This window comes from Chenopodium album, chromosome 8 (assembly GCF_948465745.1).
Source record: "Chenopodium album chromosome 8, dcCheAlbu1.1, whole genome shotgun sequence".
NCBI classification, from domain to species: domain Eukaryota; kingdom Viridiplantae; phylum Streptophyta; class Magnoliopsida; order Caryophyllales; family Amaranthaceae; genus Chenopodium; species Chenopodium album.
The window spans coordinates 73,793,502-73,933,789 of NC_137841.1; the positions used below are offsets into that span (position 1 = coordinate 73,793,502).

General features: G+C 35.3%; 17 protein-coding genes and 5 non-coding genes across 26 annotated transcripts; 10 read left to right on the forward strand and 12 right to left on the reverse strand.

Moving 5' to 3' along the window:
* The first annotated feature begins 6,937 nt into the window (after nt 1-6,937).
* LOC145556626 (wall-associated receptor kinase-like 20) lies at nt 6,938-9,975 on the forward strand. Its single transcript, XM_081618277.1, has 3 exons — nt 6,938-7,736; nt 7,842-7,901; nt 8,722-9,975. Exons 1-3 carry the CDS (start codon nt 6,965-6,967, stop codon nt 9,774-9,776), a joined length of 1,887 nt encoding a protein of 628 aa, XP_081474403.1. The 5' UTR covers nt 6,938-6,964; the 3' UTR covers nt 9,777-9,975.
* Nucleotides 9,976-12,738: 2,763 nt separating this feature from the next.
* LOC145642370 (mannose-1-phosphate guanylyltransferase 1) lies at nt 12,739-15,322 on the forward strand. The gene is made up of 5 exons (XM_081693527.1): nt 12,739-12,892; nt 13,441-13,599; nt 13,873-13,935; nt 14,022-14,261; nt 14,359-15,322. Exons 2-5 carry the CDS (start codon nt 13,489-13,491, stop codon nt 15,028-15,030), a joined length of 1,086 nt encoding a protein of 361 aa, XP_081549653.1. The 5' UTR covers nt 12,739-12,892; nt 13,441-13,488; the 3' UTR covers nt 15,031-15,322.
* A 2,381-nt stretch (nt 15,323-17,703) lies between these two features.
* Nucleotides 17,704-19,662, forward strand: LOC145556627 (uncharacterized protein At2g39795, mitochondrial-like). Its single transcript, XM_081618278.1, has 3 exons — nt 17,704-18,043; nt 18,652-18,998; nt 19,145-19,662. The coding sequence occupies exons 1-3, from the start codon at nt 17,765-17,767 to the stop codon at nt 19,302-19,304; spliced, it is 786 nt and encodes a 261-aa protein (XP_081474404.1). The 5' UTR covers nt 17,704-17,764; the 3' UTR covers nt 19,305-19,662.
* Nucleotides 19,663-20,071: 409 nt separating this feature from the next.
* LOC145642371 (delta-1-pyrroline-5-carboxylate synthase) lies at nt 20,072-30,014 on the reverse strand. 2 transcript variants are annotated; one of them, XM_081693528.1, is made up of 21 exons: nt 29,830-30,014; nt 28,197-28,271; nt 27,976-28,079; nt 27,569-27,671; nt 27,327-27,461; nt 27,187-27,240; nt 26,638-26,915; nt 25,788-25,938; nt 25,518-25,682; nt 25,260-25,337; nt 24,603-24,692; nt 22,445-22,531; nt 22,203-22,289; nt 22,023-22,119; nt 21,793-21,896; nt 21,618-21,693; nt 21,389-21,545; nt 21,218-21,286; nt 20,929-20,995; nt 20,770-20,840; nt 20,072-20,401 (listed from the first exon to the last, which is right to left on the reverse strand). In XM_081693528.1, the coding sequence occupies exons 1-21, from the start codon at nt 29,878-29,880 to the stop codon at nt 20,320-20,322; spliced, it is 2,181 nt and encodes a 726-aa protein (XP_081549654.1). In that variant the 5' UTR covers nt 29,881-30,014; the 3' UTR covers nt 20,072-20,319. The 2 variants fall into 2 exon arrangements, with proteins under 2 accessions (XP_081549654.1, XP_081549655.1); XM_081693529.1 differs by lacking the exon at nt 27,187-27,240 and having other exon boundaries at nt 27,300-27,461.
* A 5,827-nt stretch (nt 30,015-35,841) lies between these two features.
* On the reverse strand, nt 35,842-50,081 carry LOC145556628 (uncharacterized). Its single transcript, XM_081618279.1, has 6 exons — nt 49,837-50,081; nt 49,329-49,368; nt 49,149-49,232; nt 47,217-47,382; nt 37,482-37,740; nt 35,842-36,497 (listed from the first exon to the last, which is right to left on the reverse strand). Exons 1-6 carry the CDS (start codon nt 49,888-49,890, stop codon nt 36,306-36,308), a joined length of 795 nt encoding a protein of 264 aa, XP_081474405.1. The 5' UTR covers nt 49,891-50,081; the 3' UTR covers nt 35,842-36,305.
* A 6,900-nt stretch (nt 50,082-56,981) lies between these two features.
* On the reverse strand, nt 56,982-57,055 carry TRNAV-CAC (transfer RNA valine (anticodon CAC)). The gene has a single exon. It is a non-coding gene; the product is annotated as a tRNA-Val (tRNA).
* A 685-nt stretch (nt 57,056-57,740) lies between these two features.
* On the forward strand, nt 57,741-59,088 carry LOC145556629 (putative glycosyltransferase At5g11130). The gene has a single exon (XM_081618280.1). It carries the CDS (start codon nt 57,770-57,772, stop codon nt 58,829-58,831), a length of 1,062 nt encoding a protein of 353 aa, XP_081474406.1. The 5' UTR covers nt 57,741-57,769; the 3' UTR covers nt 58,832-59,088.
* A 1,201-nt stretch (nt 59,089-60,289) lies between these two features.
* LOC145642372 (folylpolyglutamate synthase-like) lies at nt 60,290-70,867 on the forward strand. The gene is made up of 16 exons (XM_081693531.1): nt 60,290-60,445; nt 60,665-60,807; nt 60,993-61,058; nt 61,387-61,496; nt 63,850-63,910; nt 65,035-65,118; nt 65,239-65,295; nt 65,379-65,439; nt 67,313-67,359; nt 67,730-67,807; nt 68,249-68,413; nt 68,505-68,801; nt 69,228-69,306; nt 69,701-69,850; nt 70,062-70,222; nt 70,308-70,867. Exons 1-16 carry the CDS (start codon nt 60,436-60,438, stop codon nt 70,365-70,367), a joined length of 1,629 nt encoding a protein of 542 aa, XP_081549657.1. The 5' UTR covers nt 60,290-60,435; the 3' UTR covers nt 70,368-70,867.
* Nucleotides 70,868-71,787: 920 nt separating this feature from the next.
* LOC145642374 (serine/threonine-protein phosphatase PP1-like) lies at nt 71,788-76,376 on the reverse strand. Its single transcript, XM_081693532.1, has 4 exons — nt 76,013-76,376; nt 74,041-74,600; nt 73,724-73,955; nt 71,788-72,169 (listed from the first exon to the last, which is right to left on the reverse strand). The coding sequence occupies exons 1-3, from the start codon at nt 76,224-76,226 to the stop codon at nt 73,767-73,769; spliced, it is 963 nt and encodes a 320-aa protein (XP_081549658.1). The 5' UTR covers nt 76,227-76,376; the 3' UTR covers nt 71,788-72,169; nt 73,724-73,766.
* Nucleotides 76,377-80,941: 4,565 nt separating this feature from the next.
* On the forward strand, nt 80,942-86,993 carry LOC145556630 (protein DA1-related 2-like). Of its 3 annotated transcripts, none has more exons than XM_081618283.1 (12): nt 80,942-81,498; nt 81,725-81,921; nt 83,728-83,812; nt 83,958-84,102; nt 84,546-84,666; nt 84,829-84,912; nt 85,094-85,213; nt 85,363-85,575; nt 85,654-85,716; nt 85,804-85,919; nt 86,069-86,127; nt 86,289-86,993. In XM_081618283.1, the coding sequence occupies exons 1-12, from the start codon at nt 81,450-81,452 to the stop codon at nt 86,612-86,614; spliced, it is 1,578 nt and encodes a 525-aa protein (XP_081474409.1). In that variant the 5' UTR covers nt 80,942-81,449; the 3' UTR covers nt 86,615-86,993. The 3 variants fall into 3 exon arrangements, with proteins under 3 accessions (XP_081474409.1, XP_081474407.1, XP_081474408.1); XM_081618281.1 differs by having other exon boundaries at nt 83,728-83,815; nt 86,289-86,992; XM_081618282.1 differs by having other exon boundaries at nt 81,728-81,921; nt 83,728-83,815; nt 86,289-86,992.
* Nucleotides 86,994-90,762: 3,769 nt separating this feature from the next.
* LOC145642375 (uncharacterized) lies at nt 90,763-95,894 on the reverse strand. Of its 2 annotated transcripts, XR_014115670.1 has the most exons (8): nt 95,278-95,894; nt 94,030-94,206; nt 93,794-93,943; nt 92,635-92,736; nt 92,473-92,543; nt 92,307-92,374; nt 91,560-91,868; nt 91,099-91,236 (listed from the first exon to the last, which is right to left on the reverse strand). XR_014115670.1 is itself a non-coding variant. In XM_081693533.1 (7 exons), exons 1-7 carry the CDS (start codon nt 95,470-95,472, stop codon nt 90,995-90,997), a joined length of 1,005 nt encoding a protein of 334 aa, XP_081549659.1. In that variant the 5' UTR covers nt 95,473-95,887; the 3' UTR covers nt 90,763-90,994. The 2 variants fall into 2 exon arrangements, 1 of the variants encoding a protein (XP_081549659.1); XM_081693533.1 differs by lacking the exon at nt 91,560-91,868 and having other exon boundaries at nt 90,763-91,236; nt 95,278-95,887.
* Nucleotides 95,895-98,273: 2,379 nt separating this feature from the next.
* On the reverse strand, nt 98,274-103,358 carry LOC145556631 (BEL1-like homeodomain protein 9). Its single transcript, XM_081618284.1, has 4 exons — nt 102,760-103,358; nt 99,382-99,731; nt 99,181-99,241; nt 98,274-99,003 (listed from the first exon to the last, which is right to left on the reverse strand). Exons 1-4 carry the CDS (start codon nt 103,252-103,254, stop codon nt 98,563-98,565), a joined length of 1,347 nt encoding a protein of 448 aa, XP_081474410.1. The 5' UTR covers nt 103,255-103,358; the 3' UTR covers nt 98,274-98,562.
* TRNAK-CUU (transfer RNA lysine (anticodon CUU)) lies at nt 99,960-100,032 on the forward strand. The gene has a single exon. It is a non-coding gene; the product is annotated as a tRNA-Lys (tRNA).
* TRNAK-CUU (transfer RNA lysine (anticodon CUU)) lies at nt 100,150-100,220 on the forward strand. Its single transcript has one exon. It is a non-coding gene; the product is annotated as a tRNA-Lys (tRNA).
* Nucleotides 103,359-107,630: 4,272 nt separating the features above from the next.
* TRNAK-CUU (transfer RNA lysine (anticodon CUU)) lies at nt 107,631-107,703 on the forward strand. The gene has a single exon. It is a non-coding gene; the product is annotated as a tRNA-Lys (tRNA).
* A 113-nt stretch (nt 107,704-107,816) lies between these two features.
* TRNAK-CUU (transfer RNA lysine (anticodon CUU)) lies at nt 107,817-107,889 on the forward strand. The gene has a single exon. It is a non-coding gene; the product is annotated as a tRNA-Lys (tRNA).
* Nucleotides 107,890-108,089: 200 nt separating this feature from the next.
* Nucleotides 108,090-112,002, reverse strand: LOC145555494 (protein NRT1/ PTR FAMILY 5.6-like). The gene is made up of 4 exons (XM_081617231.1): nt 111,787-112,002; nt 111,299-111,516; nt 109,088-109,641; nt 108,090-108,948 (listed from the first exon to the last, which is right to left on the reverse strand). The coding sequence occupies exons 1-4, from the start codon at nt 111,959-111,961 to the stop codon at nt 108,090-108,092; spliced, it is 1,806 nt and encodes a 601-aa protein (XP_081473357.1). The 5' UTR covers nt 111,962-112,002.
* A 1,440-nt stretch (nt 112,003-113,442) lies between these two features.
* LOC145556632 (allene oxide cyclase 4, chloroplastic-like) lies at nt 113,443-114,720 on the reverse strand. The gene is made up of 3 exons (XM_081618285.1): nt 114,504-114,720; nt 114,254-114,378; nt 113,443-113,847 (listed from the first exon to the last, which is right to left on the reverse strand). The coding sequence occupies exons 1-3, from the start codon at nt 114,718-114,720 to the stop codon at nt 113,443-113,445; spliced, it is 747 nt and encodes a 248-aa protein (XP_081474411.1).
* A 3,443-nt stretch (nt 114,721-118,163) lies between these two features.
* LOC145556633 (allene oxide cyclase, chloroplastic-like) lies at nt 118,164-119,815 on the reverse strand. The gene is made up of 3 exons (XM_081618286.1): nt 119,566-119,815; nt 119,350-119,474; nt 118,164-118,746 (listed from the first exon to the last, which is right to left on the reverse strand). The coding sequence occupies exons 1-3, from the start codon at nt 119,777-119,779 to the stop codon at nt 118,342-118,344; spliced, it is 744 nt and encodes a 247-aa protein (XP_081474412.1). The 5' UTR covers nt 119,780-119,815; the 3' UTR covers nt 118,164-118,341.
* A 10,655-nt stretch (nt 119,816-130,470) lies between these two features.
* Nucleotides 130,471-132,908, reverse strand: LOC145556634 (UDP-glycosyltransferase 76F1-like). The gene is made up of 2 exons (XM_081618287.1): nt 132,128-132,908; nt 130,471-131,408 (listed from the first exon to the last, which is right to left on the reverse strand). The coding sequence occupies exons 1-2, from the start codon at nt 132,627-132,629 to the stop codon at nt 130,552-130,554; spliced, it is 1,359 nt and encodes a 452-aa protein (XP_081474413.1). The 5' UTR covers nt 132,630-132,908; the 3' UTR covers nt 130,471-130,551.
* Nucleotides 132,909-133,279: 371 nt separating this feature from the next.
* LOC145555495 (protein NRT1/ PTR FAMILY 5.6-like) lies at nt 133,280-135,825 on the reverse strand. Its single transcript, XM_081617232.1, has 4 exons — nt 135,648-135,825; nt 135,213-135,430; nt 134,294-134,847; nt 133,280-134,159 (listed from the first exon to the last, which is right to left on the reverse strand). Exons 1-4 carry the CDS (start codon nt 135,823-135,825, stop codon nt 133,280-133,282), a joined length of 1,830 nt encoding a protein of 609 aa, XP_081473358.1.
* A 1,369-nt stretch (nt 135,826-137,194) lies between these two features.
* LOC145555496 (protein NRT1/ PTR FAMILY 5.6-like) lies at nt 137,195-140,216 on the reverse strand. Its single transcript, XM_081617233.1, has 4 exons — nt 140,030-140,216; nt 139,652-139,869; nt 138,790-139,340; nt 137,195-138,386 (listed from the first exon to the last, which is right to left on the reverse strand). The coding sequence occupies exons 1-4, from the start codon at nt 140,214-140,216 to the stop codon at nt 137,531-137,533; spliced, it is 1,812 nt and encodes a 603-aa protein (XP_081473359.1). The 3' UTR covers nt 137,195-137,530.
* Between the last annotated feature and the right edge of the window lie 72 nt (nt 140,217-140,288).

The following is a 140,288-nucleotide window of genomic DNA, read 5'->3' on the forward strand; positions in this document are numbered from 1 at the left end:
ATTCAAGCCTACCACGAACATTTTTGACAACATATAATGAGCATATAAGGTTCCAAACGGCATTATATAACCCCGAGATATATCGCCTAAAATCTTAAGGCTTCTTGACACCGGGACCCGAAACCTCTAAAATTACTCAAAAACCGTGGATAATAGCCTTCAATTTTGGAATTTTCGGACCTTTTTTCGCCCAAAAATAAAAATTGTCGTAACTTTTACGATGGTCTCTAACACCCTCTGGGAGTCCACCAGGCTGGGTGCAACCATCCATTTTGCCTTTAAACAGCCGATTTACCGGTTTACAACTTGCACTGATTTTATTAACGAACTCATGCCTACCACGAACATTGTGACAACAATTAATGATCATATATGGTTCCAAACGACATTATATGACCCCAAAATGTATTCCCAAAAAAATTCAATACTTTTAGACACCAGGCCCCAAAGACTCCAAAATTTCTCAAAAATCGTTCATATTAGACTTCAATTTTTGAATTTTTTAACTTTTTTCGTCCGGAAATAAAAATTTTCGAAATGTTTACCATGGTCCCTAATACCCTACGGGAGTCCAACAAGGTAAGTAGAACCATCCAGTTTGCCTTTAAACGGCCTATTTACCGATTTACAGCTTGCATCGATTTCATTAATAAATGTCTAACACGAACATTTATGACAATATATAATGATTATATATGGTTCCAAACGGCATTATATGACCCCGAGTTTTATCCCCTAAAATCTCAAGGATTTTCGACAACGGGCCCCGAAACCTCCAAAATTTATAAAAAAGCGTGGATATTAGCCTTCAATTTTAGAATTTTTTTTACTATTTTTTCACTCGGAAATAAAAATTTACAAAATTTTTACCATGGTCCCTAATATCCTCCAGGAGCCCCGGCCAATTGGGTGGGTGGAACCATCCAATTTGCCTTTAAATGGCAAATTTACCGATTTACAACTTGCACCGATTTCATTATCTAAAGCTTACCACGAATATTTATGACAACATATAATGATCATATATGGTTCCAAACGGCATTATATGCCCCCGAGATGTATCCCTTAAAATTTCAAGACTTTTCGACACCGGACCCCGAAACTTCTAAAATTTCTCAAAAATCGTGGATATTAGCCTTTAATTTTGGAATTTTTTGACTTTTTTTTTCGCTCGGGAATAAAAATTGCCGAAATGTTTATCATGGTCTCTAATACTCTCCGGTATTCAAATTAGCAAGGTGGAACCATCCAATTTGTCTTTAAACGTCCAATATACCTGTTTACAACTTGCACCGATTTCATTAATTCAAGCCTACAACGAACATTTTTGACAACATATAATGAGCATATATGGTTCAAAACGGCATTATATGACCCCGAGAAGTATCCCCTAAAATCTTAAAGCTTCTTGACATCGGGCCCCGAAACCTCTAAAATTACTCAAAAACCGTGGATAATAGCTTTCAATTTTGGAATTTTTGGATTTTTTTCGCCCAAAAATAAAAATTGTCGTAACTTTTACGATGGTCCCTAACACCCTCCGGGAGTCCACCGGGCAGGGTGCAACCATCCATTTTGCCTTTAAACAGCCGATTTACGGGTTTACAACTTGCACTGATTTTATTAACGAACTCATGTCTACCACGAACATTGTGACAACAATTAATGATCATATATGTTCCAAACGACATTATATGGCCCCAAAATGTATTCCCAAAAAATTTCAATACTTTTAGACACCGGGCCCCGAAGACTCCAAAATTTCTCAAAAATCGTGGATATTGACTTCAATTTTTTAATTTTTTGACTTTTTTTGCCCGGAAATAAAAATTTTCAAAATGTTTACCATGGTCCCTAATATCCTACGGGAGTCCAACTGGGTAGAAACAACCATCCAGTTTGCCTTTAAACGGCCAATTTACCAATTTAAAAATTGCATCGATTTCATTAATGAAAGCCTACAACGAACATTTATGACAATATAAAATGATTATATATGGTTCCAAATGGCATTATATGACCCCAAGATGTATCCCCTAAAATCTCAATGATTTTCGACAACGGGCCCCGAAACCTCCAAAATTTCACAAAAAGCGTGGATATTAGCCTTCAATTTTAGAATTTTTTTACTATTTTTTCGCCTGGAAATAAATTTTTACAAAATTTTTACCATGGTCCCTAATACCCTCCAGGAGTCCCATTGTGTGGGTGGATCCATCCAATTTGCCTTCAAATGGCAAATTTACCGATTCACAACTTGCACCGATTTCATTATCTAAAGCCTACCACGAACATTTATGACAGCATAATATCCTCCAGCAGCCCCGGCCCATTGGGTGGGTGGAACCATCCAATTTGCCTTTAAACGGCAAATTTATTGATTTACAACTTGCACCGATTTCATTATTTAAAGCCTACCACGAACATTTATGACAACATATAATGATCATATATGGTTCCAAATGGCATTATATGCTCCCGAGATGTATCACTTAAAGTTTCAAGACTTTTCGACACCAGATCCCGAAACTTCTAAAATTTCTCAAAAATCGTGGATATTAGCCTTTAATTTTGAAATTTTTTGACTTTTTTTTTCGCTCGGGAATAAAAATTGCCGAAATGTTTATCATGGTCTCTAATACCCTCCGACAGTCTAATTAGCTGGGTGGAACCATCTAATTTGCCTTTAAACGACCAATTTACCGGTTTACAACTTGCACCGTTTTCATTAACTCAAGCCTACCACGAACATTTTTGACAACATAATGACCATATATGGTTCCAAACGGCATTATATGACCCCGATATGTATCCCCTAAAATCTTAAGGCTTCTTGACACCGGGCCCCGAAACCTCTAAAATTATTCAAAAACCGTGAATAATAGCCTACAATTTTGGAATTTTTGGATTTTTTTTCGCCCAAAAATAAAAATTGTCGTAACTTCTACGATGGTCCCTAACACCCTCCGAGAGTCCACCAGGCTGGGTGCAACCATCCAATTTGCCTTTAAACAGCCGATTTACCGGTTTACAACTTCCACTGATTTCATTAACGAACTCATGCCTACCACGAACATTGTGACAACAAAAAATGATCATATATGGTTTTTAAACGACATTATATTGGCCCAAAATGTATTCCCTAAAATTTCAATACTTTTAGACACCGGGCCCCGAAGACTCCAAAATTTCTCAAAAATCGTGGATATTAGCCTTTAATTTTTGTTTTTTTTTTAACTTTTTTTCTTCCTGAAATAAAATAGCCGAAATGTTTACCTTGGTGTCTAATACCTTCTAGGAGTCCAATTGGGTGGGTGGAACCATCAAATTTGCCTTTGAACGACCAATTTGCCGCTTTAAAACTTGCATCGATTTCATTAATGAAAGCCTACCACGAACATTTATGACAATATATAATGATCATATGTGGTTCCAAACGACATTATATGACCCCGAGATGTATTCCCTAAAATCTCAAGGATTTTCGACACCGTGCCACGAAACCTCCAAATTTTCTCTAAAAACGTGGAATTAACCTTCAATTTTTGTAATTTTTGACTTTTTTCGCCAAAAAATAAACATTGTCGAAATTTTTACCATGGTCCCTAATTCCCTCTGGTAGTTCAATTGGGTGAGTGAAACCATCCAATTTTCTTTTAAACGACCAATTTACTGGTTTACAACTTGCACCGATTTCATTAACTCAAGCCTAACACGAACATTTATGACAACAAATAATGATCATATATGGTTTCAAACGACATTATATGACCCCGATATGTATTCCCTAGAATCTCAAGGCTTTTCGATACCGAGCCCTGAAACCCTTTAAAATTTCTCAAAAAGCGTGGATATTAGCCTTTAATTTTGGAATATTTAGACTTTTTTTCGTCCGAAAATAATTACTGCCGAAATGTTTATCCTGGTCCCTAACACCCTTCGGGAGTCCAATTGGGTGGTTGGAACCATCCAATTTGTCTTTAAACGAACTATTTACCGGATTATAACTTGCACCGATTTCATTAACTCAAGCCTACCACGAACATTTTTGACACCTAATAATGATCAGATATGTTTCCAAATGGCATTATATGATCCCGAGATAGAATTTTAAGAGTTTTCGACAACAGGTACCGAATCCTCCAAAATTTCTCAAAAAGAGTGGATATTAGCCTTTAATTTTGAAATTTTTGACTTTATTTCGCCCGGATATAAAAATTGCTGACAAATTAACCAGGATCCCTAATACCGTCCAGGAGTCCAATTGGACGAGTGGAACCATCCAATTTTCTTTTAAACGACCAATTTACCGGTTTACAACTTGCACCTGATCATAAATGGTTCCAAACAGCATTATATTGCCCTGAGATGTATCCCCTAATATTTCATGATTGTTCGACACTAGGCCCAAAACCTCTAAAATTTCTCAAAAAGCGTTGATATTAGCCTTCTATTTTGGAATTTTTTGACTTTTTTTCGTCTGGAAATACAAATTTTCCGAAATGTTTACCTTGGTCTCTAATACCCTATGGGAGTCCAATTGGGTTGGTGGAACCATCTAATTTGCATTTAAACGACCAATTTACCGGTTGACAACTTGCACTGATTTCATTAACTCAAGCCTATCACAAAAATTATGACAACAAATAATGATCATATATGGCTCCAAACAGCATTATATGACCCCGAGATGTATCCCCTACAATATCAAGACTTTTCTATGTCGGGCCCCGAAACCTCCACAAATTCTCAAAAAACGTGGATATTAGGCTTCAATTTTGGAATTTTTGACTTTTTTCGCCCGAAAATAAATATTACCGAAATGTTTACCATGTTCCCTAATACACTCCGGTAGTCCAATTGGGTGGGTGGAACATTTCATTTTGCCTTTAAACGGCCAATTTACTGGTTTACAACCTGCACCGATTTCATTAGTGCAAGCCTACCACGTATATTTATGACAATGATCATATATGATCTAGACAACATTATATGACCCTGAGATGTATTCCCTAGAATCTCAAGGCATTAATATATCGAGCACGAAACCTCCAAAATTTCTCAAAAAGTATGGATATTAGGCTTTAATTTTGGAATTTTTAGAATTTTTTTCGCCCGAAAATAATAATTGCCGAAATGTTACCATGGTCCCTAATACCCTATGGGAGTCCAATTGGGTTGGTGGAACCATCCAATTTGCATTTAAACGACCAATTTACTGGCTGATAACTTGCCCTGATTTCATTAACTCAAGCCTACAACGAACGTTTATGACAACAAATAAGATCATATGTCGTTCCAAATGGCATTATATGACCATGAGATGTATCCCTTATAATTTTAAGACTTTTCGACACCAGGCCCTGAATCCTTCAAAATGTATCAGAAAATCATGGATATTAACCTTCAATTTTGAAATTTATTACTTTTTTTCGCCCAGAATTAAAATTTTTTGAAATGTTCACCATGGTCCCTAATTTAATACCGTCCGAGAGTCCCATTGGGTGGGTGGAACCATCCAATGTGCCTTTAAACAACCAATTACCGGTTTACAATTTGCACTGATTTCATTAAATCAAGCCTACAACGAACATTTATGACAACAAATAATGATCATATATTGTTCCAAACGGCATTATATGACCCCGAGATGCATCCCCTAGAATTTCAAGACTTTTCGACACCGGGCCCTGAAACCTCTAAAATTTCTCAAAAAACGTAGATATTAGTCTTCAATTTTGGAATTTTTTGACTTTATTTCGCCCGGAAATATAAAATTGCCGAAATGTTTACCACGGTCCCTAATATCCTATGGGAGTCTAATTGGGTTGGTGGAACCATCCAATTTGTATTTAAACGGCCAATTACCGGTTTACAACTTGCACTAATTTCATTAACTCAAGCTTATCACGAACATTATGACAACAAATAATGATCATATATGGTTCCAAACGACATTATGACCCCGAGATGTATCCCCTATAATATCAGGACTTTTCTACGCCGGGCCCCGAAACCTCTAAAATTTCTAAAAAATCGTGGATAATTAGCCTTCAATGATTTTTTTAACTTTTTTTTTTATTGGAAATAAAAATTGCCGAAATGTTTACCATGGTCCCTAATGCCCTCTAAGAGTCCAATTTGGTGGGTGTAACCATCCAATTTGCCTTTAAACAATCTATTTACTGATCTACAACTTGCACTAATTTCATTAATTCAAGTCTACCAAAAACATTTATGACAACATATAATGATCATATTGGTTCCAAACAATATTATATGACCCCGAGACGTAGCCTCTGGAATTTTAAGACTTTTCAACACCAGGCCCTGAAACCTTCAAAATTTCGCAAAGTACGTGGATATTAGACTTCAATTTTGGATTTTTTTTTTTACTTTTTTCGCCTGGAAATAAAAATTGCCAAAATGTTTACCATGGTCACTAATACCCTCCGGGGGTCCAATTAGGTGGGTGGAACCATCCAATTTGCCTTTAAATGACCAATTTGCCCGACGTGACCCGACTCAAGCATGACCCAACCCAAACCCGACCCGCTTAGGTTATGGAATTAATTTGAATTGACCCGACCTGAGTTGACCAGACCCACTCTTACCCGACCCATTTACTCGAATTGACAGCTCTAGTTGTGCCAATAAAATCATATTTAAAATCCAAATGCGGCCACCAATAATTTGGATTGTCACAAAATAAATTTTAAACTACTACTTGCATTAAATCTCACTACGCATCAAAAGATTTTGAACCAATGACAATAACTCTAGAAGACTAGAACCTTAAATGTGACAAAAATCTGACTGGTCATCAACTTTCAAAAGTCAAATGTCAGAAAAATACGGAGTATAATTCTATAATCTATATAAGCCTACATGCAACCCATTTCATTTCATTTTAGCACCACCAACTCACAACATTTCCATCCCCAAATATTCTCTCTCCTCCAAAATGCTCCACCTCCTACTCACGGTGGCCCTCCTCCTAGCCGCCGCAACAACCACCACATCATCCCGCGAATGCCCCCCGTGCGGCACAACCCGTGTTCCATACCCACTTAGCACGGCCCCCTCGTGCGGTGACCAAGACTACAAAATCCAATGCAACAACAACTCAACACTACTATTCCCAACCTCCAACAACACTTACCCAATCACTTCCATCACACCAACCAATCAACGCCTCATAATTGCGCCCTCACCTTTCCTCCCCAACACCTGCATCACATCAGATATTTCCACCCAAGGTGTCCAACTCAACCAAACGGCACCGTTTAACGTCACGGGTGACAACACCATCATGTTCCTTAACTGCTCCCAGTCTCTCTTGGGGTCCCCACTTAACTGCTCCTCTAACAGTCTTTGTCACGTGTATGTTAACTCCACACGTGAGGCTTCCGCGTGTGAGAGTTCGCCTATTTGTTGTACTTTTCGTGCTGGTGGTGGAACGACGTCGTATTCTATTCGGGTCAGGGAAGCGGGTTGTCGGGCTTACCGTAGCTTCGTGGACTTGAACCCGAATAAGCCCGTGGGTCAGTGGGGTCAGCCCGGGTTGATGATCCAGTGGACGCTACCACAGGAACCAGTTTGTAGGACTGAGGCAGATTGTGCCGTTGATGGTGGGAATTCCACGTGTAGGGCTGATATTAACTCAGTGGGGACCAGTAGGTGTTTTTGTAACTCTGGGCTTCATTGGGATGGTATTAATGGAATTTGCAGTCCAAGTAAGTAATTAATTTTTTGGTTTATTAATAATGTGAAAGTAGTAATCCTAGGATTAGTTGTTGATTATGTTAATGGTGATATTAATGATGGTTTGAAAATTGCAGATTATGTTTGTGAGAAACAAGGAGGGTGTGATGATTCAAATAAGGCTGCCTTAATTGCAGGTATAACTTCTTTGACTACTTGACTAATGTTCAATTGCTATATGCAACAATGCAAATTGGAAACGCAAGTACTCCGAATAAAACTTGCGGAGTATCTTGCATGAACTTAAATTATTTGAACTTATTGACGATATGCATGAACATATGTAAATATTTAAACTCACCAATTCCTTATTTAGTACTCCACCGTAAAAAATTATGTGCACTTATTTGGCAAATCGTGCAATGTCTTACATTAACGTTTATAGAATCTCATGTATTGTACTCCGTACTCAATATGTGATTATTGTCCTTTACGTGACTAAAAATAACATTACTTATCTACAACTGTAACTTGTTGTATGGGGGGATATGTGAAACGGGCTGACATCTTTCATAAATATGGATATGAACCCAGTATAACTGGTAAATAGGCTAATATGTTTTATAAAGCAAACATATCGGCTTGTCGGTATTCGACACGTGGCAACAATAGCTTGACACTTGGCAAGAAAAGCTTTGGAAGATTACAATTACATACCTACACATAAATTGTAACAACCTTACAACTTACTAATCATGAAATTAAGAAAACACATAACAAAATTTAAAGATTTACTGTACTAAATAGGCAGTCTCCAACATGAATGTAAGCAAGAACGTGCACTAAAGTAATTTACTAATTTGCAAATCAACCATTGATCTAAGCTAAATTGAGGATAAATACACCTTAAACCTTAATAACAAATCTAATGGCCAATTGCCTCAAAATAAATAAATTCTAATGCCCATTTCTGCTGGTATATATGTTTGACATAAACGTTTTTACTTTATTTTTTAGGCTTGGTATCAGGGATAGGAGGTGCATTTGTTCTTGCAACCATAGTAGCAATGTATTACAAACGTCAACGCAGGATAAAAGAAGCTCAAGATCGCCTAAAGAAGGAACGAGAAGAGGTTCTGAACTCTGGTGGAGGAAGAACTGCCAAGATCTTTAGTGGTAGGGAGATCAAGAAAGCCACCAACCACTTCTCTAGAGACCGCCTTTTAGGCTCTGGAGGTTATGGTGACGTTTACAAAGGTACTCTTTATGATGGCACACTTACTGCTGTCAAGTGTGCAAAGGTTGGTAACGCGAAAGGAACTGATCAGATTCTGAATGAAGTCCGAATCCTCTGCCAAGTTAATCACAAGAGCCTTGTTCGTTTACTTGGTTGTTGTGTTGAGCTTGAGCAACCTATAATGGTGTACGAGTATATTTCTAATGGTACACTGTATGATCACTTGCACGCGCATAAACCTGGAGGGTATAGCCGTCTTACATGGTCTCATCGATTGAGCGTTGCTTATCACACTGCTGAGGCCCTTGCATACCTACACTTCTCAGCAAATCCTAATATTTATCATAGAGATGTAAAGTCATCCAACATTTTGCTAGACGAGAAATTGAATGCTAAGGTCTCTGATTTTGGGTTGTCAAGGTTGGCTGAGACGGATATGAGTCACATCTCTACCTGCGCACAAGGGACTCTTGGATATCTAGATCCTGAGTACTATAGGAACTATCAGTTGACAGATAAGAGTGATGTTTACAGTTTTGGAGTCGTACTGTTAGAGCTTTTGACATCACAAAAGGCGATTGACTTTAATCGAGAAGCTGATGATGTTAACTTGGCTATGTATGTTAAGAGGTTGGTAGATGAGGAACGGATGCTGGATGCTGTAGATCCTCTGTTGAAAGAGGGAGCTAGCAGCATGGAGATAGACACTATGAAGGCGTTAGGATTTCTTGCCATTGGGTGCTTGGAGGAGCGCAGGCAAAACCGGCCTTCCATGAAGGAAATAACAGAAGAAATTGAGTATATAATCAGTATTGCTACAGCTAAGAAATTGTAGACTAGTTGCACAACTTTCCTAGAGGATTATGTCTGTTTAGTTTCAGATACTGATTTAAATCAAAACTTTCGCGTCTTTTTACTTTGTTTTGTGTAATTGTTAGTTATTATATGATGTATTGGCTTCTTGGAATGGAATGCATTAATGCACAGCTTCCTTAATGATTATGAAATCTAATACTTAGAAGGCTTCAACTTAATTTGTTACAATATACTTTGATCAAGTCATGATATAAAACACTTGATAAATCTAAAACCTCTGCTCATACTAGCTGTCTGTTCAACAATGGCATAGACATGACTAACTCCATAGGAAAGGTTGTTCTGATCATATGATCTAGCTGGTCTCTCTGCCCAAGCTCTCGTGCTCGGGGCCTCGGAGGGGCACAAGCACCATAACTAGCAGAAGAATGTAATTTGACGATTAACTGTAACAAATGTGGTACAATGGTTGAGAAACTTGAGGCTAGTTGAGTAAACAAACTCAATTTATATCAGCTCAAACTAGTCTTAGCATCTAACAGTATGGTATTGTGATTGGTTCACACAGATAACTTGGGCCTTTTCTTGGGCTTTACCATCATCATTGAATTTGTGCCTTATCAATATATTCATCCATAAAGAATCACACCTTGGGCTCAAGGCCTGGTTATGGTCAAGACTAGTTTGCCCGTGACAGTTGTTCACATTGTTCGGTCATAAAATACACAATACTCCTTTGTAAGCAATTGATAGTCAAAGTCACGTATTCTATTTTAAAACATTTAATAAATTACTAGGCACTCCATTTTTTTATTTTGGTGAAGAACTCCTTATCAATCGTATGAGTTCCGTACTTATGTAGTCAAATGTTAGCTAAAAAAATCTATCATATTGAGAATAATAATTATACATCACTACTAAAATCTTAATAATAATTATACATGACTATTATAATCTTTTATCACGCTTATTACAAGTTAAAAAAAAAGAATTAAATGCCTGCATGCATCTCTAATGATTGCATACATCATTGTACATTTACATGCTGACGGTGCACGAATTATGATATGTAAGTGTAATGACTAATGAAACATGAAAGGTCCATCAAATGCACATTGATTTCATGTGAGGCAAGAAAACCGCCCACGGTATGCATTAAGAGTGTTCTAGCTAGCTTAATTGTTGAATTTGCGTATATACGTAGAATATACCAAGTGTAACAATAACTTGGAATCTTGTCAAAGGTCAAAGGAGTTTTGGTGAAGATCAACCCTTCTTGCTAGGTTCCAAATTAAAGGTGATACTTTAGTTTGGAGTAATAGTTTGTTTTATATACATGGTTATTGGTAAACTATCAAAATGACAATGATTTTATACAAGGAGAATATTTTTTTGACAAAACAATCATATTCATACTTGTTAAAAATAACAAATTTTTCTTCATATATATATATATATATATATATATATATATATATATATATATATATATATATATATATAAAATTAAGCTTACCCGTGAGATTTTTGTAAATTTGGAATAAGCATACTATTATCATTAAAGTTATTGCATTTATTAGAAAAATAATTGCACTTGCACCTATATTTTGTTATTTTTAACACAATTTAATCTTTCTACCATATGAAATTTTTCTGTAATATGTAGGACTGAGGGACTAGGAATTTAGGTTAATTTGGTCCAAATCCACAAATTAAATTATAATACATGGTTGGTGGTCAAACACTAAAAGGTTTGTAATTGAGAGGATTGAGATTTGGCACCCTTCCTTCACATCAAGGAAATTCCATTTGAGCTATCTCAAGAAAGAGAGATAAGTATATTAACATTCGTAAAATGAATACTCCGCTAATCTAGTTAAATTACATACTCTATAATACTTGACTTTCAATTTATTTTATGGTGATTGAAATTATGTACAATATGTAGTATTCGAGTACTTGGTTTTTGACTTTTGTGGTCGTATATACTAAATAAATAAATGAGCAATTTTTCTAAATGATAATTTGTTAAATGAAAAAAAAGGTTATATATACATAAATTTTTATTTCTTCAAAAAAAAAAAAAAAAAATTCAACATCTAAATGTTTACACCACCTAACTCAACTCCCTCATTTAGAAAAAGAAAAAGGAAAAGGGGAAAGAAAAAAAGAAGAGAGTGGTGGGAAAACCCCATAAAAAGCCTAGCGTGGTGGGCTATCTCCCTCATACTAATACCAATTTAAAGGGATAAAGTATTTGGGAGTTTTCTTTAATACTCCATACTTATTTGTTTGAAAAATCTTGAAAAAGAAAACATAATATAGTATAATTTAAATTCCCTATATTCTCTTTTGATTATAAAAAGTTACCAAGTATATTTTAAAATTATATACTAAGATGATTTTAACAAGATTATATATGATTACATTACAAAAGATGATTAAGAAACTACGGAGTAAATTACTTTTTGATCATTTATTTTGGATCACTTAGCAAAGAAAATATAATATGTGTTGTACCATATTTTTTTTATAAGGGAAGGTGAAAGACCCTAACCAAACATCAATACTCACGATTTTCTTGATCTAATATTTGTGAACCAAGCTAATACGATAAGAGTATATGAAAACAAAATTACACGTGATTTACATTTATACGTGTATATCATAAAGTACAAATTATATACATGGTAGTACAAGTATTGACTTTTTTAAAAAAAAAAAAATGGTTATATGATTTATTTTATTTATTTTGTTGGCTGTCCAACTAGTCAGATGGGAAGAGTAGATTTTAATCCATACAAATCATAATAGAATTATACATACACCAAATAAAAAACTTGTAAGTGAGTTAAAGGTAAAATTAAGCAGACTCACATACTATCTCCGTTAATTGTTATCTATAACTTTGGAATATTTTATATCTCTCAAATAATACCCCAAAATTGCAGATAACAATTAACGGAGTATTAATTTTCCTGTACTGGTATATATATATAAATAAAGTTCATTCAAATTACATTTATTCATTATCTCCCCATTATTTCATCACCATTCAACAATCCATCGACCGACACCTTCTTCCTCCGGGAGAGAGAAAGAGGGATATCAGATTCACCCAATTGCTTCTCTCAGGTCTTCTAATCTCATCCTTTTTTATATTTTGTTTACCCTTCTAATTAATTAAGCAATTTTATGTTGTTGTTGTTGTTCTTAATCATGTTGCTGGATCTCTGGGTTTCTCTTAATTTTGCTAAATAAAAATTTGTGGGTTTTAGACTCTTGATACGAATGGGCAATGCTGGGATTTGTGATTTAGTTTGTGGGGTTTTGTGACTTTTGTCTGTAATCAATTTTTTATGATTTCTAAGTTTGGTGTGTTTGGTCTTATTGGGAGTGGTCGAGTGGGTCTATAACCTCAATTTGGCATTGATTGTTGTTGGGATTTTGATTTTAGGATATATAAATTGGTTGGGGATTGGTCAAATTAAGTCAAAGTCTTTAAAAGTGGGCAAATCTCTACTTTCAATATGCTCAAATAAATCTTCTGGTTTTGTACATTAGTACATAGATTTAATTTTGATACTTGTTGCTTAATGTATAAATCTTTGCTCATTCAAAATGAAACATTCTGTTTAATTTTATGCCCTGCTTCATTGTTTCATATGTTTATTTATGATTAGGTTTTGATTTCAAATCATACAAGAAGGACAGCAATTTAGTGATTCAAGATGAAGGCTTTGATTCTTGTTGGAGGTTTTGGAACTAGGCTGAGGCCATTGACACTCAGTGTCCCTAAGCCTCTTGTCGATTTCGCTAACAAGCCAATGATCATGCATCAGGTTTGTAATCTTCTCTATAATGAATTCATGTTCTTGGGATTTGATGTGTGTCTATGATTTGTAATGGTTGCCAGCATTTTGCCATTTGTGACACCTTGAAGAATATGTTGATTCTTATGTCATGGCACAATTAAGACTTCAGAATTATAATGCCAAATATCATGAATTTGGAACATGGTGTTATTTGATCTATGTGCAAGTAAGAATTTTAAAAGCATTCTTGCTGTGAAAGACTAGTTTTTTCTCATAAATATTTTCTGCAATTATGTTCAGATTGAAGCTCTGAAGGCTGTTGGAGTTACTGAAGTGGTTTTGGCTATCAATTACCAACCTGAGGTGAATTTCTTGTGCTATGAACTTAGTTGCACACATGGTGCTATAGTTCAAGTATTAACACGAATATTATTCTGTGCCTTTGAAAGGTGATGTTAAACTTCTTGAAGGACTTTGAGGCTAAGCTTGGGATCACAATTACCTGCTCCCAAGAGACTGAGCCTCTGGGTACTGCTGGTCCTTTGGCTTTGGCTAGGGACAAACTGGTTGATGAATCAGGTGAGCCATTTTTTGTTCTTAACAGCGATGTTATAAGTGAATACCCGTTAAAAGCAATGATTGAGTTCCACAAAAGTCACGGTGGAGAGGCTTCGATTATGGTAACAAAGGTACTTAAATTAGACTGCCTCTTGCTTCATTTTCCTATAACCATTGTTGTGTGATCTGTTTGTCAAATTTTTAATGTTCTTGTTTGTAATCTGACAGGTTGATGAACCATCAAAGTATGGGGTTGTAGTAATGGAGGAATCCACTGGGAAGGTAGAGAAGTTTGTTGAAAAACCCAAAATCTTTGTGGGTAACAAGATTAATGCAGGAATTTACCTATTGAACCCATCCGTCCTTGACAAGATTGAATTAAGACCCACTTCAATTGAAAAAGAGGTCTTCCCCAAAATTGCATCTGAGAATAAGCTCTTTGCTATGGTTCTACCTGGTTTTTGGATGGACATTGGACAACCAAGAGATTATATTACTGGCTTGAGGCTCTACCTTGACTCGCTGAGAAAGAATTCATCACCGAAACTTGCCAGTGGCTCTCATATTGTTGGCAATGTCTTGGTTGATGAGAGCGCGAAAATTGGAGAGGGATGCCTCATTGGGCCAGATGTAGCAATTGGACCTGGCTGTGTGATAGAATCGGGTGTGAGACTTTCTCGCTGCACAATTATGCGAGGGGTTCGGGTCAAGAAACATGCTTGCATCTCCAGCAGCATCATCGGATGGCACTCAACAGTTGGGCAGTGGGCTCGAGTAGAGAATATGACAGTTCTTGGAGAAGATGTTCATGTCTGTGATGAGATTTACAGCAATGGCGGGGTTGTTTTGCCCCACAAGGAGATCAAAACTAGCATTTTGAAGCCGGAGATAGTAATGTGATTCAGATAGCTCTCGACAAGGTAGATTATTCTCAGGAAGTTGTAATTTAATTCTATTCATATGTTCTCTGTTGCATAATAGCATTTTGTTAAGAGTGAGTTTTGGCAAATTTTCCAATGAGCATCCCTATGTGAAGTGTGTATGTTAATTGTTAATCATTTATCTCACTAGCCCTGTGCCCTTGCTCCCAAGTTGTGTACATAGGAAAATAATTGTATTTCTTTGGATTTTTCTGTGGTTCATCTCATTGATTTTTTGTTGTAATCTTTCAATAATACATTCTTGATTTCAAGCACTTAGAACATGTTCAATATCAGGATTTCTCCTATTTTTTTGTGTCTATTTCGAGTTTTCGAACTCTCCTTGTATTCAAATTTCCTTGGAATTGCAAATTAAGTTTTTGAGCAACCAGTGTACCTTCCATGCACAACCAACTCTACTTATTCAAAATAATTGATGTGTTAGGTAGTGGTGGAACCACAATTTTTCCCATCAGGGATTCAGGGTGGCCCAATTCTATATACTAGTAACATTTCATTGAGATATGATCACACTAGTGTTTTTATTTTCAACTTTTTATAGGTCTTGTTAATATTACGAGTATACGAGTACAAATTAAGTTTTAATCGGTACTAGTAACATTTCATTGAGAAATGATCACACTAGTGTTTTTATTTTCAACTTTTTATAGGTCTTGTTAATATTACGAGAATACGAGTACAAAGTAAGTTACGAACATCAAAATCTCAAAACAATGCTATGATCATGAAACCTTTATAAGCAGGAGTTTCATTGAGTATGGTATGATTTGGTACTACAAAAAGCATGGGGCAATACATTAGCTAATAAGTAATGCGTAAATCTTTTGAGGACAGGCTACTTAAAGTGGAAAGTATAAATGGTGATTAAAACTCTAATTAAAGTTCATTCTCCATTTTTCATGTGTGGCCAGATTGCTGTGAAAGTGTCCTACCATGTGAAATGGCAACCAATTCCACCTATTATTATACTATTATTACTGTGATTGGTTGATTCCTAAGTTAAGTTTTTTTTTTTTTTTTTTTTTTTTTTTTTTTTTTTTTTTTTTTTCATGCATCTCAACGTGAAGATGTCAGAACAAAAAATAATAAATGAAAACTTGTGATAATATTTAGTCTTCAAAATTTTAATTAGTACTGAATAAACCATTTGATTGATTTTTAGATTTTAATAACACGTAGTTAGTCAAATTTTGATACTAATTACAGAGTATATAATTTACTCCCAAACACAAATCTAAGAAATCTAACACATTTTTGAACACTTTAGATCTATTTGGTCAATATTTATGTAGATCGTGTTGACATTTGGACTTATGGAATTTTTTTTTTTTTTTTTTTTTTTTTTTTTTTGACAAAGACTTTTGGAGTACTTTTATTTGTACATTACTACATTAGTTATGTTTGGAAGATTTGGCCAATTGGTCCCTTCCAAAAGCCAATCAAGATTCTTAGGAATCTTAAACAAGTTGTAGAATATTCCCCCCCCCCCCCCCCCCCTCTTCCCCTTCTTTTTTTTTAGATGCAAACATCTAGATTATCTATTAATGGCTACTGGCTAGCCTTTCCTAAAAACACAAGGGAAAAAATAAATACTACATCCGGTTCTTATTACCCGCAACAAATAAATATTTTATGTCTCAGTAAATAAGATAGCAAACTCTAAAATCTTTCAAATTATCATAACTTAATAACCATCCATTAATCTCTCTTTCAGCTTTTTAACAACCTCTAAGCACTCAGTATTCAATACGGGTGATATCCACTATTCAATTTACACTTACAGTTACAAATCCAAAATTTTAATTAAATATAACACATATTTAATTTTTATATGTATTAGTTTGACCGGACTAAGTTTTAGGAAATGAGTTGGATGGTGTAATATACTCATATTACGTTAGTGAGGTTAGTTTGGAATATAACAATCATACAGAGTAGAATAGAGATACTCGTAATAGAAAGTAAGGGATATGTGAGAAAAATAATACTCCCTCCGTCCCTGAATGATAGTCACTATTTCCATTTTTGGACACCCAAATGTTAGTCACATTTCACAATTTTAGGTCCCATACAATAACACAAAATGACCTATATACCCTCATTTTTTTGGATGTATTATATGTGTTTCCCAAAATACCCTCATATTTGTCTTTGTACTTGTGCCTTAATTGAATGAGTTGTCTCTTGTCTCCCTTTTTAATGACAATCAGTTTCTCTCTCTTCTTTTTGTTTTGCAAATGATTGGATTTTAGTTCCCATTTACTTTATTTATTTCTCCTTAATTTCCGTGATTTTCACCAAAAAGTGACTATTATTCGGAGACGGAGGGAGTAATAATAAAAGGGTGGAGAACTAGAGACCATATGAGGAGTGAAATATAAATTAAGAAAAATATATAAATTACAAACAATTAACAAAAACCACCACTCCACTACTAGCAACTTAGCAAGTCACCCCTCTAATTGAGGTTTTTTTTTCTTCACAAAATTGGGGCATTTAGAAGTTTTTTTTTGTTTGACAAATTTTCCTTTTGTTTTAATAGAGCGGGCAATAAATTATGAAATGACAATTTCACCCTCTATCCACCGATCAAAGCACTCTTAGCTTCTTAAACCCTAAACCTCCTCATTTCACCCCATCATTCCCTAAACCCCTTAAACCCTAAATCCTCTCTCTTTCTCCAAACCTCAACAATGGCGTTCTCTGCAATTCTTCGAAGATCTGCAAACAAGGCGGCTCCTCTAGCTTCTCGTCTCATCGGAGCTCAGAGGAACTTCCAATCTTCCGCCGCCGTCGTCTCCGCCGTCAAGCGCGCTTCTCTCTCTCCTCAGTTCCTTCGCTCTGCTGCTTGCTACCCCACACGCCATTTCTCTTCCAGCGTCGCCACCAAATCTTCGTCGTCTAACAACAAGCTTCTTGATGTCCTTCAGAGCGAAATCAGTGTTGTTGAGGAGTCAGAGGAGCACGATAAGGTCCTCTCATTACTTCTCTCTTATTGATTTGATTTTGTAAAATTTTGCGTTTGTGATTTTTGATTTTTCTGGGTTACTTTCGAATTTCTGTGAATTGGGTTTATTTTTTTTATTGTTCTGGGTACCTAGGTAATTAGGTAAATTGACTTTGGGTTTTCTTTAGTTCATCTTTTCTTTGCCAATTAATTGGCTTGATTTGTCCAGATTTATGTTATTCGAACTTTTTTATGCTATTTAATGTTATTGGATTTCAATTTCTGCCATATATATGCGGTTAATTTATATTGATGCTAACCAAGTAATCAAGTAACAACAACACACTATAATTTCGTATTGAAATGTTGTATTTTATGATTGTGAATTGTAATTGTAAGTTGAAGTACTAGGAAGGTTATTCAGAATGCATTGAACTTTGGGCAATTTATAATATTGCTTTTGCAATGCATAATTGTGTATATAGATTTATAGTGGAAAATGTTCAACATCCTTGACTAAGTGATGTCAAATGTAGCTTAGATATATTGCTGAAGGTAGCATGTGTTGTAATTCTTGTGCAGTATCCTCTGATTTGATCCTGATGCTGTATTTTACAATTCATACATTTGCAGACTGTAGAGGTTCCCAAAGGCTTCCCTTTTGAAATTGAGGACAATGCTGGAGAGCAGACTGTGACCCTAACAAGACAGTATGAGGGCGAGACCATTTCAGTCGAAGTATCTATGCCCAGCCTTGTAACTGGTGAGGAAGATGAGGACGAGGACCAAGATGACGAGGATGAAAAAGATGAAACAAGCACCCAGTCCAGTGTTCCGCTTCTTGTAACTGTTACCAAGAAGGATGGATCGTCTTTGGAATTTGATTGCATTGCGTATCCAGATGAAATTTCAATCAACAGTCTCTCGCTTAAAAATCCTGATACTGAAGATCAGCTTGCATACGAGGGTCCTGATTTTCTGTAAGTAGTTATTCATGCTCTACAATTTTAGTTATAATGTGTTGAGCATTATATATGATGTTCTATATATCTAACTTGGCCTTTATTCTTGTTTAAAAAAATAACCTTTTGTATTTACTCAACTTTTCTTTTTTTTTTTTCCTTAGTGATTTGGATGAAAATCTGCAAAAGGCTTTCCACAAATATTTGGAGATCAGGGGTATCAAGCCAAGCACCACAAACTTTTTGCATGAGTACATGATCGAGAAGGATAACAAAGAGTATCTGAGGTGGCTCAAGGACGTGAAGAATTTTGTTGAGGCATAGGCTTGGTTACAGGGCTTCTATGGCAGGAAATTGACCAGAAACTGTTCCATAATCAAGATTTTGATGGTAGTTACAAAATTGTTCTTGCTGCTCATAGTTGTCATACGCATAATGTAAGAACAAGCTTATTGAACGTATATTTTTGAGACAATTTGCTCCATTTCAGTTGTTTAAGCCAAACTTGTAGGATGTTCTATGGCCTTACTTGTTACTTCCTCAGTCCTTAGTTGCCTTTTTTTGTTCTACTGGTGGAATTAGTTTCCAGTATTCAAGGCTTCAGGAAGTTCGTGGTGTGTATATCCAACAAATCAACAATAAGTGATTCTTAAATATGGTTGCTCTACTGGTTTCGCTACCATATGATGTTCTGAGTCCTGAAACTCACTATTTATATGCGTAATTGCGTACGGTTATGGGGAAATCAACTTTCATATAGGCAGAATCTATTTCTAAGATTGTGAGTTGTGAACCTGTCATACTCTATACTATCAGCTGAACTTCAGGTATATTCTTCACAAACTCATTGTATTGGTAGTCCTCCTTATAGACCGGAATCTGCTGCCATCAAGCAACAGATTATCTTGCTTGGTGTATGAAAAAAAAAAAACATTTTTCCTTTCTTTTGAGACAGCAGTTGCATCAAGGTGTTATTGCAACATCAATATTCCAATACCATATTGCATTTATAGTGCCAATGCATAAAATAATAAACTTTGTAGGTAAATAATAATGGGCTGTATCAAACAAGTTCAAGATAATTTTGCGCCTAAATAAATGAAAACCTTCTTCAACTAGGTAATGTTTATTTTGATAAGGACACAATAAATAGCCTCTACAATAGTCTCAACTACATGGAGATGGGTCAGAAGTAGAAACTACGAAATACATAGACTACCCAAAAGGCAGCGGGAGAGAGGACAAGAAAAATGCAGATCCTTTTCCCCCACACAAACTGCACTACTATGGGGGGTCTCTACGGAACAATAATAAGGTGTTAAATAAAATTTCATAGAGTTTATGACACAATTGGAAGATCCTTGTGGGTATATACCACGCCTTTGTCACCGTCAACGATTTGCCCACTTCCCTTGAGAATCCTGCATAAGGGACAATAAGCTCCAGTCAGCAGTGATAACATTTCAATTTAAATTAACAGCAGGAAGTGCAAAACTGGAGGTCTGTTCGTTTAGTATAGGTCATAAGAATATAGAATCAGCAGTATAATGCCATTTTCATGTGCACACTACTGTTCAACTTCGACAGATACAGCCCTTGGATAATGTACATCAGTAGGACAATAAGTTTTGATACCTACACCAATTCTCATAGCATAACATTAACAACATAAACACCAAAAGCAGAGCAAATTAGATAATATAACCTAATCGATGATGTGCTATAAGACCTGCAATACAATCTTAGATAACATTGTACTAAGCTATAAGGAATTTTGGCATGAACATACCATCTTGTGGTCAATAGCCCCTCCACTCCAACTGGACCTCGAGCATGAATCCTACTTGTACTAATCCCAACCTGTTGGAGATTAAAATATTGTGACATGAGATTTTATTGAAGTGCAATAATTTTTTTTACTAATTCAAAGAGTGTTTTGAGAATATACCTCGGCACCTAGCCCAAAACGAGCCCCATCACAGAATCTCGTACTTGCATTGTGAAATACAGCAGCACTGAAAGTTTACATAAAAGCCACAATGAAAAATATGTAATAACAACCAATCGTTCAAGCGTGTTCTTATGTGTTAGTTCTCAAGGGAAAAAGTATCAAAATGCTCTAATTTTGTTAGATATAAATCTAGGGCTGCTATGATGATTAAGATAAAATGCACGGAATTAAGCACATAAGTATTTGGCACATAATTCTCAGCTTTGAACATATATGATGTCCTTACCTATCTACTTTCTGCAAAAAAGCTTCCGCAACTTTCTGATCTTCTGCTACAATGCAATCGGTATGTGCACTGAAAACCCAAAATGCAAAAGAGATTAGGGTCCAGATTCAGAATCACCTGCCATTCTTAGAAGATCAGACTGAGGTATGAAAAGCATGGTTGAGAAACTACCTTCCATGTTGATTAATATGTTCAATGGCAGCATGGACATTATCCACTATTTCCACTGTGCAAGCTGGAGTGTTGTACTCCTTGTGGAATGTTTGAGTAGCCGGAATATTCAGCTCCTGTAAGGCACTGATTCTTGGTCCACCAAACAAATCAACACCTGCAACACCAGTGTGTAAGTTCTGACTCATGTAAGAAGTACGAAGTAATTAGAATGACTGACGATGCATACCTTCGGATCTAAGATCACGAACAAGCTCGTTCAAGCCTCCATTCTGTAGCAGATCCTTGTGTACAAGGAGCGTTTCCTAAAAGGTGATAACAAAGCATGCCAAAGAGAATTATGATGTTAAAGCTGAGATTCATTGCAACAAGACGCAGAGAAACTAATAGAATGAGAGATTTACCATTGCATTGCATGCAGCTGGGTAGTCCATCTTTGCATCCAAAACAACCCGCTTTGCCATATCCATATTAGCAGATTTGTCAACATAGACATGACAAATTCCATCTAAGAAGATAACCATGAAGATTAATCAGTAATAACATCTGGCGTCCTTCTAAGTAATACTACGTAGGTCCTAGTAGAGTAGTATATACCTAGGTTTACATGATTCTAAGTTAAGAATTAACTTACCAGCATGCCCAAGCACAGGAATTTTCGTTGACTCTTTAATCTGAGAAACAAGTTTATTGCTGCCTCTTGGAATGACAAGATCAATGACGTCATCAAGCTGCAGCAGCAGTAAATGTTTTTTAGTACTGATTATCACAGCTACCCCAACATAATTTTGGAAACATATATATGGTTATTTACCTTGAGCAAATCAGGAATCTCCTCTCTCGTGGTGACTAGACCAATTAGTTTCTCACCAACATTGCCTGGTAGAGCACCAGTAATAACCTGAAATTGAGAAAAAAAAAAAAGAGATGTTATATGATTTATATCTGAGGTATTTGGCAGTTGCCTTTAAACTTTTAACACTAATAAAACAAATTTAGCTTGAAAGCAAAAATAAAGAGACATCAAGAGAGGAGAAAGGAGGGAGGGGTATAAACCTTGTGTAAGATAGCATTTGATCTCTTTGCCTCCTTTCCACCCTTCAAAAGAAGCCCGTTTCCACTCCGCACGGCTAATGAAGCTATCTGCAATATAGGTTTGGATAAGAGAAGGGATGGTTAGTGTATTAAAAAGGAATTATCATGCCACGTAAAACCAGATCACCATCTAAGCTATTACATTACACTATTACAGTCTAATAAATATAAGATCCAACAGATTTCCATGTTTAATGTTGTGTGTTTTAAGAGAAACAATCTACAATATCGTGCATTGAAAAATGTTGCAGAGTTTTTTAATTTGAAAAAAAAAAAAAAAAAAAAAAAGACAGCGAGAGATGATTAAGAGTTGCATGTTTCTGAACATGTCATTACATCAGATTCAATCAGTAACAACCAAAATTAAGTAAGTGAATTTTGCTGTGGTGACAATGTCTTGGGAGTTGAAAGTCCCCATTACCAATCAAATATTGTAGGCATTATATTAGCATTAGAAAGGGAAAATTCATATTTATCTAAATAATATATTACATTCTAAAAATATAATGTGACAATAATTCAAAGCCTAAAAGCACCAAATCAAAATCCACTTGTCACCTTAACAAGATGATCAGAAAATTTTGATACATAATCTACCTTCAAAGAATGTTTTCCACCATTACTTGGCTAAGAACACACAAACTCAAACGCAGCAACACTTATTGCTTATTGGTCACATATTTTGTCAATAAGAGAATATGTACGCTAAGGACAACACCCTTTTTCTACCATCAACTATACTAATTTGGCCTGCTTAATAATATACTGCACTCCAAGCCTTATGGATATTGCCATGAGATTCTAGGTCCACAATTAAGTTCAAGTCTACAATTACAGCTTCATCAAGAATAATTAAAATCAGCTATTGACATTAACAGAAACAGCAAGACATGTACATGATACAACAAGAACATTAAGCATTTAAGCTCTCCTTCCAATTGGAAACGCAATTCTAAAGTAGCTTACTAGCTTCTGGACATTAGATTGTGGCTGGACCAGGGTTGAAACTTGGTCAATTCTCGTGGTAGTGCCACCAATTTTCTACTCATGAATATATTAGTTAATCTTTCCCTCTTCTAACTTGGTCATTTCCCTTCTCATGCCATGAAAATCATACAGCAGGACACTTCTATGTTCCAGAAAATTGTCGCGTTGCCTATATGTTAATCAATTAAATTTACCTCAGCCATCTATCACAATTTGGCGCCTGCAGCAAGTGATGACACTTCAACTTGCATAATATGCAGATTTTTCATAGCTTGGCTGAGTGCAAGACCTATAAACCTCTCCCGTATCCAACACTAGTATTCGTTGTTCTATAAGCTCAATAACATAACTTATAGAACAACTTACTAAGAACATGAGCTTTCTCAAACAAGACTAACATCCAATTGGCTACATCGGTCCTATATCAATAATCTAGAGATGTCACGTCAGGTAGGTCTGTCATTTATACAGGTGAATCGGACAAAATTGATTGATATGCCTTATCTACTCACCAGACCCATCAGATAAAGATAACATCACAATCTAACTGTGTTTTGTGGCACAACTGCACAAGACCTTGCTAGCTTATGTCGAGAGTCGCGGCTATCATTCCCCAAATTGAGAAAACACCTTATTTAGTTAGGGCAAAGTCAAAGCACCTTTTGTTATTTCAAGAGAATCTTTAAAGTACTAAACAAATGATGAGACTAATATATGGGTCAAAAGTTCTCTTACAGGAAACTTGAAGACACCAGGAGATGTGATAATTTTAGCAACGAATTGTTATGTCTGATGAAGATATGCAATCACTATACATGATTTTGCAGTACGACTTTAAAATATGCTACATAATGATCTATCACATAATAAAGTTGGAAATTCTCTATGCAGTGGCTCATAAATGGTCTTTGTTATTTCATTCCATGCTACAAACTGGCATCAATTGCTATTGCCCTCGCTTTCTCATTATATGACAAGCCCCAAGCTAAACAACAATTAGAAACCAAAAGACCTTTTTTTTTTAATGACTGACAGGAAAGAGGGGGGGGGGGGGGGGGGAGACAACATTGTCAGTGCAAAGCTAATTAATATAAGCATTGCAACTTTGCAAGGCATTCAAAATGATACAAACCTGAACTAAAGCATCAGGACGAGACTCGAAAACAATCAGGAGAACACCCAATGGACATGATGTCTTCTCCAAGACAAGCCCGTCTGCAATCTGAAAGGTAGTCATGAGAAAGCAAACACATCAGTACATTTTGCTGCGATAAAATTGATTTTTATCCTAAGAGCACAAACTTCAGGTTACTATAGATGTATCTTTGATACTAACAATCTAACACTACAAAAACAAGTACTTCTTGTGTAATTACAGCCTTGTGCACATAAAACAACATTCAATGCTCAATGTAGATGAATATAGACACACAACACGAGCATATATGCAAAATTGAAAACTAATCCAATCATCATTTTGAGCATTTCGTCATACCTTCATTAATTTGATGTATTAATGATTACAAGTAGATATAACATGAGGATCCACTAGGCTAAGGGGTTAAGCAGGAGAAGCAGTCATATACATGGCTTTGATATGTAAAACAACATTTTAAGATCAAAACAAAAATTCTAAAAGTATTTCATTTTGAAGTGGATGAATATTACTCAAGAAAAATACACAGTAGACAACCAAATACTTGATATCAGATTGTCCACAAATATGTTATCTGTCCTATGAGCATTTTACAAAATATAGATAAAAGGTATGTATCAAAACCTCACATACCTCAGTTTTCTTTAAAATTCGACCAATAGGCTCCTCCATATCAGCAAGGACACGAATTGATTTGGCAAGACTAGAAATCTGCATATGCAAAAAGCACATGATGAAAAAACTACCAGAAGAGAAGTGTGTGCAGAAACTCAAATGAATTGAGGACAGACAGAAATATAGTAGACATGAAAAGCCCAAACAGGCCAATCAGATCAATATATAATGCAGTATCTTTACCAAAAAAAAAAAAAAAATAATGCAGTATCTTGCCTTGCCAGGCTTCAAAGCTAACCGATCCACCAACGATCTATCATACCCAGCTTGTTGAGCAGCAGCAATGTCAGCATCATTTTCAGTCTTGATCAGTTCTTCATTGTCTTCCAGGGCTTCAGCTATGTCAAGAAGAATCATTTTCCGTTCGTGTGTAGACAGTGCCTGTAATTGAAATATTAATTTCACTTGAAAATAAATTGCTTCCCAAAGTTGGGACAAATCCTAACCAATGTCCTGAAATTAACAACAATTGATGAGACAAAATACCTGAAGCCTCCTTGAACACTCTCTAGCAGAAACTGCCATCTCGCGTGCACCAGTTTCCTTAGCTGGAGCCCATAAATGAGCATCCTTGTGAAATAGAGTGCCGACACATTGGCCTTTGATTACTTTGAGAATGTTGTCTGTTGCCTTACCACTTTCAAAGAAATAACAGAAAACAGTCAGGTCAAGGGAACTTAATAAGAAATCAAGAATTTCCTTCATTTTTGGTGAGGAATCCTTAATGACATACAAACTATGTTTTTATGAGATAGTATATAACAGACACTCTGCAATTAATCAATATTTTACACATGTAAATTCATCCCTTCCCATTATCTGACTACATGGGAAAACAATTTCTTACAGAACCATTATAAAACATTATTATTTTTCATCTCCAACGAAAACCATAGTATTATTAAACATAAAACTGTACAGAAGTGGACTGATACAAATGTTTCAGTGACTGCTTTTTACTTCCTTTTTTTTTTTTTAATATCATATAGCAGGATTAGGCTGCGTATTTCTGAGTAGGTCTTCAATGCCCTTAGCCATCATAAACAGAACTACAAAAGCTGGGTGAGGAGCACTTATGTTGCACTATTGCAAGTAAATGCAATTCACCACAGAAAGGTTATATGTATGGAACATGAGCACAATTCTGATTCCAAAGTACTGTACCATGAATCAACAGTCAGAACATCAGATATACTGTGGAATATACAGAAACAAGCTTTTCTATGAAGAAAGCACCTAAACTACTAAATGAATTAACAATGACACATTAATGAAAAAAAAAAAAACAGAGATCAGGGCCATCAGACATCCAAAGGAAAATCACATAGAGCCATACCTAGCTATAATTACGGGAATTCCGGCAACAGCAGCATGAACAGCAGCTTTTACTTTGGCTGTCATACCCCCTCTGCCCAATCTAGACTTATCTCCAAAAGTGATTTCAGTCTGATGCTTCTCTTTAATATAAGTGTGGATAAGCTTTGATTGTGGATCACTTGGTGGACCACTATAAAGACCATCCACATCACTCAACAAAATGAGGAGATCTGCCTTTAGTTCCAAAGCAAGCAAAGCTGCTAAACTATCATTGTCCCAGAATATACCAGATGAATCCTGCTCAAAGTGCTTACAATTAGAATAATGAAAGGCTGCAGAACAAACCATTAGTTTAAATTAAATAAATAAATATTCCTTCTAGTAAGTTCTGGATACTGCTCAAACTACACTACATACTCAGGTTAAAGAAATTAAGTGTTGGAAAAAATTGACTATCAGGTCTGCGGTATGTCTTAGGAGTTTCAGCAATGACCCAGAGATATGGCAAAACAAATTTCTCAAAGTAAATCCCAGTTAGCTTTAAAGTGAGTATTCAAAATGATATTACTTGTTTTGAGCTATCCTGGTCACGCGATACTTTTATCTTGTTTATTATACAACCCTGGTTAAAAGAAGAGAAAAAAACCATCAATGAAAATTAACTAATAAAACAGTACATACCTCATAAGGAGCTTTCCTGGTACTTACTGCATCATTTTCATTCAATACGGGTATAACTTTTGAATCCAATAACTGATTTACAGTTTCTGAAAGTTGTGATCTAAAATTTGGATCCCTAAAGTCATTATCCGTAACAAGTAGTTGGGCAGAAGTCAGATCCAACTGCAAAAGACATTCTCTCTGCAATCAGCATATGATAACAAACGCCAACTAAAGAAAGGCATCTAATTCCACAATCATGGCAGATATTTAATTACACAAATTTTGACCTGGCTAAATAATGCGTCATAGAGAGCCATGAGACCATTCTGCCCAACAGCAGCACATGCTTTACCGTCAAGTTCAGCTTGCGGCTTTTGGAGATCAGCAAAACTGCAATATTAATAAATACCTTCAGATTACTAAGTGATGATTCATCTTCCGTGGATTATTATTAACAAAAGAAAGAAAAACAAAAAGGTTATAAACAGATTTTCAGTTAGTACAATGCAATGCTAACATCAAACATAGGAAATTATACAAGAGTATTCGCGCCCACAAAAACTGCTTGACAAAGTACTCTACTAAATATTTATTATTTCTTCTTCAACAAAACAATACAAACACTTCATGTAAAACATTTGGATACACAACTTCTAGGCAATGACGAGCTTTACAGAGAAAGAAAATCACAAACCTGCTGTTTACCAACTTTCTGAACCGAAGTCTCTGACGACCAGCACTGACAGCACCTGAACTCACCAAAATGACTTCATATCCATCAAGGTTTAACTCCTTGATCTGCATCATAAAAATGTGAATTAAGATTGAGTAAGCTCCACCAGATACAAGAAAGGTGAAAGAACTTATGGATACTCAACCAGGGTAAAATTTGAAAAGAGATAGCAGTTCCTTCACCTGCTCACAAAGTGCACCTAGTCTTCCAAGTGCCATTCTCCCATCATCACTTCTGGTAACAACAGCAGTTCCAACCTGTTGGTATCAAGAGACAAGACCAAAATATTAAAATTAGGCAGGAGAAAAAACTTTTGAAGGAAGGGGGGTAGAAAGCTTGGAACATATCACTTGACAGACAAATTTAAAGTAGAATTTAAGCAAGAATTTCTCTTCCCCTACTTTTGTGGATAAAATTCAAATCTTTATTTAACAAATATAGCAGAAAGAGATTATCATTACTTAATAATCCAATAACCATCATCCACTGATCCTCTGTAGCATGGTGCAATAAATCGAGTTACAAAATCTTTCCTGATTTATTAGTAGTTAAACTAAACTCAACTTCTAGCTCCATGATCATCATATTGCTTTCTTACAATAGTACAGGTTAGCTACCACCTCTCTTCCTTCAATTTCTCCATCAATTATGTTACATAATTTCATCTTCTTTATGATCTATCTGTAGTACCATACTAAAAGGTAATTTTTCCTCAACAAATGTATAATATAAAGAGAATTATTAAGTATTATTTTGGTATTCAATGATTGGTTTAAAAATGATCTCAAACATGGTGTGGCCTATTAAAACGGGACGGGTTGATTAATTCCGGTAAATTTATCTTCCTTACCCTTTGTCTTCTTCTTTTACCCTTGCTTAAGACCATAAAAAAAATCAGGAAAATGTGGGGCCAACAGTGACACACTACACAAGGATTCCGAGACTCGTAAACGAGTGATTACAGAAAGTTGCTACCTTTATTTCCACCACATATCACTTATATAAATGCTCTTTTCAAAGTTATGATTTCTGTTTTTTTTTTTTAATTAATAATAATTTTATTAAAAAAAAGAAAAGAAAAAAAAGGCTAGTTCATCGACCACACATCACATCGTATCACACAATTACTCCTTGACAGGTCAAATCACTGAAATTAAGAATATCCATAACTTAATGTCATTTATATGCATGCAACATTTTTTTTAGTGTCAATAAATCAATTTCGATGATTTTCATACCATCTCATTGCTAAATCTTTGTTTACTCCTTTTTTAGGATGTATGTAACCAGAAAATCGACTCAGGTATGACTCAAAAATGGTGACAACTCCATTTAAAGTTTTTTTTTTTTTTTTATAAATAAATCTATATTAATTTATAACATTTTTGGAAATATACATAATTGTAGAATGAACCAAAAAAAACAGCTTTCCGCCAATAAAAATGCCAATAAATCATGAACAATCAAAATATTATGATTAAAGTGTATATAGAGGATCTTAACACCGTAAAAATGAATTATAAATTAAACGAAAATGAGCCTATTTCGTAATAAAAATTGATATATTAAAAAAAAAAAAAAAAAAAAAAAAAAAAAAAAAAAAAAAGCCAAATTTAGTCAATGACAATGCGAAATTGCCAATAAACCCTTTTTGCAATCAAAATATTGAAAATAGGCTAAAAAACCACAGTGAATCAGCACAGAATGAAAACATCGACAAATTGAATAATCAGAAAAGAATCAAAAGCGTCGTTAAAAACAAGAATTAGCATGAAATAGAATGAATTGAATTGAATAGAATACAAAGAAATAGACCTTAACGACGACACGCTTGACATCCCTGACGAAGACTCTGGAAGCGTCCATTGGAGATAGAAGAGGTTGAAGATGAAATCGGAGTCCCGAATCGGGATGGAGGTGACTCGCGACTGGGTAAAACAAAGCAGCTGATATGGTGGAGAGAGATAGGGGCAGAAAGGAGATGTATGTGATACAAATGCTCAAGTTGTAGCCCACTTTATATAAACCTCTCGTGTAAATCTCCAAAAACCTCAGGTTTTTTTTATTATTATTTTAAGGGCTTTTTTTTTTTGTTTTTTTTTTTTGTATTTGTATTTTGTAATTAAAACAATCAAAATTAATTCAACATGAATACGGGTTTATCCCTTTACAAAAAGTTACTTCTTAATTTAATATCGTACCATATTGACCCAACATAACTTGGAGTAGGTTCTAATTTACTGAAAACCATTAAAGTGAACTAATTGGAGTTGAACTAAAGTGAAATGAATAGAGCTAAAATGAATTGTTTATGAAACAAGGAAATTATGAACTGAACTGAAATAAATAGAAACTAAACTGAATTGATTGGAGGCGAACTGAACTGAACTGAAATTAAGCTAAAGAAAACAAACCCTTGGTCTAGTGGTAAGATTTGTATCTCAAAATCATGAGGTAAATTTTGTATCTCAAAATGATGTGGTTGTGGATCAAATTCCATTAAAGACACTCTATTGCTTAACCCGCTAATCCGAGCCAACAAGACATGTCAAAGGTTCCGGCCCATGACATGTATTTTTTTTTTTACACAAAAGTGGTGTATTTATTCAAAATTACGGGATTTATAATATAAATGTTATTTAACATTTAAGGTTATCTTTTTCAAACTATTCATTTATTCACAAGGTAGATAATTACATTACCATTAACCGCTGTATATCATTAAATATCTTCTTTAATTTATTTTTTTGCAATTATATATCATTAAATATCTTTTTTATACCAGATTTTACACAACTAAGTTTTGTAATTTTCTCTCTAGGTGGTAAACTATTATTGGTGATTGTTGAAATGGTAATAGTGAAAGTATTAAAAAGGGTGACGTGGGCTAATGATAGAAGAGAGTGCAGGGTAAAACTAATGAGGATGATCGTATGTGATTAAAGTTAAGAGAGAAAATGACAAAGTCTAATGGTAGGATCCGTGTGATACGGGTATATCTTTCCCGGCCACATGGATTTTCCAAGTGTGGGTCCCTTTTTTCTTCAACAGTAACACTGCAGTTTTAGGTATTTTTTGGATTGGTTTATTTTTTGGTTAATCGTCATTTTCTCGTAACTAGTAACGCCTTTTCTCAGAGTTATAACCTAATTTGTGTATTCTTCAATGAGGACTATTACGCAAGTTAAGATAATTTTCACATTTTTACTTTATAATCTTTTTCCCAAAATATAAAAATGGAGCATTTTCTTAAAATTATTATTCTATGCAAGTGTTATTTTCTTAAATTTAGCTTGTTTGGTTGATTGAAGTAATTGAATTTAATATAAATCATCTTATCCTATGTAAGCAATATCTATCATTTTGCAAAAGTATAACTTGATTGAATTAATAACTATTCATTTGTTATAAATGTAAACTCAAGCATTCATGGTGTAATTTGATGTCGACCATTTTTCTAAAATAAGTTTGGAAAATAGAAATTGCAATCCATAACTTTTGTCTTATATAAAATTTGGCAATTTAAGGGACCAATTTATGTTGTTTTATTTCTTATTAAAAGTCAACTGTATTCCAAAACATAATCAGCTTTACATGATTGTAAAAGTTATAGCAATGTGAGTCTAGTAAAGCTCACTTGAAACGTCCAACATGTAATTGATAGGTCCAATTAGTCAATTACTCTAATACACAACCACTATACAATGTATGTATAATGGGTTTACTTGACAAATTAAATTTGGTAGAATCATAATTGGTGTACGAGACTGTATTATGTCTAGAATTATGTTGTCTTCCCTCTTAAATATTGGTCCATGTCCTTTGAACCGTGGTTTAAAAAAATTCTCTAGCTATTTTTAACCGTGTTTTAAAAATAAGACTAAGAGGTTACTCCTTCTATTGTCATATAGTTTTGGGATGAAACTAACCTTATTTGAATTTGTGAGATAGACTTTCTCTTTTAATTTGCAAATGTGGTCCAAATTCATGTTTAACAAAACGAGATAATATAATCTTTAATACGTAGTAGTAGACAAGTAAAGTAGAACAAAAAAAATTACTCCGTTAAAGGTACTTTAATCTACTTTCACAGGTGTACTCCTAGTATTAAATTAATAAATTTTACACCCCCGTGACAAGAGAAGGAAAAAAAAAACAGATAATAATCCATAGATAGAATACGCGGTTTGAATTTGATTAAAGTTAGGGTCGGGTCCTAGCATATTATAAGAATCCAAGTGTATATTCTTGAATAAAAATCTAAACCGTGCAAGTGTCCTTGTAAATTTGACAACTAACCATGACCACGCAGGTGTTCTCTATTACTTGGCTCACAGATTATGTACAACATGGTGGGGGGTGGATGCGCCTATAGGACAACATAGAAATTATAACCCATGGTTGGCCTTTTTGGGTCGATCTTCCTTTATTTTCTTTTACTTGCAACATATCGTAAAATTTTAGCACGTATTTTACTTAAGAAAAAGATTAGATAATTTAAAGATGCTAAATGAATAAATTAACTAAAAAACTATTATACAAATAGTACATAACCCTTTGAAATTTCCGATGTTTAAAACTATCTTGCTTAAATAAATATGAGTATTGAAATTGTGTTGCAAATAAAAGAAAACGGATAGGATATATTATACTGCGAGCAGCTATGATGGGCTAACTGCCTACTGTAGTACTGTGTATTGACAACAAGTAGGTTGTCAATTTCCAAAATAATCTTTAGATTTTTTTCTATGTTCTTGGCTTTTAGCTATAACGCCCATACTCGTGGTTCTCTAATGATATGATCCATGCACCATGCATATGATTAAATTGAATCATGGTGTATTGGTGTGGTTCTTAAACTTTAGATATTGTCCCTGTCAAAAAATAAATAAATAAATTAATTAAATATTATATATTGTGATGGAACCATAATTATTTCAAAACGTGACGTGGATCTGATAGATTATTATAGGAATTACGTTACATCAAAAAAGTATATACGTTCTGTAAAAAAAACTTCATAAAATAAAGAAAGACTCTTAAGTTTTTAGCTTATATGTGCACCCAACTCATGACTCACAAAGATGGTCAACAAATGTAATATACATAAACAAAAAGGAAGAAAAACTAATTAGAGCAATTTTTTATATTTGAAGAGAAAGTACACATACTTTCGCAGTTTCGCTATTAGTCTTATTATCTCAAAAAAAAAAAAAAAAAAAAAAAAAAAAAAAAAAAAAAAACCTTTTTATTTACATCTAAAAGTTGATCATTTTAATAAGATTATTTAATCCAATAGACAATCAACAATTAATTTCACCAAACATCTCTATAAATAATTATTAACGTACCAGAGATTGACAACAGACTACAAAAACTAACCAATACACATATATTTTCCTAAAATAGATAATATAATCAACTAGTCAAGTTAGCTAATAAGCTAACGTAATCACAAACTATGGACTATGGTCTATGGCAAAACGAAATCTCATTTTACCTGTGAAGTTATAACTTAGTAAGCAAAGCCTTTCCAATTACAGTCAAAACAATGAATTGAATTAGTTGTATGAAAAGAGACAATTATGTTTGGGTCCAACTACAACATTGGATTAGCTTATCGAAGGACACATGTCACTAACGTTATGTGCACATACGAAGTTTATATGTCGACCATGCAATAACCAAGTACTACCTAATAATTTGAAGGGTCTTTACCGTTTAGATCTCTAAAAGGGCGGCTTAGGTCTTTACAAAAAACAAATTAATCATTAGTGATAATCAACTCAACATATCTAGCCTAGGTAAGGTAGATGTAGCACACATATAAGTAGTAACATCATACCCCCTATTCCCCTTGTTTCATAAAGACCACTCGTCTACCGATTAGCTATTGGTATAGTAGTGGTTGAGATTACACTTTACAGGGAGGATTACATATTCGATTTCCCGCAATAACAATTAGGAGGGGATTAAAACCTAACCATTCAGAATCGATTTCCAAATTCGGATTAGCCCAAATGGTGAATCGAGTAGAACACACTGAAGGAAAAAAAAAAAAAAAAAAGGAACACTCGTCCAAAAATCACATAAAATTGTACTCTATTTTCTAATTTTTATCTAGTGAAATGATTTTCTATTTTGAAATGAATGATTTTGTTTTTTTTTTTACATTTATGAATTTTTTTTTCTCCAAAAATGATGTAAGGCAAACTTAATGGAACGAAGGTCGAAAGGAAGGATTTAGAATAGATGTAGAAGTACTAGACTTCTAGATTGATTAAACCAAAGTATATGAGCCAAGTAATCACAAATGTTGGATTATGGATCTGTGGTGTTAGGGCAAGTGAAACATAACACGACTCTAGTCCATTTTTTAAGTATGTAAACAAGCTTAATCATGATGTTAACTATTAAGCAATTGTTTGTCATTGGTTTGTGTAGTGGTTGATTAGCAATTAGAATCTTGCAACAAAAAGTAGTCGTATCTGAATAAATCTTCTTGGGTTTTGCGTCTCAAGTAGTACTTTCTCTCCTGAAGTCAGACTTAATTATTGATTAATATTGCTTGAAATTGTAATAATTAGGAGTATAATTTATTCTAATCTGACGGCTAATGGACAAGAGCTAGCTAAATCAATTATTTTCTAAAAAGTAGTTTAATAGCAATAGTACTAATGATTGTCCGTTATACCGGCGATTTACTATTTATTTTCTTTCATGATTGGCAGATTATGATTAATGGATATATTTTTGTTGTAGTAGATTTAGCTAGTTTAGGCTAGGTTGCTTGCAAACGGGAATTGACACGGGTACGAATACGATACGAACATGTATATTTTCTAGCTTGTATTGACATTCTATCGAGAAGAAAAGAATCAAAGTAGATGTCATATTGTCATTGTACATACATTGATTTGTACATGTATATTGATTTTATTAGCTGATACGAGTTTACCACTCTAATATTGGATTATTGGTGACTTGGTGAGTAGTTAACCAGCTTTTACAACTAAATGTTCTACTATTAACAATCAATAATTCGTAGAATCTTAGTCATTATTCATAATAGGTAAATACAGATAAATTCTATGAATTCCATTTAAATGTTTACACATACGGAGTAATTTATGTTAATAGTGATTTGTTTGTTGGTGACTTGTCAAATGCAAATATGCTACTAGTTCAATTTATGCTAGGAATGAGATCAATGAAACATAATTGACAGAAAATGAGATAACTTCAATTAGTGATTTTAAGAAAGGTATTTTTTAACTTTTATGCACTTGTGTACATCCATCCTTGTATAATTTACTCCAATTTTTATACTGCATGTTGGTGCAACCTTTTGGACTTCTATCAAATCACAAATATTTAAATAGGAAAAATAACAATGAAAAAGAAGACAAAGCAAATTGCTAATTTCTCTCTTAATTTGCTCACGGTATTATTTTCTACATGTACTTCGTACATTGCTAGAACTTATAAAACTGTTTTAAAAATCATTACAAGTACAATATATATACTCCCTCTGTTTATTAAAATTTACCCTGATCCATTGTCAGTTTGTCACTAGGTAGTGGAAAAATGTAGTCACCACGTTAAATAAAATGTAAACGGGGCAATGTGTTAGATACAATTCAAAAGGAAAATAAGACAATCTATAAAGAACAAAGGGAATTAAATTATACTTGTATTCTAGTACTCCGTATTACGTTGCAAGGACCATAATACTGATAATAGTTAATTAAGATTCCTTTTTAAAAAAAGGCTGCTAGTTTGGCAATAATGCTAGACAACCATCTTAATCCAGTGACAAATATCCCAAAAAGGAGGAAATAAGTCTAAAAGAAAGCAGCAAAACAGATAGTGTACAAAGGATCTAGTCATTTGTAAATGCAATATACTGACATCATTCAGTAATCAGTTGCTCAATGAAGTGAAATATATTTACATAAAATTTGTAGAAACCACGAGAAAATAGTAAAATAAAACACTCCAAATGAAGAAAATTGCAGCAAGAAAAAAACAATTCCTAATCTGCTACCACTTACATACACTACTGTAAGTTCCCGATCATATATTGACGCATTTTTGGAACATAAACAATTATCAACAGCAACGACAACAACATCAACAAAACCAGTAGCAAAATTGTATTTTTTTTTTTTTTTGGGAAACGATGAAAAGTGATCATCTGTCGTGGTCAGAATTGGTTTTTTCACAAGCAAATTCCCTCTCCAAAAAGTCAATCTTGGAAAGATGAGTCGTCGAATTACCAAGAGGAAGTTCTATGTGAAAAACCAGACCTTGATGAAGAGTCCCAAAGCAAATTGCAACATGAATGCAGCCACCAAAACCACCATGAGATCATTACCCTCAACATAAGTCCTGAGGTTCGAGGCAACAAAGCAAGCTGAAACACCACTAGCTAGAAGTATGATCATCCATCTCAGGAACTCCAGAGGAATTACCAACAAGAACTGTAAAATTTGCAACATGTTAAAACATCAGGAAGTAAATTCTCAAATACGTGGAAATAAAGTGAGCCGAACCAACAATTTGACACAGTTTGATCTGAAAATGAGAGTTTCATTGATGAGGCTACATGTCATGCATCAAACTTCCATGTCTTTGTTACAGAAGAAAACAAATGTTTTACATGGCCAGCATTTGGGAGGAAGGAAAACTAAAAGACTATATTTTCCTAGGTTTCGATTTCAATTTGCTTACTAATCAAATCACCACTTAGTATACAACAACCTTAGAGCCAATTGGGAATAAAGTGTCCAAAAGTGGTATCCTAGCTTGTAGCTTCTTGCCAAATGAAGACCCTATCAATAATACAATAAAATTCTGGAAGTTCAAATACAATGAAAATGAAACAGTGAATCCAAAAGGCAAAAGGCACTTGGCATTGTAAATTGACTAGCTTGATTGTGACTTCTAGGATAGGCTGATAGCACTCCCTATGTCCCACAATGAAGGTCTAATAAACTTTTCTCAAATGTTCAGGAGTATTACGGAGTAATAAGTGATAATTAACCAATAATGTCCAGGTGTAGTGGAAATAGAATATGATGATTTGGTGAAGTTGGCATTAAATGACTAAAGAAAGCCACCAAATGGGACAAAATAAACTAAAAAGGACAATTGTTGTTGGGAGTCAAGGGACAGCAGGAATATTGGCGAACAGGCACAGCAATGCAAACAAAAGGACAACAATGACTTCACAAGGTATAAACTGTCTAAGCAGACTAGAATTCTATATAGACAGAAAATTTCGCATTGCAGAAGAAGAGTTGCCATTCTGTACCTGCATGTTTTGCTCGTTGAAAGAAGAACAGAATAAAATTTTAAACAATGAAAATCGGGCAATAAGTACAGAGTACTTGTGCAAACCTAGGACTGTAGGACATGAACACTTATATAGCGATTGTATAAACCTGATGATCATGGAAACTTACGCAGCTTAGAACGAAGATGAAGAGTGAATAACCCCACATGCACCAGAAGCGTACAACGCTGGCAGGCGATCCCAGATACTGAAGCAAGAAATAAAATCCCAAGGGCACTACAATTGCATAGCCATACACAGTACTGGCAGCCAAACTCATAAAGCTGACATCAAAATTCCAGGACGAACTCCCTATTAAGTAGGTGGCTAAATTTCCAAGAGAAGCAATCACAAAAACTAAAGTTGTGGATATCCAAATAAGGCCATAGCTGTAAATAAAGCAAAACAAAAGCATTAGCAACCCAATGTCAGAAAACACAGAATGGAATTTACAGATTTCTCCACACAGATGGTAAAAGTCAAAATAGAGGTCGAAAAAGATTAGGCATGAACATCTCAGCCAACGAGAGCCACAAAAAAGTATGATACATTATTTTTGTGTTGCTCAATAATTAACTATAAGGTTTCAGTTAATTATTAAAAAAAAAAAAAAAAAGAAATAAAAAATCAAGAAATATGCACAACCAAAAGATCAGAATCATTCCTAAGCAGTAAAATACAGATAACTAACAAATTAGGACTTAGAAACACGGACAAGTGAAAGTAGCTGCTCTTTCACCTGCTTCCAAGCATTCTGCCTGCTTTCAACCTTCAGCCAAGGAAGGAAAGGGAGCTAACCCACCTGGGTTTTACCTTGAGGGACCCATGCGGGTACCTTAGTTTACATGTCATAAACTTTGGATTCAGGTATAGAATTTAAGGTTGATGGTCATTTTGGTTTGTGATCCTGACATCGTACAGGTGCTGCCATACATTTACTTGATATCTTTTGTGACTGGAAGAAACCTACTTGAAGATTAAACATTGTTTGTGAATACGTCATCGTCTATTAAAAGTTGGGGATGCAATTTAACTAGATAAAATCAAGGGGGCCATAAGGAGCTAAGGGCCTAAATCTCTGTGACTGCATCACTTTGACTTCTAAGTTCTAACATTATGAATAAAGTCGGGGCTTGGAAGTTAATAGGACCTTTCACAGTTCATAAATAAATCTCGATTAAATCTCTGGTGCAAAGGAGCTTATATCTGGAGCAATACTCATGTTTTATGAAAGGGTGCTCTACCTCATTACTTTGTTAGTTTATCAATTATAGAGTTCCCAATATTGTAGTGGAGGAGACCTGTTAAGCTTTTAGAATCAGATCCCATGGATTGTTAAGAAATTAAGTTTGCCTCATAACTGAGGTTTTATGAATTGGCTTAATTAATGAGAATCGCTGTTAATAATGGGCTAAAAGGAGCTATGTTACAGGTCTATTTAACAACCTTACAATATCCTGAACGTCTGACGCATAATTCAAGTGTGCCATAAAATAATGATATATCACACTACCTAAGGTGACACTAAGAAGTACACAGCAATAAAAGGCCATTATTCTTAACTTGATAGATGACTGGAACCATCATATCCCACCTTGTGCACGTGACCATTCTTAGCTGTAAACTAAAACAGACAACATTGCTATGAAATCTTCCTCTCACATAAGCTCCAAAAGAGAGCCCTTTGGTCTCTAAAACGAATGTTTCCCTTTTGCAGTGAATATTATGTCTTCCACCCTTGTCAACCAAGATAATATTATGTTTCTATCAAATTCAATACTTGACCAGATGAAAATTATCAAAACATATCCTGTCGGATGTCAACAAGAATTAGCATTGAATAAAAAGATTTTTACCCAAAATCCCATTAACTATAGCTAACACTGGAGCTGGCCTGCAAGTAGATAGATCCTTGACCGACCTGACCTTAGCCCTAGATAACCCAATAGTCAACAACCTGATCACCAGTCAGATACCTCTAGTCCAAATCACTCACCTCAAATAATTTATACATAACGCTAGCTGAACTGCACCTAAAGCCCTACAAAAACGCAGCACAAAAGGTCTTTCAAGTTCACCATCCAAGGGTTAAGCAGATTAGAATCCCAGCTTTACTCCATTGCTCAGTATCCTCAATGAACTCCACCCCAAAATAAACAAAACACCCCACTCGGGTTCCTCAATGCACCAAACTGACCTAAGATTGTTACCATCATCTACATTTGTTGCTAGACTGCCACTACCATAGGATAAAAATGCCAGTGGATCTTGTCAATCCAACAAATACACAATTTGAGGATCATCACCCTGCTAGACTCCACATCTCTCAAAGAAAATCAAGTAGTATACAATTCAAATGTGCTTCAATTCTTCACAATCTCAAGCTCTCAGCAATAATGTCCCATCTTCAAGCTATAAAAATCTAATCAGAATTGACACAAGCACAATTCTGAAGGACAAAATTCAATTACAATGTAGGGAATTAGCAACACACTTAGAGCTGTCAATTCGGGTAAATGATCGGGTCATTTCGGATTAATTCCATAATCTATGCGGGTCGGGTTTGGGTTGGGTCACGCTTTAGTCGGGTCAAATCGGGTCAAATCGGGTTTGGATCAGGTTTAGGTCGGGTTACATTCAGGTCGGGTGAACAATAGGTCGGGTTTAATTTGGGTTTTCACGAGTTAAAACGGATTAGGATAATTCTCGGGTTCAAGTCGGGTGGGGTTCAAATCAATAATTTGCGGGTTAGACTCAGGTCGGGTCATTCTCGGGTTTAAGTCAGGTTCAGTTTAAGTCAATAATTTGCAGATTATAATCAGGTCGGGTCGATTTCAAGTCGGGTCATTCTCGGGTTCAAGTCGGGTTCGGTTCAAGTCAATAATTTGCGGGTTATAATCAGGTTGGGTTATTTCCAAGTCGGGTCATTCTCGGATTCAAGTCAGATTATGTTCAAGTCAATAATTTGCAGGTTACAATAAGGTCGGGTCATTTCCAAGTTAGTTCATATTCGGGTCCAACTAACTATAAATAAATAATTATCATTTTTATCAACCTAATTATTGCCTTTGACTATAATATATATGACAATATACTAAGGACCAAAGTCTATAATTTAAGAAGATAATTATCTCCTTTGACCGTACAACAAATATATATTATATTTAACTCTTAAATTTGAGGATGATGCGCTTTTTTTTTTTGCTGCCTGGACCGACTTGGTCTCCCTAGACAAAATGCCTTGATCAACAATAATTAGGTGGTCTATATTGCATTTAAGGTGATTTGAAATCGGGTCAGAAACAATTTGGGTTGAATTTCGGTCGGGTCAATAACAAGTGTTAATTTCGAGTCAAATTAGTAACAGATTAGGTTGAATTTTTGGGTCGGGTAAGTAATTGGTCTGGTAAAATTCGGATCGGGTCAATAACAAGTCAGGTTGAATTTGAGTCAGGTCAATAACAAGTCGGGTTGATTTTGGGTCGGGTTTGTAACAAGTTGGGTTAAATTCGGGTCGGGTTAGGAACGGGTCGGGCTGAATTCAAATAATGTTAGTAACAAGTCGGGTTAAATTCGGGTTTTGACGGGTTAAAATGGGTTTGGGTCAATTTCGGTTCAAGTCAGGTTTGGTGCAAGTTAATTAAATTGGCCGTTGTAAACCAGTAAATCGATGCAAGTTGTAAACCGATACATTGGCCGTTTAACAACAAATTGAATGGATCCACACAACCAATTAGACTCCCGTAGGGTATTAAGTACCATGGTAAACATTTCGACAATTTTTATTTTCGGGCAAAAAAAAGTCAAAAAATTCCAAAATTGAAGGTTAATATCCACGCCTTTTGAGTTATTTTGTAGGTTTCGAGGCCCGGTGTCGAAAAGTCATGAAATTCTATGGGATACATCTCAGGGTCATATAATGCCATTTGGAACCATATATGATCATCATTTGTTGTAACAAATGTTCGTGGTAGGCCTAAATTAATGAAATCGGTGCAAGTTGTAAACCGGTAAATTGGCCGTTTAAAGACAAATTGGATGGTTCCATACACCCAATTGGACTCCCGAAATGTATTAGGGACCATGATAAACATTTCGGCAATTTTTATTTTCGGGCGGAAAAAAAGTCAAAAAATTCCAAAATTAAGGCTAATATCCATGATTTTTGAAATTTTTTGGAGGTTTTGGGACCCAGTGTAGAAAAGTATTGATATTTTAGGAGATAAATCTCGGGGTCATATAATGCCGTTTGGAACCATATATGATCATTATATGTTGTCATAAATGTTCGTAGTATGGTTGAGTTAATGAAATCCGTGCAGGTTCTAAACCGGTAAATTAGCCGGCAAATTAGATGGTTTCACCAACCCAATTGGACTCTTGGAGGATATTAGGGACCATGTTAAACATTTCGACAATTTTTATTTCCTCGCAGAACAAAAGTCAAAAACTACAAAATTAAAGGTTTATATTCACACTTTTTGAGAAATTTTAAAGGATTCGGAGCCCGGTGTCAAAAAGTCTTGAAATTGTAGGGGATACATCTCGGGGTCATATAATGCCGTTTGGAGCCATTTATGATCATTATATTTCGTCATAAATGTTCGTGGTAGGCTTGATTTAATGAAATCGATGCAAATTGTAAACCGATAAATTGGCCGTTTAAAGGCAAATTGAGTAGTTCAACCCACCCAATTGGACTCCCGGAGGGTATTAGGGACCATGATAAAAATTTGGGCAATTTTTATTTCCGAGCGTAAAAAAGTCAAAAAATTCCAAAATTGAAGGCTTATATCCACGATTTTTGAGAAATTTTGGAGGTTTCCGAGCACGGTGTCGAAAAGCCTTGAGATTTTAGGGAATACATCTCGGGGTCATATAATGATGTTTGGAAACATATATGATTATTATATGTTATCATAAATGTTCGTGGTAGGCTTGAGGTAATGAAATAGGTGTTAGTTGTAAATCGATAAATTGGCCGTTTAAAAGCAAATTGGATGGTTCCACCCACCTAATTGAACTCCCGGAAGATATTAGTGGTCATGGTAAACATTTCGGCAATTTTTATTTGCAGGCGAAAAAAAGTCGAAAAATTCCAAAATTGAATGCTAATTTATCCACGCTTTTTGAGAAATTATGGAGATTTCAAGGCCCAGTGTCGAAAAGACTCGAAAATTTAAGGAATATATCTCGGGGTCATATAATGCAGTTTGGAATCATATATAATCATTATATGTTGTCATAAATGATTGTGGTAGGCTTGAGTTAATGAAATCGGTGCAAGTTGTATACTGGTAAATTGGTCGTTTAAAGGAAATTTGGAAGGTTCCATCCACCTAATTGGACTCCCGAAAGGTATTAAGGACCATGGTAAACAATTCGGCAATTTTTATTTTCGGCGAATTAAAGTAAAAAAAATTCCAAAATTGAAGGCTAATATCCACACTTTGTGAGAAATTTTGGAGGTTTCGGGGCCCGATGTCGAAAAGTTTTGAAATTATAGGAGATATATCTCGGGGTCATATAATGCCGTTAGGATCCATATATGATCATTATTTGTTGTCATAAATGTTCATGGTAGACTAGAGTTAATGTAATCAGTGCAAGTTGTAAACGGGTAAATTGGACGCTTAAAGGCAAATTGGATAGTTCCACCCACCCAAATGGACTCTCGGAGGGTATTAGGGACCATGATAAACATTTCGTCAATTTTTATTTCTGGGCAAAAAAAAGTAAAAAAATCCCAAAACAGAAGTCTAATATCCACGCTTTTTGAGAAATTTTGGAGGTTTCGGGGCACGTTGGCGAAAAGACGAGATTTTAAGGGATAAATCTCGGGGTCATATAATGTCGTTTGGAACGATATATAATGATTATATGTTGTCATAAGTGTTCGTGTTAGGCTTGAATTAATGAAATCGGTGCAAGTTGTAAATCGGTAGATTGGCCGTTTAAAGGCAAATTGGTTGGTTCCACCTACCCAATTGGACTCTCGGAGGGTATTAGGAAACATGGTATACATTTCGGCAATTTTTATTTCGGGGCGAAAGAAAGTCATAAAAATAAAAAATTAAAGGCTAATATCCACTCTTTTTGAGAAATTTTGGAGTTTTCGGGGGCCTGGTGTCTAAAAGTCTTGAAATTCTAGGGAATACATATCGTGGTCAGCTAATGTCGTTTGGACCCATATATGATCATTATATGTTGTCATAAATTTTTGTGGTAGACTTGAGTTAATGAAATCGGCGCGGGTTGTAAACCGATAAATAGGCCGTTTAAAGGCAAATTGGATGATTCCACCCACCTAATTGGACTTCCGGAGGGTATTAGAGACCATGGTAAACATTTGACAATTTTTATTTCCGAGCGAATAAAAGTCAAAAAATTCCAAAATTGAAGGCTAATATCCACGCCATTTGACAAATTTTTGAAATTTCGGAACCCGGTGTTGAAAAGGCTTGAGATTTTAAGGGATACGTTTCAGGATCATATAATGCCGTTAGAAACCATATATGATCATTATTTGTTGTCATAAGTTTTTATGGTAGGCCTGAATTTATGAAATCGGTGCAAGTTGTAATTCGGTAATTTAGCCGTTTAAAGGCAAATTGGATGGTTTAACCCACCCAATGGGATTCTCGGAGTGTATTAGGGACCACAGTAAACATTTCGGCAATTATTATTTTCAGGTGAAAAAAGTGTGAAAATTCCAAAATTGAAATCCACGCTTTTTGAGAAATTTCGGATGTTTCGAGACCCGGTGTCTGAAAAGTTTTGAGATTTTATGAGATACATCTCAGTGTCATATAATGCCATTTGAAACCATATTTGATCATTATATGTTGTCATAATTGTTCGTAGTAGGCTTGAGTTAATTAAACCGGTGCAAGTTGTAAATCGATAAATTGGTCGTTTATAGGCAAAGAGGATGGTTCTACCCACCCAATTGGACTCCCGAAGGATATTAGGGACCATGGTAAACATTTCGACAATTTTTATATTCGGGTGAAAAAAAGTAAAAAAATTCCAAAATTGAAGGCTAATATCCACGCTTTTTGAGAAATTTTTGAGGTTTCGGGGCTCAGTGTCGAAAAGCCTTTATATTATAGGGGATATATCTCGGGGTCATATAATGCCATATGGAACCAGATATGATCATTATATGTTGTCATAAATGTTTGTGGTAGACTTGAGTTAATGAAATCGACGCAAGTTGTAAACTGGTAAATGGGCCGTTTAAAGGCAAATTAGATGATTCCACCCATTTAATTGGACTCCCGAAGGGTTTTAGAGACCATGGTAAACATTTCGGCAATTTTTATTTTCATGCCAAAAAAAGTCATAAAAATTCATAAATTGAAGGCTTATATCCACGCTTTTTGAGAATTTTTGGAGTTTTTGGGGCCCGGTGTCGAAAAACATTGAGATTTAAGGGATTCTACTCGGGGTCATATAATGTCGTTTGGAACCATATATGATTATTATATGTTGTTATAAATGTTCGTAGTAGGCTTGAGTTAATGAAATCAGTGCAAGTTGTAAACTGGTAAATTGGTCGTTTAAAGGCAAAGTGGATGCTTCCACCCAGCCAATTGGACTCCCGGAGGAAATTAGGAACCATGGTAAACATTTCGGCAATTTTTTTTCCAGGTAAAAAAAAGTAAAAAAATTCCTAAATTGAAGACTTATATCCACGCTTTTTGAGAAATTTTGGAGGTTTTAGAACTGTCAATTTGAGTAAACAGGTCTGGTTTAGGTCGGTAATAGTGGGTTGGGTCAATTCGGATTAATTCTATAACCTATGCGAGTCGGGTTTGGGTTGGGTCATGCTTTAGTCGGGTGACGTCGGGTCATAATTCTTATCGGGTTAGGGTCGGGTTAATAACAGGTTGGGTTACATTCTGATCGGGTGAACAATAGGTCGGGTTTAATTCGGGTTAAAACGGATTAGGGTTATTCTCGGGTTCGGTTCAAGTTAATAATTTGCGGGTTATAAGCAGGTTGGATCATTCTCGGGTTTGAGTCGGGTTCGGTTCAAATTAATAGTTTGCGAGTCATAATCAGGTCGGGTCATTTTTAGGTCGGGTCATTTTCGGGTTCAAGTCGGGTTCGGTTCAAGTCAATAATTTGCGGGTTATAATCTGGTTTGGTCATTTTCAAGTTAGGTCAATCTCGGATTCAAATCGAGTTATGTTCAAGTTAATAATTTGCAAGTTACAATCAGGTCGAGTCAGTTCCAAGTCAGGTCATATTCGGGTTCAACTAGCTATAAATAGATAATTGTCATTTTTATCAAGGTAGTTATTTCCTTTGACTGTAATATATATGGCAATATACTAGGGAACTATAGTCTATACTTTAGAAAGATAATTATCTCCTTTGACCATACAACAAATATATACTATATTTAACTCTTAAATTTGAGGATGATGCTCCTTCCTTATGCTGTCGTGGACCGACTTGGTCTCCCTAGACAAAATGCTTTGATCAACAATAATAAGGTGGTCTAAATTGCATTTAAGGTGATTTGAAATCGGGTCAGGAACAATTTGGGTTGAATTTAGGTCGGGTCAATAACAAGTCGTGTTGATTTCGAGTCGGATTAGTAACAGATCATGTTGAATTTTTGGGTCGAGTTAGTAATAGGTCTGGTAAAATTCGGGTCGGGTCAATAACAAGTCGAGTTGAATTTGGGTCACGTCAATAACAAGTCGGGTTGATTTCAGGTCGGGTTTGTATCAAGTTGGGTTAAATTCGGGTTGGGCGGATCGGGTTGAATTCAGGTGAGGTTAGTATTAAGTCGGGTTAAATTCGGGTTTTGACGGGTTAAAACGGGTTTGGGTCAATTTCGGTTCTAGTCGGGTTCAATTCAGGTCAATAATTTACGGGTTACATTCGGGTCGAGTCATCTCCAGGTCAGTTCATGTTCGGGTTCGGGTCTCACATACTCGGGTCAACTCGGGTCTAGGGTTGGTTTCAGGTCGGGTCAGGTCGGATTTGGGTTACCATTTTTTCGGGTTCAGATGGGTCGGTTAATAATCGGGTTTGATTCGGTATTTAGGGTCGGGTCAACTTTTGACGGCTCTAAACACACTGAAGCAGGAAGCTGGATAATATAATTTGGTCCCTCAATATGACTCCATTAATATTCCACAGTCCCAAATCCCAATCTAGGAGCAACCATGGGATGGGCAAGATCACCCATAGTCAGGTGGCAAGCTCCCAATGCAAGTACAACAAAACTTTATCCTGATTTAACTCACAAGACCCTCAATAAAACTCGAACAGAACTGATAAGTAGGTTACTTGACAAAGCTCACAGTCTTCATCAGACTAGATGTCAACAGGACAATTACTTATCAATTATGTTTGTTTTAGTGCACCACACCACACCAACCCCACGCATAGGTGGTAACACTTGATACAGATCTTATCAAGTTGCCCCTCTTCTCACCTAGACTCCATCAAAAAGCCATTTGGTTTACTAATACATGGACCTTCCAATGTTCAAGCAACCAGCAGATGTATCTAACTTTATCCATGGTAATTGCCTATTCATTTGCAAGCACCATCTAATTCATCAAGGGTCCACAGTATTAAACTTATGGACCATACAGAAAAGTTACTTAAACCATGCCTATATGATCCAAAGAACAATGGATCTTCCCAATGAGCCTGGTCTTCTAGAAACTAAAAAATATATTTTCATGGCAATAAAATGCCCTTTTTTGTTGTCAAACAAGATAAAAATGGCAAGTAAAAAATAGGCAGATCCAATACGGGAAAAACACACAAGAATCAAAGCAAGCTCAGTCTGTATACAGGGGGCAAAGTTCACAATTAAATTGAAGGTGATACTCACAGATCAGGGTTTGCATCAATCTTGCTGAAGAAATCACCACTTCGAGGATCTAATGAGCTTAGCAATCTATTGATTACGATGTCCGTGTCCACATTGAAGTATTGCGTGTATGAGTAGACGTTAAACACTCCCTGCCAGTTGTTTGTTGATGGTGGCCCACCTCCTTCTGCAGAGACATGCAAGAGAGGTCAATGCATGTCAGGAGAATAAAATTGCAACTTTTTCGATATTTAAATGAATCAAAGCTGGATAAGACTTTGCAGCTAAACAGCTATTTATACAGTTCCCTAAATGTCAAGCTTCTAAACAGCTATTTAATAATTCCACAACTTCAAATCAGTCAAATCGCAATTAGAAGTGTCAGTTTGGATGATCGGATCGGGTCTAATGAGGTTGGTCGGGTCGGGACAACGTTTAAAGTTGAGCCATGTTAAATTAGTATGAGTGTATGAGCGCGCGAGTCCAAATCTGAATCGGATATTTTTCGGTTCGGATCGGATCGGGTCGGGTGTGCTTTTGACACCCCAAATCGCAATCCACAATCCATAGTCATCACTAATGAGATTGTCCAAGGACGAAAATAAATTTTGCAAAGAGGTATACTATACATGAGGGCCACACATTTTATCAACTATTATTCCACCTTACGAGCAAGTAAGTGAAGCGCGATTATTAGTTATTACAACTACCAAAGCTGTAATATTAAAGGGTCATTCCTCAAGCTCAAAGCAGGTATTTTAACACAACAACTTTTCTTTTTCTATTTAGAAGCCATCATCACTTATTATTCCTAGATAAAAGTTCTCAAAGGTTATCTCTTTCCTAATTAGTTACTCCGTATAAGTTTATAACCGCCCATGATAAGGGTGACATACTCTTCAATCCTTGAAATTGACACACATCAGTAGCTCCAAGGGGTAAAAAAAAAAAAAGAAAAAAAAAAAGAGAGGGTATATCTTTTTCATTTCCTCAGAAACAGCTCTAAACAAATGCCTCCAATGCACCCACCAAAAAAAATGATGTTTTGCCGTTTTGGGAATGGCGATTTCCAACACAAGTAAAGAGGTTGTCTATGTAGCAGACCAAATGAAACAGCTAGAGTCTGGTATCACCATCCTTGGTAATATCAGTGATGAGGTCGAACCAATCTGCTAATTGGCTTATTCCTAGTCCCTCTATTCCAAAATAGATTTCCCATGTTGAACTATTTGGTCCCAAAATTGAGTCCTACTAACACAATTCTAAAAGCTCTTAATAGTTTATCTTTCCTACGAGTTCACAAATTCTTAATTTGTACTTCCTCCTTTTCTTTTTACTTGCATGTGAGCACGCAATTAAAGGAGGAAATTCGAGATGATAAATGGACATGTTACTAAAATAAAACTACCATCAATAAGAGAAAAGGTTTAGGTTATTATGGTTAAAATTATTGTAATTAATTTGTCCATTTATCTTATCTAATCCTTCCTCCGATTGCGTGCCCATGAGTTGAGTTGAAAATATAAGGAAACGGAGGAAGTATGTAAGAATGCTTTGATTAGAAAGTAGTTAGCAATGCCCTTAAGCGAACTTATGGTTCTGAGTTTGCAAAGCAGTGCCTTCATCCATTATGAAGCACATATCTGTAAGAAGGGAGCAGGGACATGGTTCTCGTACTGTCTAATAGCTAAACTAAGCAAAGGTATACAATTAATACAGAATTTCATTTAAGGAAAGTCTTTAAAATGGTACTGCCCTTATCTCAAAATTCAGTGTCACAAAAAGATTAATTATTTTAACATATACTTAACATAGATATTCCTGTAAACTATAACTAAAGAATCTGATGACAATTATAAACCTCATTCTATCACTCTCAACAAACATTTCTGAAGCACAAAATGTCAAACACGATATCTAACGAAAGTATAAAGATGATTGAATATGGCATACCACTAGAACTCGGTACATTCTGATAACCTGGACCTTTGTCTCCACCTTGATGAGGGGGAAAGAATTGCAAATTCGCTTGGGGCGCTACACGAGTTAAGTCAAATAAGCAAATTGTTAATACAATCCACAAAAAAACTTAAGTAAAAAAACTCAACAAGATCAGTTTCTAGATTGCCATACCCGAATTCGCATTACCCTTGCCTTCTTCAGCTACAACAGCCTGCCATTAAAATAATTAATCCAATTAATCACATAGTGAAGACCTAATTAATAACACTTAACAATTATAAGACCATATATTATACTAAGTAAAACCACATCTAAAACCCCAAATCAATCTCAGAACATAAACTTCATCAATTACACCCTTGAGCTAGTCAATATCTCAAATAATCATCAAAAACTCCCAAATTTTCAACAAATTATAATATAAGCTTGCAAAAATTTGTAATTGTTCGATAATACTCAATCAAATGAAGAAATATCAACAAAGTTGATCAATCACTCAACGTATGGGGAAAGGGACATGAAAATTCAGTCTTTTGTTGATTTACATGTAAAATTTCGAATAAATGAGCTACATTGTACAAAAAAATTAAAAAATGAAATGAATCGAACAACAAAATTAACATGAAAATTGAAATTAGGGCAAACAAGATGAAATAAATTGAGCGAAGAATTAACGTACTGGAACTGAGCCAAGTAATTGACTTGTTGGAAGATTATTGTACTGTTCATCCATGGTCAAACTTGAGATACAGAGAGAATTTTGTGAAAAAAGACAACAAAAAAAATGGTGAAATTTTTTTGATCGAGATTCGAGCTTTGGGACAATTATGGCTGATAAAGTCCCTTTTCTTGCGTTTCTTGTTGTTAATGTCGAAGAAGGCCAGAAGGGAATGTACAAATTGACAAATTAGATTATTTTTTTTAAAGCAGTTTTTTTTTTTTTTTCTTCTAACAACAACCAAAAAATCTAGAGATCATTAAAGTAGTTTTATTAGTTTTCCATTATCATTAATCGTGCATGTGGCTGTGTAAAACATTTAACTTTTCTTAACTTCAAATTCGAAAATATGTCTGAAAACGGTCAAGTATTTAATTTTGCCAAGCTATCAATTCAAATAAATGGGTCGGATTTTAGTCGTGTAAGAGTGGATCGGGTCAACTCAGGTCGGATCAATTCGGATTAATTCCATAACCTGTGCGGGTCGGGTTTGGGTTGGGTCATACTTGAGTCGGGTCACGTCGGGTCATACTTCTTATCGGGGTTGGGTCGGGTTTTAGTCGGGGTAATAACAGGTCGGGTGAACAATAGGTCGGGTTTAATTCGGGTTTTCACGGGTTAGGGTAATTCTCGGGTTTGGTTCAAGTCAATAATTTGCGAGTTAGAACCAGGTTGGGTCATTCTCGGGTTTGAGTCGGGTTCGATTCAAGTCAATAATTTGCGGGTTATAATCAGGTTAGGTCATTTTCAAGTCGGGTCATTCTCGGGTTCAAGTCGGGTTCAGTTCAAGTCAATAATTTGTGGGTTATAATCAGGTTGGATCATTTCCAAGTCAAGTCATTCTCAAATTCAAGTCGAGTTATGTTCAAGTCAATAATTTGCAGGTTACAATCAGGTCGGGTCATTTCCAAATCAGGTCATATTCGGGTTCAACTAACTATAAATAGATAATTATCATTTTTATCGAGTTAAATATTTCCTTTGACTATAATATATATGACAATATACTAGGGAACGATAGTGTATAATTTAGGAAGATAATTATCTCTTTTGACCATACAACAAATATATACTATATTTAGCTCTTAAATTTGAGGATGATGCTCCTTTCTTTTGATGGTCTGGACCGACTTGGTCTCCCTAAACAAAATGGTTTCATCAACAATAATAAGGTGGTGTAAATTGCATTCAAGGTGATTTGAATTCGGGTCAGGAATAATTTGGGCTGAATTTAAGTCGGGTCAATAACAAAACGTGTTCATTTCGAGTCGAGTTTGTAACAGGTCGGGTTGAATTTTTGGGTCGGGTAAGTAATAGGACTGGTAAAATTCAGATCGGGTCAATAACAAGTCGGGTTTAATTTGGGTCAGGTCAATAACAAGGTAGGTTGATTTCGGGTCGGTTTGTAGCAGGTTGGGTTAAATTCAGGTCGGGTTATAAACGGTTGGGTTGAATTTAGGTCAGGTTAGTAACAAGTCGGGTTAAATTATGTTTTTGTCAGGTTAAAACGGATTTGGGTCAATTTCGGTTCAAGTCGGGTTCGATGCAAGTTAATTAAATTGGTCGTTCTAAACCGGCAAATTGGTCGTTTAAAGGCAAATGGATCGTTCCACCCACCCAATTGGACTCACGGAGGGTATTATCCTATTAGGGACCCTAATAAAAATTTCGGCAATTTTATTCCGGACGAAAAAAAGTCAAAAAATTCCAAAATTGAAGGCTAATGTCCATGCTTTTTGAGAAAATTTTGAGGTTTCGGGGCTCGATGTCGCAAAGTCTTGAGATTTTAAGGAATACATCGGGGGGGTCATAAAATGCCGTTTGAAACCATATATGATCATTATATGTTGTCATAAATGTTCGTGGTAGGCTTGAGTAAATAAAATCAGTGCAAGTTGTAAACCGGTAAATTGGTCGTTTAAAGGCAAATTAGATGGTTCCACCCACCCAATTGGACTCCCGGAGGATATTAGGGACCATGGTTAACATTTCGACAATATTTTTTCCCGGGCGAAAAAAAGTCAAAAAATTCCGAAATTGAATGCTAATATCCACACTTTTTGAGAAATTTTGTAGGTTATAGGGCCCGGTGTCGAAAAGACTTGAGATTTTAGGGAATATATCTCGGGGTCATATAGTTCCGTTTGGAACCATATATGATCATTATATGACTATATGTTGTCATAAATGTTCATGGTAGGCTTGATTTAATGAAATCGATGCAAGTATTGATCAGTAAATTGGTCGTTTAAAGGCAAATTGGATCGTTCCACCCACCCAAATGGACTCTCGGAGGGTATTAAGGACCATGGTAAACATTTCGGCAATTTTTATTTCCAGGCCAAAAAAAGTCAAAAAATCCAAAATTGAAGGCTAATATCCACGCTTTTTGAGAAATTTTGGAGGTGGTGTCTAAAAGCCTTGAAATTTTAGGAGATACATCTCGAGGTCATATAATGCCGTTTGAAACCATATATGATCATTATATGTTGTCATAAATGTTCGTGTTAGGCTTAATTTAATGAAATTCCTGCAAGTTGTAAACCGGTAAATTGGCCGCTTAAAGACGAATTGGATGGTTCCACCCACCTAATTGGACTCCCAGAGGGTATTAGTGACTATGATAAACGTTTCAGCAATTTTTATTCCAGGCAAAAATAAGTCAAAAATTCAAAAATTGAAGGCTAATTATCCACGCTTTTTGAGAAATTTTGGAGGTTTCGGTTCACGGTTTTGCAAAGCCTTGAGATTTTAGGGAATACAACCTGGGGGTCATATAATGACATTTGGAACCATATATGATCATTATATGTTTTCATAAATGTTCGTGGTAAGCTTGATTTAATGAAATCAGTGTAACTTGTAAACCGGTAAATTGGCCATTTAAAGACAAATTGGATGGTTCCACCCACCCAATTGAATTTCCGGATGGTATTGGGGACCATGGTAAACATTTTGGCAATTTTTATTCCGAGCGAAAAAAGTCAAAAAAACCCAAACTTGAAGGCTTTATATTCACTCTTTTTGAGAAATTTTGAAGGTTTTGGAGCATGGTGTCGAAAAGCCTTGATATTTTAGAAAATACATATTGGGGTAATATAATGCCGTTTGGAACCATATATGATCATTATTTGTTGTCATAAATGTTCGTGGTGGGCTTGAGTTAATGAAATCGGTGCAAGTTGTAAATCAGTAAATTGGCAGTTTAAAGAAGAATTGGATGGTTCACCCACCCAATTGGACTCCCGGAAGGTATTAAGGACCATGGTAAAAATTTCGATAATTTTTTATTTCCGGGTGAATAAAAGTCAAAAAATTCCAAAATTGATGGCTAATATCCTTGTTTTTTGACAAATTTTGGAGGTTTCGTGGCCCGGTGTCGAAAAGGCTTGAGATTTTAGGGGATACATCTCGGAGTCATATAATTTCGTTTGGAACCATTTATGATCATTATATGTTGTCATAAATGTTCGTGGTAGGCTTGAATCAATGAAATCGGTGCAAGTTGTAAATCGGTAAATTGGTCGTTTAAATGCAAATTAGATGGTTTCACCTACCCAATTGGACTCCCAAAGGATATTAGGGACCATGGTAAACATTTTGACAATTATTATTTCCAATCTTTTGAGAAATTTTTGAGGTTTCGAGGCCCACTTTTGAAAAGTTTTGAAATTCTAGAGAATAAATTTCGGGGTCATTGAATGTCATTTGTTGTCATAAATATTCGCTGTAGGCTTGAGTTAATGAAATTGGTGCAAATTGAAAACCGGTAACTCGGCTGTTTAAAGGCAAATTGGAGGTTTGCACCTAGCCAGGTGGACTCCCGAAGGATATTAGGGACCATTGTAAACATTACGGTAATTTTTATTTTTGGGCGAAAAAAAGTCAAAAAATTCAAAAACTGAAGTCTAATATCCACGCATTTAGCGAAATTTTGGAGGTTTCGAGGCCCGGGTTAAAAAGTCTTGAAATTTTAAGGGATAAATATCATGGTCAAATAATGCCGTTTAGAACCATATATGATCATTATATGTTGTCATAAATGTTCGTGGTAAGCTTGAGTTAATGAAATCAGTGCAAGTTGCAAATCGGTAAATTGAGCGTTTAAAGGCAAATTGGATGGTTCAACCACCTAATTGGACTCCCAGAGAGTATTAGGGACCATGGTAAACATTTCGTCAATTTTTATTTTCGGGCGAAAAAAAGTAAAAAAATTCCAAAATTGGAGCCTAATATCCACGCTTTTTGAGAAATTTAGGAGGTTTCGGGGGCTGGTGTCGAAAAGTCTTGAGATTTTAGGAGATACATCTCGGGGTCATATAATATCGTTTGGAACCATATATGATCATTAATTGTGGTAATAAGTGTTCGTGGTTGGCTTGAGTTAGTGAAATCGGTGCAAGTTGTGAACTGATAAATCGGTCGTTTAAAGGCAAATTGGATGGTTCAACCCATCCAATTGGACTCCTGGAGGGTATAAGGGACCATGATAAACATTTCAGCAATTTTTATTTTCGGACGAAAATAAGTCTAAAAAATCTAAAATTGAAGGCTAATATCCACGCTTTTTGAGAAATTTTGGAGGTTTCGGGGCCTGGTGTCAAAAAGTCTTGATATTTTAGGAGATACATCTCGGGGTCATATAATGTCGTTTGGAACCATATATGATCATTATATGTTGTCTTAAATGTTCGTGGTAGGCTTGAGTTAATGAAATCGGTGCAAGTTGTAAACCGGTAAATTGGTTGTTTAAAGATGAATTCAATGGTTCCATCCACCCAATTGGACTTCCGGAGGGTATTAAAGACCATGGTAAATATTTCGACATTTTGTATTTGCGAACGGAAAAAAGTCAAAATTTCCAAAATTGAAGGCTAATATCCACGCTTTTTTAGAAATTTTGAAGGTTTTGGGGCCCGTTGTCGAAAAGACTTGAGATATTAGGGAATACATCTCGGATCATATAATGTCGTTTAGAACCATATATGATCATTATTTGTTGTCATAAATGTTCGTGGTAGGCTTGAGTTAATGAAACCGGTGCAAGTTGTAAACTGGTAAATTGGTCGTTTAAAGGCAAATTGGATGGTTCCACCCACCCAATTGGACTCCCGTGGGGAATTAGGGACCATGGTAAACATTTTGGCAATTTTTATTTCCGTGTGTAAAAAAAAAGTCAAAAAATTCCAAAATTGAAGGTTTCGAAGGTTTCGGGGCCTAGTGTGGAAAGGAAATGAGATTTTAGGGGATACATCTCGGGGTCATATAATGCCGTTTGGAACCATAATTGATCATTATATGTTTTCATAAATGTTCGTGGTAGGCTTGAGTTAATGAAATCGGTGCAAGTTGTAAACCGATAAATTGGTCGTTTAAAGGCAAATTGGATGGTTCCACCCAGCCAATTGGACTCCCAGAGGGTATTAGAAACCATGGTAAATATTTCGGCAATTTTTATTTCGAGGTGGAAAAAAGTCAAAAAAAATTCCAAAATTGAAGACTAATATCCACGCTTTTTGAGAAATTTTAGTGGTTTTGGCCTGATAAGTATTGAAACAATTCTAATAAGATCCCACATGATGAACAACATGACTATGTTATTTACTACAAAGTAAGGAGCATAAATTAATGGAAATCTGAATTTGTGGTCAAAATACTTCAAGTTTAGCCCAAGTTTTTATTTATTTATTTATTTATTTATATTTTTTTAAATGTATTTATAACGGGGCAGTTTTTAAGAGATAAAGGATATAGACAAGTTGTGAGATATTCAAGATTATATTGGTGGGTTTTATAAATCAGTTTGAGTCAACTTGATTGATTGGGATGCTAATGTGTTGGGTTAAGCAATATGTAATCCTTCTTATTGACGAGTGGTACGAAATGAAATAAAAAAACAATAAATAAATATTTTATTCGGTCTTTCGATTGATTCGCAAACATGGAACTTGAGCTTGAGTATTCAGGTTCATTAGTTTTCTAATCATCAATGTTCATAATTTTTTGAGTTTGACTGTTTGAGCTTAACTGTTTGAGCTTAACCTAGTTCATCTGATCACAAGAAATCTCTCATGTATCAATCAATTTATTAAGAAGCTAAGGTAAACATGTTAATCTTCTTAGGGCCTGTTCCGATTTACTGAACTGAGCTGAAATAAACTGAACTGAATTGATTGGAGCTGAACTGAATTGTTTATGAGAGAAGGAAATTAGGAAATGAACTGAACTGAACTGAATTGAACATAATTGAACAGATTTGAGCTGAACTGAACTAATCTGAATTGTTTATGAGAGAAAGAAATTAAAAACTGAACTGAACTTAACATAAATTAAGTTGAAGAGAACAACCCCTAAAATAAAAAATTAAAATAGTAAATCATATCATCATTTTCTTGTTTGATTATAGAAAAAAAAGCAATTATACTCAAATAACATTTTAACTAGTGGTAAATGTATCAAGTTTAGAACCTTATTTTTGGAAAAAAAAATAAAGTGCCGACACAAATACTCAATTAAGCAAACAAATAAGTACAAATTCTTAAATGAACCTGGTTCACACTAATTTATTGTGGACCACTAACATTAGAGAAACTATGGTTGTTTTATTAATAAAAAAAAAGTCACTATAATAAAATGAAGGTTACTATGTTGAAAATAAAAGTCATTTTGGTAATATATAGGCTATAAGAGGTTAATTTTTTTTAATGAAATATCTTATAAGGTCAATATTAATAATAAAGATCACTATGTTAAAATTAGGGTCATAACGTCGTACTTCAAGTTCACAATAGTATTAAATGTTATACAACTTTTAATAAAGGTTACTATGTTAAAAATAAGGTTACTATGTTAAAAATAAAGGTCACTATGTTCAATATAATGTCAGTTGCGTGTGTATAAACCTCGGGTCCACAATAATATTATTGTGAACCAGGTCCACGCAAGTATTTCTGACAAATAAGTTACATAGGGATGTGATTATGTCAACCTAACATATCAAATTATCAATGCAACATTCATTGATCATTAATTCATTACAGTCATCACTTTGATATTTAATGATATATGTCATGCATTTAAAAATAAAAAATTAAAAATAAAAAAATTGTCTGAGCCCGGGTTCGAACCGGGGACCTCTAGTGTGTGAGACTAGCGTGATAACCGACTACACCACCCAGACTGACTTACTAAATACTGTGAAATTTGTTATCAGTACAAAAACAAAAGTGAGTTTATACTTTATTAAAATGCCAGAATTTTGTTTGTCAGAATGGCATTGCGTGGAAAATTTGTGTTAGTTATGACCACAATAAAACAATTTGTAAAATAATGAAGATAAGTTGAGGTTGCTTCTGTCGATTTGTCAAATGCATGCAATTTTCCAATATTATTCAAGTTTTTTATTATTCTACCAACTACAGAACAACTAGGCTAGATTCTAACAGCTTGATGACAAGCTAATATAAACTACGAGTATAAATAATGAACAAATAATTAGGAGTAATTTATTCATATTTTTCCATTTAAATCAAATCTCGTCTATATTAATATCTCGTTTCGGGTTCTTTCTCCACGGCTAGTCCACCAAAAACATGGGTCATATGATTCATGTGCATGGTAGCAAATCATCATTGTTCTCGTACGTTGAAGCACAATAGTACGGACATACGAAAGAAAAATGTCATAATTCCACTGTTAAATTAGACCGATTATTTGAAGACCTACTAGAGGCGCGTGACATGATACACTATCATCACATAGCAAAAAGTCAACGATGAATACTAATCAATTACGTGCTAAATCAACATTATATAACATTCCTATTTATATATATATACTTCATGACTTGATATTCCTCCTACCACCTTATTCATTTTTTCTCCACTAAAAAAATATGGACATTCTTAGTCCTACACTATTACTCTCCTTTCTCTTCCTCTTCCTTCAACCACCAATCACGGCGGCCAACTCCACCGTGTACACATCTAAAACCACTTTTTTTTCCAACTATGAAAAAATGATGACTAACCTTAAAATCTTCATTTACCCAACACCTAACCACCAGCAATACGACTCAACTCCTTTCTCTCTTCTTCATAACTCTCTTTTAGCATCTAACTTCCTTACTCACAACCCTAACCAAGCTACTCTCTTCTTCCTACCTTTCCCTCCTTTATCCACGCGCTCCCTCGACCGCCACATCCAGCTCATCCGAACGTCATTCCCTTACTGGAACCGCTCCCTTGGGGCTGACCATTTTTACTTTTCTTGCCAAGGGGTTGGTCCTAGCTCTAGTCGAAACGTGGTTGAGTTAAAGAAAAATGCTATTCAGATCGCGTGTTTTCCTGTACCCGCGCGTGAGTTTATCCCTCACAAAGATGTCACCCTCCCTTCATTCTCCCTTCTACCACGCGCGGTACAAAATGAGGGTGTTCCCACGCGCTTATTAGGGTATTGGAGGTTTGCTGAGGTTCAATCAAGTGTAGAGTTGATCAATGGGTTGAGAAACGATGGTGAGTTTTTGATCGAATCTGAGCCGTCGGATGAAGGGATGTATGTGGAAAGGGTTCAAAATAGTAAGTTTTGTTTGTTTGTTTATGATGTTGAAGGGTTGGAACGATTGAGTGTGGCATTAGCACAAGGATGTGTTCCCGTGGTAATTACAGACCGTCCAATGCAAGATCTACCGTTAATAGATGTTATTAAATGGTCAGAAATTGCATTGTTTGTGAGTTCGAATATGGGGTCAATTGAATTAAAAAAGGCGTTGATTCACACGTGCGAAGATGGCACATATGAGAAGATGAGGCAATTGGGTGTGGCGGTGAGGCCGGTGACCCAACATTTTGCATGGAATGAGTCGTCACCAAAGCCATACGATGCGTTTCATATGGTGATGTATCAACTATGGGTTAGAAGACATAGCATTAGATATTCTAAGTGGAAGATAATGTGAGTAAACGGCGACTGTATGATGTGACCATGAATCATGAATTCATGATCATATATTTTACCAAACCCCTTAATTAATTGTTATTAATTATAATTAATTAGTTTGGTGGAGTATTGTTTGATTTGTTGTTGGTTGTGGAATATTCTAGGGTAGAAGAATAATGGAGTGGAGAAATAGCTTAGGCATGTGGTGATGGTATAGATTGGCTATAAATGTTACGTTTGCATTTGATTTTTCTTTTGAATTGCCTAATCTATACTTCTTTATTTAAAAAGCAATTGGTAAGCTAAGCACGTCTCACCATATGAGTTTAAATTAAAATGTTTAGTTGCACTATCCACCATATAAACATTTTAGTTATAGTTTGACGATCTATTGGTTACTTTCCCACACATTTTGTTATTATTAAAAAAAAGGCATGACCTTTCACCTATGTTTAATAGGCATTTATATATGTTGTGAACTGTGATATTTGAGTACATGTGAATTTATTTATTTTTTGGGTGTTAGAGAGCCACAAGAGTGGGTGATGATAATCAATCCAAAGATCTCTTGAAATTGGGAGGAGAACTCTAAATAAGATTGATTTATGATAAGTTATTGTATGAAGTGCACGAGAAGATCAGGTTATAGACAAAAATTACTATATATTACTTCCACTCACCACATAACCCATTAGTCCATATTGTACTGTCCATCACTAATCTATATAAAAACTTCACGCTCGAATTATTATTTATAATATTAACCTAAATTGATCACATGGGAAATTTCCAACAATACGCCACTTAACTCCAACTCCCCCATTAACCATCGTATTAACATCTAGATATTATCATGGTCGTCTTTGCCATACCGCAAATCACACACCAACAAAGCGATTGTAGATCATAACTAATTTGCTTATAGTGATGAATCGAAGGATTGATCCGGCTACTACCTTATTGTCTTACCGCTTTGTCTTAGCCAATATCAATTCTTTCAACTCCTTCCAACTCTCAAACCTTGTATTCCAAAATAAACTCATCTTCTTCAAAAATCTTTCGCTGGCTTGGGCCTTCTTGGAGGAAGAAAAGTCAAATCACGCTTGAATAGATCTAGAGGCAATTTATACCACTTGCATTTTCTATCAACTTTTCTAAAATAAAATTGTACTTCATATACAAATCTTAGACTTTACTTATGATCATATTCACTCGTACTTGTGTCCAAACATCGAATAGACGAATATGCCAAGAAAATGCCATGACATGCTTCAAATGGCAAACTATCAACAAATTACCCTAAAGACGAACTACAACCTCCCATTGCTCCACTTCTTATAACGAGTACGATCTAAGTGGAGTTAAATTCACAAATCATGATTGTCATAAAAACTAGCACGACATCTCTGAATTGCGCCCACCTCAAATAGAATATAGGACATCAATTCAAAGCCACTTTTAACTTTTGTCGTTTAATCAAAAGCAAATCTACGGTTAAAGAACGAAACTTTGTGTTGGGTTGCGGCAGCAGCCACTCTTGTTGCTCACTCCTTTATCTAATTTCATCTCTTTCTCTCTCCTCACCAACCTTCATTCACTCAAATCCTAAAGCTTTCATTCATCATGTCAGCAGGTAACAATTTATAATTTTGATGTAATTTTCATATCATACAAGTTTATTTCTATAATGGGTAATGATATTTCTGCATAACTACGCATTACAATGAAGAATTACATTAAATTTCATCTGGGTTTCTCTAAAAATGCAGTCTTTGATTTAATATGTTCAACTTCAATGAAACTTCCCCTGTTTTTTTTTTTTAAATTTCTGGGTTTTTTCAATAAATTGTAGGGGGTGGTGATGGATTGGCGGACCCTAAGCCGTCGCCATATGAGGAGGCAATGAGTGCGCTGTCATCTTTGATTACTACTCGAACTCGTGCTGAGAAGAGCAATAGTGGTGATCGCTTTGAGTTGCTGTTTGATTATATTAAGGTTATATTTCTGTTATTATGCTAATTTTCATATCATTTTATCTTAAATTAGTTGATTATATGATTATATTAAGGTTATATTGTTTTGTTATTATGCCTGATTTACAATTCATTTTTGTCTCAAAATTGATTTTTTTGGGACTATTAGGGTAATGATGTATATTGGGTTTGGGTGGGATTTCGCAGATATTGGAGTTGGAAGAACCAATTTCTAAGTTGAAGGTTATACATGTGGCTGGCACCAAAGGAAAGGTATTTGTCTTCAATCCTTTTATGTTAATTAGACAATGAATTTGTTAAACGAACATGTACTTGTCATACACTCATACAGAAACATATCTCCGTGACATATGGAAATGTTGCAATTAATTTGAAACCGAGGGAGTATTTCTGAAGTGATTTCGCATTTGTGGTTTGTTGGGTTACTGAATTGTATAACAAAATGTCATTAAGCAGGCTGCATTGTAGTCTCTCACAAGTCAGCTGTAGGATTATTGATCTTTCTTGTCATTAAGAGAGAAACGATTAACTTGTGTTATAGACAATAAATAATGGTTATTTTATATGTCCATTTGCATAGGGTTCGACTTGTGCTTTTACTGAGTCCATATTACGCAATTGTGGCTTCCATACCGGGCTTTTTACATCCCCACACTTAATGGATGTCCGCGAAAGATTTCTATTAGATGGGTAAGTTATAATGTAATGTTTCTTTTCATACACATTAACTGTTCTAAAATTGTATGAAGTTGAGTCATGCTGCACATGTTTATGTTACCTTGTAAATTGACAAGCATAATACCAGCCATTGCCTTATAATTTATAAAATAAGAATTTATTTTTCATTACAAAACTCATCATGTTTTGAGTTCTTTTATATCTTTCATGGCTAATTATATTTTTGTTCGTATGCCATGTTGAGTGAGTGCTATTCTTATTCAATCACTGATCAGCCAAACATGCCTTATTTTGTAGCTTTGTCAATTATCATCATGAGTGTGGATGAGTATGGATTACAGTGTGAAGTCGCAGGGTGGGGGAGGAATTTATATATGTATCATGGTTTCATGGAAGAAATGAACTTTTATGAAGATAAGCTGGTACAAAAGGTTCCTTACAAATTCAAGGGCCAAAAATGTGAGATTTCAATGACAGTGAGAGCTGTTTTGGGAAAATAAAATACATTAGAGGAGCATATTCTTCATAGAGAAGGCTTTCTATGGAAATAAATATGCTACTGATGTGATTGGTCCAATCAAGAGGCTTACCATAGGGTTTTTGACAGTTGGAACTTGGAAGGAGTAAATAATCATTCTAAGTTGCTTAAAAGGTTTTTTTTTTCCCTTTTAATTGTACATTAGGGACATATAGTTCATGGGTTAAGCACTTACTATTGGTTAACATTGGGAATGGTTAAGGAGAATTTTGTGAGGAAGTGGTTTTAATCTTTGATATGTTGTAGGACAAATCTCCTTTTCTTGTCGGGATTTATTGTGATTTTTTTATGGATTCTTGATAGACCAGTTGAGTTGATCTTATGTTTCATTTACAGTGCTTTAGTTGTTAATGTCACAATATAAATAGGTAAGAAGATGAGATATTTTTCATCGATAGTCTTATTATAGTGTTCATAAGAGCGCAAGTGGGGTTCTCAACGTTTCAGTAGCCTGGGTTGTTTATATCTTAGCTGTACTTTTTAATGGTGGGTTGACTGCTTTTTGGTATGATCTTAGTGACTAAAGTGGTGGAAGAGATTCAAATATTGAAGTTGATTAGGATTTTCATTAATGGTGTTGTTTGGTATGCCATTGATAAGTTAGTTGGGAGAAAAGGTTTTGGAGGTAATAAAGTTGGTGTACTGGGGATTTCTTCATTGGTATTTCATTTATTTCATGTTCATGTGAATTGGGGGGAGGGGAGGGGGGTGGGGGAACACTGGGATTTTGGGTCTGCTCATCAATGTAAGTTTGAGTTAAGAGAAGCCATCCTACGGTGATTTTGAAGATTAATGTAATTTAAGTTTAGTTATGGAGGCCTGATTGTTTTAAGGTAAGTAGATCAGGATTCTTGGATCTAATTTCCTTTCCAAGGCTTTACCTCAAGATAATCATGGATGTTTTCATCTTTATCTGAATTATGATTTTTTTGGCTTATGCTCTTTAAGTAAGTTAAGCTACAAAATTAAGCCAATTCAGATGGTAAGTCGTTTAATGGAAGTTAGTCTCTCCCTTATTTAGGTGTACTTTTTAATATTGGAGAGGTGAGGGGTTTGTCATCCAAGTGTCTTCTACTTTAAGGTCTTTTTGGAATCATGTAGTGACTAATTCGAAAGATAAGTAACGAACTGACAATTGAAAGTGTAATAGGTTTTTACTTGGAAGAGAAACATCTGCTTTGCCTATAGATTTTCCTTAAAATTTGTACCATGTCCTATTCCCCATTTTTTGTGGATGAGTTGGTAAATTTTCCTGCCTTTTTTTTTTTCTTACACCATTCCGATGTCCCTGTCCTCGTCTAACTTCCCTTGGACGCCTATAGCCTCCATCTTTGGAGTCTAAGCCTTATGTACCTGAACTTGAATTAATTAGTCATTTGATGGAGTATGTGTTAATTTGGGTTGGATTAGCAAAAAATAAATTAATTTCGGCGCTATGCTCTTTCAGCCTATATTTGCCAAAAGAGAATAAAATCATTTTGTCTGCTATCACAATCAGAATTATGGAATAGTGTTGCTACTAACTGATTGTTTATATGGCTTCCTGTAGGCATATGTTACTAAGAAAGTAGCCTTTAGAGAAGGGCCTCTATAATAGGATGAACTATGAAATGTATGATTCTTTGTTGATGTGGACAACTCCCTTCTTCTACTCATATTTTCCTCTTTATATTTATGTGAAATAAACAGGTTCTATTAGCTTAGTAAATGGAGGGTTTTTTTTTTTTTTTTTTGTTTTTTTTTGGTGTGTGTGCGTGTGTTATTTCACTTGTTATTTAAGCAGTACTCATTCACATTTCATTCATGAGGCATTGATCTCTTTTGTAGTGCTGAAATATGTCAAGAAAAGTTTTTGGCGTACTTCTGGTGGTGTTATGACAGGCTAAAGGTATCTTTTGAATCTTCTATGGACTGAGTTTGTCATGCCCCTTCTTACATTGTATTCCTCCTTTTCAGTATGTAAAATGGTCTTTAGTTTCATTTATCAGTTTATCAGTTATCTCTTATATAAATTTCTTAGTACTTATTACTATGTCACACTTAGGCGTAAGCTCACTAAGATGATACATGGCTCACTTGATACAATTCCCTTTATATTGATTAGGTGAGTGTATAAAACCTTTTTTAGGTTGTAGCTCAACTTTTCCTTAGCTTGTCATGTTCACCAATTTGCCCTTGTGTTATGTAAAGCTTCTGTTCTGTATTTGTCTTGAATGTTTCTCACCTTGAGCAACCTAGAACATCAGACAAGCTTTAGGACATATACAATTATACATGTTTTGATTTTCAATTTTCGATGTAATATTACATATGATGTTACTGTGAAGGTTAGGGTGATCAAACTCAAACTCATGTTATGTAAAGGAAAAGTATTCTTCTCTGAGCAATCATAACAATCATGATATTAGAAGCTGATATCTATCTTTTGGACAAAATGTAATTAACCAAAAATATGCTTCCATTTGCAAATTGTGCTACAGCAATCAGATGGTTTCAGTGAGATATATGTAGAACCACCATGCCTCTAGGTTAACTAATCTTGTGTCTTTTGTGCAAACTTAAGAAAGCAACTTATCTGAGATCATCCTTTCTAACTCGTTGCCTTTTTATACCTGGACTCTTCTGTTAATAGATAATTGGCCGAATGCAATTTTCTCTATTTCTTTTTCTTTTTATTTTGGGGGATGGGGGAGGAGAGAGGGGAAGTTAACAGATTTCTTAGTCCTCGCAATAATTAACATTGCATATGTTGCACTGCTTCATACACAAAGTGCTTTGTTGTTTGCAAACTTGCAACGGATGACATCTTGAATTCTTGACTATCCTGCAATGCTTTTATAAATCTGATCTCTTCATTCTTCTGTGTCCACTTCCATATAGGATCTTTGGAATTAAGGCTTTCTGCATTTGACTCTCCTTGCCTTTCTGAGGGTGGGAGTGTCTTTGGATACATTGGGGTCATGATGTGTTTTCTCTTCACATTGAAGCAGTTTATGTGGTTGTTTTGTGCAGGAAAAAGCTACCGATGACATACCAATGCCTACATATTTCCGCTTCTTAGCTCTTCTTGCCTTCAAGATATTTTCTGCAGAGCAGGTAGATTATGAAACATTATCTAATGTTTATCTCTCTCTTTCTTTTGCTAGTAATATTATCTTAATTTGATAGATAGAATAATATTGCTTAAAGCCTTAAATAACAAGCTAAAATTCACAGGTTGATGTAGCTATCATGGAGGTTGGGCTGGGTGGAAAGTTTGATGCAACAAATGTGGTGCGATTTATGCTTCATACATCGCATTTAGTGTGTTTATGCTGCTACCACCAATGTTGATCATACATGCTATCATTTTTCAGGTACAGGCACCAATAGTTTGTGGTATATCCTCCCTTGGATTTGATCACATGGAAATACTAGGTCAGTGATTTTGTTCAAGTTTGTAAACATTTGATTCTGTAGATGACACTTATTTAAAATTGCCCCAAACTGCTCATGCTAAAGGGTAAAACTTGAATAACAGCTGTTGATAGAATTTTTACTTTAAGGACTCTGATTTATTCTCATCATGTCTGGTTGGGCTTGAATTTTGCTGGCTAATCACTCAAGGCATCTGCCCAAATGCTTTTGAATGTTCCCCTTGTTGACTGTACATGTCAGATGCTATGTTTGAATCTATTGAAGTGACATTCGCAGATCTGCTCTTTTTCAAATTTAATTCCTCCCACTTTTAGCAAGATATCAGTGTTAGCCTCTTGTGGCCTCCAAACATGTATTCCCCCATCTCTTAAAACAATAAAGTAAAGAGATTTGTTCTAAGAGTTCCTCATCTGCATTATTTCAGTTTCTCACTATCTAATGATTAAAGTATAGTAGTATATATATATATATATATATATGAGGAGGCTCTCGTGAGAATTTTTCTTATGTGAGAACACTCTTTATGTTCTAAATTTTTACTCGTATGTTCTAAATTTTAAATCTAATGTTCTAAACTTTTCCTTAGGTGTTCTAAATTAAATCAAATGTTCTAATTTAGTACTCACATGTTCTAAACCATAAATTAGTTAAGTTTAATATCATAAATTTGAAATAACTTGTTCCAAAATTTTAACTTATATGTTCTAAATTTTAAAATGTGTGTTCTAAGATTTTTAATTATATGTTCCAGATTTTAAAGCGTATGTTCTATTTTTTTACTCATATGTTCTAAATTTTTTACTCACACTTTCTATATTCTATATCAGTTTGTTCTAAATTTTTATTCACATGTTCATAATCTTAAATCAGATGTTCTAAATTTTACTCATATGTTTAAAATTTCATAAAGTATATTTTATAAATTTTTAATCACTTGTTCTAATTCTTAAATCAAATGTTCTAAACATATTACTCACATAGATGTTCTAAATTATTACTTAGATGTTCTAAATTTTAATTTCAGACACATGGTCTAAATTTTTATTCGTATGTTCTAAACTTTTACTCACATGTTCTAAATTTAAAATCAATTCTCATATAAGTATGAATTCTCACATATGAACCTATTCTCACCGGATCCCTCCCTTATATATATATATATATATATATATATATATATATATATATATATATATATATATATATATATATATATATGCGAACTACTGTTGGTCATATATCTCTTTTGAAAAATATAAGAAGTTTTATTGCTGCTGGTCACCCACATTTACGCTACGTAATCTGTTACTATTGGAATTTGAGTCTTTCTGGTTCAGCTTGGATAAATGATAGATCTTTAGGTAAATTATGGCAAAAAAGGAATTATTTTATCATTATTTTAAAACCCGTCCAACGAATTCTACTAAACTGAGTACAGAGATTTTTATGGTAGAATAAGTCAATTGGTCTTTCAAAGTAAAATGATAGAAGATGCAATGATGCATGACATATGTACAAGGTACAACCATAACCTGTTGGGACTTTTGCTGAAGCAGGGCTGAGAATGGTAGGATCCCATCAACTTTTCCCGGAAATAGAGTGAGAAAATTATACTAAGTTCACCTCCTAACTACTCTTAGTTTTGTTTAATTTGAGATGGTACTAGTAAAATCTGTAGCATAGTAAAATTTGTTTTATTTGATATTCCAACACCTTGCTCTTGGTGGGATCAATATGTACCTACAGCTGTTTTAACAAACTTGCATGATACAACTGTGTGATTGATCATCTTCCTTCCTACTGTTGTTCTTTGGTCTATATGTTCTCCCTTTCCCTTTTCTTATAAAGTCTTTTTTGTTTGACATTGGTGTAGGAAACACTCTTGGACTGATTGCTGGAGAAAAAGCTGGCATTTTCAAGGTGTTCATATGTTTCTTCTCTTTAGTAGTCATGATTTTTACTTTTTAGGTGACTTGAGCTGCGAGGAGAATTTCTAAGGCTCTTAACTCCCATTTAATATTTACATATTTCAGGTCTAATAAGTTCTATTATTAAGTTTTATGTTAGATAAAATAAGTTACGGATTATTCCAAAAAAAAAAAAAAAAAAAAAAAAAGTGAAGGACTAATAAGTTCATGATTAATGAGTTCAGGGATCTATTCTCCCCACCTTATTTCCTCTTATTTTAGGTCTAATAAGTTTAGATGAGATATGTTCATAAAACAAAGTTAAGATTAGTGAAACTCAGATGATCTCTCTCTCTCTCAACAACTTTGAGGTTTTGTTGCAGCAAGGTATTCCTGCTTTTACTGTGCCGCAGCCTGAGGAAGCAATGTCTGTACTTGAAGAAAATGCCTCAAAATTGAATGTGAGTTGAATTGTAATTATTGTTTAAGGAAATTATATTCTTATGTTTATTTCTTGTATATTTTCTTACTATCCTAAAAGGCTTGTCATATTGTTAGATAGAGCAGATTGCAATTTAGAACACTTGTGAGAAATTGATACTATGTACCTAGGGGAAAGAAATCTGCAAATTCTATCTTTTTTGTCCTTTTTATTTGAGTCATTATTTAGTGTTATGAAATTAGGCGAAGTCCACTAGTTCTAAGAATTTCTTGCATTTCAACAGAACAGCCAACCTTTGTTCTCTCTGTGGTTGCATGTTCCTAGGATCTACATCTTTTTGTAATTTGGCTACAAGTTCAATATACCTGTAAATTTACTAAACCACTTACAATCTTAAGGTATGAAATCGTTTAAGTAGTTCTGCAAATGTGGGTGATTAATCAGCAAAATCTTATTGCAGGTAAATCTTCAAGTAGCCTCTCCATTAGACCCTAACTTGCTAAATGGCTTGCAACTTGGTCTACATGGTGAGCACCAATTTGTAAATGCTGGTCTTGCTGTGTCCTTGTGCTCTACTTGGCTTCAAAGGACTGGACATGTTGAAGTCCCCTACCTTCTAAACACTGTATGTCTGCTTTAATCATGAAATTTGTTAAGTGGCTCAATTTAATTTTGATTCATTAATCAAATTATCTATCTATTTTGGTGTGGATCAGAGCTCCTTGCCTCAGCAATTCATCAAAGGGTTGACAACTGCTAGTCTACAAGGAAGAGCCCAAATTGTCCCTGATCAATATATCAGCACTGAAGGTCATGGAGATTTGGTATTCTATATGGATGGAGCCCATAGTCCAGAAAGCATGGATGTTTGTGGAAAATGGTTTTCGAATGTCATCAAAGAAGATGAGAAACAAGTTAGCTATGTAGAGCATCCACTTTCTGACAATTCAAGCATGTCTTTTGAAATGGCACATAGTTTTCACAATTCTGCTTCAAGGAAAAGCTCAACTCAGGTAATGGTATAGAGTTTACAAATCTTCAGTTGTGCAGTTCATTTGAAAATGACTTATGGAAGTTGTGTTGCTACCTGCAAGACATACTGTAGTTTAGGTAGCCTATTCTATTTTTACTTTTGTTTTGGCAGTCGGTAGCCAATGCTACGATGCTGATATTTTATTATTTTCTGCCTTTAGTTTTCTGCTGCATGAAATCATTTCGTGCTTTATGATTAATCAAGTTACATTATTGCTTTGCTTGTTCTAATGGTGTAATAAAAGTCAAACTAGAACTGATCTCCTTATTTATCTAAAAAAAGGGAAGAATGTTTAATTAATATGAATTGAGACAAGAAATTTCAGAACATTATTGATACTTTTTGGTGTATATTATACCTGACAATGAAATCATGGAAAACTAATTTGCTATTTTCAAACTTGCAGATATTGCTCTTTAATTGTATGTCTGTACGGGATCCCCAGTTGCTTCTACCACGTTTAGTGAAAGCTTGCGCAAGTCATGGTAATAGGTTGATCAAGTCAGTTATCTATTTAATTGCTTATTTACCCTAGCTTATGTGGTATGCGAAATTGCATAATCTGTCTTAACATGCTGAGAGTTCATTTGCCTGCTAGACTGCCTGCATAATTATTTAGGCTTTCTACATTGCTATGACTTGGATGGAAGAAACCCCTTTGTATATGTTATTATCTTGTCTAGTAATTGTTGGGACTTTTTTTGACATTATGCTGAGATTAAAGATACTGTAATAGTTAGCTTAATGCTTTGAAATAATAAAAGCATCACTATATTCAGTAATTTAGCTTCTTAGATTGTTATAAATTGTCTCGCGTTAATTTTGGAGTAGATTTTTTTTCCTGGTTAAATCACTAAAGCTTATTTTGATGATGATCAGGAGTGCAATTTAAACAGGCGTTCTTCGTTCCAAATATATCAGTATACAACAAGGTCACTACTAATGTGCCACAAACAGCTACACGAGCTGATTTATCATGGCAGTTAACTCTCCAGAGAGTATGGGAAAGTCTTGTTAATGCGGATAAAGGTGGGATCACCTCTCACATCCACCATCAATTGTCTGATTTTGGCCCTTGTGCTTTATTTTTGTAGACTTGAAACATAATTTGCAAGATATTGTGAGCAAGATAATCAGACAAATTATGAAAAATAAATACTCATTTTCGATTTGGTTGTATTGGACCTATTTGAGTTTTATGAGTTCTTGTATGTGAATCAGTGAATCTTTTCAACTGTAGGTGGGTCTGCAAAGGATTCAGAACTCAGTCCTGATGAAGCACAGGATGAAAAGGAGAAGGGTATAATCAGTGGTACAAGCAGCAAAGTCTTTCCGACACTTCCCTTGGCCATCAAATGGCTGAGAGACAATGCCCGACAAAATCAGTCTGTCCGTGTTCAGGTAGAGCAAGTTTTTCTTCTGATAGCATCTTACACTACCTCCTCGAGCATAACTTGTAACTAGTATGAGTTTGTTAATATTTCAGGTTCTAGTAACGGGCTCCCTGCATTTGATTGGGGATGTTTTGAGATTAATAAGGAAATGAAACACAGATAATTAATCTTGGTCCCTTGCATTTGTATTGATTGGAGTCAAAAGGTTTTTTAATGGACTCAATAACCAGCTTGAGAAAGCCATCTGAGATACTGCAAAAGCTCACATTTTTAAGAGCAGCCTACTTAACAATTTCTGGCCAGTCTAAAAAAATTTGCACACTTGACTGTTGACGGGCAAAGATAGACGTAGCAAGAGACGACTTCTGATGCCCACAAATTTGCTTGCCACAGGGTAATTCTGACCAGGCTAACAATTTCTGGAGCTTTTATATCAGTTAGTATCGTTATTTTCTGAATCACCAGAGAAAAAGGAAAGAAAAGGCTGAAGACTTCTCAGTTATCTTTCAATTTTTATGTGTTTGTTTATGTTGTATTTCTGGTGTTGTAATTTTAGTGTTTCATTGATTACGAATCTATATAAACATGAACATACACACCCAATCTCATCATATTTTATTCGAATCAGTTATCTACTATGCAACTTTGACAAGCTTCCTAGTTTTTCAGCAACATTATTCATTGAACCATGATATGGTTTCAAAAATATGTTTAGTCTTTGGTTCAGAAATCGGCTATACCATGGCAATTAGAGGTCTGAGTATTATCTTTGATTCTTTGGTACAGATTGCCAAGAATGGATGTTTGGTAGATTTACTACTCTATTATGATTGGACCTCAAATAGTAAATCTAATTTTTTCGGGCCAAGCCAAGTTTGGTTGGGTCTACTTGTACTTCGTAATTCTTAATACCGGTAACAATTAGACTTTTACATTTGCTAAATGCACTACTTTGACGGTCCTTATAGTGTGTTATGATGAATAATAAAAAGTTGATATTTTTAATATGCACTTGAATGGAACCAAAAGAATATGCACTTGAATGGAACCAAAAGAATATGCACTTGAAACTAATTTAACATTGACATAATTATGATTGTTTTCCTTGTATCTAATGTAAAATTATTTTTAAAGTTAATACATGAATGGTGTAAATCAAAGTATCGCAATTCACAAAATAAGAAATTTAGAAAGTATATCCTTAAGTATAAAGGCTATTCAGCAGTCAGCACCATATATTTTGGGAAAGTAGATGAGGAATAGCCGAGGATCAGAGTTACACCCACGACAGTATGACACTTTGAGAGTCCAAGTCATTCCCTGTATCAGGAATAACGAATCAAGTCTCAGAAAGGTCACAGAAGCATGGAACACCTTTTCATTAGGTTTGTTTGGTGGTTTTACCAACTTAACTCCAGCACTGATGCTATCTTTGGTCTCTAGATGGACAGGACCATCAGCGGCCATGAGTGCCCGGGAAGATTTTCATAGTTCTTCATAGACCTTACATCAGTGTCCCAAATCACAGCTGATATTTATTTACATCAGTCTCAAACAACCAACACTGATATATTTTGAAATTTCACACATTAGAATAATTCAACTAAACTCATTGCACGAGGTGAAATTGCGAATTCACAGGGGCTTTGAATTATCAAGCTAACTCACATTACACAAGTTCTCTAATGGGTCTATCTTTAATGAAATAATGACCCACAAATGAAGCTAAGAGCTGCCACTACACATATACAAGAAACTGAATTATGGTATTAGCACCATCAGGCATTGGCGAGAAGAAGAGCCTACGTGAGGATTTCATTATTTTGATGACTGCATCCTTCTAACCCGAAACCTCAGTCACTGGTCACCAAAGTTGCAGGAGCCATAGCAACTTCCATGTACTCAATAACCAGCAAGTCTATTACTTGTGCCTTCATGTAAGTTCTTCCATCAACTAGAATGCAGAGAAAGGCAATAAGTACTGGCAACATAAAATACTGATAGAATATATGTTAAGATATTCTTGTCATAGGTTTATAGGATATATTTTGAGAATATTGTATATTTATCTATTGAGTTTTCCTAACAAAAATAGGACTCACTCTTATTACCCTATTTATATCAATCAATGGAATCGACTCCAATTTGAGGAGTTTCACATAATCTAACAAACACTAGCTGAGTAGCTATGGGCATGCAGTTAAAAATTATGCGAATAATAACACCTACAGGTTTATCTCCTCTTTTCGAGGGAGAAATTTTTTAGTTTTGAATCCATGGTAGCAGATCTAATGGATTGTCGTGAAATTATTTCGTTGGTGAAAAAGTTGAATCAGAAGGAAATCATCCTCACGGCTACAAAGGATCGTTAGATTGTCTCTCCAACAAGGCTGTAATTTTCAGCAATACAAGCGGGAGATGCTGCGCAGTGCAAGATCTACTCGACGATCGTAGTTTTTATGAAGGAAAATTCTATTTGATTCAATATCTTATGTATTTGTTAACGTCGAATCTCTATTGTAGATGTCGTATGACTTTTAATTAATGAAATATTTTTGCTATTAAAAAAAAAAAAAAAAAAAAAAAAAAAAAGTATAAAATCACATATTCCTCATGATCAATCAACCATTTGCCATGGAAAAAGTTCCCAACGACCATAGTAGATGCTTTCAGCTTTTAGTGAACAGTTACAGGTGCATTACACACTACAGTACAGACTATTTTTAAAGCACAAAGAATGCAATATGATGACATTAAATGCATATTTATAAGAAACTTCAGCTACATGCATGTGTTAGTCAAAAAATAAAAGAAGTTGCAATTTGAATTTGCAAGAGCACAGAGACCAGGAGAATGAATAAATTTCAAATTTTAATAGAAAAAGAAAGTTAAGGAGCACATACGGAATTAAAACAGTAGAGATGACAGTGGCCTTAGACTTCTATATTTCTGATACATCATCTAAGGTCCAAACTTTCTTCCAGCAAATTTTAACAATGACAAGCTGGTGCAGCTTTCCTCCATGAGAAGAGAATAGCAGTTCCCAAATGTCAATAACTTGTTTAACTTCTAATTTGGTCCATGTTTTGCAACTCCCAGATGTCAATAACTTGTTTAACTCACTATTTAGGAACAAAGGGAGTAAAGTTGGAAAACCATACATTTGGTTAAAAGAGTTCAGAGTTCTCAGTTGGTAGTATAGATGACTTTCAAGTTTAAACATAGATTGGCGATAAGCATCTCACAAAACTACAGAAAAACAATTAAGAAAAAGCATGGTCATGACTCAATGACTCATAAGGTCAACAGTGAGGACTTCAAGACCATCACATGTTAGGTACCAGACTACCAGCACCCAAATATTAAAACAAACAGTAGCAGGGTAATAGAGAAAAAAAGGAAATGCCACTATATAAAACCCAGGTATGATACCAAATATACATTTTCAGTGTAAGCAGTATGGAAATGAGACTTAAGACCACCTAATTCAAGGTACAGAAAGACGTACCCTATCAGACCAAAGGTACCATAAGTCCATAATTATGCAGGAATCACATTTTTGTCGACATCAAAAATTTATTCTTCTTCTCTGCTGGCTTGAGAATTTGAAAAGAGCACATCAGATTCTCATCAACACTCATCATCGCTCCAGCATTATCAAATTCACCACAATAATTTGGGGCTGAGAATATAGTAACCAGCTGCCTATCTGCAAAGAATTCATATCCATCTTCTACCACCTAAAACCAGCAAAACCTTTGAGCAAGACAGCATTTTGACAATCAGGAAAAAAAACGGACTATCCAAAAAGAAAAGGCGAAAAACCTGATGTGCGCGGCAGACTAGATCCAAATCATGCTTTGTCAAGAATTCCGACACCTTATCAGCACCAAAGGTGTAGGAAACCCCTCTATCATTCATTGCCCATCCCTTAGCATCGTGACCAGGATCTGCCCAGAGCAAATCACAAAGCAGACCAGTATCAGGTACAGCAGTAGGGCGAGGTAAGCTTCTAATTTGGTCCATGTTTTGCAGGTCTGGAGAAAGTCCACCGTGCATGCACAATATTTTATCATCTATTAACGCAGCAACTGGGAGACAATTGAAGCAATCTGTGAATGTCTTCCAAAGTCTCACATTAAACCGTCTCTTGCATTCATCATAAAATCCGTATATCCGATTAATGGAAGCACACTCGTGATTTCCTCTAAGAAGGAAAAAGTTCTCAGGATACTTGATTTTGTAGGCAAGCAGAAGACAAATCGTCTCAAGACTTTGCCTGCCACGATCAACATAATCCCCCAGAAATAGATAATTTGCTTGGGGAGGCAAACCACCATACTCAAAAAGCCTTAACAAATCACTGTACTGCCCATGAATATCACCTAATATGAAATACCAAAAGTTAGGCATGCAAAAAAAAAAAAATACTTTTCAAAGTTAATGAAGATAAATTTCAAAATAAACCAGACAAGAAGTGCTTTTCCAAACAATTTCCCAAAAATCCAGGGCCCAAAGATAAATAAAGGTACACAGGAAAATGGCACATATACAAGGAAGTATAGTACTCCCTCCGTTTCGCATTAGTTGCAACGGTAGCTTGGCTCATAGTTTAAGAAAATTATAGACTAGGCTTATAATAGAAAGTATTGGGGTTGGTAGGATAGAGAAATAATAAAATATTTGTGAAAATGGGGTTAGTGGGAGAGAGAAATTATAAAATAATGGTAGTTTCTTTCCAAATATAGTAGTGTTGCAACTAATATGAAACAGCCGAAAATGGAAAGTGCGAAACGGAGGGAGTAAAGAAATACAAAGCAATCCTACAATGCTAAACACTGCAACATGCTACTTTGTGACATGAACTGCCCAAACAACCTTCTTAATCTCTCATCATATTCCAATAGTTTCAAATGACCATCCCTCTAGAATTGATCCGTCCAATTCGAGTGTTTTCTTAGTTAATCAATGCATAATAAATCAACTGTCCTTTTGTCTGATCCACAATGCCACTACACGGTGGAATCCGGCCCAATATTAAAGTCCTTAACTATCATGAAAGTCTAACTGTATGCAGCCCTTATGATCCATCTGCACATTATCATTTCTAGACAACTTAAACAGTCTAATTCATAATCCATAAATACATTATATAAAGCTGCAACTATCCACATGGAAAAAAAATATATCTTTCTTGCATTTTCAATAAATGGCAATGCATTCCATATGATCCTTAGGAAAAAACAAAATTCCAATAAAAATCACTTTTTCCTCCACCATTGGACATCTCACTAAAGTGACCCTAACTCTTTTGAAAAAATTACAGCAGATATTGTATTCGTACCGTTCTCAGGCTTCCCACAAGCTCCTTACAATTAGCTGGTAGGAACTAATATCAGCAAAGCTCCTTCAAATTAAATGCTCCTTTTCTAGATCTAACCATCTTTACACACAAACCCCTCCACATAGAAGTCTAGAACCCCAATTTTCTCAGTAAACTTTGCACATCATTTTACATTATCAAACTAATGCCACAAACCCAAATATCCAATGCAGTCTCTCTCCCAAATTAACTCAAAGAAACAACATTTCAGACACAAATAAACAAATCAACACTTCATCATTTCAGCATAAACAAGTAAAACAGCCCAGAAAACCTCCTTCAATTTGATAATACTTAAAATAAATCAAATGTAGATTAAACAAACCATCAAAACCTAAAATTAACCCTAAAATTACACCAAATTAACCAAAAACATCAATTGCAAAGATTAAAAAAAAAAAAGGGGGAAAATACCGCAAATCTTGATGGGGGCTTGAAGTTCGAGAAGATTAGGTTGATTAATGAAGATTTCACGAGCAGCAACGCAAAGCTGACGGATCTCAGTCTCCGACAATTGGACCTGTTTTCCAGGACGAGCAAGACGAACCTCCAAAAGGCGTCTGATAATGTCGTCTAATACAGTAGGGTCCATACTTCCTTGACCTTGATTGCCTACTTGCGTCGCCATTTTTATCAAAGAAGAGAAGAATTTGAGCTTTTTGATTGAAATCGATTGTGAAAACTGAAACCCTAGAAATTTGAAAGGGGGAAAAGGGTGAAGAGGAGATAGAGAGAGAGAGAAAGAGCGCACTTGCACTTTCTCCCTCGCGCTGAGAGAGAAAGACGAAAGAGGGAAAAGTATTTGATTGATTAATAAAAAAAGGAAAATTAAAATTGATATTTTTATTTTTATTACTTCGTAATTATTGTTGTTGTTATTTATCTGAAATTCTTAACTCTCATGTGTTGTGATTTGTGTGGGATTATGAGTGGGTCCTTTTGGCCTTTTATCATTTATTGGTGTATTTTCAAATCTTGAATGTGGGAAGGTACTTTTGATTTTGATGGATAATGTAATTTTTGCAAATTTAAATGATTTTGAATGAGACGTGTTGATGTAAAATTATGTCATAAGCAAAATTGAAATTGTCGATAGAGAATTATTTAATTCATTTATATGAATTATTTCATCCAAATCATTTGCGTCTTAAGTTCCTCTAAGAAAGTTCAAGCATTTTCCATAATTTTTTTATAAAAACAAGTTCAAGCATAACTTAAACTTGATTGATCTTTATAGCTCGAGATACGACAGTGACAATTATATATATTTCCCTAAAGAATTGCGGCGAGCGAATAAGGGATTCTTGAGGGTGGTGCCCTAAGTAGATGATTCATTGATTTAGGAAGCTAGAACTTGATGCTCAAGGTTGACAACTATTTTTGTTGATCCTCAATTGTCATGGTTAGGACCAGTTCATGAGTGGTTTGAGTACGTAACTCGTTTTCTAGTTTTGTCATGTTTTCAAAACTTTTATATTTCCATTAGAAAATTTAAATGGGAATTTACATATAGATTCATCTCTTAGAATCATATGCCATGATTTGTGGATGATATATTTCTTGCTCGCTAATAAGCCTGTCGAGTTGACAACATACACAAGTATGTATTTATTTAATTTCATACTTTATCAAATAATTTTGACACTATTATACCAAGCATTTAAACCTGGTAATACTATCTTTTTTGTTACACAAAGTTAGGCTCCTTAATTATAAATAGAGTTAAACTTGGTAAATATAAGCTGAATAAAAGTAAAGTTAAATTAGAAAGAAAGAAAGAAAAGTGAAGTTCAACCAAAGTAAATTCATTGAAGTGAGAAGAACTTTTTTTATTATTTTAGTAAAATGGAAAAGGATATAAAGCTTCAATCAAACCTTTTTTTTTTTTTTTTTAAATCGAAAGTACAATAGCCATAATACGTGGTTTTATCTTGTGAGGTAGAGAGGGATGTTGTCATTTCAAGTGTGATGAATATTGATATAGTTGTACCACATGCATCAAAGCCGGCAACATGCCAGCTTTTAGAGATTGATTGATGATTATGATCCATAATATGCACCATATTCGCAACAGTCAAGGATTCAAGGCCATGAAATTATTTGCATAGTCTTCAACCTTATATTTATCATAAGACAAAGATGTGATAAACTGAATGACCAATAATAAGTATAGTACTTGTTTGCAAATATATGTGTTTTATTTTGGCATTAGCCAACTCATTACTAAGATCTAAGACATACTGAGATTCAAGACTTATGATGGGTGCAAATTGCAAAGTGACTGGTCAAAGCATTACTTAGGTGATTCAAAGCGACATAAGGTTTTTTTTTTTTTAAGAGAAAACGTTAGCAAAGATTATTCATTAGAATATATTTCGAATGAGCAAATAAGTCAAAATAAGCTTAAATATACCATGTATATAACTCCGTACAACCGTTGTACAATAAAAATAATTACTCCCTTTATTAATTGAAGTTTTAGTCCCACTATATATGAATCTATTCAAATGAAAAGAAAAAAAAAATTAAAAAATAAATAAATATCCTCCTAATAATTTAACTCCTAAGCAATGCATGTCAACACAAGTATCACCCTTTCCCCACAAGAAAATAATGCATTGACAAGTGACAAGTTCCTATAAATTGATGTTACAATCACATGCATGTATGATGTAAGATGTATGATGTATATAAGTTCTCATGAAAATGTAATTATATGATGATGATACCATCATACCCAGATTCCCAGCACATTATTGCATGGTTATCAAAATGCCTACAAAAACCGTGTGATCGCATGTGCATGCTACGTACTTGTCTTTGGCCCATCCATTAGTTTACATAATTCACAAACTTCATATACTACGTATGATACTTTCTTTTTTAAAAATTAAAAAACCTATCTATATTTTGTGTGAGGAAAAAATCATCTTATAGTTATAAAACAACACCATGTTATAGCTAGAAAATATTTGATCAATCAAAATCTCAATCTTAATTGAATTTCATGCGCTTTTTAAAATCACATAAAGTCACACTGCTAAGCAATTGTCAACTAATAATCATGATTTGGCCTTTAAATAGTAGGAAAAAAAAGTGAGAAAATAAATATTAGTAATATTAATAAGAAAACCCACCTTGTTGCAAGAAAACATTATATAGAGTGTACGGTGTTTATTAATTTTTTTTTTCAAAAAAAAAAAAAGGTTGCAACAAAAATAAAATGAAGGTATTAGTTATTTTTTGGGTAGAAAAAGGTAGTGTATCACAAAGAAAATATTGTTGTATCAAAAGTCCACTAAATTTTTACCTTTATGCATTTATCGTTTTATTAGGTAATTTTCCTTAGATTTACTGTGTTTTAGTAATATAATTGAGTATGTATTACATAATGTTTGCACACACAAATATACTATGTATATAGAAGTAGCCGATTTAACTACTTGCCTTTTCTTTCAAAGAAAAAAAGTTGTCCTTGGAAGTATGTAGGACCCGCAACAATGCGGAACATGTTTAATTAAGAGTGTCCACTATACTATCTAGATATTTATTTGATGGCTTATGGTTGTGAATTTGTAAAGCAATTAAGCAAGTGCATGTCTAAAAATCTGTTATTGATTTTTAAATCCATAAACATGCAACATAGCCTACATAGTACATAGGAGAATTAATTTTGTACAACGTTAGTTGACCTAATAAAAAGATCCTAAATCAACGGTTACAACACATGAAAGAACAATAGACCTAAAATAGATAGTTGTAACATCAAAGAGACAACGACAAAGGTACAAAACTCACCACTCATGTAAACATAGAATTTATGCAACTGGAAATTTAAATCTTTAAATTCAGATATCCAACGAATATAATCCCAAGAAGCATCATAATATACCTGAATTGTGTTAATAAAGCTAGACATTTTTATAAAGTTGATAAAATAAAGTTAAAGCTTGTACACTAGCTGTAACAATTGATCTAATTACTACGTCTATATTACGTATACAATCAAGTTTAATATATGATAAAAGAAAAAGAAGAAAAAAAAAAAAGATGCAAAACTGTAAAATTTAAAAGTCCTGACAAAAGTACTGCAAATTTAAAGAAGAAGAAGTTGATATAAATAATCAGAAGGCAAAATTCTGTTTCATTGTTATAGATAAAAATTACAATTTAGGAAACTTTCTTACTCGAAAGAATAATTATCTTATAGTAGTGATTAAAGCATAAATTACTACTGTAAATCTGTAATAATATATAAGTATAATTTGATTTTATTGGTTTGTCAGAGGCTCAAATCAAAAGTAAAAGTAGATTTTGGAAATTTAATGTTTGTATAAACAATTTGTAATGATCAGTTGGATGATGCATAAAGTCACATAATGTACATGTTTATGCCTCTTATCTTTTGATCTCTCCTTTAGTCGGTACTTTGCATTTCCCTATAGTAGCACAACGTAAATTAAGCTAATTATTGAGAGGATTTTCAGAAAATATTGTCACTTCATTAATATTAGATTATATGTTGATTAAAATGCTATTGGGGCTTGTTTTCTTCGGCTTAACTTCAGTTCAGTTCAATTTAGCTCTAATCAATTCAGTTTAGTAAATCAAAACAGGCCCTTGGTATGATATTAGAGTAAGCATGTGTGAAATATTCGAGATGAGATCATCATTGTATTTCATATACAAGTAGTTTATAGTTTGGATAAGTTGTTATCATTTGTGCCCTTTGAATGTGTTAGTCAATGAAAGCCCTTATTTTCTACCAAACTATAATTTGTACATCATTTTTCTTTGATCTTTCCACTGTTTTCTTGCAATTTCATTCCTTGAGATCCTTCAAATGCACTTTTTTTCTTCTTAAAATAACAATGAATTAATAATATCTCTATTATCCCATAGTCACTTAAGTTGTGTTTTGTTGACTTGGATTAATCTAAAATTAAATTTAGACTTGATTAGATCTGATTAATTTAACTTTGATTTTTTTTATGTAATATGAATATCGAATTGGACCTGATTAATCAAACCCGCTTACATCAAGCTTTTATTTTAAAAGGCAAACAAAACACGCCCTCAACCTACTGAAATTGCACTCATGTCAGTGTTTACTAAAAGTCTGCCTCACTAATGCCATATTATTTAGGACTTATTCACTTCAGTTCAATTAAACTCAACATCGGTTCAATTTAGCGTAACATGATCCATATCACCACTTGCCCATCCGGACCCAACCCCTTCGCAAAAGGACGGTTCAAAATAAAAAGGCACCATCATGAGTCATGACACTTTAGCCGTCCCCAGCTGAGTCAAAACACTAATACTCCGTATTTTTTACCCGCCTTAAAATTCAAATCAAATGATAGATAGAAAGAAGAAGATATTCATATTCCTCCATTAAAACACACACAACACAAAAGATAATAATGATTCCATATTTCCAAATAATTCCTAAACCCAGTTCCACAGAAATCGAATTTCCCCTCAAATTCTTTCAGCCGTTTAAACCACCTTTTTCAACGATCATCCTCCTCAATTAGATTCCCTTCTCTTTGATCAATCCTTTTCTTTCTCTCTCTTCTCTTCTTCATTCCTTTTTCCAAGCCAAGAATCTCTTCTCTGTATTTCTCCTTTTTTATTTTTATTTTTCTGGGTTTTCCCTTTTTTTTACGATGCCCACTTTCTTCAATCTGTACTACTCTTTATTTTCCCACCCTTTACTTCTTCTTCTTTCCTTTTTTTCTCTCTCTTCAATTTTGGGGTCCTTTTCATTCCATAAAACCTCCCTTTCTCGCTTTTCAACTCCCCCCTCCAAACTTCAGCGGTTTATTAGCTTCACAATTCCATTTTCATGGCTGATTCTACTGAAATTCAACACTTTTCTCAGCCTTGTATTTATGGTAAGCTTCTTCTTTATGCCGCTTTTTTAACTTTTTTATTTGGGTATGCAGCTCATGTGTTCGATAAAATGCGTCAATGAACTCTTAAGCTTCACGCTTGATCATGTTCTGTTTAATAAATGGGACTTAGTAATATTGTTATTATTTTTGTAAAAAAATGTTTTGACTGAAATTTAGATGATGAGTATAGTTATGAAGTTCTGAAGTGGTTTGTAATAATGATAAGCAGGCCTTTCGGCTCATCCGAATACAGAGAAGAAATCGCGGTTTATGAAATGGTTGAGTAAGATTTTTAAAGGCGGGAATGGCGGCGGTGGTGGTGGAGGTGGTGGGGGGTCTAGTCGTGGCTCATCAGCTGGTGGTCGACACCCACAGTTTCTCGAGGATGAAAATATGGTTTGGCGGGCACCTTCTAGATCATTGGTAATACATGTAACACAACTTGATCTTTTACAAGTATTCGTAATTCTAACTAGCAAATCATGTTGAGTAACAAATAAGTTCTTTCTAACATGTCATGTAGAATAATTGAAGCTGGTTATTGCCTACATCATATCTTCCAAAGTTCAATCTTGTTAGGTAGGCACTAAATGGTGCTATTGCACGTTAGTCTTTTGCCCCATTTTTTTATAATTGATGAAACGTGAAAATGTGCTCCATAAGAAAGTGGTAATGGCATATTTACTACAGTAGAAGAATTGGACCCAAAAGCTGAATTTTTTAAACAGGGAAAAAACATGTAATTTCTGTAAAGTTTCCTTTTACATTGTATTTTGCAAGGATTTCATTTTTTAACATTTTTACTATTCTATAAGATATTTAAGGGTGACCAAGAAAAAGATCATACAGGGATTCCTTTTCTTTTTTGTTCTCCTTTTCTGCTTTTCCTTTTTTGGGTTAGGAGGAGGGGAATGGGTTGCTTGAAGTCCAGGCATCCCAAATTCTTTGTGAGCCTGCTACAAGCAATACATATCTCAGATCATGAATCCATATTCTGAGAAAAATGATATCTTATTAACTTATTTTATAGCTGTAATCCTACTTATAGTGAATTGTATCAAAGTAACGAGAACCCTGTTTTTATTCCTTAAAAAAGAAAAGAAGTTTTTTGAGTTTAGATGTGCTCCGTAGTTCCTTATTTCTAGTAATGCTCTATTATATAAAAGTATCATTTCCCCTCCTTCCATATTACGAAGTAGTTCATAGATCATGATAATTGTATACGTAGTATAATCTTAATTCGCTAATTCAGCCAACAGTCTCAACACAAATTACTATGAATTTATGAAGAGATGCATCACTTTATTGTGTAAGCGCCATTGTGGCACAGAACAGAGTTTCAAACACGTGAACTTGAAAGGAGATACTAATTTTCTTGTCACATCACACAATTTTGTTATTTTGGATTTATTAATTGTGTACCAACTCTTTGCATTGGGGAACATCAACTAAACTAAGCTTTCATAATCTGATGAAGAATGTTCAAACATGTTGTTTAGATCAACAGATGGTGCTCCTTACAAAATTTCCCTTTTTGTGTTAGTCTTAGCTAGCCCAAAGTATTGAGCGGTTAGAAGACAAAAAGTCTACAACCTGATTGGTAAGTGGTGATAAATAGTGGTAATGAGAATGAGTTTGTGTTTGCTATGTAAGAAAAATCAATGTCCAATCCCATGGTAATGCTAATTCACTCTCAAACTATCTCTTGTCCTTCACAAATTTTCATTACCATCCGTTAACTACTTGGGGGAGTGGTATTGGGTGGTAATGGACATTTATGAAAAAACACACAAGTTTTGGGATGAGATTGCATAACTATGGACATTAGGATGTTACTCTGTTTGCCAAATTACAGTTAAATTTCTTTCCATTACCACTATTTATAGCTGACTACCAAACAGGCTGTGAAAGATAGAATTCACTTTCATGTGTATTCCAGACTGATTCTTATATACGAATAATGGTGGATGCAGAATTTTTACCTTATATGCTGTTAGAAACAGGTCTATTCTGCGTCGCTTGAACTTTCAAACATTTAACAAGTTTTCATATTTAGCTACCAGGAACAAGCATTGGCCCCAACATAGAACATATATAATTTTCAGTATAACCATTTTTCTTGTACAGTCTATTGGAATTGATTTCATCTGCTGTTTTGATTTCATTTTTGAACAAGTTAGCTCATAATATATAATGTAAAAACCTAACCTGCATTTACAATGGCGTCAGGATGATCGACCTAGAGCAAGTAAAGACCAGGATGAGTTAGACCATGCGCTTGCTCTCTCTTTGTCAGATGACTTCAAAAGACCAGGTGGTAGGTATTGTTAAATAAGAATTGAGCCTAATGGCTGTGCTTTTCATTCTATAATATTTCTTTCTAACCCACATTTTCCAAGCTACACTACATCACCTTTTTCTCCTTGATCCTGTTACTGAATCAGTATCCGCACTTTCAGGCTATAAACGGCGCACAGATAATGATGACGATACTGCAAGAGGTCTACAAGATAGTCTGCATAGACCTTCCTATACCCCCTATATGCCCACTTATCCTGATTATCCTCCTTATGATCCAGTCCCATTCTTTCCTAGAAGCTATAGGTACAGAATCTCTCTCTCTCTCTCTCTTTCCATCCCATTTTTGAGTTGCAATGCCCTTGTATTTCCTGCTAGATTTATATTTGACTTTTTTGGAATCATTTTCAATTTTTTTGGGGTTTATCAGAAATCACTATGCCGAATTCCTTATCTAGTAACTATATTAAAATCTGAATTGAAGGAGGAAAACTGAAACAATTACAATGATCTTTGTATTCCCTTTTATTCAGCACACAAGTCTTCTGAAGTTTGCTGTGAATCATTGAATGTTATCAGTTGCTCATAAATAGAAATTTGGAAAAAAGGTCTCCATTGGCTTTATGCCTTTATGACCTTAATGTTAATAAAATCTTAGATTTAAAATTTCAGTTCTGGTATTTCTACTTTATGACATCTCCAACCTTGAAATGCATATGCTGACTTATGGTTAATGCTCTGGATTGCAGATTATGCAGTGGGTGCAACGGTGAAATTGGGTATGGCAATTATCTTGGATGCATGGGAACATTTTTCCATCCAGAATGCTTTTGCTGTCGCTCTTGCCGTCAACCCATCACTGAGCATGAGGTAGTCCAACATGTCCTATCTAATAATATATTGTATCTGTTTACAATTTTTCATGCTAGTATAATGTTCCCCCCTGTTATACCAATGTATTACCTCTGTTCAAAATATTAACAAATTTTTCCTTATGTTGAAACAAGTCTTACTTTTTTCTGTTGATTCAAGTTTTCTTTGTCAGGGAAAGATCCATACCATAAAACCTGTTTCAAGGAGTTAACTCATCCGAAGTGTGAAGTTTGTCACCAATTTGTAAGGAAATGCCAACTTTTGTCCTCTGATCTGTGGCCCTTTCCCGTTCTATTCTTATTTGTTATATGAAGTATTTCCTAGTGATAGTGAATGTTGGAATTAAATATTAATAGTTTTTCCTATCAGAATGAGGTTTTATCATCGAGTAGACTATGAAGTATATCTTATCCTTCATTTTCAGATTCCAACAAATGCAGCTGGTTTAATTGAGTATCGATGCCACCCATTCTGGACACAGAAATATTGTCCCTCACATGAGCATGATCACACAGCTCGTTGCTGCAGTTGTGAACGTTTAGAGGTACATTACAGCAATAAATCTTGTTCATTTACCAAATTTCAGAAACAGATTAATAGAATACTGCATTGTGGATTGCAATCCCTCTTTTTCTGATATATGTGACTTCTGCTTTCTCTTGGCTTATGTTTCCTAATTTTTCCATTTTAAAGTCTTGGAATACAAGGTACATTGCCTTGGGGGATGGAAGGAGTTTATGCTTAGAGTGCATGGAATCTGCCATCATGGATACTGGAGATTGTCAACCTCTCTATCATGCTATCAGGGATTATTATGAAGGGATGAACATGAGGATTGATCAACAAATTCCCATGCTTTTGGTTGAAAGACAAGCCCTAAATGAAGCTATTGTAGGGGAGAAAAATGTAATTAGCAGTTTCTCTATTTTTTTTAATAGTTTTTTTGTGAACAATCTCTAAACCCGGTGAATGATTGTATTCAAGGGCTTTCATCACATGCCAGAGACCAGAGGTTTATGTCTTTCTGAAGAGCAGACTGTGACCAGTGTATGTCCTTATGATCCTCATTCCCCTTTTATATATAGATTTATTATCTATCTATGTCAACCATTTATTCTTTTCCAAATCAACCAGATACTTAGAAGGCCAAAAATTGGAGGACATAGACTGGTAGGAATGAGAACACAACCCCAGAAGCTAACCCGAAAATGTGAAGTTACAGCAATTCTTGTTCTCTATGGTTTGCCTAGGTAAGCTTCACTACTAATGATTGTTACAATATTGAACCTAGCTCACACTGGAGGCTGCTGTCTACAATTCATTATAAGAATTTCAATCAGATCTATTAATGTTCTTCAATATGCTAATCGATGATAATTTTTGCTTTGTTTACGTACAGGTTGTTGACGGGTGCTATACTTGCTCATGAGTTGATGCATGGATGGTTACGTCTTAAAGGTATTGTTTATATTGTAGAAATACACTAGCTATCCTCAAAGTTGGTGATGCTTTCAAAATGAGAAACATATTAGAGTAATTACTTTGTAATACTTTTTCTTATTCAGCAAGAACATTAATTATTCACTTACACCTGAATTTGATTTTAAAAAATTGTGCAGGCTACCGTAATCTTAGTCCTGAGGTTGAGGAGGGTATTTGTCAAGTGCTTTCGTATATGTGGCTTGAGTCGGAGGTGATGCCAGGTTTTCGAAATATGCCATCCACATCTACAGCTTCTACATCTACATCTTCATATTCATCTTCGAAAAAAGGCAGGACTTCTGAGGTTGAGAAGAAGTTGGGTGAGTTTTTCCTGCACCAGATTGCCCATGATGCTTCTCCAGCTTATGGTGGAGGATTTAGAGCAGCCAATGCAGCTGTCAATACATATGGTTTACGTCGTACCTTAAATCATATACATCTCACTGGAAGTTTTCCAATATAAAGAAACCAAGCTCCCTCCTTTCACCCCTTCCTCTTTCTATTACATTCACTCTGACAGATACAGCATACAGGATAGTTCCTCTCTTCTTCGGTCTCAACTCTCTGAGTTTCAACATCAGCTGACCATGGAAATCTTAAATTGAGTTTCCACCCTTGGTTTTTATGGGGTCATTTACACATCACATTATTAGATTCTACACGATTACATAATAAACTGTCCAAGTACTGCCCGTATATTTGTTGAGAAATCACTTGTATTTTATTTACTGTTATTGTTATTAGTTGAATTACCATGATTGATACAATTAAGGAATTCTGAACTTGAATTATTCTTTTGGAAGGAAGTTCTTCCAGCCTTTCGTCCTTGCTTGCTTAATCTCTTGTTCTTTTTGATACAAAACCGAAGCCAATTGTATAAAATAATAGCCCTATATTACTTTTTGCACACTCCATTACTCCAACTACATACTTATAATTAGTTATAAGAGAGGACATAGGATCCCTCCATCAACCCCTCCCCCCCAAGTGGTTGGGGGTTTGATCCTCATCCCTCACATTCTTGTGATTGTGATAGGGTGGGAGACCCCTGTATCTTACCCTTTTTTTTTAAAAAAAAAAAAAAACCTACATTTTTATAAGAATAAATATTAGCGATTAAATTTATAAAAAGTTAGCCTTTGACACAAATTAAACAAAATTTCAAATTTATTCTATTACTTCTAGGGTTAAACAGAAATTCTAGAATATAAAAATATGGAATGTGCTGCATTACTACATATCAACTTTGATGTGTTTATCATTGTAAGAGTTGTAACATACAGATTATCAATTAAAACTTAACTAAATACATATGGTAAAAAAATAAAGACATATTCAATACAAACCTATGATAAACGTATCAGTATGGAAGTTCATTAAATTTATAATTATACATAAAAAAAGACATAAAAGCAATAAAACTAAAATTAGTGATATCATGAACTTGTTGTAACTATAGCTATCAATTCGGGTAAATGGGTCGGGTCAACTCGGCTCGAGTCTATTCGGATTAATTCCATAACCTATGCGGGTCAGGTTTGGGTTGGATCATGCTTGAGTCGGGTCACTTCGGGTCATACTTCTTATCGGGTTTGGATCGGGATTAGGTCGGGTTAATAACAGGCCGAGTTACATTTGGGTCGTGTGAAAAATAGGTCGGGTTTTCACGGGTTAAAACGGTTTAGGGAAATTCTCGAGTTCGAGTCGGGTTCAGTTCAAGTCAATAATTTGCGGGTTAGGATCAGGTCGGGTCATTCTCGGGTTTGAGTCGTGTTCGGTTCAAGTCAATAATTTGTGGGTTATAATCAAGTTGGGTCATTTCCAAGTCGGGTCATTCTCGTATTCAAGTCGGGTTATGTTCAAGTCGATAATTTGCAGGTTACAATCAGGTCGGGTCATGTCCAAGTCAAGTCATATTCGGGTTCAACATAGATAATTATCATTTTTATCAAGCTAATTATTTCCTTTGAGTCTTTGACTATAATATATATGACAATATACTAGGGAACTATAGTCTATAATTTAGGAAGATAATTATCTCCTTTAACCATACAACAAATATATACTATATTTAACTCTTAAATTTGAGGATGATGCTCCTTTCTTTTGCTGGCCTAGACCGACTTGGTCTCCGTGGACAAAATGCTTTGATCAACAATAATAAGGTGGTTTAAATTGCATTTAAGGTGATTTGAAATCGGGTCAGCAATAATTTGGGTTGAATTTAGGTCGGGTCAATAACAAGTCGTGTTAATTTCGAGTCGAGTTAATAACAGATCGGGTTGAATTTTTGGGTCGGGTAAGTAATAGGTCTGGTAAAATTCGGATCGGGTCAATAATAAGTCGGGTTGAATTGGGGTCAGGTCAATAACATGTCGGGTTGATTTTGGGTTGGGTTTGTAACAGGTTAGGTTAATTACGGGTCGAGTTAGGAACGGGGCGAGTTGAATTCAGGTCAGGATAGTAACAAGTCGGGTTAAATTCGGGTTTTGAAGGATTAAAACAAGTTTGGGTCAATTTCGGTTCAAGTCGGGTTCGGTGCAAGTTAATTAAATTGGTCGTTGTACACCGGTAAATCGGTGCAAGTTGTAAACCGGTAAATTGGCTGTTTAAATGGAAATTGGATGGTTCCACCCACCCAATTGGACTCTCGGAGAGTATTAGGGGCCATGGTAAAAATTTCGCCAATTTTTATTTCCAGGCGAAAAAAAAGCCAAAAAAATTCCAAAATTGAAGGCTAATATCCACGGTTTTTGAGAAATTTCGAAGGTTTCGGGGCCCGGTGTCGAAAAGTAATGATATTTAAGGGGATACATCTCGGGGTCATATAATGCCGTTTGAAACCATAAATAACCATTATATGTTGTCATAAATGTTCGTGGTAGGTTTGAGTTAATGAAATCAGCACAAGTTGTAAACCGATAAATTGGTCGTTTAAATGCAAATTGGATGGTTTCACCCAACCAATTGGACTCACGAAGGGTATTAAGGACCATGGTAGACATTTCGACAAATTATAATTTCTGGGCGAAAAAAAGTCAAAAAATTCCAAAATTCAAGGCTAATATCCACGTTTTTTAAGAAATTTTGGAGGTTTCGGGACCCGGTGTCAAAAAGACTTGAGATTTAAGGGAATAAATCTTTGGTTCATATAACGTCGTTTGGAACCATATATGATAATTATTTGTTGTCATAAATGTTTGTGGTAGGCTTGAGTTAATGAAATCGGTGCTAGTTGTAAACCGATAAATTGGTTGGTTAAAGGCAAATTGGATGGTTCCACCCACCCAATTGGATTACCGGAGGATATTAGGGACCATGGTAAACATTTCGGCAATTTTTATTTCCGGACGAAATAAAGTAAAAAAATTCCAAAATTGAAGGCTTATATCCACGTTTTTTGAGAAATTTTTGAGGTTTTGGAGCCCGGTGTCGAAAAGCCTTTAGATTTTAGGGGACACATCTCGGGTTCTTATAATGCCGTTTGGAACCATATATGATCATTATATGTTGTCATAAATGTTTGTGGTAGGCTTGAGTTAATGAAATTGACACAAGTTGTAAACCGGTAAATTATCTCCTTTGACCATACAACAAATATATACGATATTTAATTCTTTAATTTGATGATGATGCTACTTTCTTTTGCTTGCCTGGATTGACTTGGTCTCCCTAGACAAAATGTTTTAATCAACAATAATAAGGTGGTCTAAATTGCATTTAAGGTGATTTGAAATCGAGTCAGGGACAATTTGGGTTGAATTTTGGTCGGGTCAATAATAAGTCGTGTTCATTTCGAGTCGGGTTAGTAACAGATCGGGTTGAATTTTTTGGTCAGGTTAGTAATAGGTCTGGTAAAATTCTGGTCTGGTCAATAACAAGTCGGGTTTAATTTGGGTCAGGTTAGTAACAAGTTGGGTTGATTTCGGGTCAGGTTTGTAACAGGTTGGGTTAAATTCGGGTCGAGTTAGGAACGGGTTGGGTTGAATTCAGATCAGGTTAGTAACAAGTCGGGTTAAATTCGGGTTTTGACGGGTTAAAATGGGTTTGGGTCAATTTCGGTTTAAGTTGGGTTAGTTTAGGTCAATAACTTACGAGTTACATTCGAGTCGAGTCATCTCCAGGTCAATTAATGTTCGGGTTTGGGTCTCACATACTCGGGTCAACTTGGGTCTAGGGTTGGTTTCAGGTCGGGTTTGGGTCACTATTTTTTCGAGTTTTGATGGTTCGGTTAATAATCGGGTTTGAGTTGGTATTTCGGGTCGGGTCAACTTTTGACAGCTCTAGTTGTAACCCCTCTAATCCTTTGTGTTCTTTTATTTGACGTTTTTTGTACTGAAATAAATAAGTCATAGAATAGCAAACGGATTGGAATATAAAACTACTGTTGTCCTGGAAATAGGTCTGTGCTTGAAAAGCGAGACGAGAGGAAGGTAAGAGAATCTCTCTACTCCCCGTGGTGGGGCTTGAACTTGTAACAGTGAGTTCCCCACCATCTCGCCAAGCAAGGTTATTTTGTACCCGTATATAGCAGAACATATTGCTTTACGAATTCCTTCCCATTATGATTCTAATTTATTCTCATACAAGGGCTTCAAAATGAGAGAAATATCTGAGAAAGGAGATGAGCACATTCTCCACACGACTTAACATTGATAAAAACATTTTTCAATGATGTATACAAGTAAATTTTCTAAGGGTGACAGGAGCAAAATTTGCCACCAAACTAGCGGTCTAGACAAAGTAAAAAGAGGTTGCAAAGACATCAATGGAGCAGCATATCGAAAAACTTCTATGTCAATCTGAATACATCCTTACTGGAACATTTGTTTCCAACAGGAAGCTACTGATCTACAGCATTATCCGACAAAAACTTCTTCATTGTCTCGTACGTCATGAAAACAATGCCTACACTGGGGACAACCTTATAGAATTCAGGGAGAATCCCTCTGTACAGTCCTTTCAATCCTTCTGTCCGGATGATATGCTTAAATGTACCAAAAATACCAGTGTTGTATACACGTGCACGACCACCAGCTCCTTCCAATTGCATCCTTCGTCTTACCAAATCAATGGGAAATATTGCTGCAGTTACAGGAGAGTAACATCAGTGAAGTACAAAATGTAGCTCATTTAGGTTTTCAAAACAAGATATGTAACAGAATCAAATTACCAACAAAATGAAATGAATAGGTGGCAGTGATCACCATTACTTGCCACAATTATACAGTAGAAATTGCTAGCTAATGCCCAACATTGGAAGAGGACTAATCATATTCTCAACACACAAATCAAAGCTTCATGGAAATAAAAAAGATAAGCAAAGCAATAGTGTAATAGATGAACTCAAAAGACTTGGCCTTTAATGTTCACATCCACCACAAAGGAAGCCTAAGTGAGAAGCATACCTCACAAGAGGAAGCCTCTCACATTTGGCATAGGAGAACAGGTTTCAAATCATCTGAGACTGGTGCTTCCCTAGAAAAGGGACCAACTGCAATGCTTGATAGACTTTGAAGATGAAATTAATCCAAGCAAGACCCTTTTGAATCAAAAGAGTCAATAAAATTCAAGTATTAGGATTTAGGAATTTAAGATAAATTCTAATTTAATTCCCTGCAAAATCATTTGCAAAAATTAAACAACTTCCTGGTTCCTGGCTCTAGTGTCAGTCTTGTTAGACATTTAGTGCAGAGCCAGCACCTCAGCCTGTTTCTCTGCATCAAAAGCATATAACTAGAAGTATTAACTTCTCCACAATACTCATGAGTATCTAAACAACGAAGTTAAAAATATCTAACTAGTCATCCAGAAATTTCTCTTCCATGCTGGCCTTCTCTACGATAAATTCAGTACAGTTTTCAGCATAAAAAAAAAATAAATAATAATAAAAAATAAATAAAAAAAAAAAGGAGAGAATAATAGTTAATGTCAAACATTGGCAGCCATACATGTCATTGGAAAATAATTAAGTACGGTCAAATATCATTCCAGATTGACGATCAAGTAACAAGTGCGAACACCTAAACGTGTCAAAGTGACAGGTGCTCCGAATCGTTCAGATAACACATAAGATGAGTAGATGGCTATAAACAAAAAATGTGAAAGCTTCCACAAAACTACTAGCTTCTTAAAGTAAATTTAGATTCGCTCACCAGTGGATGACGCAACACCAGATATACTTCCACAAGCAAGACTCACAAGCACAGTGGAATCTTGGGGCCTGTGATCCAAAAATATGGAAATAAATCAGTTATACATGGATAGTTGAAAGACAAGTATATTGACATCATCATATAGTAAAGTTAATGCATTAAGCACCTCTGCAACTGCCAATAAGACCTCAAAGTCTCGTATACAGAGAAGCTGATCGCTATATTTGGCCCCACACTCTACAAAGAAAAGTTAGATAAATCAATTGTTTAGAGGAACATTCTTCAATAGCATAGCATAAATGTTGGTCAAATAAGAATGAAGGATTACCAAAAGTGTTGCCCCAATCCCTTTATAAAGACCAAAAACGCCTTCTTCTTTACTAATGGTATGTAGTGCATGCCATATACCTTTGTAATATGTCACATTTGTCTGCAAGAATGTTGAACAAAGTTATAAGACATAGGTAGAGTTTCTAAGATGGAAAACTGATAAATACAAAAAAGAGAATCGAGAGTGATTAAACATTTGATCAAAATCGATTGACTACACTGGTTTCCAAGCCAACTGATTGATATAAGCAACAGCCATGCAGAGACAAAAGACAAAACCACGATATTTTAATGCAACCACTACTTTTAACTTTTAAGGAAACACTTCATCGAGAGTTCAAATAATTGCATATTAATATTACAAATCAGAGAAACAAACAGATCACTTTTTTTTTTCCCAATTTTTCAGATCAGGCGCTCTGATTTGTCTTGTGTACTTCCTTTTCAAACCAAGAACTAGTAAAAGTTCATACAAAAGGATAACTCAAATACAGCACAAAACGGGTAGAAGCGGGTCATTTGGAAATGATGAACCCAACACGAAATTAAGCGTGTTAAATATAGACTAAATATCTCAAACCGAAACTAGAACATTTAAACTGCTCTTTTAAACAGGTTGTATATGAAACTCTGCACAAACCCACCACACCTGAAAAGTGGTAGCCTTTTAAAAAATCCTCCATAAATTAAAGAATTTGGCAGGAAAAAAGGCAAAAATTATGTGCTCATATAAATAATTGACATTTTAATTCAAAAAACAATTAATTTTCTGTTCTTTGTTTTCTACTTACAAACTCAAAAGTATTTTAATCTGACTTGGTGTTTTGATCCTGAGGGGTAAAAGAACCTTTCTACTTTGAACCTTGGAAGTATCTTGTATCTGATGGAGTGTTGGTTGGCAAGAAGTTTTGGAGTAATTGTTGGTCCCCAGAGATAAGGCTAAAGGTATTGGTGTATTACACTATATTGAGTACTAATATCCATATCAACAAATACATACAGCATAAAAGCAGTCTAACAGTCCAGATGAGAAATGAAATGAAAAAAAAAAAAAAAAGCAAAAACAGAAATGGATGATTGAAGAAATGAACAACAATATCTTCACACAACAAACAAGATAATGACGCAAATAATAGAGTTTGGCTGAGAAAACTTACTTGTGCAGCAAGCCGTGTCCTCACCAAATCTAGAGGATAAGTAGCAGCTGCAGAAGTTACTCCAGCTAAAAAGCCACCTGTCAGCCGCACAAAGATATGTGCGCCTATATTTTCACTACTACTTTCTAATCCAGGAAATGACTGCAGAAGCTGCGAGATATATTAAAAGAAAATGTCAGATAACAAGTTTAGTAGTGTGGGAATGTGTGGTAAGCTTATGAAACGCGGATACCAACATTCTTGTATCGTTCGTATGAGTAGAAACTGACGGAAGAATAAGGAAGGCGATGAGCTATTGTAACCAAGTTTCCTTTCCAGAAGGCTCTTAATCCTTCCTCGTGCATAATTCGTGAAGCCTCCTTCCAGATGCAAGCTTTCTTCAATGTTGCTACATCTGAGTGCATGCCTTGCACCTAAAAGCAGTACAATGTTAAAATAATTGAGAACTTGACAAGTTTCTGAGCAGCCAACTTAAAACAGCTAACCTATTAATCTTTAGCTGAAACAAAGTACAATCATAGAAGTTTGAATAAACACCTTAAAAAGGACTAAAGACAAACAGTAAATACCTCTTGTGAACTCTAATTAGAGACAATAATAATAAGAACATCACCAAGTAATAAAAATCCATATTGATGACACATTAGGAAACGAAAATTCACATAGCACCACTAACTGCTGTCAAACCGTACACAATAATAAGAAAAAAAAAGTAATCATCACTTTACTCTGATTAAAAACTCTGAATTTAAAAAATCCATTGAATCTTTAATCAATAATCACAAATCAAAATCACATTCCAGAAACAACTAGCTACATTGGACAGCAACATGGTTCATTCGGTGTTCACTGGTCAGATAGCATTAAGGCAATGTTCTCCTCAATTTACTTGGAATTACTTCAGCCAAAATAAGTATCTTATCCTCAGATACAACAAATTCCATACGTTCAAAACATACCCTCACAAGTTCGAACAAAATACGTTCCAATGTCAAAAATAACTTGGAGAGAAGACAACCTAAAGTCTAAACTCCCGCCAAACGTTCCGGCCAACGTTGTACTCAACCTCCAGCTGACTACAACACTTACCTCCATCATATAATTTATTATCAAATAAAATTCAACAATCTACATCATGTTCAACTCTATCAATTATCAATTAACAGAAAAAAAAATACCCTTCAAGAAAGAAAAAATAATGAATTCAACATTCACACATACTCAACAATAACAGGGCAAAACCATATCTTCCCAAATTGTACAGAAAATCAACAAAACCCCCAAATTACTTACTTTTTCTAAAAATAAAATAAAAATAAAACAATTTCATCCTTAAACCTTCAAATTACATAAAACTAAATCAACCCATTACAAAAATCAACAATTCCCACATTCCTGAACCAAACCCAACAAAAGGGTACTCAAGAACAATGTAAAATCAAATTCTCTGACCTAAAATATGAAAAACTTTGAGATTTTCTCACCTGAAAAAGAATGGTGAGACGAGCAAGCGGTGCGGTGCAAGTTTTACTAACGGCGCCGGCAATTCCGCCGGCAAGAAGCTGAGAAACCGTCCCAATTTGGGCTTTCTGTTGTTGATTCACCTGTACATATTTACGCGCACATCCATCTCTTTGTCCTCCATCAACGACTACCCCAACCCTTGCTTCCGTCTGCATTACGAATCACTTTCTCTCTCCTCTGTTTCTCTCTCCAAATTCAACAAAATTTGTGGTTTTTTTTTCAGATTATTCAAAATTTAAAGGAAACCCTAGTATGAATTCATAAGAATCTAGAAAAATTTAAAGTTTTGAAGAGATTTTTTATTGGTGAATTAAATTTGGAATTGAAGAGTATAAACCCTAGAAATTGAAAATTGGCTGGTATATTTCTGCGTGGTTTGAACGAAGGGTGAAAATCAGGTGATTTGGGATTATATTTGAGGGAGTAAAACGACGTCGTAACTAACTCTAAACCGACTAAACCACGGTTTTTTTACTGCTCAGGTTTCTAGTAAACTAAGGTTAAGTGAGAGAATATCTTAAATAAGGGTTAAGCTTAGAAGTCGAATATTCTTCAATCACTATCCTATTTTTTCTAATTTTAAGATAAACTTTTTTGTGAAGGTTTAACATTAATGTGATACCATAATAATTCTATATAAGTCGGTGGTGAGGAGGAGTTGAGTACAAGGTGGGCAAACTATATCCACATGCTCGTGTTCATACTTAGGCCTTGTTTGGCAAATGGCTGTTGGCGGTTGGCTGGTTCATTTGGCTTGTTTGACCAGCTGGAATGTTTGGCTGTTTATAATGGCTTTTGAAATTGGTTGTTTAAGCTGGCGGTTTATAAAAGTGTTTGGTAAATTAATTGTTAGTTGTTGGCTGTTTATTAGATAATTTGTGGGCCAACAAGCCAAAAACCAACAAAAAAGCTACTCAAAGCAGCTTTTTCATTTTGGCTTAAAAGCCAGCTTTTTCGCTGACTAAAAAGTCAATTACCAAACAAATTTTTTGACGGTTTGACCACCTAAAAAAGCCAAAAGCTAACCAAAAAGCCATTAAAAAGTCAATTACCAAACATGGCCTTAAACTCCAATCATATAAGACATAACAAAACTCATGATTTCGTTAGAGTTTTCACCCTATATTTTGTACATTAATATCTTTAATTATTTTTTAAAAATTATAAAAAATCATTAGTGTAAAATCACATATCGAAATAATCAGCTATACCAACAACAAAGAAATGTAAAAAAATTTAAGTTATTAAACGATTGGATTATAAAAATATACTCCGTACTTTGTTAGGAAGTAGATAGGTTTAAAATTCATTTATCTAAATCAACAAGTATCTTATCATTCTAAAATTTACTTATCTTTAATATACTTGTTCCGTTTTCTCTTTGGTAATCTTCTCCTATAAGGTAAAATCTAGAATAGATCCGATACACAATAATTTATAGTGTATCCAACCATCTTATGTACTTCGTATCATATATCATCCAGAAATTGATTATGTAAACGTATCATTCAAAAAGTGTATTATTTATCATTAAAAAAAAGTATCTAACAGTAATTATATGAATTTGAAAGATAATTATATCAGCTGACTAATTTGTTTAAACTACACTATATCATGCAAAATATGTCTTAAAAAAAATATTATATCATCTAAAAAAAGGAATAATCATCCAGTACAGGACCATATATTTTCTTTTGCAAAAGCTCTAGCAATTGAAATCAGACCAAATAATTAAAGAATCCATGAAAATAATTATAGATATAACAAGTTTTGTGTAAGGCGGATGTTACGTTAATTTTATTTATTTTACAGAGTATTTTTTTTTTTTTTATAAAAAATGTGTTATTAGAAAAATAATAATCTTTATAGTATAAAGGGTATTTTTAAATATTTATAAGATAGCTTTAACCCGCCATCTTATAATAAATTAACGTACACACGCCTTTTTAAAGAATTTGTGTCATATATTAATCAGGATATGAGATGATTCCATATGAGTTGAGTAGGACCTAGGAAACAAATTAAGGTACACATAAATTCCTTGATTAGACTGCTTGTGAAGGGTGGATGACCCGAACCCCATAAGTTCTTGGAGCCGATGATATCCTCTCATTCCAATTATTATATGAGATAAAGTTGTGAATCACATGAATTAAGGATAGACACCAACTTGGAACTTAATCCAATCATCTCACAATTTTATTCTCAAGTTGTACAACATATGCAGTGTAATTAACTTAAAATTAATGGTATTTATCACATATTGAGAACTACTAATTACTCTAATAATTATTCCGTGTTTTTGTATCAACTCTAATTATAAGTATTTTTAACAAATTACCAAAAGGTATTAGAGACACTAGAAGCAAAATCCAAGGGATGAGCTAAGTTTACCGTTTAGGATGAGTGGATTACATTTTACAATCAAGAAATATTAAGTTGTGGGCACCATTTCTATAATTTGTGAATGTTTATCCATTATCACCGTTTTACAGCTAATTGACAAACGACTGATTGTATATTTGTCTACAACATTTATTAGTCATTTAGTCAAATATTAAACTTTACAATAGCTACCAATTCTCAACCAACATTATGAACCTCATGTTTCACGTTGATTTATTGCTTGTAGTAGAATGTACAATACTCGTTTTATGCTGTGAATCTGTGATACTGCCTAACAAGTTCCTCACCAGCGCGTAGTTGTAATTTGTAAATGGTTCAGTAGGAAGCACCTGCTGGCTGCTGTTACTATGCTGAGTCTTGGCCTGAGTTCGGTGCCTGAGATAGAGCATGTTTGTATGTTTACCTATAATAAGAATGAAAACAATTCTAACCGCGTGTAATTTAAATTTGATCTTCTATGAGCTCCTGCTGTTGGAGTTGGACTTCTTTATACCAAGCCAGACGGTAATTTCACAATATCTATCATACATGATGTTAATCGATCACAAGATTTTTCGAGCAAAGGAAGTTGGACTTGCAACTATGGAAGTCAATGGATTATATTCTACAATGCTAAACATGAAGTCGTCTAATTAAACACAAACTACATACACATGCTCAAACTTTAGAGCAATTTGAATTCTGATGAATCTAGTAGAATTTCAAGCACTCTCAATATCGAGCATAGCAGTTACATCAGTTTTCCTAGACAAATTTGGCCAAATAATTCTGGAGTAGTCCATATGAGATTCCATTATGCACTTTCAAGAACCGAGATCAATTTCCTAGAACCGTGAAAATTATTGTTTGGCAAGCCAAAATGGTACGATTTGCCCATGATTAGACCACGACAACCCTGTTGTATTATCTTGATTGCTGCCTATAGCAGAAGAATGGCTTATATGTGCTCCACTATGACTTCCTCCAACATCGAGAACCTGGTTGTTTGGAAGACGGTTGCAAAGCATGCTAAACTGTTCCTTTCCCTGCTCTGCTCTAGGGAATGCTTCAATCTTACTGCGCTTACAATGACTACTATCCTGATCTCTATGTGAGTACGCAATCTGGAAATCCTTCTCCGATAGCTGGGAATGTAACGAATTTTGCTGGTCAGTCACCAAACTGAAGAATTTTGGCGTATCTTCTGCCTTGGAGCATTGAGTTTTCCTCTCAAGTGCGTGCATTTCTTCTACCATCGGCTTCCACAACCTCACTCTTGCATTGGTGAACCAATTAGATACCTGTACAAAGGATATATGAAGCTCTCTTCATAAAATTACACTACTATAAACGTCGTAAATATGTTAAGAATGTTGTTTCTTTTATTTTCAATGGGGATTTCGATGTTCAAGGGAAGTATTGTAAGTTTGTAACTTGTATATAAGCTTGACACAAGACAATACTCGAAAAGTGCTAACCTGACTTCTTGATAGGCCGGTCTTCTGCGCCAACATGTGCTTGTCAGAATCGCTAGGATAACTGAAATAATGAATTCAGTGCATACTAGAGCATCAGTAAACAAGATCCATGAATATAATCAATGATAGAAACTTGGAGCTTCTTGTTTCATAAGTTAATTGCGAATTTGCGATACTGAGGAAAAAAAAGCAATTTCTTACGGGTGTAGAAAGTGTTCAAATAGCCAATTCCTCAGAACAGCAACAGCTTTATCAGGAAATCCTCTTTGGGATCGCCAGACAGGATGTTGGAGAAAGTTAGGAGATGGACCTTTGTCTTCTGAGCAGGACCCTGGAGTACGATCACTCCTAGTATCTACGCTACTTGAGAAAGCTTTACTAGTAACGCGAATTTGATCTAGAATGGCATTCTTTAAGCACTGGAAGTGCCTAAGCATGGCTCTAACAGCAAAGCATAAGAATGGGGCAGCATTTCCAAGACCCGCGACAGATTCAAATGATGAAACAGCTGATTGCATTTGTTGGCAGTAGAGTTTATATCTCTTGTAAACCTAACACACAAAATAAAGATCAACATTAAAAGAGAAACGATGTTAAAATGACTGAACCATGCTGCATGCCGTAGTTTGGTACACAAAACAAACATCAAATTGATGCAAAGCAAGCAAATCATATCTTCAAACTGATGTTTTGTTTATGAACTGCAAATTTTGGTCTTTTGTCACAAATTTCACTACTTCATAATACATATTTCCATCAGAATTTACCTGAGACAGAAAGCCCGTCTAGCTCAGTTGGTAGAGCGCAAGGCTCTTAACCTTGTGGTCGTGGGTTCGAGCCCCACGGTGGGCGTAACTTTACCTTTTTTTGGAACAAAATTTCAACAGAAGAGTTTAAAGCTGCTATGTATATCAGTAAAAATCTACTCCATCTGTCATTTTCTTGTTCGGGTGGTTTCATAGACAATAAGCCCGTCTAGCTCAGTTGGTAGAGCGCAAGGCTCTTAACCTTGTGGTCGTGGGTTCGAGCCCCGGTGGGCGTTCCCTTTTTTATAAACGGATCTTTGAACAACTAATATTTACATTGCAAATTCATGGCTACTAGCCTACTATTAGGTCAGCTCAACTTTAGTAATCCTAGCAAATACTTAGACACTTAAACTTAGACCTTACCGATTCAAACTAGCAAAAAAAAAGGCTACATAAGAGATGAGTAATTAACATCCTCTTAACAAACTCTTGGAAAAGGTGAATCTTCTATCTGATGTAAAACAGTTGAGAGTTTTGAAGGTCAAAAAAGGACGACTCGCTATCCTCTTTGATAAAGTTCTTAGTACCTTGAACGAATAGTGTAATTTGAATTAATATTGTCACAAATGACTACTGATGTAGAACATGGATAGACCTTAATAGGTGTCGTCGTTTCATAAAGAACCAGCCTTCTAAAAGCAAAATATACCATAAAGATTAGTTCTTCCGCTAAAAATACAACAAGTCACCCTTAAAATACAAAAGAGTCACAATCGACTCATTATTGGCACATGGCTCCATACAATATTTTTTTTATACTAACACACAAATGACCAATGCATTACATCTTTAACAGATGGTAGGAAAATTTATTAATATGCTTCTTTTTTTGAAGAGTAATTACTTTCTTATTCAAAATCTAGGTGAGTAGGGTAATGGCACTTTACATTTTGCATATTTAGTTCCCCTAGTCTATCTTTAGGTTCTAAGCTCTAAAGTATGTATTGTGTCATGCAAATATGGAAAATCTTACCTGACTGACTAACCTTATTACATTCTCTTAACTACAGTATAATTAATGCAAAGTAGAAGGGGTAAATAATAATTAACCCCTTAACAATCATAGAGCTAAAAAGGAGAAGTATACATTTTTTTTTAATCATACGGAGTAGTTTATTTTTAAAAAAAAATGGTGGAAAAGGGTAGAGAAAAGATATAAAAAATGAATATTAAAAAAGATAGGAGGAAATGATTTGATTAATAAGTTTTGACAAGACTAGACATCTTTATGTCTCACTGCCAGTGCAGCAGAGAGAGAAAGAGAGAGATATGATTAATAATAATAATTTTTACCACAAGAAAACCCAAACTACTGCCCTTTTACAGTGACAGCAACTATCAGATCATCAACTCATCACTCTCATACATATCAACATCCACATATGCGTACACTGTACATCACCAGATAACTCCAATTCCCCTTGCCCTTTTTACCTGTTATCTCATTATTTAACCTACTACCTCGGATCGGGTTAACCTGTGATAGATTTTGAACCGGTATAGCAGTTATTTTTTTTAGGTTGATAAGGAGAAGACATCTTATCTGAAGCCTCTCACAACTCAACAATTTCCGTAGTAATACTAAATTTTACATAGTAACACTTCCTCCGTCCCTTAGGTAAAGGCTACACATACAATTATTGTATGTGATCCCTACATATAACTCTAATTTGTCATGTTTCTATTGGTTAAAATAATAGGCACAAGTTCAATTAAATTCAATATATATTTGACTCCTAATTTTCTCCCATTTTTTTGTTGATGTATCAAATTTGTAATGGTGTTGTATGTAGAGACAATATACAATAATTGTATGTGTATTAAAGCCTCTTTCTAGCATTTATTACTCACATCAGAAAAAGATGCTTTAGGGACGGAGGAAGTACCATTTATACTTTTGAAGGATTATAGCGAATATACTCCGATCTCTTGTAGGTCACCCAATTATACTTTTGAAGATTTTTACAACAAATTAAACCATTAATATCTTTAATTTCATACCAATAATAAAAGTCATAAAAGTTGAAATGCTACATAAATAATGCATTGAAACAATATCTAACAAAATCTAATGTGAATATTATTGATATTTTGTACACCGAGTCAGGAAAAGTCACGGTCAAAGTTAAATAATTTGACCCAAAAATAATGAAATGGGACAAGCAATCTTGTACAAGTACAAAGTAATAATCCTGATGAAATAACACAGTAATGCATGCATAAATACAAATTTACATTATACCCATAATATTTTTCTCCAACTTTAGTTGTCACAACTCACAAAACTAACTCAAAGTAACCTCTATAAATAATCACAACTTTTTTAAGGTTTTTTCAGCGTCATACACGGAGCATATCACTAGTTTAACTTTCACTATCTTGTGCTAAATATTCCTTGAAACTCAAAAACATCCTATGTTTATATTCTCACTTTCACTTTTCACCTAAAACATTAACATTCTCACTTTTTACTCAATAATAACATAACATTAACACAGATTAATAATATACCTAATTAAATCATGTCAATTTTACATTGCTATATTTTTACAATTGTACATAATAACAAGGACAGTAAACAACTACCAAACAAAATGCATGAATAATAATTAAACACAATGCATGAATAATAATTAAAAACAGATTAAAGAAAAAGCACACTAATAATAATAATAATAATGCAGTTGTATTAAAATAGCAGATAATAAACGTAATTGTACGGAAGAGAACATGAGTATTAGTAGTGTAGTACGGAGTAGTAGTAACAGACCTCATGAAGCATAGATACGAGGTTAGGATTACTACATCGGAGTGACAAATCATCATCAGTATCATTAAACAAGGTTCCAGAATCTTCTAGAATCTTATAAGGACCTTGTTTCTGGAAGGAAACTCCACTGGCACGGGAGAATTCTTCGAGAAGTTCTTGGGCGGGCCGGAGGAACCTAGATCGGCCCAATATAGAAGCGTAGCCCGTAAATGGGCCCACTGGAGAAGGAAGGTACGCGCGCGCGTGGGCAGAGGAGGAAGACAGTGATAGATTAGTTGATGCCGCCGCCATTGTAGGCGGATGATGATCAGCTGATGAAGAAGTTGGGTGGAGTACTTGGAGAGGGGAGAGAAAAGGGTGTTGGTGATGGTGCTGCGGAACAACGATATCGACATCGATATCGTTGTTCCGATGGTTGTGGTTGTGGTTGTGGGGGTGGTAGCGGAGTTTGTGACGTCGACTTTGTTGAGGGACGTGGTAAGGATCGTCGTCCATGGAGGAGGAGGAGGAGGAGAGAGAAAAAAAAAAAAAAGGAAATGGAAAAGAGTGGAAGAAAATGGAAAGAGTTAAGAGGGAGGGAAAGGGGTGATTACTAAAGTTTTTGAGTGGTTATATGAAAAAGAAGGTAGGAGAGGGAGTTGATGATTTGATGGGGAGGTAGGCAGATGTATTGGAGTAAAGGAGTAAAGGGGAGGGAACTGTTCTTTGCTATACAAATGGACACTCATTCAATCATTTTATCAACCTATCGGGCCCTAATCTGATTTACTGAACTCAACAAAACTGAACTGAAACGAATTGTTTATAAGAGAAAGAAATTAGGAACTGAATTGAGCTGAGCTAAACTGAACTGAAATTAAATCGAATAGAATAAGTCCTCAATTCCTCAATTGGTAGGACTCTTATCTCATATTTCAGAGGTTTAGGGTTTGAATCCTATCAAGTGATAGATATTTGGGGGTAGGGATGCCAACGGGTCGGACTCGGAGGTTTGGAGCGGATTATGCTAAATCCAACTTTGACCCTACAAGAAGTCGGCAGCTAAATCCGACTCTGACATTCGACTCTAAGATTCCGTCCACGATCTGACTTCAATATTTGACCTCCGACTCCAAGTTTTTTTTTTCGTTTATTCAATATACTTTGAGAAATTGGGCTATTTGGGCCTTTGCACCCCACACCCACTGCCACCAAGATCCACACCCAATTTCACGATTCATCGAAGTTAGAGTCGGACATTTGCTAGGTCGGATTTTTTGTAGGATCCGACTCGGAATTGGATTATTTTAACGGATTCAGAGTCGGATTACTTTTTTATTGGACTTGAGGCGGATTTTTTTTCCTCGGATCGGGGCGAAGTACGGTCGGATTCGAATTGAATTTTCATCCCTACTTGGGGGTAGGGATTTCCTTACCCTTTCCTCTATTTCTAAGTGTTTGGCTCGTAAATACTGGTTAAAAAAAAATATAAGGATTAAAGTTTGATCAGTCAGAAAAATTCAAATTAAATCAAATAGGAGAATGGAACATAATTAACCCTAAACTGCCCCAGTCCCCCCTAGCTAAAGACTTGGAGGTTCAAAAACCACTCCAAACATCACAATGGATTTAAAAATGGTCTATTGTTCTACACTACTCGTAATTGATTACAAATGAGACTGTAAATAAAAGTTGTAAAACACCTCCAACATAGCTTTGCATGTACTAAAAACAACATATACTAGTACTTGTATTAGTTGTTCAATTATTGACTATGAAGAATTGAATTTGCAGTAAGGTGTTTCAATTCCAAACTTGGTTTAAAAATTGCATTCAAATTAATTTTACATTTAGTGCAACTCTAATATATAAGTCGAAGATGCACGTAATGATAAAAGGACAATAGAGAAAGATTATGTCATGATACATGTAGGTAGATGTTATAAAGAGAAAACTAGTCGTAGGTAGGAGAGAGAGAGAAAGGCATTAAGTTGACTGACGGACAGATGAGTGATGGGACTAATCAGCAAAAAATGAGATAGGTGGGTAAATTAACTTACATACCCAACTCACCCGAGCATTAACCCTTTTTTGAATTCTTTCACGTAACTTATTTTTTATCCAGTATCCTCTCCCCCATGTGTTTGAGTAGTGACATCAAATTCAATACTTTACTGTATTACGCTTGTTTTTTCTACGTACTTTCTTTATTTCTTCACCCTGATTTTACGAGGGCCTTTAATTATCACAAATCCACCCCAAAACAAAATAAACAAACAGGATTTTCACAACCAAAAAAAAAAAAAAAACAAAGAATACATATTTGTCAACTATTTAAGTCAATAATTAGAGACTCATTGTTGACTTCTTGTTATTATTTTTATCATGTACATACTACACTACCTCTAATAATCCATTTTAAAAAGGGGAGATTGATGAGATATGAGCTAGTTACCTTGTTCTTTATAAAACACCATATATTTTTCACATTGAGAAATGAAATCTAGCGGAGTTGCACGTAAGGTTGCCTCACATCCATGAAGGAGGGTAAGGTTCACGGTCTGTTCCGATTTATTGAAAATAAAATAAACTAAACTAAACTGATTCGGGCTTAATTGAATTGAATAGAGCTTAAATGAATTGTTTATGAAAGAAGAAAATTAGATACTGGACTGAAATTAAGTTGAACAAATAGACCCTCAATTCTCATTAATGACAAATTTCCTCTATTTACTCTTTCTAGGAATAGAGATTCGATTCTCATTAGTGACGAATCTCCTCCCCTTACCCCTATTTGCGGAACTACATAGTAATTCATGCCAACTATAAAAACCTTATAGGAATAAGACAAGTGATATATTTATAAAAACAAAGGGAGTATAAAGATATACATGTATTTGAGATTCTGTACGGGATGGTACCATCACCGATATGAGTAGATAAATTCTGATCGAATCTTATCTTTTGGATCACTTTCTACATCGACCTATTACCAATATTAGCCTTCAACATTGACCGCGTGGACAGCTGCTTCCGGCCACGTGGTTATGTGGATACCCAGCACCCACTTGACAAAATAGCTGCGTGGATCAACACGTGGCACCAATTTGGGAATTTCTATATATATCTAAGCATAATTCACTTTTCAGGTACAATTTTCTTTATCTAAACCCCTCTCTCTACAATACTCTCAAATGTCATGTCTTATATAAAGGATAAAGATGATTGTATCATCATTATCATTATTAGTTATTGTTTAGAATATGTAAATCCCTTGATTTACTCCTTAATTTTGATAGTCAAAGTATATCCCTTATAATTAGCTAACGTACCTAGTCACATATTGTATCTAGTCATAGTTTGGTATGTTCAATGTTCTAATCTTGTATTATATATACTCCTGTATATTCATCAATATAATCAAGCTTTCCAACATTCTCTTTCTCATAACTCTATCATGGTATCATGAGCTTTTGATCCATATTTTCTTGCTTCCGCTACTACCATGGTTACACTATCAAAACCCTTTGTTGACACCAACAAATGATGGTGACCATATCATACTTTCTTCTCGGAAAGCTTCAAACCAAAAACACACTTTTCGCTCAACTCTTTTGGCACCCCGTATTTCATATACCAAGAGTGACATATATATTTTTTTCTCCAAACCCCTTACACGGAGAAACAAAGCTTTTTCGATATCCCGTAGTTTACCTACCAAGTGTTACCATATACGAAATTCTCTCCAAAACCATTATGGAGAAACATAACATTATGTTCTAAACCACCATCACACCGCCATTACAAGTTTTCTATCTCGCCTTCAATGGTGGTCAAGGAACCTCTATATTATTTTCCCTTCCATTTGTTGCAAGCATACGCTAGCCAATTTGAAATTTCTTTTTTATTATTTTATTTTTTGAATATTTACAATCAATGGTTCATGTGTTTAAAAACCGTGAAAAACACCCATTAAACAACTTCTTAATTTCTCTCTATATATACTATCTTTTAACTTCTACACGCAACTCCTCCATCCAAAAAAAAAAAAAAAAGCTCCTCTAATACACTTCCTTTTCTTTTTCTTCTTAAAAAAAAAAAAAAAAAAACAAAAAACTTCTATTGCTCCACTCCCTCTAGACCTTATTTGGAGAATCGCAATGCAATGCAACCTTTCTCACCACCACTTCAATTCCTACATTGAACAAGATTTGAGATCTTATATCCAAGATCGGTCTCTCGTTCCGAACGTCCGTCTTGCGGGGGCGTATAAAGGATAAAGATGATTATATCATCATTATCATTATTAGTTATTGTTTAGAATATGTAAATCCCTTGATTTACTCCTTAATTTTGATAGTAAAAGTATATCCCTTATAATTAGCTAACGTACCTAGTAACATATTGTATCTAGTCATAGTTTGGTATGTTCAATGTTCTAATCTTGTACTATATATACTCGTGTATATTCATCAATATAATAAGCTTTCCAACATTCTCTTTCCCATAACTCTATCTAAACCCCTCTCTCTACAATACTCTCAAATGTCATGTGTTACTCATATTATTCTGTTACTGATTATCTTCGAACAAATTCCTCAAACTAGCTAATTCACGTTGACCATGTAAATACCTAGCTGGACAATAAATTTTTACTAACACAAAATACAGTGTGTAAGTTATCGGAGCTCCTCCAAAACATATTCCTTTTGTGTTTGTATTTTTAAATATGATATCACTACCATATAAAGTATCGAGACCAATCTCGTAAGTACTCCTATTGCCCTACACATTTTCTATGAGACATGTATACCCCACGTCTCCACTTTTGTTAGTATAAAATTAACAAAGAAGACAAAATTTTTAGTAAAACTATCAGGCTAAAATCAAGAGCCCGTCTAGCTCAGTTGGTAGAGCGCAAGGCTCTTAACCTTGTGGTCGTGGGTTCGAGCCCCACGGTGGGCGACCTATTTGTTTTATATAATCATTTTTATAGACAATGAAAAATCATTCAACTGTTAAAAATCTAATTGAATTAATCTTCAGTAAATTGCTACCCTAGGGTGATTAAATAAGAAGCCCGTCTAGCTCAGTTGGTAGAGCGCAAGGCTCTTAACCTTGTGGTCGTGGGTTCGAGCCCCACGGTGGGCGCAATTTGTTTACCCTTTTTGTCTCTTATCCAAGACGTCAAATTTACTTACACAACACCAAGATCGTACATTAGTATGAGTACAATCTAGTTACACACTATCGAAATACAACGATGAACAAATAAAATTATTTGATTTTATCGTTTGATGATTTCTCTTTAACATCACCACAAACTTTGTTAACAATGATAGCCCTTTTGCTCAAGCACTAGCCAACTCCACTCTCTTCTCATCATCATAAACATCACCAATTTTAACATTCTTGTACCTATAATTCTTAGCCAACATCACAAAAACACACATGTTTAACACAAAAACAACCACAAAGAGCCAGTAAAAATACTCAAGACGACTGTCGTTGACATCCTTACCAATCCATTTTTTCCCACCATTCATCCCCGTCACATAATCCACAATAGTTATAACAAAACTCATAAGAAAGCTCCCAATGCCGTTAACACTAAGGTAAAACGCCATCCCTAAGCTCCTCATCGAATCAGGAACTTGTTCATAGTAATACTCTTGTAGTCCTACTAGGGAAAACCCGTCCCCTATACCACTCATCAAGATTTGAGGAACGAGCCAATACACATGAATTGTATTCCCTTGTAAAATCGCGTTAAGCCTTACTCTTTCTACCAAGGCCGAGACTACCATTGTTGCAATTAAGATGACCATGCCAATACCTATTCTTGTAAGGATGTTGATGCCTCTTTCATTGCCCGTGACTCTCCTTAAGTACGGGAGTAAGACCTTGTCGTACACGACTAATGAAGCAGTCATACCTATGGCCGATAAGATGGCCATAGAAGCTGCTGGAATTTCAAAGTGGTTGAACATTTTTCTATTCATTACACTGCCTTGCTTGATGAAGAATGTCGGGCCGAGGGCATTGCCTATGCCAAACACTAACGATGTTAGCCATATCGGAAACATGGCTATTATTAGTTTTAATTCCTCTACTTGTGTCACGGTTGCTAGCCTCCACGGACTTTGCTTCTTCTTTAGTACTACTTCATTACTTTCGTGTTTTTCGACTATTGCAGCTTTGTCAAGAAATCTGTAATACATATACATCAAGTTGTTCACGAGCTTATATTATTTTTAGTCACGTAAAAATTAAAATGGACAACACAAATTAAAGCATGCACAAACTTAATTTTGTATACTAGATTTCATGAACATTGTATTTAATTTACCTTAGTCTATCAGTATGTCCCAAAAGTCGTGGTTGGAGATTACCTGAATTGTTAGCCTCATACAACAAAGAGGGATTAGAAGGGCACGGTAGATTTCTCTTAGCAATGGCGCCAACCAAGACTTGTACCAACGGGGTTAAGGGGCTTCCAAGGGCATTCCTGTACCGATAAAATGGTCTTCCAAGAAAAAATACTAAGACAGTAACACCCATTGTTATGGTTAATGTTATAAATCCAATGCCCCAACTTACATTTTCTTGGATATACACTATCAAAGTTACTCCAACAAATAGGCCACTACATACCGCGATGTTCCACCAGTTGAAAAATGACATCTTTTGCTTCCTTTCTTTAGGATTGTTGTCGTCGAATTGATCCCCTCCGAAACTCTCAAGGCATGGCTTGTAACCCCCAGTTGCTAGGGCCACAAGGTAGGCCGCTACGAAGAAGACCGTCTCATGGACCTTGCTAGCATGTTGGCATGGACTCGAGGTTGTTGTACCACAAGGTTTGAGGCTTGGAATGTATTGTGTCATGGTGAATATACCTAGACTCTGAATATAAAATAATGGAAGAAATGTACATCTTTGTTAGATTTTAATGAAACTTTGCTAAGATTTTGTATAATTGAAGGAAAGTTATCTATTGACCCACTACAATCTTGAATCTTTATAGCTTCAAATGTCAACACAATCTATAAACATGTGAACTAAAAATGTCAATAAAGGGTAAGTTAGATAATTATAATGGGCCGGGTTGTTTTGATTGGGCCCAGTTCGTGGGTGAAAATAATTGAGTCAAGGCCCGAACAGCTACAAATTCTTAACCCAAGACTACGGTTAAAACCTCTAGTTGATAGCTCGTTTTGCCAAAATCTATCATGAGTCATTAGTCTCATTACAATCAAAGACCTGTTGATTCCGGGAGATTGTTCTTTCTCCGCGTTTCTTTCTATTTATTATATATTATTATTATTTTTAAGTATTATTACGTGGTCTTATGTTAAACGTGTTAGAAATGTTGTTGCTCATTAGTCGTTACTTACTTAGATCAGTGTTTGTTGAGCCAATGAGAAAACCCAAATATGAATGTAAGTGATGTACCACATTAATTGATTGTATAAGTGAGAGTTTGTATTGAGTTGTTTATACCATGTTGAAGATAGTAAAATATTGTTCCTACTGTATAAGGTTAAGAGGCTAACCAGCTAATCCTCATTGTTCTATGATTATGGGGTGCCACCTTATCGGTACTCGTAGTATAAAGTGGACACTTGTGCCGGGTATGAAGTTGGCCCATTTATATGTGTTTCTTGATTTTAAATATTACGTACTCCGTGTTACATTTGCCAATTTGCCCGACAAGACAACACTTAATAGGCACCAACCTATCCTTTTAAAAATAATTCATTGTACACTTCTAATATTATGAAAAGAGTCAAAATTAACCAACTACTTTATTAAATTAGTCTATATTCAATAATTAAGCGGATGGGACAACAATTAATGGCAAATCTTTATGATTAGCATAACTTTATCGATTATTAGGTGTAAAGTAAACTTATGATATTAAGGGTGTGCAAAGGATATAGAGATGAAGAGGACAAGATGTTGGAATAAAGATATGATATTGGTGAGTGAAATAAAAATAAAATATACAAAATTTTGTTTTTGTGGAAAATAAATATTTAATCATATATGAGAAATATACATTAAGGTATTTTGTTATAAAGAAATACAAAGTAGGTAATCGAGTTCTTAATACTTCGTATTTTTTGTTGAATGATCGTTCTTCCTTATCATTTTTTTTGCCATAAATTTTACATATTCAGGTATCTAATACTAAATTTCCAAGATTTGGGAATTGGAACTATGTGTATAGTACTATAAAACATATACCTAGAACTCAATCATCAGCTGTTTTTAATTTGGTTGAGTTGGTTTTCGATCTAAGACTATAAAAACCCATAGTATTACATCTGTTTCATATTGTATGTAATTTTTTTATGTTTTGTAAATAATACTCTAAAGTAACCCTAAAGTTGCATTTAATATAAAATGGAAATAGTATGAAATATTAACCTTGTTTGGACTTATTTCATACCACATACAACACAATTACATCAACTTGTACACACCACCGAAATCAAACCAAAAAAATTTGAATAAAAGGAAGATGCATAATATAGAGATTGGAGGGGGTTGGATTTGCCAAGACATAAAGGATTGCGGAGAAGAGAATCATGAAGTAACGACCAGTATATGCATCTGCTAGAAATCCACCAAGAAGAGGCATCACCGTGCTTACTCCGGACCATATATTCACGCTGTTCGCCGCCGTTTTCAGGTCTTGGTGCATCACCTTCGTCATGTATATTATCATGTTTGATGATATACCAAAGTATGTCATTATCTCACTGAATTCAATTGCTGCATGTATAGTATAATTAAGTAAAACCACACACTACTACTAGCATTTTTAGGTGTTATTCCTACGTATGTATGTGGATCGGATCCTCTCTAATTCTTTCAAAGATATCAAAGCTATTAAATATACTTTCTCCGTTTTCATGAAATTTTACAAATTAGAGTAACAATAAAACTCAATAAAATAGGATCTAGATTCGTCGTAAAGGTAATAATTATATAAACTTGTTACGTACTTGAATTGCTAGTGTATAAGTAGAGAAGAAATGTTACCTAAGATGAAAAAAGAGGCTTTCCAAGAGCCAGTGGAAGCTCGAAGAGGAATCCTTCCTTTGTAATCAAATGATGAATCAAGAACTTGTGATTCCGCAACATTATGATTATTTTCATTGGCGTTTGTTGTCTTTGAGATTTTCGACTCATCACTTTCACTCTGTGTTTCATGCATTTTTCTCACTTTCACTATATCAATAAATTTGTTGAAGTGGTTTAAATGATAGTTTGTTTAAGGTAGCACTCCCCCCACCCCCACCCCAACCACCCCCCCCCCCCCCCCCCCAATTATAAACTCTATCTAGCCACTTAAGAATCGACTATGTGCATGTCATGTACCCATATCATATTGTCGTGGTAATAGTGCATGGCATTATATGACATATTATGTATCTCTTCCGTTTCAAATTAATTAACATATTTATCATGTATAAATTTTATTGTAAATAGTTTATGCACTAAAGTCCCGCTTACTTCACCTTAATTTTACAGAACTGAAATAATTTTTACTGAGCTTAAATTATCTTTACTGAACTGAAATTAATTTATTAAATTGAAATTATATTTGCTGAACTAAAATTATTTTTACTTGTTCCAAAAAAATTATTTTTACTGATTTTCTGTTGTAATTCATTTTTAAAGTTACCGATTTTTATTGAATTGAAATTATTTTTAGTAAATTGAAATTAGTTAAACTGAACTAAACTTATTTTTACTAAATTGAAATTATTTTTACTGAATATTTTTTTTAAGATGAAGTGAACGAGGTCTAAGAGAATGAATCTTATAAGATTATACATGATTATTTTTTTTCAATTTACTAATATTCAGTATAAACCACAAAAATTAGTCAGAGTAGAGATTGTATAGTTTCAAGATCAGAGTAAACGTGTGGCTGATTTGAATTGAAAAGTGAAATAGGGAAGGTATCATATAGACTGAAAAAAAATTATACGGAGCACTATGCATTTGCGTTTAATTAATGCTTTAATGTATTATTCACGCGACTAAACTCTAACAATTTATATTAGGAAAAATATAAAATTATTATATTATTGATTAACAATCCTATATCACTCCTTGACCGCCATGATTGTGTTTTAATCAAAAATCACAATAAAATATAATAATATCATGGCCATGATTTCAATGTTCTTTGTTACGGGGTAGAGATTTTAACGCACTGTTTAATATCAACGGTACCATCATTTGAAAGCGGAATAAAATGCTTTGTACAAACTTGGCATGTCCGAAAATAGTTAAGAATCTTAAGATCATGCATGTTTTATTGACAAGTCTATTGTATGTATACCTTTAATTTATTGCAATTATATACTGTACTCCTCCATTTTATCATGTTTTTCCTATTGAGATTATTATACCTGTGAATCTTTATCAATAAAGCTTTACACTAAAAAAAAAAATCCTTCATAAAATTAAATTAAATTTAGAGATTTAACAATAATACGTAGTACATAAAATAAAATAAGTACTCCGTACAAATAATTTAATCAGTAGAAACAAATCAAACGACGACAATGAGTAAATAAACCGTACTAACACGTACAAGTTCACAGTCAACTAGACCCTTTCATTGAAACCCTTACATCTGAATTGATTCAACACATAATAATTACTAGCTTAGTTATTATTCATTCAATCAGTGAAATTAGGGATAGTAGCTTCAGGAAGATTAGCCTTAGCAGCAGCAGAGGGCTCAACACCAGGGTGAGGTTCAACAGTCTTACCAAGAAGCACCTTTGGCAAATCACCCTTTATTCCCTTCAAATAAAATGTGTATAATATCGTGAATGGGTAAACAATTTGTTGCAATTTCACTTGTCCATAGGCTCCCTCGAAGATACCCGAACCGCCCGTGATTGATAAATAACATGTCTCATAGGTTAAGTATGGTCCTTGGATTGAAATGTGACCAAGATCTCCAAAGTACATGCTGTATACTGCTTCAAATCTCACTCCATTTTTTTCTGGCTTGTTTTGGATTACGATGCACATTCCTGCTGTTATTCCTAGCCTTGTTTCTAAGTCTCCTGTGTATAACTGTTGTCATCACAAATTGTTATGAGTACCATTTTTTGTCAATTAATCTATTCTTAATTAACCGTCTTCTGGTACAATTTAAGTCAAAGAGATCGGATATTTAGAACAGTTGTTCTCTTTAAAATATATTCGCTCTGACTTTTTAAGGAGAAATTAATACAAGTTTTATCTTCACGATTAAAAAAAAAAAAAAAAAAGGTTAAATTAATAGCATTTTTGTAAATAAATAAAAAACTTTTGTTAAATGTAGATCCCATTTATGTTGATTTATGAAATGTCGTATTGAGATTTGATGTTGATTTATTTACAAAATTGCCATTTGATAATTTTTTTTTTTTTTTTTGGGTTTATTATGAAGATGAATTGAGACTCCCTCGAAAATGCATGAAGAAAAAGTCACAATTACCTTGTTGATGAAAGGAACTAAGTCACCAAGAGCAAAAACAGGTTTCTTGCTAAGTTTAAGAACAACAGGGCTTTCACGATCTCCATCATCAATCTGATAAGCACTGAATTCATGAATCTTAACATCTGATGATTCATCAACCTTAGCCTCTGATAATTACCCACAAAAATGATTCATTAGTAACATTATTCCAATATCAATAATTTTCAAAACTACAGTGACTTAAAATTGAAGTTTAATTTATGCTTACTTTCTGCAACAGCAGAAGAGTTTCTGCAAGTAAAAGATCTAGCAAACAGCTGATTTGCAGAGTTATATTTCAGGGGTTTGTTAGTGACAGAAAATCCAGAAGATTTAAACCCAATTTCACCAAATTTAGCAGGAGAAAATGCAAAAGATTTTGATTTTTGGCAAGTTTGAATTGAGGAACAAATGTTGTTTGATAAAAAGGAAGATGATGCAGCCATTTTAATCAGTAAAAGATTGAAACTTTGTAAAAGTTTGAAAACTTTGTAAAAGTTTGAATTAAAAAGAGAGAGGAGACAGAGGATATATTTGATGATTTTGTGAAGAAAAAGGAGCAGAAATTGTTTGGTATAAATAGAGGAAAGTACGTGAAAAAAATGTAAAAATTATCGGGAAATGATGGAATTTAAGCACAGAACAATATTTTTTTTTTGAAAACAAGCACAGACCAATATTTTTTTTTGAAAACAAGCACAGACCAATATAAATAAACACAGATAGTCGGAAAAAAAAATAAAAAAAGTGATAGACTTTATTTTAAGTTTGTAACAAAAAAAATGGTTAATTTGAATTTGTATAAATTCAAGTTGGTTTTCACACATCGGCAATATAAACCAATCTTAAAACATGCATGTAATCTTGAGAAATATGCACTCTAATAATAACACATGCATACATGCACTCGATTGAAAAATATGCACTCTAATACATTAATACGGCTAATAATAACACATGCAGTCATGCACTATTGCACTCTATTGATTCCGAAGCTCGCAAATTGTATAGTGTTGTTTATTTTGGCGAATAAAGACTTGCAACTGGTTTAGAATTCACTTAGTAATCTCAGGTCGAAGTCCCAAAGTCAAATCCTAATTATTGTGTGTGGACCTGGTTCACAATAAATTATTATGGACTCGAGGTCTATAAATGTTTAACTGATACTCCCATTGTCCCCGATTGATAGTCACTTTTGGTAGAAAATCACGGGAATTAATAAACATAAATAAGAAGTAGCAAAAGTACATTGAAAAAGTAAATTTACATTGGGTATGGAAAAAAAGTAGAGAGAGAAAGTAATTAAAGTACATGAGAAAGTAAAATTTACATAGGAAAGTTTAATTTGCATAAATAATATTTTTGCAAATGGGAGAGAATTTTGGTAAAAAAAAAAAAATAATATTAATAGTACTTGAAAAAAGCAAATGTGACTAGGCCCTGTTCTTTTGAGCTTCTGGGCAGAGCAGAGCAGATTTCAGCAGAGCAAAGCAAAACAAAGCAGAGCAGATTTGAGCAGAGCAGAGCAGATTTCAGCCGAGCCGAGCAGAGCAGAGCAGATTTTATTATTATTATTATTATTATTTTATTATTATTATCATCATCATCATCATCATCATCATCATCACTACTACTACTACTACTATTATTATTATTATTATTATTATTATTATTATTACTATTACTACTACTACTACTACTACTACTACTACTACTACTACTAATATTATCGCATTATTATTATAATCATTAAATTTTTAAAGTTAAATATTAATTATTATTATATTAATTATAATTATTATTAAATATTATTTAATTATTATTATTAAAAATTAATAATTAGTATTATCTTTAAATATTAGTCATTATCTTAATATTAATTGCTATTATAAAAATCAATTATTGTTATTATAATTAATATTATTAGTTACAAATATTATTATTACTGTTAGTATAATTACTATTATTATTATTATTATTAAATATTAATTATTATTGTTATTATTATTATTTTTATTTTTATTAATAATTATTAATAATTTATTATTATTATTATTATTAAATATTAATAATTATTTATTATTTTTTTTATTTTTTTTTTATTAAATATCAATAATTAATTATTTTTATTATTATTATTATTAAGTATTAATTATTATTATAATTAAATATTAATTATTTATTATTATTAAATATTATTTATTTATTATTATAAAATATTAATTATTATTATTATTAAATATTAAATATTAATTATTTATTATTATTAAATATTAAATATTAATTATTATTATAATAATTTAATATTAAGTATTAATTTTAAGTAGAGTAGAGCAGGGCAGAGCAGAACAGAGCAGATTGAAGCAGAGCAGAGCAGATTTCAGCAAAGCAGAGCAGAGCAGAGCAAAGCAGATTTCAGCAGAGCAGAGCAGAGCAAAGCAGCTCTAAAGAACGGGGCCTAACATTTTGAGTCACCAAAAATGGTAAAAGTGGCTATCATTCGGGGACGAAGGGAGTATTATATTGAATATAGTGATTCTAATTTTAACCATAGTAACCTTAATTTTAACATTTAATTTTAACATAGTAACCATTATTAAAATTTGTGTAACCTTTGATATTATACGAATCCAAAATACTATCTTATGTTGAACATAGCGACTCATTTTAACATAATGACCTTTATTATTCATATTGATTAGTACATTATATAATTTGTCATAAAAAAAAACATTCTATGACCTTTATAATAATACAATGTCTTTTTATTTTAACATAATAACCTTTTATTTCAATATAGTGACTTTTTTTTATTGATAAAACGATCATAGTGTCCTAATATTAGTGGTTCACAATAAATTAATGTGAAACGGGTCTATTTAAGAGTTTGTACTTTTTTACAACTATTGCTGCTAAATTAGACAAAAAAAATTAGAAAAAAAAAAAAACATAAAAGATGAGGCTTCACCGTCTTACAAAGAAGCTCTTTAGGCAAATTTCCCTTAATTCCCTTTAGTAGTTTGTGTAGAAAAGCTTTAGGGCCTGTTCTCATACATTTATTTTCAGTTCAGTTCAGTTCAATTCAGTTCAGTTCAGTTCAATTCAGTTCAGCTTTTAATTTCCTTCTCTTATAAATTATTCAGTTTAGTTCAGTTCAGTCTATGAGAGGAGGCCCTTAGTGGTACAAAATATTCTGCAATTTAATTGATGGCCAAGTATGTTACATCATACGAAGTATAGGTTAAGTATGGTCCTTGTAGTGTCACTTTGATGGATATAAATCGATCTTGATATATATTATGGAAGGAATTATTGTAATTTTATCGTGGTAGATGTTTCTACATTAAGTGATTGACATTTTATGTACATATAAATTCTGTAAATCTTGTAAAAAAAAAAAATTCTGTAAATTATGTTTAACAAGTAATGATATATAGTTGTGTTTTTCATTAAATGAAATAAGGTGAACATAACTGAAAATGGCTGATGAGTATCATTTATAAATGTCACTAACAAATGGTCTATAGCTAGTTTTCCGTATGTTGAGAAAATATACACAAACTTTCATATGTGGTTGGCCACATCATGTTGATCAACCACAGTTTTTTTTTGGAAAGAATGATTGGGGTTACTTGGTTGGTCAGAGTCGGTCAGGGGTTATTTAGTCAGGAATTACTCAATCAGTCAGGAGTTACTCGTGTACGTGTTAGCTGGCCACACACCAAAATTGCTGGAAAATACGACGACCCTATTAATGTAACATATTGTATGTAATTACTTTAGTACGGAGTATTACTTGTTGAATCTCAAACCAAGCTTTAGATTACAAAAAATTGAAAGGTTGTAGTCAAATAGTATCCTTCGTAAAACAAGTACTCCATAGTCCATAGTCCATTAAAATAGTTTAACGAATTTATTCAATAGAAACAAGTCAAACACTCAAACATGTAAAGGAACCACAAGTTCATAACCAACCAGACCCTCCCTTACATGTAAAGGAACTAAACACAGACATATGCCCAAGTCATTGATTCAACATTTCAACCCTTAATATTTACTAGTAATAATCAGTCGGTAAAATTAGGAATAACAGCTTCAGGAAGAGTAGCCTTAGCAGAAGCAGAGGGCTTAACACCAGGATGAGGTTCAACAGGCTTACACAGAAGCACCTTTGGCAAATCACCCTTAATTCCCTCCAAATAAAATGTATAGAATACCTTGTATGGGTACAAATAATGTATCATTTTCACCTTTCCATAGGCTCCCTCGAAGATACCCGAACCGCCTGTGATGGATAAATAAGATTCATCATAGGTTAAGAACGGTCCTTGGATTGAAATGTGACCATAATCTCCAAAGTACATGCTGAATGTTGCTTCACATCTATCTCCATTTATTTCTGGCTTGTTTTGGATTACGATGCGTATTCCTGCTGTTATCCCTAGCCTTGTTTCTAAGTCTCCTGTGTACAACTGATGCCTTCAAAAATTATTATGAGTAATGAAAATTGTAGTCATACTCCGTATTAGATTAATTTTAGATTAGTCTTTTGTGATTCATGCGTAAAGAAAATTGTAGTCATACTCCGTTTTTATTTTTATTTTTTAGATTATTAGTCTTTCACAGAAAATCATAAAATTATGAAATTACCAAAATGAAATACACTTCCTTTCCTTAATGTGAAGAATTTTTAATTTATTTTGCAAGTACCATTCATATAGAGTATATACTCTACTTTGTAAGTTGTTGGATTACTCTTTTAAGTTTTAAGTGTTCATTTTCATAGTATAATTTTGCTTAAATTTCTCAATTTTTAATTATACTAATAGTTAAAGAGGGCGCTAATTAGTATAAAAGTGTAAAGGTACGTAGCCTATGGTAGAAGTCAAAATGTAACATACATTATCGAGAAATAAACAGACTATATTGGTGACAATTCTAGACCAATTTACTCAAAAAGTTCATAAGATCAAAGCTTACAAATGTCATCATGCACAAAATCATTACATACATATTAAATTTCTGAATAAAAACAGATAAATACAGAAGGAAAAAAATAGAGTAAAGATTGATACCTTGTTGGTGAAAGGAATCAAGTCACCTAGAGCCAAAACAGGCTTCTTGCTAAGTTTGAGAACAGCAGGGCTTTCACGGTCTCGCTCATTAATCTCATAAACACTGAATTTATGAACCTTAACATCTGGTAATTACCCATAAAAATTATAAATTAGCAACATAATTCCAAAATCAATACAAAAAAATTAGAGTAGAATATGGAAGTTAATGCATACTTTCTGAAAGATCAGAAGAGTTTCTGCAAGTAAATGATCTGACAGGGAGTTGATTTGCTGAGTTAAATTTCAGGGATTTGTTAGTGACAGAAAAGCCAGAAGGTTTAAACCCAAGTTCATCAAATTTAACAGGAGATAATGCAAAAGATTTTGATTTTTGGCAAGTTTTAGTAGAAAAAATGGTGTTTGATAAAAGAGAAGATGATGCAGCCATTTTTACTAAAGATTGAAACTTTGCAAAAAGTTTGGATTTTAGAGAGAAAACAGAGGATTTGGTGAAGAAAAAGGATTGGAATTTGGTTGGTATAAATAGAGGCCAGAGATAAATGTAAAGATGATATGGGAAAGTTGCAAAATGTCACAGACCAATGATGAATGATGCAGCCAATTTTATCAGTAAACACCAAGGTAGACTGGCTGTGGTCTTGGATTTATAAAATAAAAACCTTATTTTTAGTTTGCAACAAAAAACATGGTTGAATTTAATTTGTATAATTAGAGTGGTCAAGTACATCAATTTTTTCGGGGTTGTTTTCACACCAGCCAAATACCCAATAATAACACATGCACTCTATTGATTCTGGATCTTGCAAATCGTACAATGTTTATTTAGGCAAGTAACAAAGAACAGACGTTGGTGTAAATGGCTAGAGATTCACCTTGTGATTTTAGGCATAAGGTTGAATCCTTCTAATTGTAAGCACTTGGACTCTTGGAGTGAAAACCCTTTACCCTTTACCTCAGTTTCAAGAGCCGAACCCATAAAGCCAATTTTAAGACTATACTATCCTGTTCTTTGTTATCTTCTCATTCGCATTTTGCACGGTTTCCAATAAACAACTTTGGAGGCTATGTACTCCGTATATCAAATAGAGGTTTCCAATATCTAACACAACTATACAAGTATGCAATAAATGTTCCCATAAGCTATGTCAATGCATTGACTTCATTCTTGCTAAAGTCAACCTTGACATTTGCTTCTTTCCAATGTAAGTATATCACTGTCATGCTTGAAAATTCTTAAATGGTTGCAAATAGAGGTGGTTATTGGACAGGGTAGCCCAATGATAATAGGGTCAGGGTCAAACTTATAGGGCTTTTAATGGACATAACTATTAATGGACAGGGCCCTTGTTGGATAGGGTCAATAAAGGGTCAACATGTTTTTCCAATTTAGTTGATAAAAAAAATACATAATGTAAAAATAATTATATAGTTTAATTTGTATTCATATGTATTTAATAATGGCTTTCTCCAATATTTATTTTAATTGATATTTTGTAGGCTCGTCCATTATCGACCCGCGACCTGCATTGTCCCGACCCTATATTGGCCCTATAAAACGTGACCCTCTTTGACCCTGACCCGCAACCGACCCACACCGACCCGCCCAATAACCAGGTCTAGTTGCAAACAGGTCCAGTCTAATAATCACAATGTGTCAATGTCAACAAGCATGCTGCAGAAAGGAAAGCTATCGACATATTTCCATCCGGTAATCCGTCATCTAAGGTAAATTTAACAGCTCATAAAAGAGCAAAACTCAGCTATTATAACAACCCAATTTCAGAAATCATAATAAAATTAATCATTATACAGCAATCTTTATTTATCCTATAACAAATTCATAACAATATACAGTTGTATAAAATGAAATAAGAAAAAAGAATGGAAAAATAAATGTAGATACCTTTTGAACTTGAACATGGAGGGCAGCATTGAGTTTGTGATAATGCGAGGAATTGATCTCGTAATAAAGAAATTGGGCGTGAAATTGGAGGATTTTAGGGATTGAATCGAACCCTTGAATTTGGTACTGATGATTGCCTCGATGATACTGAACCACAATCCGTCGGAAATAGAAATCTCTGCTTTCGTCTTAACTTTTTTGTTTTTGTTTTTTGATTGAGAAAATGTTTTTCCTAACTTCAAAAATATTGCATTATTGCATTTTTTTTCTCTGCAGAACGTGTAGTACTTCTATAGTTTAGCAAATTTGTTGCTCGTACCTTTTTTTTTTTTTTTTTTTTTTTTTTTTTTTTTTTTTTTGTTCCACCTAGTTCATCCTTAGAGCTAATCTGGATTCGGATGGTTAGATTTCAATTCCTTCCGATTATTGTTGTGAGGGGATCGAACACGAGCTGGGTCCTATCTACCTAGTGTAATTTCAATCACCACGTCATCAACCTCCAATTGGTATTGCTCGTATTTGTTTATCATTGAAATAAACTTGATCGGGAGAAGAGAGGGGATAGAAGAGGTAAATTGAATGGGAGGTGGTTATTGGGAGCCACCATGACGTTTTGACGTCATCTACATAGTTGTGGTAAAGTGGTGGTAGTTTTTTTTTTTTTTTTTTTTTTTTTTTTTTTTTTTTTTTTTTAAACTATACAATAGAAAAAACTTCAGGTGATATTATATAGAAAATAACAACAACAGATGGTGGTATTTTTAAATTTGCCAGAATACTAAGAACCTGTTCACATTTATTGAACAGAAATAAATATTTTATAAGAGAAGGAAATTAGGAGTTGAACTGAACTGAATTGAAATTAAGCTAAAGTAAAGAGGCTCTAATAGTATAACAACTAAATTTGTGTCATAAGATGATATACTCAAACCAAAAGAGGTTCCAATTTCCAAACATGACCAAATATAACGTGCGCGTTCGCCCTAACTCCCTAAGTTACAAATATTACAATCTTACCAAAAAAAAAAGTTTTTCTTGAATAGTTACCCCGTTTCATAAATGCAATACAAGTAGGGATGTCAGTGGGGCGGGTCAAGTAGGAGACCCGCTCTATCCCCGGGTCTCGGTTTGGCGGGTGGTGAGGCGGGGATGGGGATATAAACCATATCCGCCATGGGTGATGGGGCGGGGGTGGATTTTAAGTTGTACCCACCCCATTCCCGCCCCACCCGCCCCATCCCCACCTCATACCCACATCTATATATCTTTTAAAGCAAAATTACATACTTTTATTCTATTTATAAAATAATTACATGAAATACAATAGTAATAATAATACTTTGTACGACACTTATATTATAACACAAAAATGTGTATAGAATGTTTTATTTTATAATTCGTATTAATTATGTAAGATTGTGTATTTGAGATACAAATATTAGGTGAATCTTGGGTGGGGATTAGGCGGGTCTTTGTTGGAGATTAGGTGGGGATGGATATCCAAGTGGGGGGTGGGCGTGGGGATGGTTTTGGAGTTGTATCTGGTGGGGCGGGATGGGGATGAAAATTGGATCCGCCGTGGGGATGGAGATGAAAATATTAGGTAGGGATGGAGATGAGAAGGCCAACATCCGCCCGCCCCGCCCCATTGACATCCCCTAAATACAAAAAGGTAAATGATAATTTCTTTACGGGGTATATGATCAAATTTCCTCCCGTTAAAAAAAAACACTAATTAAAGTACGAAGTATTAAACTTTTTACCTTATCATTAACTCATTCTCGTCGTCAGAAAACCCGCCGACGTAATCCTCCGGCAATGGTGGTTCTCTGAACGTCGCCGTTTCACTTTGAAACTCCTCCCTCCGCGGCGCGGTGGTGGTGCTCTTATTAGCCGGATAATTAATATTAAGGCTTCCATGGATTGTTCAGGTTAGTTTCATTTCCACTCAATTTTTGTCTATTTTTTTTTTCTTAGTTTTCTTTGTAATTGTTTGCTTAAATTTCATTATTTTAATGTTTATTATTATCTGATTGATATTGGGTTTGCCTTTTTGAAAGTTAATATTCATATGTTGTGTTATGCATTGATTATCCCTGATTTCTTTTTAGTTATATAAAATTTGATTATGTAATTTACAAATTGTAATTCGTAATTGATAAATGATTGATGTTGTCTAGCTATTACAATTGATAGATATCGCGATTAAAGTTGTGAAAAATTTACAACATTAAGGTTAGTTTATGCCCTTGGTGTGTCATACATAAACTTAAACCATGTTTTGTGCTGATTACTCAAGTAGCAAATTCATAGAAGAAATTCAGGATGTTGGAATTGATAATTTAGATTATTCTAAGCAAAGATGTTCGAGTTAGGATAGTAATCCTGTTTGTGGAGAGTTAGCAGGGAATGATATACATAAAGGTAGACATCTACCACATCTCAACATCATCTTTGGAAAGTTGGAAGGCTTAGTGTTAGAATCCAACCTCTTTGTTATGTATTCTTCTTTACTTTCCTTGTATTTTCCTTACGTAATGTCTCTTTAGTCTTTCTTTTTATTTTTCTAGACCCTAGGGAGAATTATTGTGTTACTGTCATTTCAACGTTCACTTGTAATTCTCTACTAATGCAATATAAAGCTCTTTAGGGAGCGAATGATTATTCAATCAAAGCTCTCTACCCCGTTGTTATTGCTTTAAGACTTGTGTGTTGTTTAAGCCTTTATAGATATTGTGCTTGCCTTGTTTTAAAGCATCCCCCACCAAACCAAGAGACCCTAGAGACGTCCTCATTTTCGTCGGTTCCGCTTGTGCCCGCTTCGAAGTATCGGCCGTCACAAGCCCCGACTCCGCACTCGTTGTTCTCGTGTGCCCTCTTGAGACACCGTAGGTCCGTGTTGCTGTGTGCTCACGAACCTCCTTGCTTTAGGCTTGCGCCCTTGTCGCCAAAAGACGAGAGCGCGCCGCACGATCTGGTGTTGAATCACTCGGACCGTGACAGTTTGGTATCAGAGCCAAGTTTGCCGTAGAGATGGCAGAAGAAGGAGAGATGCATGAATACACATTCGAGGAAAGACTTGCTTGGCTTGAAGGCAAGTCCGAACAGTGGGCTATGCTTGAAGAAAGGCTGCCCAAACTCGAGGATATTGTAATAAAACAAGCCGACCAAATAGAGAGGCTTGCCGCTACTGCGGATGGGTTAACGGAGCAACTTAACTTCGTGCAAGGCGTCGCTGATGAAGCACAAGATAAATGTGCAACCTTAATGCGTGCCCAGAGAGGGCTCGGGGGAAGTGGAGGTGCCAAGATAAAACCTCCCAAGCCTCGGACCTTCAACGGCACGAGAGATTCAAAAGAAGTCGATAATTTCATTTTCGACATGGAGCAATACTTTCGGGTCTGTCAGTTGGAGAATGAGTTAAAAGTTGATACCGCCACTATGTATTTGGTGGATGATGCAAAGCTTTGGTGGCGCACCAAGTACGCCGACATCCAAGCTAAGAGGACATCGGTGGATACTTGGGAGGATCTGAAGAAAGAGCTGATGGCCCAATTTTATCCCGAGAATACCGAGTTTGTTGCTCGCACCAAGCTCGCTGCTTTGCAGCATAAGGGTTCCATCCGGGAGTATGTCAAAGAGTTTTCAGCGTGCATGTTGGAGATCCACAATATGTCCGAGGAAGATCGCCTATTCAACTTTGTTCGTGGTCTTAAGGAATGGGCCCAAAGAGAAATTTGGCGCCAAAAGATTGATACTTTATCGGGAGCCATCGCTGCAGCCGAAAGGTTGATGGACTACTCCTCAGATAAAGGACAAGGTTTGAAGAAAGGGAATAGCGGGCCGACATCGAACCCTCCTAGGAACTCCGGACATGGCTCGCAAGTGAGCTCCAACAACTCGAACAATAGATACAATAGGAGTGGGGGAGAAGACTCTCGGAAGAGTGGAGCTTCTTCCTTCTCTTGTAGAGGAAGCACCCCTAGTTCATCTTCGGCAGCCAGGCCATTGACGTGTATCCTTTGCCGAGGACCGCACAAGTGGTTTGAATGTCGACATAAGGGAGAAATTGACAATCTCCAAAAGAAACTGTCCTCCATGTCCTTAGAAAACCCCGAGGGTGAAGAAGCCGATGAGGTAGAACCTAGTGAAGGAGAACATTCCTGGGGGCCATCCGCATGATGTGCGCTATGGGAAGAGAAGGCTCTGAGGGCCAACCCAAAAACTCTGGATTGATGTATGTGAATGCGTTGGTAAACGGAAAGGAAACTCGTGCCATGGTGGATACCGGTGCTACCCACAACTTCATTTCAGAAAAGGAGGCAAAAAGACTTGGGTTGAAGCTCCTACCAGAAGGAGGCAGTATGAAAGCGGTGAATTCAGTTGCCAAACCGATCCACGGCGTTGCCAAGAAAGTAACAATGAAGCTGGGAGATTGGAGCGGACAGGTGGACTTTACCGTTGCGCCAATGGACGACTTCAGCTTGGTGCTTGGCATGGACTTCTTACACTTTAGTAAGGCAGTCCCGATGCCGCATCTTAGATCTATTCTGGTGCCCGGGCAGCAACCATGTCTTCTCCGAACCTGCGATCCGGGAAAAGGGCCGAAAGGGCCCCTCCTTTCAGCAATGCAATTGGAAAAGGGGTTGAAGAGGAACGAGCCCACGTTCCTAGCAACACTTTCCACGAAGGAAGATGAAGCAAGTGGAGACTTTCCGCCTGCAGTTGCCGAGCTACTATCAGAGTTCCAGGATCTCCTCCCGAAAGACCTACCAAAAGTTCTCCCACCTAGAAGGACAGTGGACCATGAGATTGAGCTGATTCCAGGGGCGAAACCCCCAGCACGAAGCCCTTATCGCATGGCTCCCCCAGAATTGGCTGAACTCCGGAAACAATTGGAGGACTTGCTTGAGGCAGGCTTCATCCGCCCATCAAAGGCTCCTTATGGGGCTCCTGTGCTTTTTCAGAAGAAACAAGATGGAAGTCTTCGATTGTGTATCGACTACCGAGCATTAAATAAGGTTACGGTGCGCAATCACTACCCTATCCCTTTGGTGGCGGATTTGTTCGATCAGTTAGGGGATGCAGTGTACTTTACAAAGCTAGACTTGAAGTCTGGCTATCACCAAGTTCGTATCGCCGAAGGAGATGAACCAAAAACTGCTTGTGTGACGAGATACGGGGCATACGAATGGCTAGTCATGCCCTTCGGCTTGACGAATGCACCTGCTACGTTCTGTACTCTGATGAACCAAGTATTTCGAGAGTACTCAGACAAGTTTGTGGTTGTGTACCTCGATGACATCGTTGTCTACAGCAAGACTTTGGAGGAGCATCTCGAGCACCTAAGATTGGTCTTCGAGAAGCTGAGAGAACATCACCTTTTTGTGAAACGAGAAAAGTGTGCCTTTGCGCAGGAAGAAGTCGGATTTCTTGGACACTTTGTGGGGAAGGGTCGATTGAGGATGGACCCAAAGAAGATATGTGCTGTTCGCGATTGGCGGGATCCCAAGAACCCCTCTGAGCTGCGATCCTTTCTAGGACTGGCGAACTATTATAGAAGATTCATTAAGGGATACTCAGAGATCGCAAGTCCCCTCACCGACCTATTGAGGAAAGATTGTCGTTGGGAATGGTCAGGGCCCCAGAAGGAAGCTTTCCAGAAGTTGAAAGAAGCAATGGTGAAGGAGCCGGTCCTTGCCCTCCCAGACATCACCAAACCATTCGTGGTCGAGACGGATGCTTCGGATTTTGCTTTAGGAGGAGTGCTCCTCCAAGAAGGACATCCTATTGCATTCGAAAGTAGGAAGCTGAATAATGCGGAGAGAAGGTATGCGGCACAAGAAAAGGAGCTACTAGCCATTGTGCACTGCCTAAGAGGATGGAGGCACTACTTGTTGGGGTCAAAGTTTACCGTCCGCACAGACAACACCGCGGCGAGTCACTTTCTCACCCAACCCAAGCTGACAGGAAAACAAGCTCGGTGGCAGGAGGACTTAGCTGAGTTCGACGTGGAGTTCACCTATAGAACGGGATCCAGCAATAGAGTTGCCGATGCCCTGAGTAGGCGGGCCGATCTTTCTGCGATGTACAAGTTAGCGCCAATGACTGCAAGCAGCATTGCCACATCCGTTAGAGATCAAGTTCGTGCTTATCTCCCAGATGATCCGATGACAAAAACCATAACAAGGATGATTGAAGAAGGGAAGACTAGACGCTTTTGGTTGGAAGATGGCCTCATCTTCACCAAAGGTACAAAGCTGTTCATCCCCAAAGCAGGGGGATTGAGGAAAATGTTGTTGAAGGAATGCCATGATACGCTGTGGGCGGGACATCCAGGCTGGCAGAGAACCCTCAGTCTACTCGCGATGGGGTACTACTGGCCAGGAATGAAGGAAGATGTGACGAGCTACACCAAAACCTGCCTTGTGTGCCAGCAAGACAAGGTTGACAGACAGAAGCCCGGGGGCCTCCTTGAACCTCTTCCGGTACCAACTCGACCGTGGGAGAGTTTGTCGATGGACTTCATTAGTGGCCTCCCGAAGGTTGACCAGTTCTCTTCTATCATGGTGGTGATAGACAGGTTCTCAAAATACGCAACGTTTGTACCCTTGCAGAAGGCTTGTGGAGCAGAAGAAACGGCATCGCTCTTCTTTAAGCATATTGTGAAGTACTGGGGATTGCCAAAGAGCATAGTAAGCGACAGGGATACCAGATTCACGAGCATATTCTGGTCTGAGCTATTCCAAATGATGGGGTCTGACCTCAACATGTCGTCAAGCCACCACCCTCAATCTGATGGGCAGACAGAGAGATTCAATGGGCTTCTCGAGGAATACTTACGTCACTTTGTGAGCGTCAACCAGAAAGATTGGGTGAGACTTTTGGACGTCGCACAACTTTGCTTCAACGCTCAAAGGAGTTCTTCTTCCAACAAAAGCCCCTTTGAGTTGGTCATGGGTCAACAACCTCTCCTCCCGCACACAGTGGCTGACTGGGAGGGCGGTAGGAGTGCTCAGGCTCGAGATTTTACAAGAGAGTGGAAGCAAAACACCGACATTGCGAAAGCCTACCTAGAGCGAGCATCGCGCCGGATGAAGAAATGGGCTGATCAAAACAGAAGGCCAGTTGATTTTGCTATTGGGGACATGGTGATGGTGAAGGTCTTACCAGAACAGCTGAAGTTTCTCAGAGGGAGAGATCGTCGCCTCATTCGGAAATATGAAGGCCCCATCCGCATCACTAAACGGATTGGGAAGAACGCATACAAGGTAGAATCGCCTGCATGGATGAGGATTCACCCCGTCTTCCACGTTAGTCGTCTAAAACCCTACCATCCAGATCCCGACGACAGCAACCGCAACGTCAGCTACCGCGCCAACATCAGAACCAGGACAAGAGCCACCCCTACAACAGAAGACTGAAGCTGCTAAGATCTTAGTGTAGATTTTGTAAGTCGACGAGGACGTCGACGACTTAAGTGGGGGAGGATGTTAGAATCCAACCTCTTTGTTATGTATTCTTCTTTACTTTCCTTGTATTTTCCTTACGTAATGTCTCTTTAGTCTTTCTTTTTATTTTTCTAGACCCTAGGGAGAATTATTGTGTTACTGTCATTTCAACGTTCACTTGTAATTCTCTACTTATGCAATATAAAGCTCTTTAGGGAGCGAATGATTATTCAATCAAAGCTCTCTACCCCGTTGTTATTGCTTTAAGACTTGTGTGTTGTTTAAGCCTTTATAGATATTGTGCTTGCCTTGTTTTAAAGCATCCCCCACCAAACCAAGAGACCCTAGAGACGTCCTCATTTTCGTCGGTTCCGCTTGTGCCCGCTTCGAAGTATCGGCCGTCACAAGCCCCGACTCCGCACTCGTTGTTCTCGTGTGCCCTCTTGAGACACCGTAGGTCCGTGTTGCTGTGTGCTCACGAACCTCCTTGCTTTAGGCTTGCGCCCTTGTCGCCAAAAGACGAGAGCGCGCCGCACGATCTGGTGTTGAATCACTCGGACCGTGACACTTAGGCTTCTGGCAATAGAACCAGCACACGTCCACGTGGTGTCCACAATGAGACATCTTAATGTTTCTAAGCGGGTTGTGTTAATGTTTCTAAGCGGGTTGTGTTAATGTTTCTAAGCGGGTTGTGTTAAGGGCAGCTAAGACTGCTTGAATTACTTGGTGCAGATATGGGATCATCAGGGAGGCTATTTTGTGAAAGTGAAAGGAGAAACGCGGGAAATGGGTAGGGTCAAAAGATTTGTAGTAGTTTGTTTGGATGACGGTGGTTGAGAAGCCTTTTGAATGAAGAATATTTGCTAGGTGGAACATTGGTGTAATATGGCCTTGATTGGTAGTACGATTAGGAATACCCTTACCCTTATCTTAATTTGCTGCTTCTTTCCTTCAGAATATTGGTTGATATTTAAGACATAAGTGAAAGGCTTCTCTACTTTTTTGTAGTGAGTATTGTAAATAGGATCATGCCTGTCTTTCTTACCAGGGCCAAATCAGGGTAACATGAAACCTTGGCAGCCCTGTCATTTTTGTGTTGTTACAGCATAAGGTATGTATCGTACTGCCTCGAAACTATGTCTATCTGAATTTATTGGAAAACAACCTTATGAAGGACTGAAGGATTCATGCATGTCTGCGGTGAGCATCATGCCATCACGCATTGCTGAACTTCACACAACACGGGATTTTGGGGCAACTACTCCATTGGTCTTTTGATCTGTTACCAAGAGTTTTCTGTATCTCAGCTTTCAACTTAACATGATCCTGTATTGGAGATTCCAAAGTGTAAGACAACTGAAAACTAGTCAACTCAAATTCTTGTTTAGAGATCAAGAGCTTAGCAGCGTGTCTAATGACCTTTTTGGAGAAAAGAGGGTGGCATAAGATGCAAGTAGTCGTTTTAAAAGAGGAAGGAAAATGGATTTTTCAATTCCTTTCTATTTCTACCTTGATATCATATCATAACAAGAATATATCTTTCATTCTTCAACTCCGTGTGAAGCACATTGTTTGTCTTAGAGATCAGATTTCTGAGTTTGAAAGATATTTTATTCATGCCTGAAGTAAACTTGACTGATGAAATCCCCCCCCCCCCCCCCCCCCCCCTCTTTTTCCGGGATCAAGAGCTAAAAAGTCAAAATACAAGCAATGTTCATCATCAGTTTGAAGTTCGGACTGACTCTAGGACCTGAACAGACAAATTTTTTGGGGTAATTTTTATTTAAAGTTTTCTTCTCAGACTATTTGATTAATGACAATATTTAATGCTACAAACCAAGTGAATCAAAATGATAGTAAAAGTTTGGTAAGCTTCTCTAAAGATGTGTATGAAGAACCACCTTCCTTGACACAGAAAGTTGCCTTCTCCTTTAAAGTTGTGATTCTGCTCTTCATCTCTCCACCATCTTCCAGCATTAGTTTTCTTATTGACCTTACTATTTCTTCTCTTTTTACCTTCTTTTCCATCTTCAATCCTATCTTCCAGCCGTCACTCACCAGCCTTGCATTCGTGTACTGGTCAGTATTGATAGGCTGGCAAAGCATTGGCACTCCTTCACAAATGCTCTCCAAAGTTGAGTTCCATCCATTGTGAGTCCAAAAACCTCCAACAGCTGGGTGGGATAAAACCTCTAATTGAGGTGCCCATGTGACAATATGTCCTCTTTCACCCACCATTTCAAGGTAGCCTTCTGGCCATGAGTCATAAGCTTTTGTGCCTTGGATCATTCCAGGGCGGACCACCCACAGGAAAGGCACCATGCTGTCGAGCAATCCCCAGGCTAGCTCAAGAAATTCAGTTCTGCTTATAGCTTCAACACTCCCAAAACTCACATACAGTACAGACTTGGGTGCTTGATTATTCAGCCAAGTGATGGAGGTTTGGTCTTGTGCCCAATAGTTGGTATCAGAAGTTGGTGAGTGTTTGTGTAAAGGACCTACAGGAAAGATGGGGATGGGAAGGATTTGGTGAACTTGAGCTATTGAAGAATCTTCAAGTTCCTCAAAGCTATTACATATAACACCTTGGGAAGTCTTAAATTCATGGACTACAGTTTCCAGTAGCTCATGTAGCAATGGTAAAGGAAGGTCCCTGACTTTCAAAGGAGGAAGCTCTGGCAGTGGTTCGTCTAATTTATGATCTGAAATGTAGGAGAAAATAAGAGAGAGGTCAAGAATTTTACGGAACAATAATAGCCGGAAGTTTTTATAACGTCAAGTAAAACAACTTCAACACATACACTTTCTTAATGAGTCATAAAGCAGCTATGCTATTACTTATCTATAAACGATATGGTTGTTTTTGTAAACACTGTTTTTTCATGTTTTTGATATGCATTGGAGTTAATTGCATTTATGCGTTGGGAATTAGGGTTTATTCTTGCATTTATGTAGACATTGCATATGTATATCAAATCCGAACATCATCTGCTTACTATGCTTTTGAACAATGAGTCTGACCCTAAGAAATTAATGAAATCTGGAGCTATTAGTGATTTTGTATATGTAGTGTGTCGATTACGTGTATATAAAATGGGAAAGCCATGTGTTTCTTCCTGGGACTTTGGTCTCAATCAGTAAATAATTTTACACTATAATAGACTGTGTGTGTACTGTTACACAGGTGGCGCGGCGTGTGCTGTACACATGCCTCACATATCTGCGTGTATATGATATGCTGCATGATATGTGTAGAGGCACATAAAATGCACACGGCGCCTGAAAATCCAATGAGTGTACAGTAGATATTCAGGCTTATGGACAAAAGCTCTTTTAACTTTCTATCCCAGTAAAATACTACCAGTTCGCCCTTATGGCTAGACATTTGCTCGTGAAGTAAAAGATATAAGGCAGAAGTTACCTTGGGGTGGGAGATAGCCTTTTTCTCGTAAAGAAGGCATGGAAAGATAAACCAGTAAAGACAACACACCGCCAGTCCTCAGCGCCATCCTAGGAAGGTTAAAGCTAGCAGCGATAGACCCTGCAAATTTCCATATAGGATCTGCTATCAAGGCAGCAATAGGCTCATTGTCCGCAGCAGCAGTAGTATCGCACAAAATTTGAGACAAACAATCCCGGAATGGTTCCGAGCAATTGTTCATAGCAGATGTGAATGCTAAAGGATCGGATGGAGGGGACTTAGAATATAACCCAAGCAAGCTACTGTAAAAGGAGTGGAAGGTGAAGTGTGGGAAATGGGTAGGATTTATAGGATTATGAACAGTCTGGATAATGGTGATGGAGAAGCCTTTGGAGTATAGGAGTGTTGCTAGATGTAGCATTGGATTTATATGGCCATGAAATGGTGCAGGAAACAGTAGCAATCTACGACCCAGCTTGCTCTGCTTCATTTCCTCTTCCATTGGAGTTTTTGTTTGATTTCTCTAGGTTTAAGCTCATGCATGTAAATGTGGTGGCTTTTGGTTTGAGTTATATGTGTGAATATTAAGGTGGAGTTATGTTGTTTTTTTTGGCAATTTTGCAATGAGTGGATGACGAGCTACGCATGACAATTCCATTTACTACATTGTTTTATTTCGTTTTTGGAATGAGTTGAAAACTTGAAATACTCTGTATTGGAATATTTCCCTTTTCTGTTTATTTTTAGAATGAGTTGGAAAATTGAAATACTCTCTATTGGAATAATTGAAATACTCTCTATTGGAATACTTCCCTTTTTAATTTATTTTTAGAATGAGTTAGAAACTTAAAACACTCTATTGGAATAACACCCCTGTTTTATTATTGTTTGTTGTCAAAAAAAAAAAAAAAAAAAAAAAAAAAAAAAAAAAACACACCTGTAAAAATATGAATAATGCAAAATTCCAACTGTTACAATTAAAAAAAAGCAGGAATTATGTGTTACCGAATCAAAACCATATTTCACATCTATCAATAACATTATAAAATGTAATAATAAAAAAATTATTTTGCTTTTTATTTTTTTTAATTACCAAACATATATCGATATATCATATATGTGACTGAGCATGTCAACTTACATAAATTCAATTTAAACACCACCCAATCTCAATTTCTTCTGGCCATCACAAGAATCAAAATCATCTACAATAACTTCTTTGCTTCTTTGAACAGATTTGTATCTATAATTCTTAGCCAACAATACAAAAATACACATATTCAATACAAAAATGACCATCAATAACCAGTAAAAATAATCAAGACGACTATGCTTTAAATCCTTCCCTATCCATTTACTTCCTCCATGCATAGTAGTCACACGATTCACAATGGTAATCAAAAAGCTTGTCATAAAGCTCCCAACACCGATAACACTTAGGTAAAGCGCCATTCCTAAACTCCTCATTGAGTCAGGAACTTGATCATAGAAGTATTCTTGCATTCCTACTAGGGAAAACCCATCCCCTATACCGAGGATCAAGAATTGGGGCACTAGCCAACACACGCTCATGATTTTCCCTTCTAGCGACGCTTTTAATCGTTCCCTCTCAACCAAGGCTGATGTCAACATTGCAACAATTAAGAAAGCCATACCAATACCAATTCTTGTAAGGATGTTGATGCCTCTCTCGTTGCCTGTGGCTCTCCTTAAGTATGGGAGTAAGACTTTGTCGTAAAAGGCGATTGTTGTAATCATCCCTAGGGCTATTAGGGTGGCCATAGAAGCTGCTGGGATTTCAAAGTGTTTGGAAATTTTCCTATCCATTGCACTTCCTTGTTTAATGAAGAATGTGGTGCCTTGTGCAACGCCGATGCCAAACACCAAGGAAGTTAACCATATGGGAACCATGGTTATTACGAGTTTTAATTCCTCCACTTGTGTCACGGTTGCTAGCCTCCATGGACTTCGTTTCTTCCATTGTACTTCATTACTTTCATGATTGTCTATTATAGCAGCTTTGTCAAAAAATCTGCATGTATACAAGTACCTTTTAAAATTCATTCCTAGTGAGGTTTCATCTCAAAATCAATTGGCAACGGTAAGAAGCTTAGCAACTCCACGATCATACAAAATTAGTTAGAGGTTTAGTAACATTTTACGTACCTGAGTCTGTTTGTATGACCTAATCGCTCGCTTTTGGGGTTCCCCGAATTGGGAGCTTCATCATACAACAAGGACGGATTTGATGGACAAACTAGATTTCTTTTGGCCACGGCAGCAACCAAGACTTGCAACAATGGGGTTAAGGGGCTACCAACCACGGCCTTATATCGATAAAAAGGCCTTCCAAGAACAAAAACCAAGACACTGGCTACCATAGTTATGGCTAGGATTAAAAACCCAAGACCCCAACTAACGTAGTCTTGTACATAAACAATCAAAGTCACCCCAGTGAAGAGGCCACTACAAAGAGCAATGTTCCACCAGTTGAAAAACGACATCTTTTGCTTCCTTTCTTCCGTATGGTTGTCATCAAATTGGTCCGCCCCAAAACTCTCTAAGCATGGCTTGTAACCTCCTGTTGCTAGGGCCACGAGGTAGGCTGCTATAAAGTAGACCACCTCATGGACCTTGTTAACATGCTCGCATGTAGTCGAGGTCGCACCACAAGGTTTAAAGCTTGGGACGTATTGGGACATGGTCCATACACCTAAACCCTGAATTTATAATTAATACATTAATTTGATGCACCACAAAATCCAATACTCCACTTATAGTGGTAAGTATTATTTATAATAATTGCCTTTTAAATTGATCTTAGACCGCGATTTCTTCTCCTACTAAACATTCAGTAAGAAATTGACATTATGTTTAATGCTTTAATTTGTTCCATTGCAATCAAATTGATTTTTTAGTAACTATTTAGCGAAATTATTGACCATTAGGTGATGATTTCTGCTTGATGAGATTGCTGATTTACTACATACTAATACTCCATGACAAAGTATGTGGAAAACTTGCAGAGAAAAGGAAGAAAATGACCAACAAAAAGATAGAACTAGAGAAAGGTCTGGTTACTTACCAACGCGTAGAGGATGGCAGAGAAAAGAATCATGAAATAGCGACCAGTATACGCATCTGCTAGAAACCCACCCAGCAATGGCATAACTGTGGCAACTCCTGACCATATATTCACACTGTTGGCTGCTGTTTCCAGGTCTTGGTGCATCACTTTTGTCATGTAAGTTATCATATTTGGTGCTATTCCGAAGTAACTCAGTCTCTCACTGAACTCGATTGCTGCATACATACATACATACATACATACATACATACATACATACATCAATTGTTACATCCAAGTGCATTTTTGCCAATTCATAATTTTAAAAATTGACAAAACTGATTACATGAGGATAAATATAACACCCTCCTAGGTTGGTGTAAGATAGATGTTCTTGGACTTTATATATTATGAAGTAGTACTGACTTACAATTAAGCTTTTAAAATTTTTACCTATGATGAAGAAGGCTGCTTTCCATGAGCCAGATGAAGCTCGACGAGGAATCCTTCCTTTGTAATCATATGATGAATCAAGAACTTGTGATTCGTCCAAATTTTCATTTGGGAATTCAAACTCACCTCTTTTTCTCTCATGTGTTTCATCATCTATTTCTGCCCTTATTCCCACCATCTTTTAATGCACAATTAAGTACTAATATTGGGTTTGATTGTTACTAAGAGTAGAAGATAACTTAATACATCAGCTAGGTATTAATAAGCCGACTGCACGTTTTCTAATACAAGGAGTATATTATATACTTTATACATCAATAACAGCAAGCAGCAATACCACCTTTGTTTCCCAATTGTTGTAATTTTGACACTGTCCGTATAGTTTTAATCTTACAGCCGGTACTACTCATTTATTATACTTTGACACTCCGTCTTTAAAATCCTAAGGGCCTGTTCTCTTCAGCTTAATTTCAGTTTAGTTTAGTTCAGTTCAGCTTAGCTCCAATAAGATAAGTTCAGTTCAATTCAGCTCGGTCAATCAGAACAGACCCTAACTCCAATGCTAGTTCTATTATAAAATCATTAAATTATAAGTAGAGTAGTCCACGACCTTACCACCAATAATAATACATTTCGTATATTAGTCTCTCTCTAAGTTTTCAACATGGGACCAATGGTCTCATTCAGTTACATTCGAGGTATTTTTCTTATAAAATTGAATATTACTTCTTATCAAAATGAACCCGAGGAGGCATAAAATAATACAAATTGTGTTATATAATACAGGGTTGTTGTCTAGCTGATAGTCGTTGCGTATTGATTGAGGAGGAGGTTGAAGTGCAAATGTGATTACTATATTTGTAGGATGAGCCAAGCTTGGTTGTTTGGTCAATAATCTTCACGTAAACAAAGGTTTAATACAATTAATATTGTTTTTTATAATATATCATAAGCTTAATAAACGTACGTTGAGCATATTATATGTACAATCATGTGGTAGCGTTTACTTTTCAGGTTGATGAAAAAAATCAGCAATTCAGCATTTAATCTGCCGAGCATTATTTTAAGTTTGTTGCACATGATTCCTGGAATTTATGCTTCGAACAACACCAAATTAAATTTAGATATTCTTCCAATGAATAGGTTAAGTCAATTCAAGTCAATTATATCTACAATCCCACTTATTGTCTCAATTATCTGGTTGGTTGATTTGTTTTTGGCTCATTAGGTAGGAGTAATATGATTGCTCTGTATATGACATTAAGATACATACGAATAATAATTAGACTTGATTAAGATACGATAGACAAGAGTTAATAGTGGTTAGATGATTAGATCGAGCTTGGTAAGTTTGACAAAGTAAGCATATAAATGGTGTAAAAGTTAAAGTGTTGTGATTATTACCAAACAGATAAGTATGTCATTGATGCATTGTAAATATTTGAAGGTTGATCATGCATGTACAGGCTAAAAAACACTAGACATTTTACAGTGTGTAATTCTACCATGATTTTCTTCTATAATTCAATGTTATTTTCTTGTTTTATTTGACTTGTGAGCTTATGCTAAAATGATCAATTAGATATGGTTTTGTTGATGGAAGACGAAAGAAAGTACGTAATTATTACTGCAAATACACATCAATTTCTTACACACACACAAAAAAAAAAAATAAAAATAAAATAAAATAAATAAAATAAAATAAAAGAAAGGCTCCATTTTGGTATAATGGTATGTAAGCAAAAATAAACTACGGAGTAGTATGTAATCCTCTCCCAAAAAGAAAGGGAAAAAAAACCATCCTAGTACCATAACATGCCACTCTATTAGTACCAATTTTATGATGAGTAATCATTTTCGATGTCAGCATTATTTAACTCTTTTTAAACCGTACTCAGCTCCAACTTTTTCTCACCATCTATAACAACACTTTTTTGGATACTTTTGTACCTATAATTCCTAGACAACAACATAAATAAACACATATTTAGTACAATAATGATCATCAATAACCAGTAATAGTAATCAAGACGACTATGGCTTAAGTCTTTGCCAATCCACTTCTTTCCTCCATGCATCTTAGTAACATGATTCACAATAATAATCAAGAAACTATTAAGAAAGCTCCCAATACCGATAACACTAAGGTAAAATGCCATTCCTATGCTCCTCATCGAGTTAGGAACTTGTTCATAGAAGTATTCTTGCATTCCTACTAGGGATAGTCCATCCCCTATTCCAAGGATAAAAAATTGAGGCGTTAGCCAAAATATGTTCATTATTTTTCCTTCTAGTGACGCCTTTAGCCTTTTCTTCTCAACCAAGGCTGATATCATTATTGATAAGGTTAAGGCGATCATGCCAACGCTGATTCTTGTAAGGATGTTAATACCTCTCTCGTTGCCTGTGACTATCCTCAAGTATGGGACTAGGACCTTGTCGTAAAAGGCAGCTGTAATAATCGTTCCTAGGGCTATAAAGGCGGTCATGGAAGCTGCTGGGATTTCAAATTCTTTGTAAATTTTTCTATTCATTGCACTTCCTTGCTTGACAAAGAATGAAGGGCCTTGGGCAACACCTATGCCAAACACCAAGGATGTTAGCCATATGGGAATCATGGTTAGTATTAACTTTAGTTCCTCTACTCGTGTCACGGTTGCTAGCCTCCATGGACTTTGTTTCTTCACTGCTGCTACATTACTTTCATTATTTTCGATTATAGCAGCTTTGTCAAGAAATCTGCATTACATACATACATACAATTAGATAGATTGATGAATTGCATTATAATGGTATGAGGAGTCAAGTAACTTCTCGATTTATCTTGTTTTCTTCCACTATTCTATATTAATTGCTAGCTAGCTATATATGATATATCTCGATTGGAAAATTTTATATTAATTGTTACATATCCATTTTTGGTAAGGTACTTTATCTGTCTCCTTGTCGCATGTCGCATGATCCCTCTAACGTGTTATTTCTCTACTTTTAACCTGATCTCTTAAATTTGTGTCACTCTTTATGTAAAAAAAAAGAAAAGTGTCACTCTAACAATGCAATTAGCAACTAGTATAGAACAGAGGATTATAAAAAGGCGGTATGGCTTAATCGCCTTAATGGCCTAAGGTTCTACAACATTTACCTGAGTCGATTAGTATGATCCAAGCACCGGCCTTGGTGCTTCCCTGAATTAGGATCCTCGTATAACAAGGACGGATTCAAAGGACAAACTAGATTTCTCTTGGCTACAGCCGCAACCAGGACTTGCAACAATGGGGTCAAGGGACTTCCAAGAGCGGTCTTGTATCGATAATAAGGTCTTCCAAGAAAAAACACTAATACACTCACTCCCATAACTATGGCTAGGATTAAAAATCCAAGGGCCCAACTTACATTGTCCTGCACATACACAATCACAGTCACTCCTATGAAGTAACCACCACAAATGGAGATGTTCCACCAGTTGAAAAACGATATCTTTTGTATCCTCTCTTCTGTATGACTGCTATCGAATTGATCTGCCCCAAAACTCTCTGTGCACGGCTTGTGACCCCCTGTTGCTAAGGCCACGAGGTAGATACCTAAGTAGAAGACTAACTCGTGTGCCTTGCTAACACGGTCACATGTTGTCGAGGTTGTGCCACAAGGTTTTAGGCTTGGAATGTATTGAGACATGGTCAAAACACCTAAACCCTGAATAAAAATAGAATAGTGCAGTGTTATCTCCATAGTAATAAATATTTTTCTTGTTTTTGGTGTTTAGAGTGTCACAACTCACAAGAGCGGATGATGAAAATCAATCTCAGGATTTTCTGAAACTGGAAAGGAAGCTTTAACCACTTGAGTTATCCCTCACTCTCAGATCACAAATATTATCTTGTTAGTGGCTGGTAATTAGGACTTGGGACGATATGTTCAAATATAATTCTAACCAAAACATTACAACAACAAAAAAAAAAAAAGAAAGGAAGTTAGAGATCGAGAAGCTAAGAAAGAAGTCTTGCCAGAGCGTAGAGGATGGCGGCGAAAAGAATCATGAAGTAGCCACCAATATATGCATCCGCAAGAAAGCCACCAAGCATAGGCGTCACAGTGACTACTCCACCCCAAATATTCACATTGTTAGCCGCTGTTTCGAGGTCTTGGTGCATCACATCGGTCATATAAGTTATCATATTTGTTAATATTGTAAAGTGACTCATCCTCTCGCTGAACTCAATTCCTGCATATACAAATTTTTTTTTCAACCAAAATATCGTACAAAATGTTACATACTTTGTTCGGAATCAATAGTCACATATACAAAAGAATAAAGGAAGGAGAATTAACTTGAAACTAGAATTAAATTGAAACTACAAGTTTTCGCAAAAGGAAGCAAATACCTATCATGAAGTAGGATGCTTTCCAAGAACCGGTAGAAGCTCGAATAGGAAGCTTTCCTTTGTAATCCAAAGTCGAGTCATGAACATGTAATTCCATGCCATTTTCATTGATTTTTTCTTTTGAGATTCTAAAGTTGTCACCTTTTTTACTCTTTGTTTCATCATATATATCTGCTCTTCCCTCCATTTTCTGTGAAAAATTATGAAAATAAATGGTTTTAATTGATATTAGAGCAGTATAAAATAACCTAACTGTTAA

Coding starts and splice junctions, on each gene's coding strand:
- LOC145556626 (XM_081618277.1), top strand. CDS start 6,965: ATGCTCCACCTCCTACTCACGGTGGCCCTCCTCCTAGCCGCCGCAACA. Junction 7,737..7,841: donor TAATGGAATTTGCAGTCCAA/GTAAGTAATTAA, acceptor TGAAAATTGCAG/ATTATGTTTGTGAGAAACAA. Junction 7,902..8,721: donor TAAGGCTGCCTTAATTGCAG/GTATAACTTCTT, acceptor TTTATTTTTTAG/GCTTGGTATCAGGGATAGGA.
- LOC145642370 (XM_081693527.1), top strand. CDS start 13,489: ATGAAGGCTTTGATTCTTGTTGGAGGTTTTGGAACTAGGCTGAGGCCA. Junction 13,600..13,872: donor AGCCAATGATCATGCATCAG/GTTTGTAATCTT, acceptor AATTATGTTCAG/ATTGAAGCTCTGAAGGCTGT. Junction 13,936..14,021: donor CTATCAATTACCAACCTGAG/GTGAATTTCTTG, acceptor TGCCTTTGAAAG/GTGATGTTAAACTTCTTGAA.
- LOC145556627 (XM_081618278.1), top strand. CDS start 17,765: ATGGCGTTCTCTGCAATTCTTCGAAGATCTGCAAACAAGGCGGCTCCT. Junction 18,044..18,651: donor AGTCAGAGGAGCACGATAAG/GTCCTCTCATTA, acceptor ATACATTTGCAG/ACTGTAGAGGTTCCCAAAGG. Junction 18,999..19,144: donor TACGAGGGTCCTGATTTTCT/GTAAGTAGTTAT, acceptor TTTTTTCCTTAG/TGATTTGGATGAAAATCTGC.
- LOC145642371 (XM_081693528.1), bottom strand. CDS start 29,880: ATGGACGCTTCCAGAGTCTTCGTCAGGGATGTCAAGCGTGTCGTCGTT. Junction 25,338..25,517: donor TAGCTTTGAAGCCTGGCAAG/GCAAGATACTGC, acceptor TTGCATATGCAG/ATTTCTAGTCTTGCCAAATC. Junction 20,841..20,928: donor GTTTTGGGCTAGGTGCCGAG/GTATATTCTCAA, acceptor AATCTCCAACAG/GTTGGGATTAGTACAAGTAG.
- LOC145556628 (XM_081618279.1), bottom strand. CDS start 49,890: ATGGATGAACAGTACAATAATCTTCCAACAAGTCAATTACTTGGCTCA. Junction 47,383..49,148: donor GAATGTACCGAGTTCTAGTG/GTATGCCATATT, acceptor ATGTCTCTGCAG/AAGGAGGTGGGCCACCATCA. Junction 37,741..47,216: donor ATTGATGCAAACCCTGATCT/GTGAGTATCACC, acceptor CTTTATTTACAG/CTATGGCCTTATTTGGATAT.
- LOC145556629 (XM_081618280.1), top strand. CDS start 57,770: ATGGACATTCTTAGTCCTACACTATTACTCTCCTTTCTCTTCCTCTTC.
- LOC145642372 (XM_081693531.1), top strand. Junction 67,360..67,729: donor AAAAAGCTGGCATTTTCAAG/GTGTTCATATGT, acceptor GTTTTGTTGCAG/CAAGGTATTCCTGCTTTTAC. Junction 67,808..68,248: donor AAAATGCCTCAAAATTGAAT/GTGAGTTGAATT, acceptor ATCTTATTGCAG/GTAAATCTTCAAGTAGCCTC.
- LOC145642374 (XM_081693532.1), bottom strand. CDS start 76,226: ATGGCGACGCAAGTAGGCAATCAAGGTCAAGGAAGTATGGACCCTACT. Junction 74,601..76,012: donor AGCCCCCATCAAGATTTGCG/GTATTTTCCCCC, acceptor ATTTCATATTAG/GTGATATTCATGGGCAGTAC. Junction 73,956..74,040: donor TAGTCTGCCGCGCACATCAG/GTTTTTCGCCTT, acceptor TGCTGGTTTTAG/GTGGTAGAAGATGGATATGA.
- LOC145556630 (XM_081618281.1), top strand. CDS start 81,450: ATGGCTGATTCTACTGAAATTCAACACTTTTCTCAGCCTTGTATTTAT. Junction 81,499..81,724: donor TTCTCAGCCTTGTATTTATG/GTAAGCTTCTTC, acceptor AATAATGATAAG/CAGGCCTTTCGGCTCATCCG. Junction 84,103..84,545: donor TTCTTTCCTAGAAGCTATAG/GTACAGAATCTC, acceptor TCTGGATTGCAG/ATTATGCAGTGGGTGCAACG.
- LOC145642375 (XM_081693533.1), bottom strand. CDS start 95,472: ATGCAGACGGAAGCAAGGGTTGGGGTAGTCGTTGATGGAGGACAAAGA. Junction 92,737..93,793: donor GGACACGGCTTGCTGCACAA/GTAAGTTTTCTC, acceptor ACATTCTTGCAG/ACAAATGTGACATATTACAA. Junction 92,375..92,472: donor TCTTATTGGCAGTTGCAGAG/GTGCTTAATGCA, acceptor TTTGGATCACAG/GCCCCAAGATTCCACTGTGC.
- LOC145556631 (XM_081618284.1), bottom strand. CDS start 103,254: ATGGACGACGATCCTTACCACGTCCCTCAACAAAGTCGACGTCACAAA. Junction 99,732..102,759: donor TCGTATCTATGCTTCATGAG/GTCTGTTACTAC, acceptor TTTGTGTGTTAG/GTTTACAAGAGATATAAACT. Junction 99,004..99,180: donor CCGGCCTATCAAGAAGTCAG/GTTAGCACTTTT, acceptor TCCTTTGTACAG/GTATCTAATTGGTTCACCAA.
- LOC145555494 (XM_081617231.1), bottom strand. CDS start 111,961: ATGCATGAAACACAGAGTGAAAGTGATGAGTCGAAAATCTCAAAGACA. Junction 111,517..111,786: donor AGCCTCTTTTTTCATCTTAG/GTAACATTTCTT, acceptor CTATACATGCAG/CAATTGAATTCAGTGAGATA. Junction 109,642..111,298: donor CCGCAATCCTTTATGTCTTG/GCAAATCCAACC, acceptor TTTTATATTCAG/AGTCTAGGTATATTCACCAT.
- LOC145556632 (XM_081618285.1), bottom strand. CDS start 114,720: ATGGCTGCATCATCTTCCTTTTTATCAAACAACATTTGTTCCTCAATT. Junction 114,379..114,503: donor CTCTTCTGCTGTTGCAGAAA/GTAAGCATAAAT, acceptor ATGAATCATCAG/ATGTTAAGATTCATGAATTC. Junction 113,848..114,253: donor TAGTTCCTTTCATCAACAAG/GTAATTGTGACT, acceptor TGATGACAACAG/TTATACACAGGAGACTTAGA.
- LOC145556633 (XM_081618286.1), bottom strand. CDS start 119,779: ATGGCTGCATCATCTTCTCTTTTATCAAACACCATTTTTTCTACTAAA. Junction 119,475..119,565: donor CTCTTCTGATCTTTCAGAAA/GTATGCATTAAC, acceptor GGTAATTACCAG/ATGTTAAGGTTCATAAATTC. Junction 118,747..119,349: donor TGATTCCTTTCACCAACAAG/GTATCAATCTTT, acceptor TGAAGGCATCAG/TTGTACACAGGAGACTTAGA.
- LOC145556634 (XM_081618287.1), bottom strand. CDS start 132,629: ATGGAAGAGGAAATGAAGCAGAGCAAGCTGGGTCGTAGATTGCTACTG. Junction 131,409..132,127: donor AGGCTATCTCCCACCCCAAG/GTAACTTCTGCC, acceptor CCTACATTTCAG/ATCATAAATTAGACGAACCA.
- LOC145555495 (XM_081617232.1), bottom strand. CDS start 135,825: ATGGTGGGAATAAGGGCAGAAATAGATGATGAAACACATGAGAGAAAA. Junction 134,848..135,212: donor CTGCCATCCTCTACGCGTTG/GTAAGTAACCAG, acceptor TTATAAATTCAG/GGTTTAGGTGTATGGACCAT. Junction 134,160..134,293: donor GGTCATACAAACAGACTCAG/GTACGTAAAATG, acceptor GTATACATGCAG/ATTTTTTGACAAAGCTGCTA.
- LOC145555496 (XM_081617233.1), bottom strand. CDS start 140,216: ATGGAGGGAAGAGCAGATATATATGATGAAACAAAGAGTAAAAAAGGT. Junction 139,341..139,651: donor CCGCCATCCTCTACGCTCTG/GCAAGACTTCTT, acceptor ATTTTTATTCAG/GGTTTAGGTGTTTTGACCAT. Junction 138,387..138,789: donor GATCATACTAATCGACTCAG/GTAAATGTTGTA, acceptor TATGTAATGCAG/ATTTCTTGACAAAGCTGCTA.